The sequence below is a fragment of the Oncorhynchus mykiss genome, unplaced genomic scaffold (genome assembly GCF_013265735.2).
Source record: "Oncorhynchus mykiss isolate Arlee unplaced genomic scaffold, USDA_OmykA_1.1 un_scaffold_195, whole genome shotgun sequence".
NCBI lineage: Eukaryota > Metazoa > Chordata > Actinopteri > Salmoniformes > Salmonidae > Oncorhynchus > Oncorhynchus mykiss.
The window spans coordinates 176,898-321,076 of record NW_023493678.1 but is presented as its reverse complement, the minus strand read 5'-3'; the positions used below and the strand labels follow the sequence as shown (position 1 = coordinate 321,076).

The 144,179-nt window shown below is 44.8% G+C and overlaps 4 protein-coding genes and 1 long non-coding RNA gene across 23 annotated transcripts; 3 read left to right on the top strand and 2 right to left on the bottom strand.

The window, feature by feature from the left end:
* Nucleotides 1-13,734: 13,734 nt before the first annotated feature.
* LOC110515158 lies at nt 13,735-19,402 on the bottom strand. Of its 3 annotated transcripts, XM_036972849.1 has the most exons (7): nt 19,239-19,402; nt 17,333-17,434; nt 16,875-16,912; nt 16,370-16,631; nt 14,458-16,123; nt 14,175-14,253; nt 13,735-13,930 (listed from the first exon to the last, which is right to left on the bottom strand). In XM_036972849.1, the coding sequence occupies exons 5-7, from the start codon at nt 15,268-15,270 to the stop codon at nt 13,767-13,769; spliced, it is 1,056 nt and encodes a 351-aa protein (XP_036828744.1). In that variant the 5' UTR covers nt 15,271-16,123; nt 16,370-16,631; nt 16,875-16,912; nt 17,333-17,434; nt 19,239-19,402; the 3' UTR covers nt 13,735-13,766. The 3 variants fall into 3 exon arrangements, with proteins under 3 accessions (XP_036828744.1, XP_036828742.1, XP_036828743.1); XM_036972847.1 differs by having other exon boundaries at nt 14,458-16,631; nt 19,080-19,402; XM_036972848.1 differs by lacking the exon at nt 16,875-16,912 and having other exon boundaries at nt 14,458-16,631.
* A 28,579-nt stretch (nt 19,403-47,981) lies between these two features.
* On the bottom strand, nt 47,982-92,976 carry LOC110517023. 9 transcript variants are annotated; one of them, XR_005041901.1, is made up of 7 exons: nt 92,916-92,976; nt 78,601-78,702; nt 78,065-78,212; nt 77,936-77,972; nt 77,492-77,691; nt 75,292-77,251; nt 74,848-75,049 (listed from the first exon to the last, which is right to left on the bottom strand). XR_005041901.1 is itself a non-coding variant. In XM_036972837.1 (5 exons), the coding sequence occupies exons 3-5, from the start codon at nt 76,386-76,388 to the stop codon at nt 74,886-74,888; spliced, it is 1,056 nt and encodes a 351-aa protein (XP_036828732.1). In that variant the 5' UTR covers nt 76,389-77,691; nt 77,936-77,972; nt 78,065-78,405; the 3' UTR covers nt 74,848-74,885. The 9 variants fall into 9 exon arrangements, 1 of the variants encoding a protein (XP_036828732.1); XR_005041900.1 differs by lacking the exon at nt 92,916-92,976 and adding an exon at nt 78,419-78,476 and having other exon boundaries at nt 78,601-79,978; XR_005041904.1 differs by lacking the exons at nt 74,848-75,049; nt 75,292-77,251; nt 77,492-77,691; nt 78,601-78,702; nt 92,916-92,976 and adding exons at nt 47,986-48,176; nt 48,422-48,500; nt 48,706-50,286; nt 50,539-50,811 and having other exon boundaries at nt 78,065-78,403.
* On the top strand, nt 55,583-100,981 carry LOC118947728. Of its 9 annotated transcripts, XM_036972822.1 has the most exons (8): nt 86,882-86,930; nt 90,484-90,565; nt 97,927-98,031; nt 98,187-98,253; nt 98,461-98,614; nt 98,895-98,931; nt 99,039-99,349; nt 99,760-100,981. In XM_036972822.1, the coding sequence occupies exons 3-8, from the start codon at nt 97,978-97,980 to the stop codon at nt 100,952-100,954; spliced, it is 1,818 nt and encodes a 605-aa protein (XP_036828717.1). In that variant the 5' UTR covers nt 86,882-86,930; nt 90,484-90,565; nt 97,927-97,977; the 3' UTR covers nt 100,955-100,981. The 9 variants fall into 9 exon arrangements, with proteins under 9 accessions (XP_036828715.1, XP_036828714.1, XP_036828713.1 ...); XM_036972820.1 differs by lacking the exons at nt 86,882-86,930; nt 90,484-90,565; nt 97,927-98,031; nt 98,187-98,253; nt 98,461-98,614 and adding exons at nt 55,583-55,939; nt 57,480-57,581; nt 57,736-57,802; nt 85,974-86,127; XM_036972819.1 differs by lacking the exons at nt 86,882-86,930; nt 90,484-90,565; nt 97,927-98,031; nt 98,187-98,253; nt 98,461-98,614 and adding exons at nt 55,583-57,277; nt 57,480-57,581; nt 57,736-57,802; nt 85,974-86,127.
* A 23,275-nt stretch (nt 100,982-124,256) lies between these two features.
* LOC118947723 lies at nt 124,257-127,602 on the top strand. Its single transcript, XM_036972779.1, has 3 exons — nt 124,257-124,669; nt 125,080-125,928; nt 127,158-127,602. Exons 1-3 carry the CDS (start codon nt 124,380-124,382, stop codon nt 127,600-127,602), a joined length of 1,584 nt encoding a protein of 527 aa, XP_036828674.1. The 5' UTR covers nt 124,257-124,379.
* A 5,905-nt stretch (nt 127,603-133,507) lies between these two features.
* LOC118947737 lies at nt 133,508-134,196 on the top strand. Its single transcript, XR_005041919.1, has 2 exons — nt 133,508-133,739; nt 134,156-134,196. It is a non-coding gene; the product is annotated as an uncharacterized LOC118947737 (long non-coding RNA).
* The last annotated feature ends 9,983 nt before the right edge of the window (nt 134,197-144,179 follow it).

Below are 144,179 nucleotides of genomic sequence, written 5' to 3'. Positions count from 1 at the left end.
GCCCTCCGCATTCTCCTACCAGCGCTAGCTCGTATCATGGGGGTGAACCTGAGGAGTGGGGCAACCTCCCCAGAATCACAGTGCTCTCTGACAGGGTCTGAGGATTCCTTAGGCGGTCTGGATGAGAGAGAGAAAAGGCTGCTGATCAGTGAGATGAACTACTGGACTAAGGAGAGGAGGAGTAATGGCAGTGCAGGATGCCGCCAAAAATCCACTCGCAGAACCTCATCACCATGCTGTTCGCCTAAGAGGTATGTTCACAGCAATATTTCAACATAATAATTGCAAGACCTGATCCATACTTATCATACATTATTAACTTGGAATTCACACCTTGTAGTTTTAAGTTCTGTTCAGAAATGTTGCCACTGGGGGTGGGTCCAGGTGAAAGTCATTTTTAACTGGGTAAGCCATGAAGTCATCTATGAATAAATAGATCAGGTACATGCCATTCAGAAATAATCATATTCTGATGTCGTACAAACATAAAAATCAGGCAAAAAATCGTGTCAGTTGGCTTTAGGCTTCTAGAACTAAGGTGGTATGAGAAGTAATCCATCATTGCTCTAATTTGGTTTTCAGGCTCACTAATGACCCAGATTAGATACAGTTGGTTACATTTGCATGGCTTAAGTGGTGATTGTGTGTTTATCTTCAAGGTCCCAGACCTCATTGCAGAGCTTGCCTGCAACTAGAGAGGCTCCCCTCATGGAGGAGCCTCTGAAGGCTCTTTTTGGGGTAACGGAAGAGAGCCTTCTGATATCCCTGGTTGAGGGTCACTCCAACCCCACCTCCTCCAGCTCCTCCGAGTTGAGCTGTGCTATCGTGGGGGAGGTGGTACACCAGCTTAACTCTGGCCTCTCAGTGGCCATTCAGGCCAGCCCGGGGAGTTGCCCCCCTATGGACAGTCAGGACATAGCAGCAGGCAAGGAGGTCATTCGGGTAGCCTCGGTTCAGATCCTGGCCGAGCTACAGAGCCAAACATCTGAGCCAGAGTGGGTAGGGTTTATCGAGCCCCTCATGGACCCTGTGACCGATGATGTGCTGGAGGCCATTGTCGGCACAATGGACAAAATGGCACAGGACTTCAACATCCTATTGGATCTGGCCAAGAAGATGACAATCTTGGGGTCTAAATTTCTGACCAATCTTCAATGTGACCTAGATGTTGAGTGTCCATCTGGGAAGGAAGGGACCACTCACTTTCTCAAAGAGACTGGATCCTCTACCAGTGTGGTGGCCAGAAAGATTCAGACCCTCTCTAGCCCCGACTTTCAGTCTAAAGCCCTGAAGGCGGTGAGCACCATCCTTACAAGGAAAGTCAGCAGCTCTTCTGGCATGGCTCCTTCCTCTAGGCCTTCTAGTGCTGCTCCTAGCCTTACTGAAGCCCCGCTGAATACCAGCTGCACAGCCCTGACATCTGTAACCTCCACTGCCACAGTGATTGTTAAGGCATTTGTGGGAGGCATGGAGACGATAGCATCATTTGAAGACACATGTGAAGCAGTTGATTGGCCAGTTCCTGTAAATGACCACAAAACAGGGTCTTCACAGAAGATAACCTTCTCTCTAGCCGGCACACTCTATGGCCGTATACGAGCAAAGCTGAGGGACCTTTTAACTCTAGCCGCTCGAGAAGAAGGTGTGTCAAAGGATGCTTCTCTTCGGGAGTCTTCAGACACCCTGGAAAAGGCAACTGTTTCAACTGTTGAGGTCCAGTTACCCAGCACCGAACACAGTAGAGTTCCCAGAGAGAGCCAACCAATACCAGCTCTCTGTCTCTCCAATCTGGATACCAGTACTCAAGAAGTTCTTAGCAGTGTTTTTTCCATCTACAAGTCAGAGTTATCAAAAGTGGAGAGTAAATCCTTAGCCGTTGTCAGTTCATCTGATGAGTCCCTAGAGGCTTGATTGGTTTGTTGATGGTGTCCTATCAAAGCTTGATGACTATACTATTTCCCAGTCACCCTCACCCAATGAAGGCTTGAGCGTGAGTACTCAATATTCTCAACTGAGCTCAGAAGAGAGTGTCAGAATCACAGAGTCCTCAACTAGTCTGATTCAGAGCATTAAGAAGCTCTCTAGCAATGACTTTCAGACTCAGGCAGAAGAGGCAGTGAGTAAAGTGCTGATGAGATCCAGTCATTCCTTTATCACACAGATCAGCCATACTGGTCTTCAGAAAAGTCTGCAGGCTGGCTTATCATCTAGCTCACCATCAGAGATCCATGTCCTTTCAGAATCCATGTCCTCCATGTCCTCTGAGAATACAGCCTCTGGATTAGTGGAAACCTTTGTCAAAGGAATGGCGACTATTTTCCAGAAAAATGAGTCCACTGACACTGTGCTACTGGAAAGAAGTGGGAGAGTTTCACAGTGCTCCCACGGGGGCTCCCAACTGGATGATACTGAATTGAGTGTTAAAATATCAGAGGAGAAGCTTTGGTCAACAGCTAAGAACATCTGCGTCAGTATGAAGAACACACTTAAGGATTTCTTCACAGGGCTGAAGCCATCCGGATCCGAAAGGACAGAAATGGCTTCTTCCAAAGAGACCCTTGGGGAAATCCTGGTTGCTATCCAGAGTGAAATCTCAAACTTCGGGCGAATGAAGGATTCCAGGGAGCTCCTTCAGATCAATGATATGGTAGGAACTATGCTGAAGGAGATTGAGAAAAGTGAGGATGACAGTGAACAAGTCTGCCAAGACATCCCTCGAACCTGTTCATCTTTATCCACTTCTTTAAATGGTCGTAGTTCCTTGTCCAGCTCTTCAAAGGGTCCTAGGTCAGAGTGTGAGTTAGAGATCAACCTCCCTGGCACTCCCATCCCTGACAAAGTGCCTTTTGATCTGACCTGCCCCATCGTCAGGAGCTCCTGCATCGACACCAGGGACTCTAAAATGCCAGAGATTTCTACAAGTGACCTAAAGACAAAGATGATGGCACACACAGATGAACCCCTGCATCGTAACAGTCCAATGACTGACAGCAGCCGACCACCGAGTGCTAAAGTCTCTTTTCGATCCTCCACTCCGTCTTTCACCAGCAAGGGAACCTTTTTGGTACCAAAGGGAGAGGGGATTGACATTGAAGAGAAGGAGGTGTGTATCCCTAGCAGCTCTGGCCATCTGAGGGAGCTCTTAATCATCCCGGACATCAGCAGTGCCACTGCATTCCCACTGCAGTACTTGATGGATTCCAGCAAAGATGATGGCATCTGTTTTGTCACCATACTGGTGATAAGGTTGCTATCGGAGATCAGACCCTCAGCCCTAGATGGACCCTCCCAACAGGCAGCAGATCTGACAGAAACATCTCAGCAACTCATCAGACAAGTCCTGTCTGAGTTCTGTGCTGCATCCAGATTATCCAGGACACAGGCATATTCCCAGAACCTGAACATCCAAAGGGTGTTCAGAGGTGTACATAAAAACCTCATGGAGGAGTTTGGCTCTTATAACACCCTGCAAGCAGCTATTTCCTCCCAGGACCCTGCATTTGACAGAGTCCTGGTAAAGTCCTTGACCCAGCAGCTGGTACAGGGATGCAAGGAGGCGTCAAGACCAAACCCATCAGACCAGGCTGAGACAGAGAGGGGGGCTGAGCAGAAAGCAAGAAGGAGCTTCCTTTGCTTTTCAATGACCAAACTCAGGATCAACTTCAAGGTATAGCAGGGAGTTAGCATATGTTTTTTGTTCCAGTTAGGTGCTGATGTTATTGATGTGGCTATGATAAGACAAATACATGAAATAAATATTTTTTATTCACCACTAAATTGTTGCCTTGGATTCAGAAGTGTTCCATTTATTTATTCTCTGTACCATTTTCTTTACCTTTCTTTGTTAGCGTTCCAAGAGAGGAAACAAAAATGACTGCCATTCAGTCCAGGACCAGACTGAGATTCCCTCTACTGATGGACATTGCATAGGTAAGGATGTTTTAGAGCTCTGCTATAGCTTGTAGTTTTGTTTAGGTGTGTGTTAGAAACATAGGAATGCCTACCAAACTCATAGCACTGTTATTTTTCAACGTTACTATACTGCATCTCTCTCTTTCTCTCTCTCTCTCTCTTACCCCATCCATTTCTCTTGTGTTTCTAGCTCCAGTTGGAGAGGTTTCTCCCTCCATATCTCAGCGTGTCAAAAAACGATCCTTGATTGTCAGGGTCTTTTCAGCAATGATGAAGCCATTCAGGCGCTTCACCAAGAAGAACCTGTAACCTGTTACGCTGCATGAAGAACTACTTATTCACCAGTATCTTTACCTGCACATGACCAGCTGATCATTTATCACTCCAGTGTTAATCTGCTAAGTTGTAATTATTCGCCTACCTCCTCATGCCTTTTGCACACAATGTAGATAGACTCTTTTTTTCTTTTTTTTCTACTGTGTTATTGACTTGTTTATTGTTTACTCCATGTGTAACTCTGTGTTGTTGTCTGTTCACACTGCTATGCTTTATCTTGGCCAGGTCGCAGTTGTAAATGAGAACTTGTTCTCAACTAGCCTACCTGGTTAAATAAAGGTGAAATAAAAATAAAAATCAGGCACTTTTTTTCAGAAAACCGATGGCAGCGTCTATCATTGCTCTTCTACCATCTATCCCATGTCTGCACCTCCCTCTTCCATCAAAAACAAATTACCTGGTTAAAGTTAGTTAGGCTAGGGGTTAGGGTTAAGGTTAGAGTTAAGTTTAGGAGTTAGGTTAAAGGGTTAAGGTTAGAGTTAGGGGAAGGGTTAGCTATAAGGGTTAGGGGAAGGGTTAGCTAACATGCTAAGTAGTTACAAAGTAGCTAAAAAGTGGTAAGGAGTTGAAAGTTTGCTAATTAGCTAAAGTTGTCTGTGATGAGATTCAAAATCATAACCTTTGGATCGTTAGACATCCGTGTTATACTGTATGCCCACCCCTCCACCCTGACCAACCACCCTACTTTCGTTTTTGCCTTAAATAACCATTTGTCTTATATAACCATACCAAACATAACATATTATACTAATTTGAGTGTCCCGGATTTACATTTACTATGTTATGTCTAGTCTATGAGATCAGGCTGATCACAGGCATGAACAGAGTAACAGGTCATTGTAGTTATGAGTGTGAGTGTTAGAGAGGGATTTGAGGATTTCACTGTGGGTCAATGCAGAGCTAAGCATGAAGGATTTTTGTGGCATGACATAAAACCAGAAACCACAGCACAGAGGAAACCTCTGAGGGTCATAATGGCTGGTCCCATTAAACCTGGGGGAGGAGTTTGAGCAGACCTCAGAGGACAGGAGCTGACATGGTGTTAAGGACAGTAGATGAATCACCGCACTTTTTTGCTCTTGTTCCCTGTGTGTGTGTGTGTGTGTGTGTGTGTGTGTGTGTGTGTGTGTGTGTGTGTGTGTGTGTGTGTGTGTGTGTGTGTGTGTGTGTGTGTGTGTGTGTGTGTGTGTGTGTGTCTTGACAGAGGTAGAACGTGATGAAATACAGAATTGTGCGTTCGTTTGTTGTAGCTTTTTATTGTTGTATTAGATCATTTTCATCCCTAACTTTTTAAGAATGAGGCAAGATGAAGTCAAATTTCTCAAACAAGAAACATGGTTGACTGTTTCCCTTCAGTCGATTTCTCATTCTCTTGTAAAATAGCAATGATGCAAGCGCTCTGATCTAGAAGCCAGTGAAAGCGAGAGGTTTTACAGCTAGTTTGTTCAGCTCAGGAAGGCCCCACGGCAGCACTTTGGAGTGTAGCATTGTGTTTTGGTATCCTCATCTCCTTTGACAGAGTCTCCCGCATAACGACGTAGCAGATAAAGCAGTACTGGGTAGAGCTGGTGGGGCTTTCAGAGTCAGTTTGCTCTTTTACCGTTGTATGGATGTCTCTCTTTGCCGAAGAAAAGCCTTGCCATTGAGAACCTTATTCCAGTCAGAGAGATATTATCAATATTTGTGTTGACACATACCCTACTGCTTCAGTCAGGATAGCATCGCGGCTGGGGATTTGTTGTCATCTGTCTGAGATGGAGATACTGGTTGAGCAGAATACATTTAGAGGTACATTGGGAAAGAAAATCCTGCATGTATGAAAAAGCCCACCCTGTGGGTGTCACAACTTCTGCGGAAGTCGAAGCCTCTCCTTGTTCGGGCGGTGCTCGGCGGTTGACGTCACCGGTCTTCTAGCCATCATTGATCCATTTTTCATTTTCCATTGGATTTATCTTGTCTTACTACACACCTGGTTTCAATCCCATTCATTACCTGTTGTGTATTTAACCGTCTGTTTTCCCTCATGTCTTTGTCAGAGATTGTTTTATGTTCAGTATTCGTGTTTTGTATTTGGTGCGCGACGGGTCCTCGTACCCACTTTGTTTCATTGTATTTCATGGTTTTGGAGTTATGTGTTTTAAGTTATTAAACTACTCCATTCCACCAAGTTTTAATTATCCTGTGCCTGACTTCCCTGCCACCTATACACACGACTGTGATAGAATCTCTGACCAAAATGAAGTCAGCAGGAGAAGGTACCCCAGCCGTGGAGGTGGAGGAGCGCGTCATGGAACATGTGGCGATGATTTCCAAACTGAGCGCAGCCATGGATCGCGTTGTCCAGAATATGGACCGCTGGGAGACACAGGGAGTTTTCCCAGCGCCTCTACCAGCACAACCGGGGTCTACCCTGAACACCCCTTTCCCACCTGAACCTAGCAGGATCCATCTATCCATACCACAGGGATACGACGGAGATGCTGCCGGATGCCAGGGTTTCCTCCAAAAACTAAGCATGTACCTGGTCACGGTCCACCCAGCTCCATCGGACCGTGAGAAGAGTTTCGCCCTTGTCTCGTGCCTCACTGGGAAAGCCCTGGAGTGGGCCAGCGCTGTGTGTGGAGGGGGAGATGCGGCGTTGGACGATTTTGAGGAGTTCACCCGCTGTTTCCGGACAGTATTCGACCACCCACCCGAGGGCAGAGCGGTGGGTGAGCGACTCTACCATCTGAGGCAGGAGATGAGGAGCGCACAGAAGTTTGCGCTGGAGTTTAGGACCCTGGCTGCCGGCGCTGGATGGAGCAACAGGGCCCTGATCGACCATTACCGCTGTAGTCTACGTAAGGACCTCCATCGGGAGCTGGTCTGCAGAGACACCATCCTCACCTTCGACCAGCTGGTGGACCTGTCCATCCGGCTACTGGAGGTTTATCCGGGGCGCCAAACAATGAACATGCACCTGTAGAACACTAACAGCTTACAGATGGTAGGCAATTCAGGTCACAGTTATGAAAACTTAGGACACTAAAGAGGCCTTTCTACTGACTCTGAAAATCACCAAAAGAAAGATGTCCAGGGTTCCTGCTCATCTGCGTGAACATGCCTTAGGCATGCTGCATGTAGGCATGAGGACTGAAGATGTGGCCAGGGCAATAAATTGCAATGTTCGTAGTGTGAGACGCCGAAGACAGCGCTACAGGGAGACAGGACGGACAGCTGATGGTCCTCGCAGTGGCAGACCACGTGTAACACCTGCACAGACCACGTGTAACAACACCCGCATCGGTACATGCGAACATCACACCTGCGGGACAGGTACAGGATGGCAACAACAACTGCCCGAGTTACACCAGGAAAGCACAATCCCTCCATCAGTGCTCAGACTGAATAGACTGAATAATAGGCTGAGAGAGGCTGGACTGGGGGCTTGTAGGCCTGTTGTAAGGCAGGTCCTCACCAGACATCACCGGCAACAACGTCACCTATGGGCACAAACCCACCGTCGCTGGACCAGACAGGACTGGCAAAAAGTGTTCTTCACTGACGATTCGCGGTTTTGTTTCACCAGGGGTGATGGTCGGATTTGCGTTTATCGTTGAAAGAATGAGCGTTACAGAGGCCTGTACTCTGCAGCGGGATCGATTTGGAGTTGGAGGGTCCGTCATGGGCTGGGGCGATGTGTCACAGCATCATCGGACTGAGCTTGATGTCATTGCAGGCAATCTCAATGCTGTGCGTTACAGGGAAGACATCATCCTCCCTCATGTGGTACCCTTCCTGCAGGCTCATCTTGACATGACCCTGCAGCATGACAATGCAACAACGCACAGAACGAGCAGTATGGCTGATTTCCTACAAGACAGGAATGTCAGTGTTTTGCCATGGCCAGCAAAGAGCCCGGATCTCAATCCCATTGAGCATGTCTAGGACCTGTTAGATCGGATGGAGAGGACAGGGCCATTCCCCCCTAGAAATGTCTGGGATCTTGCAGGTGCCTTGATGGAAGAGTGGGGTAACATCTCACAGGAATAACTGGCAAGTCTGGTGCAGTCCATGAGGAGGAGATGCACTGCAGTACTTAATGCTGCTGGAGGCCAAACCAGATACTGACTGTTACTTTTGATTTTGCCCTTCCCCTTTCGTTCAGGGACACAATATTCAATTTCTGTTCGTCACATATCTGTGGAACTTATTCAGTTTGTCTCAGTTTTTGAATCTTATGTTCGTACAAATATTTACACGTATTACGTTTGCTGAAAATAATTGCAGTTGACAGTGAGAGGACATACATACACACACACACACACACACACACACACACACACACACACACACACACACACACACACACACACACACACACATACACTGCTCAAAAAAATAAAGGGAACACTTAAACAACACAATGTAACTCCAAGTCAATCACACTTCTGTGAAATCAAACTGTCCACTTAGGAAGCAACACTGATTGACAATACATTTCACATGCTGTTGTACAAATGGAATAGACAACAGGTGGAAATGATAGGCAATTAGCAAGACACCCCCAATAAAGGAGTGGTTCTGCAGGTGGGGACCACAGACCCCTTCTCAGTTCCTATGCTTCCTGGCTGATGTTTTGGTCACTTTTGAATGCTGGCGGTGCTTTCACTCTAGTGGTAGCATGAGACGGAGTCTACAACCCACACAAGTGGCTCAGGTAGTGCAGCTCATCCAGGATGGAAAAATCAATGCGAGCTGTGGCAAGAAGGTTTGCTGTGTCTGTCAGCGTAGTGTCCAGAGCATGGATGCGCTACAAGGAGACAGGCCAGTACATCAGGAGACGTGGAGGAGGCCGTAGGAGGGCAACAACCCAGCAGCAGGACCGCTACCACCGCCTTTGTGCAAGGAGGAGCACTGCCAGAGCCCTGCAAAATGACCTCCAGCAGGCCACAAATGTGCATGTGTCTGCTCAAACGGTCAGAAACAGACTCCATGAGGGTGGTATGAGGGCTCGATGTCCACAGGTGGGGGTTGTGCTTACAGCCCAACACCGTGCAGGACGTTTGGCATTTGCCAGAGAACACCAAGATTGGCAAATTCGCCACTGGTGCCCTGTGCTCTTCACAGATGAAAGCAGGTTCACACTGAGCACGTGACAGATGTGACAGAGTCTGGAGACGCCGTGGAGAACGTTCTGCTGCCTGCAACATCCTCCAGCATGACTGGTTTGGCGATGGGTCAGTCATGGTGTGGGGTGGCATTTCTTTGGGGGGGGCGCACAGCCCTCCATGTGCTCACCAGAGGTAGCTTGACTGCCATTAGGTACCGAGATGAGATCCTCAGACCCCTTGTGAGACCATATGCTGGTGCGGTTGGCCCTGGGTTCCTCCTAATGCAAGACAATGCTAGACCTCATGTGGCTGGAGTGTTTCAGAGTGGCCCGCCCGTTCCCCAGACCTGAATCCAATTGAGCACATCTGGGACATCATGTCTCGCTCCATCCACCAACGCCACGTTGCACCACAGACTGTCCAGGAGTTGGCAGATGCTTTAGTCCAGGTCTGGGAGGAGATCCCTCAGGAGACCATCCGCCACCTCATCAGGAGCATGCCCAGGCGTTGTAGGGAGGTCATACAGGCACGTGGAGGCCACACACACTACTGAGCCTCATTTTGACTTGTTTTAAGGACATTACATCAAAGTTGGATCAGCCTGTAGTGTGGTTTTCCACTTTAATTTTGAGTGTAACTCCAAATCCAGACCTCCATGGGTTGATACATTTGATTTCCATTGATAATTTTTGTGTGATTTTGTTGTCAGCACATTCACCTATGTAAAGAAAAAAGTATTTAATAAGAATATTTCATTCATTCAGATCTAGGATGTGTTATTTTAGTGTTCCCTTTCTTTTTTTGAGCAGTGTACATACATACATACATACATACATACATACATACATACAGTGGGGCAAAAAAGTATTTAGTCAGCCACCAATTGTGCACGTTCTCCCACTTAAAAAGATGAGAGAGGCCTGTAATTTAAATCATAGGTACACTTCAACTATGACAGACAAAATGAGAAAAGAAAATCCAGAAAATCACATTGTAGGATTTTTAATGAATTTATTTGCAAATTATGGTAGAAAATAAGTATTTGGTCACCTACAAACAAGCAAGATTTCTGGCTCTCACAGACTTGCAACTTCTTCTTTAAGAGGCTCCTCTGTCCTCCACTCGTTACCTGTATTAATGGCACCTGTTTGAACTTGTTATCAGTATAAAAGACACCTGTTCACAACCTCAAACAGTCACACTCCAAACTCCACTATGGCCAAGACCAAAGAGCTGTCAAAGGACACCAGAAACAAAATTGTAGACCTGCACCAGGCTGGGAAGACTGAATCTGCAATAGGTAAGCAGCTTGGTTTGAAGAAATCAACTGTGGGAGCAAATATTAGGAAATGGAAGGCATACAAAACCACTGATCTGGGGCTCCATGCAAGATCTCACCCCGTGGGGTCAAAATGATCACGGGGGGACCTAGTGAATGACCTGCAGAGAGCTGGGACCAAAGTAACAAAACCTACCATCAGCAAGGGCATTGAAGATGAAACGTGGCTGGGTCTTTCAGTATGACAATGATCCCAAACAAACCGCCCGGGCAACAAAGGAGTGGCTTCGTAAGAAGCATTTCAAGGTCCTGGAGTGGCCTAGCCAGTCTCCAGATCTCAACCCCATAGAAAATCTTTGGAGGGAGTTGAAAGTCTGTGTTGCCCAGCAACAGCCCCAAAACATCACTGCTCTAGAGGAGATCTGCATGGAGGAATGGGCCAAAATACCAGCAACAGTGTGTGAAAACCTTGTGAAGACTTACAGAAAACGTTTGACCTCTGTCATTGCAAAAGTATTGAGATACACTTTTGTTATTGACCAAATACTTATTTTTCACCATAATTTCAAATAAATTCATTAAAAATCCTACAATTTCTCATTTTGTCTGTCATAGTTGATTTAATGTGACCCTCTTCCTGTCTCGTAACAGATCCAGCCCCTGACGGTTGCCCTGACCCAGACTACATCCCCAGATCCAGATGATTCCAGCAGGCACAGCCCAGCCCAGGTAGTTCAGCAGAGGCTCCTCCAGCAGCAGGTGGTGACTGCAGCTGCCTCGTTTCAGATACAGACCCCCCCTCCTCACAGCCCGGCCCAACAGGCCCCAGTTTCCGCTGCAGCAGAGTCCCCAGTACAGCAGCAGCCAGCCAAGGGCCAGGCTCGCGGAGGGGCCATGAGGGGCAAGACCCAGTCCAAGCCCAGCGGGGGCAGCAGCTAGGTGCCCACAGGACTAGTTAGAACTCCCCTTTCAGCTAGGCTAAGCAGGACATCTCATCAGTGTAAATGCACTCAGTGACTGAGGAGCAGCATTATGAAGAGATCCAGCGTTATGAAGGAGTGGTGGAGTCCAGTTTGAGGTGGCTGTGTTGAATCTAATCTGGTTTAAGGAACTGCTCCATGTAAAGGAATGACCTGTATTTTAAGAGTGTCATCATCTATCTTCAACACAGTACTGTAACTGTCGGCTGTTTCCTTCGCGACTGTTTCAGAAGGTCTCCCCTGGAGGAAACCTGGACCAACATCCAGGGGGAGATTTAAGATCAGAAAAGCAGAAAAACAATATTCATGCCTTTTTTTAAATTGATGAATATATTAATGTTACTCCATAGATATCCTGTGGCTATGGGCTGGTGCATAGCTCATTTGGGGAATGTCCATTTGAATAATGTTTTGTGTATTCATACATTGTCCCTGTCCGCCTTGATGATATTATTCTCATGCTTACCGTTTATGATGTCTGTAATTTCATAGTTGGTAGATATAGAAAACACCCTTCTTGTTAAAAAAACCTATGTAGTGATAATCATATCTTTACGTTGTAAGATCGAGCTATGTATTCTGAAGAAAGCTTGTGATTGTGTCTCTGGCACCCGGATAAGCACGCATCCTACGTTATCTCCCAAGGCAGGCAGTATTACCACTGCACTGGATAACCTAGCTATCTAGTGGCAACCAGCTGATATTTTCATTACATAAAGTGCATTCAGAAAGTATTCAGACCCCTTGACCTTTTCCACATTGTTATGTTACAGCCTTATTCTAAAATGGATTAAATCGTCCCCCCCTTCTACAGATAATAACCCATAATAAGAAATTAAAAACTGATTTTTTAAATCAAAAATCTATGTACTAAAAATAAAATACTGATCACATTTACAAATATTCAGACCCTTTACTCAGTACTTTGTTGAAGCACCTTTGGTAGCGATTACAGCCTCGAGTCTTCTTGGGTATAACGCTACAAGCTTGGTACACCTGTATTTGGGGAGTTTCTCCCATTTTTCTCTGCAGATCCTCTCATGTTCTGTCGGATTGGATGGGGAGAGTCGCTGCAGTTTTTTCAGGTCTCTCCAGAGATGTTCGATTGGGTTCAGGTCCGGACTCTGGCTGGGCCATTCATGGACATTCAGAGACTTGTCCCAAATCCACTCCTGCATTGTCTTGGCTGTGTGCTTAGGGTCGTTGTCCTGTTGGAAGGTGAACCTCTGGAACAGGTTTTCATCAAGGATCTCTGTACTTTGCTCCTCCTTTCCCAGGATCCTGATTCAGGCCAAAGAGTTCAATCTCGGTATCATCAGATCAGAGAATATTGTTTCTCATACCCTTCCCCCAGGTCTGTGTTTCTTTCCAAATCATGTCCAATCAATTGAATTTACCACAGGACTCCAAACAAGTTGTAGAAACATCTCAAGGATGATCAATGGAAACAGGATGCACCTGAGATCAATTTCGAGTCTCATAGCAAAGGGTCTCAATAATTATTTAAATAAGGTAATTCTGTTTTTATTCTTAATAAATTTGCTAAAATGTTCTACACTTTTCGCTTTGTCATGAGGTGTTTTGTGTAGCTTAATGAGAGGAAAAAATAATTGTATCAATTTTAGAATAAGGCTGTAACGTAACAATGTGGAAAAAGTCAAGTGGTCTGAATACTTTCCGGATGCACTGTAAGTTTACTTTTTATAACACATTTCCTGTGATATAACCGTTGGGAAATAACGGGTACTTCTACCGTATAATAGGTTAAATCAAAAGATGGAATATGCTGCAATAGATAAAAGCCTTTCTCAGTGTTTTAGTCATGAGGGAGAAAAGAAAGCTCTCAACAGCGCTGTCTGTTTTCCCCTGCTGGCTGCTGACAGTGGCAGATATATCAGAAGAGAAAACATTTATTTGGGCCGGAGGGCAGAGATTCAGGCCTAAAGCCACTCAGAAGATCCTAGATCACTGGATCAGAGGGCATGTCACACAGTGTCAGAAGAGTCAGACTGTGTAGAAGGGCTATACACACACCACTATAGTCAATGTTGCTATCACTGCTAACATTTAAAAGACCAGTATTGTAATCTGGTCTGTTAACGGGAGCACATAAGAAGACAAAGGCCAATTTAATGCAATGAATGACGTTTAATAAATTGTCTGAAGTTACTTGGTCTTTAAGGACTGTTTGAAGGGCTTGAACAGGCCTTTGGAAATGGCAGAAAACATCCTGACGAGAAGTGGACGTTTGTGAGGCGTCTCCTGTCGGGAGCTGGCGGGGAGATCGTTTGGCAGTGCAGACATGGCAGCATGTGGCACTATGCTGGGCACTACAGAAGAGAGAGAGAGCGTTTACATGCACTTTAATTCAGAAATGATGTAATGTATGTTACAACTCAACATAACTGACACTGATAAATGAGAACCAACAGCTTGAGTTTTGGAGAATATAATTACTTTTACATAAGAGATGACTAATGATTGCGTATATAACCTTTGTAAGGTTATTTTGAAATGGCATTTCTTTGTACACCAATATCTCAAACAGACTGTTGTCCTGTTGTGTGAACTTACGCATGCCATATTCAGCAGTGGTCCGTACTTGTTCTGATTCAGAGAGGTGGGAATCCTTCTTGTTCCCCTTCTTGAATAGCTAAGTATTTAAAGAGAAAAACATGTTTTAAAAAATGTCACAGCTGACCAACCTCATGATGATAACAATCACACCTACCACACCAGCACAACAACATTTATGATTGGTTTTGGAATGAACGGATGGTTTTATATTTTTACACTGAATAGCATTGTTTACTCACATTATCTCCCACAACTGTTCATTTAAATACGTTCGCTGTACCTTTAAGTTGCTTGTCAGCCTGACCAGCCTTTGTAGAAAAGATAGTTTCCCGCTGCTAGCCCTCACATCCTCAGCCAGTGGAAGAGCCTTAGGCCCGGTGGTTTTGACTGATGTTCTTGAGGCTGCCCTCACTGCCTCATTACATCTGTGGAGAAGCGCTTCACTCAAAGACTTGACAAGAATCCTATCAAATGAAGAGTCCTGAGTCGACACGGCCTGTTGGAGGATTTTCTCCGAGCCAAACTCCTCCAACAGATTTTTATAGACGACTCTGTAGACTTTATGAATCCTCAAGTTCTCTGGATAGGCTTGTGTCTCAGAGCAGCCTGACCATGCACAGAAGACCTCCATAACTTTAGGGATCAGGTCTTGTGACTTGCGTGTGACGTCAACTGGGTAATCTTCTGCTGGGGTTTGGATTTCTGTTAGAATTCTCATTACTAACATGCTGATGAGGCAGGTGACGTCATCATCACTGCCCAAGTTATCAGAGGATGGGGTTGGAAGTGTGACATCTTTGACCATGTCTGGGCTGGTTGACATATCGTCCCTGACAATGTTTTGAGCTACACCAGAATGACTGGTGGTATCCACTTCCTCTCCATCAATGTTGGCCTTCAAGATTTGTGCTGCATTGGAGGTCTCGCTTGTTGCCATAATGGTGCCAGAAGGAGACAGCCGAGGGGAGGACTTGCCACTCAATAGATTGCCTACATCAGATATAGTGGGTTCAGATGTTTGGAGAGATTCAGTTGGAGAGGATCCTCTACTTTCTGCATCAGAATCCACAGAGTACATGACCTGGCTTACCATAACTTTGGTAAAGAGACTGACTGTCACTAAATACTGATGAAGAAGAAGAAGAGCATGAAATTCTATCTTCAGACACTCTAGCCAACACCTTGGCCCCCTGAGCCAAACTCATTGAAGTTGAATAGGGCACAAAACTAGGAAGCAGGAGGCACTTAACAGACTCCTCTACAAACAGCTGAACCAGCTCGTAAGTTGTGGGCTTCCCCACCTTGTCATTCCTCTTCAGCTTCGAAAGGATGGTATCAGATGCACTCTTTCCAGCCGCCACTGTCAGTCCCAGAGGGGTCAAGTTGCTATCGGAAATTATGCGGTTGACTTGGTGACTGAGATCACGGGAGAGAGCACCAATCCTACCCTGAGATATGAGCTCCTCCAGTCTAGCTATTGGATCTGTTAGATCAGGGTGAGATGTAACCTGCCCTTCTGCCTCTGGATATACCTTCTTCATGATGGTATCGGCTATGGCAAACATGCTTGTTCTGGCATCACACACCATTGTTTTTGGCTTAGTAGATTCGCTCATGTCAATGACTGAGCATCTTACAATGGGCTGAGCAGTACTCTCGGGTAACTCAGAAGGAATGGGAGTGCAAATTCCCACTCTGTCTTCTGTGATTTGGCAGTTGAGAATGACAACGAGGAGGAAGACCGCAGTGACTCTTGATAGACCAATTCCTCGCCACATTCGCTGCTTATCTTCTCAATGTTCTCCAGCATAGTTCCAACCACTTTATCTATTTGTGAAAGCTGTCCTGCAGCCACCATTTGGTCAGATTTTGACAGTTGCTCCTGGACACTGCTGATGATACTGTCCTCTGGCATTCCCAGGTGGACTTTCAGTGAGGTCTGGGAACTTTAAAATGAACAAGCAAAGCATGTTAATTGCTGTCTGAAGTTGGAAAATCGATATCTTAGTGCTAACAAATCTAACAAGCATTATAATTGAGTATTCTAAATGTAATTTATATGTGTGCATTAGATATTGCAAAACACACCTGTTAGAAAGCTGGAAAATATTGAAATGGGGAAATTATTGTTCATCAGTTTGAGGGTTAGGATTAACTGCACACACACACACATTATGGGGAACATACAGTACCTCTTGGAAGAGGGTGTGCTAGACCTTGGTCGGAGAACCCTGCCGCCACAGTTACTTCGCCAAATATTTAACTTCCTGGATGAGCTCCAGTCTTTTCTGCTCAAAGGCAGTGAAGGATCCACCCCTCGAGTGTGTCAGCGTTGTCATAAAAGCCCGTCACCCATAGAATGCGGGCCAGGGCCGGCAGCAGGATCTGCAGGGTGGTCTGTGCAATGAAGTTGACAATGGTCTTGCACAATTTTGCAAGCTGTTCCTTTGTCATCTGCATTGCACAAACAAAAACAGAACACAGCAGGTTTGGCAATGAAACTGATGTAAAGTATTCTAGATTGAACAGAATGCATTTCACCAACATCGTTTTCCTTATCTGTGACTGAATTCAAAGTTGGATGAAGTATGACAGATTAATGAACGTAATAGCAGAATAGAACTATGGTTAATTCCTCTCTCTTGATTCAACACAACATTCCCAAATCAAAGGTCAAAGGCTGATGGAGAAACGTACAGGTTTTTTAAAATCCTTTATAGATCACTTGCCATTGCCTAGAAAAGAAAAAAGAAATGTGTTTTACTTACTTTTTATTTCCTTCTGCACAAAATATGTGAGGCTAGAGCAAAACATGGTTCTAACATACTATCAGTAAGATTGCGCATGAATGAGATGAGGATTGGGTAGCAGTCCTCCATCTCATCTTTGTTGCCTGGGCCGAATGCAGCCTTAAGAGCATTCTTCTCCAAGAGCTCAATAACAGATCCTCTGTCCGGGTGTTTATTCCACAATCCTAAATATGTTATTACCATATAGGACAATTCAGGATAAGTCAGACGCTTTTCTCTTAATACAATACTTTGATAAAATTGCTACAATAGGACTATTGAATAAAACTATCCAGGTCAATGCAGCTATTGTGACAATTGAGTGTTACTAGTCTAGTAGTTGCCCTGTCACTCCTGACATTTTACCTTTCCTGTCTTCTTGGGCTCCTTCTTGAGCTGGGCCACTGGTTCTTCCTCAACAACCTCCCTCCCCTCCCTCTGGGGATCATCATCATCTCTCTGTACTACCTGAAGGACATAGGAATTTCATGTCAATGTCAGATTAGATTCTTGCAAAGGACATCATAGAGCTACAGCCATAGCAGAGCTAAACTGGTGATTGACTTAATAGAGAGAATTAGACATTTGTTTTGCAATAGACTATGTTATCTTAAATGACGTTTTCCTTAGTTACATTCCCAAATATTTAGTGTCATTTAACCTACCTTTTCTTCATCCATAATAGCATACAGTATTTTTTATATCTCGAAAAACTTGTCCTTGTCTGTGTTGTTTTCACTCATGTTGAGTTTACTGAGGACAATATTGCAGCCACTGACGAATTAAGAACTTCATACCACGTCATGGAATGTTAGACCTTTATGCACATTCCCATTCTCTCATTAATATTGGGGGGGAAATATATTGATCAGATTACACACTTTCCCCATCAACCGTTTTCGATACAGCTAGGCCCAAAATCTGTTCACTAAGCACTGCGACTCAGCAGGTCAAAACAGAAATAAACCTAGTCTAATTTCGTGTCGACCTCTTTTGGATTTATTTCGGTACCCCATTTAGTGAGCCAGTTGATTGATCTATTCCTTATAGTGCATTCCTTAAAAGTAGGCCTACATTAGTGAATAAGGTGCTATTTGGTAGCATATTCCTCTCTAGCCCATGCCTCCACCAATCCAATGATTTTAGATTTGTAGGAAGAAGCGAACGAGTGTACACTTCAGGAGAAGGGAGATATTATTGGACTGTATCCCTAGGCTATAGCCAGGCCTAAACCAAGTAGCCTTGAGTACGATCCCAAAAGCTTGGATTGCAGAAGGCCTATCAGAGCTAAATTGGTGATAACAACTTTAAACTTACTGTAAAACATGTTCTACCTTCCCCTATATTTCACTTACGTTTTCTTCCACCATAGCGAATTGTATATCCCGAAAAGCATGTCATTGACTGTTTTGGCTTTGCTACTTTCATGTCGAGTTATGATAAAAGAGCATTTTTGCAGACGCAGACTTTTAGTTAATCGGGGACGTCATGGACTGAAGGCAGTAGAGGTTAATTGGTTTTAAGAAATGTTTATATGTCGCCCTCTTGTGGAATTATTTAGGTACAACAACGTGTTGTGTAGGATCCAAATGATTGTTTTCTCCTCATCCCTGTGTTACGTCCTATTATCAGTCATAAACAGAGAGCAATACACTTTAATAGTAAAGAGGTAACACTCTTTGTTCCGGTACCCTGCTTCACCCAATGTGATACGGTATCGCTATTATTATTATTTTTTTAAAATTTTAGAACACATTCAAGAACCTCCAGAAGCTAACTAGCTAATTAGCTAAAAGCTATTTAGTCATAGTTAGCCAATGCTAGCGGCTTTTACCTTCTGCACAGATACCAGCCCTGTTCTTAGCCTGGATAATACTCGCCAGTCTACTAGTATCGGACTGTCTCTCCACAACAACGCCGGATTCCTGCCGTAATCCCTGGACCACTACTTCTGATCTTCACAGCTAGATCACAACTTGCAGCTAACTAGCTCACAGCTAGCTTGCACTCATCGTGGCATCCAGTACCGAAGCTATCCCTGAGGCCCACCTCCCGGCCTACTCAGCTGTTCTCCCGAACCCCACTCATACACGGCTAGAGCCCAATACTCCACCTGATCCTTGCTGCAAACTCTGGACCTTGGCACCGGTTCATCGCTGCTACCGATTGGCTATAGTGGATCTATAGTGGATAACGCCACTGCCAAGAAGGTAGCACCAGTTAGCCGTGAGCCAGGCGCATCTCCCTGCTAGCATTCTAAATTCTACAATACCTCTTTCGCCATCTGGCTTGGATTCTCTGTCGACAAGGCCCCCCGCCGCACCACCACGACTGGTCTGCCGACGAATACTCCATCCGCTGTGCCTTCAACCGGCCTCCGTCGGAGGGCTACTAACTTTAAACGCCGTGTAGCCCGCGTGCTAGCGTAATGGCGCCTTCCCTTTTCCATCTACTGCTGCCTTCTGGACACTATTATCACTTGGCTACAAAGCTGATGCCTGCTGGACTGTCGATATATCTGACGTCATGTATTTGATATCTTTATGTGAAGGTTCATGTCCATATTGACATCAGTTCATTGTGTTTGAGGACGGTTCACTGACCAGTTTCCAACGGATACGATTAGACTAGTTTAACAGTTACAGAACAGCTACAGTAGCCTATCAGAACAGCTGCAGTATCAGAGGCTCAGAGCCTTAATTAACGGGCTACACATAATGGCTGACGACAGCCAGGTAAGGTTCATTTTAGCCTACGTTTAATGAGCTTTACAGTTGTCCTAATTCCATCTTGTTCTAATGGCAAGTCTGCCTTAAGTGCAGAAACTATGGTTGATATTAGAAAATAAGTATGATTGGAAGTTTAGGCAAGTAATTCCAATTGGGGAATTGTTGTGGGATGTTAGCATACCATATTGCGCGTGTAGCATTCGTGCCATGGAGGATTGTGCAGGCCGGCAGGTTGCTACAGGATCCTAGTATCATGTATGTTATAGGGATCAGATCTGGCTGACTTTTTAATCTGAACTGCTCATTGGCTGTCCATAATGAGCCCAGCGAGCAGGATGTGTAGCTGGGCTCTGCAATAATTAGCTCCCAGAGCAATTACAAATAACTATTATTGTTTTAAAAGCGTCATTACAACTAGCAACATGACGGTCAGTCACCTCTAAGCAGGACTCAGTTGAAACGCAATGTGTTGGATTTGTCCATGTCTCGCTAAATTAACCTAGCTACCATAACAGCCGTGGAGAATTTATACTACAGTTTTAAGGGATCTCTCTGAAGGTTTTAGATGATACAGTGGTGCTTCGTCCTCTGGATGAAGAACCATACATCTCGGCTTGGCTTCATTGCATTATTATTTGGGGAACGTTGACATGCCATTTGTGTTGACGGATGGATGAAAATAATGTAATTATAGTATCGTTATACATAGGCTAGCAGGAAAATCCGCATGAGATATCCATAGAACTGAGCCCTGCTCCATTTCAGCACCATGCCGCGGTCTCAGGTGCTGCCCTGAGGCGAAACATTTCAGCACCATGGCACTGTCCCCTGACGCCAAGAAACGTGTCAGCTCTATGCAGCGGACAGCTCCACAGTGCTGAAATAGTTAAAGCCCCCTTGAACGTCTGATTTGAAATTATTCTGCAAGTGGTTATAATTTATTGCACGTCCTAGTTTTGCAGCTTTACAACCTCAGAATTATAGCTAATGGATGGCAGCGAGTTACGTTTTTGTATATGGTGATGAATGACGATGCATGATAAACCATAAATTAAACGCAAAAACGTGCACTTAGACATATTTTCGTTTGGCAGAACTTTGACAAGCTTTGATTTGTTTTCTAATGAAATTGACAATTCATATAGACATTAGACTTAGGCCTAATTGTGACATCATGTGTGTATGACATCTTTGAAGAATGCTCTGGCTTCAGCCAATCGGAATCGAGTATTCAACAATGCTTTGGCATAATTCAAGGACGTTCATATTCACTTCAGTTGTCTGCCGATGGTTCACTGACGTTTTTTCAAAGGAGGTATTAGTATTTCCTCTAAACAGCCTACAACAATAAGCTACTCATCATGTCAGATGACAGCAAGGTATGGTTCATTTGCCTATTTTGAGTTTAGAGGAGAAATTACTAACAATAGTTTGATCCATGGCCTGAAATCTGACCACTATTGCCGTTTTGTTTGAAATAGGAGTGAATAAGTTGTTTCATAAAGTAACAACCTAGGACTGATATTGACCTCTTATTTATCCACCAGAGCGTGAAATGGGAGGATCCCCCGGATGACCAAAATAAGGTTGTGGAGACACATGAGACCAGCAAAGACAGGACAGGAGGCAAGGTAAGAAATATGCTGTCCTTTACACATGCTCTGCCTACTTAGGCACAGATATAGGATTAGTTTACTATCACTAAATCCTAGCCTTAAAGCATTAGGAGGAGATGCTACACTGACCTTAGATCTGCTATTAGACCTATAATCTGTTGTCATGTAGGCTAAACGTAAGTCCAGTGGCGGTGCCAAGAAGACTTCCGTGGAGGAGGACAGCAGCATTGGTGCAGGTCCGAGATTACTTCATGTTGGGTGCAGGTCGTGTTCAAATTCATCAGCACCGATCTGAGTAGATAGTATCTATATAGGTGAAAGCAATATAGTGGAGGCCCGCAGAGAGATGTGCTTTTACCTGTCCAGTGCAATCAAATCCCTAAAGGTGAAGGAAATTAGGGATCAAGTTCAGATTCAACTTTAGATTTCTCTTTGCGGTTTCCCAGAGTCTTCTCAGACACCCGGGTGTGGTTTCCGGGAAAGGGGATCTATCATTGAGCAGCTGGAGAAGGAGGCTCAGAGGACTCTAATGCCTTCTCTCAAGATTGGGACATGCTGTGCCCCAATCCTCCTCTCCTTCCTGAGGAGTCTAACTGATGAGCAAGTCCCATGTCTTTTTCCAACCTCACATACAACAACTCTGAATTTATTGTCATAGTGCACCTTCTAACCACAAATGGGATTTCAAACACTACACCTAACCCTAACATCACTGTAACCACACACCTAACTCTTCCTGTAAATCAAGAACAAAATATCTCATGGACTTGCTAATTGCTTAAATAAATACACGTTTATTTTCCCTGACATGGCTATCTAGTGACTCCACTAACTCAACACCAGTGTGCAGGTAAAATATGTTTCCTTCCTTTTCTTTTCTCTAGCCAATGGAGAGTGATTCAGCAGGGCATGAAAAATAATGTAAGTCTCTCCACATAAGGTTCTGGTCAAAAGTTGTGCGCTATATAGGGAATGGTGTCATGGAATTGCTTGATTGACAAAAACATTACTCTGTTTGTTGGCCATAGCTCACATTCGAGCAGCTCTCAATGCTGTGTCTGAAGATTGTTAAAGTCGTGACCCAGACAGCCCTCCGCATTCTCCTACCAGCGCTAGCTCGTATCATGGGGGTGAACCTGAGGAGTGGGGCAACCTCCCCAGAATCCCAGTGCTCTCTGACAGGGTCTGAGGATTCCTTAGGCGGTCTGGATGAGAGAGAGAAAAGGCTGCTGATCAGTGAGATGAACTACTGGACTAAGGAGAGGAGGAGGAATGGCAGTGCAGGATGCCGCCAAAAATCCACTCGCAGGACCTCATCACCATGCTGTTCGCCTAAGAGGTATGTTCACAGCAATATTTCAACATAATAATTGCAAGACCTGATCCATACTTATCATAAATTATTAACTTGGAATTCACACCTTGTAGTTTTAAGTTCTGGTCAGAAATGTTGCCACTGGGGGGGTGGGTCCAGGTGAAAGTCATTTTTAACTGGGTAAGCCATGAAGTCATCTATGAATAAATAGATCAGGTACATGCCTTTCAGAAATAATCATATTCTGATGTCGTACAAACATAAAAATCAGGCAAAAAATAGTGTCAATTTTGCTTTTAGGCTTCTAGAACTAAGGTGGTATGAGAAGTAATCCATCATTGCTCTAATTTGGTTTTCAGGCTCACTAATGACCCAGATTAGATACAGTTGGTTACATTTGCATGGCTTAAGTGGTGATTGTGTGTTTATCTTCAAGGTCCCAGACCTCATTGCAGAGCTTGCCTGCAACTAGAGAGGCTCCCCTCATGGAGGAGCCTCTGAAGGCTCTTTTTGGGGTAACGGAAGAGAGCCTTCTGATATCCCTGGTTGAGGGTCACTCCAACCCCACCTCCTCCAGCTCCTCCGAGTTGAGCTGTGCTATCGTGGGGGAGGTGGTACACCAGCTTAACTCTGGCCTCTCAGTGGCCATTCAGGCCAGCCCGGGGAGTTGCCCCCCTATGGACAGTCAGGACATAGCAGCAGGCAAGGAGGTCATTCGGGTAGCCTCGGTTCAGATCCTGGCCGAGCTACAGAGCCAAACATCTGAGCCAGAGTGGGTAGGGTTTATCGAGCCCCTCATGGACCCTGTGACCGATGATGTGCTGGAGGCCATTGTCGGCACAATGGACAAAATGGCACAGGACTTCAACATCCTATTGGATCTGGCCAAGAAGATGACAATCTTGGGGTCTAAATTTCTGACCAATCTTCAATGTGACCTAGATGTTGAGTGTCCATCTGGGAAGGAAGGGACCACTCACTTTCTCAAAGAGACTGGATCCTCTACCAGTGTGGTGGCCAGAAAGATTCAGACCCTCTCTAGCCCCGACTTTCAGTCTAAAGCCCTGAAGGCGGTGAGCACCATCCTTACAAGGAAAGTCAGCAGCTCTTCTGGCATGGTTCCTTCCTCTAGGCCTTCTAGTGCTGCTCCTAGCCTTACTGAAGCCCCGCCGAATACCAGCTGCACAGCCCTGACATCTGTAACCTCCACTGCCACAGTGATTGTTAAGGCATTTGTGGGAGGCATGGAGACGATAGCATCATTTGAAGACACATGTGAAGCAGTTGATTGGCCAGTTCCTGTAAATGACCACAAAACAGGGTCTTCACAGAAGAGAACCTTCTCTCTAGCCGGCACACTCTATGGCCGTATACGAGCAAAGCTGAGGGACCTTTTAACTCTAGCCGCTCGAGAAGAAGGTGTGGCTAAGGATGCTTCTCTTCGGGAGACTTCAGACACCCTGGAAAAGGCAACTGTTTCAACTGTTGAGGTCCAGTTACCCAGCACCGAACACAGTAGAGTTCCCAGAGAGAGCCAACCAATACCAGCTCTCTGTCTCTCCAATCTGGATACCAGTACTCAAGAAGTTCTTAGCAGTGTTTTTTCCATCTACAAGTCAGAGTTATCAAAAGTGGAGAATAAATCCTTAACCGTTGTCAGTTCATCTGATGAGTCCCTAGAGGCTTGTTGGTTTGTTGATGGTGTCCTATCAAAGCTTGATGACTATACTATTTCCCAGTCACCCTCACCCAATGAAGACTTGAGCGTGAGTACTCAATATTCTCAACTGAGCTCAGAAGAGAGTGTCAGAATCACAGAGTCCTCAACTAGTCTGATTCAGAGCATTAAGAAGCTCTCTAGCAATGACTTTCAGACTCAGGCAGAAGAGGCAGTGAGTAAAGTGCTGATGAGATCCAGTCATTCCTTTATCACACAGATCAGCCATACTGGTCTTCAGAAAAGTCTGCAGGCTGGCTTATCATCTAGCTCACCATCAGAGATCCATGTCCTTTCAGAATCCATGTCCTCCATGTCCTCTGAGAATACAGCCTCTGGATTAGTGGAAACCTTTGTCAAAGGAATGGCGACTATTTTCCAGAAAAATGAGTCCACTGACACTGTGCTACTGGAAAGAAGTGGGAGAGTTTCACAGTGCTCCCACGGGGGCTCCCAACTGGATGATACTGAATTGAGTGTTAAAATATCAGAGGAGAAGCTTTGGTCAACAGCTAAGAACATCTGCGTCAGTATGAAGAACACACTTAAGGATTTCTTCACAGGGCTGAAGCCATCCGGATCCGAAAGGACAGAAATGGCTTCTTCCAAAGAGACCCTTGGGGAAATCCTGGTTGCTATCCAGAGTGAAATCTCAAACTTCGGGCGAATGAAGGATTCCAGGGAGCTCCTTCAGATCAATGATATGGTAGGAACTATGCTGAAGGAGATTGAGAAAAGTGAGGATGACAGTGAACAAGTCTGCCAAGACATCCCTCGAACCTGTTCATCTTTATCCACTTCTTTAAATGGTCGTAGTTCCTTGTCCAGCTCTTCAAAGGGTCCTAGGTCAGAGTGTGAGTTAGAGATCAACCTCCCTGGCACTCCCATCCCTGACAAAGTGCCTTTTGATCTGACCTGCCCCATCGTCAGGAGCTCCTGCATCGACACCAGGGACTCTAAAATGCCAGAGATTTCTACAAGTGACCTAAAGACAAAGATGATGGCACACACAGATGAACCCCTGCATTGTAACAGTCCAATGACTGACAGCAGCCGACCACCGAGTGCTAAAGTCTCTTTTCGATCCTCAACTCCGTCTTTCACCAGCAAGGGAACCTCTTTGGTACCAAAGGGAGAGGGTATTGACATTGAAGAGAAGGAGGTGTGTATCCCCAGCAGCTCTGGCCATCTGAGGGAGCTCTTAATCATCCCGGACATCAGCAGTGCCACTACATTCCCACTGCAGTACTTGATGGACTCCAGCAAAGATGATGGCATCTGTTTTGTCACCATACTGGTGATAAGGTTGCTATCGGAGATCAGACCCTCAGCCCTAGATGGACCCTCCCAACAGGCAGCAGATCTGACAGAAACATCTCAGCAACTCATCAGACAAGTCCTGTCTGAGTTCTGTGCTGTATCTAGATTATCCAGGACACAGGCATATTCCCAGAACCTGAACATCCAAAGGGTGTTCAGAGGTGTACATAAAAACCTCATGGAGGAGTTTGGCTCTTATAACACCCTGCAAGCTGCTATGTCCTCCCAAGACCCTGCATTTGACAGAGTCCTGGTAAAGTCCTTGACCCAGCAGCTGGTACAGGGATGCAAGGAGGCGTCAAGACCAGCTTCTGCTGCAACAAACCCATCAGACCAGGCTGAGACGGAGAGGGGGGCTGAGCAGAAAGCAAGAAGGAGCTTCCTTTGCTTTTCAATGACCAAACTCAGGATCAACTTCAAGGTATAGCAGGGAGTTAGCATTTGTTTTTTGTTCCAGTTAGGTGCTGATGTTATTGATGTGGCTATGATAAGACAAATACATTAAATAAATGTTTTATTCATCACTAAATTGTTGCCTTGGATTCAGAAGTGTTCCATTTATTTATTCTCTGTACCATTTTCTTTACCTTTCTTCTGTTAGCGTTCCAAGAGAGCAAACAAAAAGGACTGCCATTCAGTCCAGGAACAGACTGAGATTCCCTCTACTGATGGACATTGCATAGGTAAGGATGTTTAAGAGCTCTGCTATAGCTTGTAGTTTTGGTTTAGGTGTGTGTTAGAAACATAGGTATGCCTACCAAACTCATAGCACTTGTTATTTTTCAACGTTACTATTCTGCATCTCTCTCCCCCCCAGTTGGAGAGGTTTCTCCCTCCATATCTCAGTCTGTCAAAAAACGATCCTTGATTGTCAGGGTCTTTTCAGCAATGATGAAGCCATTTAGGCGCTTCACCAAGAAGAACCTGTAACCTGTTACGCTGCATGAAGAACTACTTATGTAACAGCAAGACTTTTGACAAGAGGAATTTCTGCATGTCTACCCTTTCAAAGTCTATTTGATCAAATAAATGCCATTGATTTTACAAGAATTTCAAGTGTTTTGGAAGATTGATAATACTAAAGCAGATTTTCTCAGAGAAATGCACTAGTTCCCCCTTGGTTACACATTTATTGTGCAGTTTTTGAGTTGGCAGGACTTGGTGCAGCAGGTAGCCTTGTGGTTAGAGCATTGGGCCAGTAACTGAAAGGTTGCTAGGTCAGATCCCTGAGCTAACCATGTAAAAATATGACGTTCTGCTCCTGAACAAGGTAGTTAACCCACTGTTCCTAAGCTGTCATTGTAAATAAGAATTTGTTCTAAACTGACTTGTCTAGTAAAATAAATAAAATAACCACAGCTTGACTCTAATACAATAGTTGCTGCATAGACTGTCAGATAACCAGATGTTCTCTATTAATTTAGTTAGATTGGTAAGAGCTTATTAGCAGCAAGGGGAAAACACATAGAGGAGAATTAGCTATCTGCAGCTAGATCAACCCTCTGAGATGTTTTCTATATGTTGAAAATATAAGGTCCAACAGTTGACAGTGTATGTCAGAGCAAAAACCAAGCCATGAGGTCGAAGGAATTGTCCATAGAACTCAGAGACATGATTGTGTCAAGACACAGATCTGGTGAAGGGTACCAAAACGTTTCTGCAATATTGAAGGTCCCCAAGGACACAGTGGCCTCCATCATTCTTAAACGGAAGAAGTCTGGAACCACCAAGACTCTTCCTAGAGCTGGCCGCCAGGCCAAACTGAGCAATCGGGGGAGAAGGGCAGTGGAGTATCTTCAACAGCCATAGGCCCAGGGATTTCACATCACATTCCATGATGCAATGCAGAATACGGCTTCACACAGAACAATCACCAAACCCATAAGATAACACTTAGCACAGCCAACCATCATGTATCACATGAAGAGGCATGTGTGTTCTCCAGACGTGATACCTTGTCATGGACCTGCTGTTTCGATCTTCGCTCTCTCTCTCCCTCTCCCCCACCTCTCTCTCTCCCTCTCTCTCTCTACCACACCTGTTGTCTCGACCTCTGAATGTTCGTCTATGAAAAGCCAACTGACAATTACTCCGGAGGTGCTGACCTGTTGCACCCTCTGTAACCACATTATTTTGTTGACTCTGCTGGTCATCTATGAAGAATGTTTGAACTACAGTACTTGAAGAACGATCTGGCCTTACGATCTGGCCATGTACGCTTATAATCTCCACCGGCACAGCCAGAAGAGGACTAGCCACCCCTCAGAGCCTGGTTCCTCTCTAGGTTTCTTCCTAGGTTCCTGTTTTTCTAGAGAATTTTTCCTAGCCACCGTGCTTCTAAATCTGCATTGCATGCTATTTGAGGTTTTAAGCTGGGTGTCGGAATAAGCATTTTGTGACATCTGCCGATGTAAAAAGAGCTTTATAAATAAATTGTACTGATTGATTGATGATTGATTGTATGAAATGGAGTAGCATATATCCATCATGTAAAATGAACATTGAGCACTGTCTCCATGGAGTATAGCACTGCAGCCTTAGGCAATGTATATTTACGTGGTGCATAACATTATCTCATATCACATGTATGGCAAGACATGATTGATGTAATTAGATGCTCTGGAGAGATCCCACCCTCCTTCCCCAACACATGTAGAATGCTTAGAAACCACCAGAAACCTGTGAAATAGATCAACAGATGATGTTTTATCTCCTCTCAAGGTCTGTTGATTTACAGTATCTCAGAATCAGGAACTGTCATATCCCATGTGATATGTCAAAACAAGTTGATACATGGTGCATTGGGTTTGTATTTATTGTGGATCCCCTTTAGCTGCAGCAGTTACTCTTCATGGGGTCCAGTAAAATGAAGGCAGTTATATAATTGTAAAAACATTCCCGATACATTCACAACAGATTTCACAAAATCCATGTTCCTTTTTGATTTCGGGGCAGGCTGTCAACAGCACGTACTGTGACACTATGATAAGTCAACAATACCTCTAGGCATATCTGACGTCATGTATTTGATATCTTTATGTGAAGGTTCATGTCCATATTGACATCAGTTCATTGTGTTTGAGGACGGTTCACTGACCAGTTTCCAACGGATACGATTAGACTAGTTTAACAGTTACAGAACAGCTACAGTAGCCTATCAGAACAGCTACAGTAGCCTATCAGAACAGCTGCATTATCAGAGGCGCAGAGCCTTAATTAACGGGCTACACATAATGGCTGACGACAGCCAGGTAAGGTTCATTTTAGCCTACGTGTAATGAGCTTTACAGTTGTCCTAATCCCATCTTGTTCTAATGGCAAGTCTGCCTTAAGTGCAGAAACTATGGTTGATATTAGAAAATAAGTATGATTGGAAGTTTAGGCAAGTAATTCCAATTGGGGAATTGTTGTGGGATGTTAGCATACCATATTGCGCGTGTAGCATTCGTGCCATGGAGGATCGTGCAGGCCGGCAGGTTGCTACAGGATCCTAGTATCATGTATGTTATAGGGATGAGATCTGGCCGACTTTTTCACCTGAACTGCTCATTGGCTGTCCATAATGAGCCCAGCGAGCAGGATGTGTAGCTGGGCTCTGCAATAATTAGTTCCCAGAGCAATTACAAATAACTATTCTTGTTTTAAAAGCGTCATTACAACTAGCAACATGACGGTCAGTCACCTCTAAGCATGACTCAGTAGAAACGCAATGTGTTGGATTTGTCCATGTCTCGCTAAATTAACCTAGCTACCATAACAGCCGTGGAGAATTTATACTACAGTTTTAAGGGATCTCTCTGAAGGTTTTAGATGATACAGTGGTGCTTCGTCCTCTGGATGAAGAACCATACATCTCGGCTTGGCTTCATTGCATTATTATTTGGGGAACGTTGACATGCCATTTGTGTTGACGGATGGATGAAAATAATGTAATTATAGTATCGTTATACATAGGCTAGCAGGAAAATCCGCATGAGATATCCATAGAACTGAGCCCTGCTCCATTTCAGCACCATGCCGCGGTCTCAGGTGCTGCCCAGACTCGAAACATTTCAGCACCATGGCACTGTCCCCTGACGCCAAGATACGTGTCAGCTCTATGCAACGGAACGTCTTTGATTTGAAATTATTCTGCAAGTGGTTATAATTTATTGCACGTCCTAGTTTTGCAGCTTTACAACCTCAGAATTATAGCTAATGGATGGCAGCGAGTTACGTTTTTGTATATGGTGATGAATGACGATGCATGATAAACCATAAATTAAACGCAAAAACGTGCACTTAGACATATTTTCGTTTGGCAGAACTTTGACAAGCTTTGATTTGTTTTCTAATGACATTGACAATTCATATAGATATTAGACTTAGGCCTAATTGTGACATCATGTGTGTATGACATCTTTGAAGAATGCTCTGGCTTCAGCCAATCGGAATCGAGTATTCAACAATGCTTTGGCATAATTCAAGGACGTTCATATTCACTTCAGTTGTCTGCCGATGGTTCACTGACGTTTTTTCAAAGGAGGTATTAGTATTTCCTCTAAACATCCTACAACAATAAGCTACTCATCATGTCAGATGACAGCAAGGTATGGTTCATTTGCCTATTTTGAGTTTAGAGGAGAAATTACTAACAATATAGTAGGTCACTAACACAGCAATAGGTCTCACTGGTTTGATCCATGGCCTGAAATCTGACCACTATTGCCGTTTTGTTTAAAATAGGAGCGAATAAGTTGTTTCATAAAGTCACAACCTAGGACTGATATTGACCTCTTATTTATCCACCAGAGCGTGAAATGGGAGGATCCCCCGGATGACCAAAATAAAGTTGTGGAGAACATGAAGGATGAAACAGAGACACATGAGACCAACAAGAACAGGACAGGAGGCAAGGTAAGAAATATGCTGTCCTTTACACATGCTCTGCCTACTTAGGCACAGATCTAGGATTAGTTTACTATCACTAAATCCTAGCCTTAAAGCATTAGGAGACGCTACACTGACCTTAGATCTGCTATTAGACCTATAATCTGTTGTCATGTAGGCTAAACGTAAGTCCAGTGGCGGTGCCAAGAAGACTTCCGTGGAGGAGGACAGCAGCATTGGTGCAGGTCCGAGATTACTTCATGTTGGGTGCAGGTTGTGTTCAAATTCATCAGCACCGATCTGAGTAGATAGTATCTATATAGGTGAAAGCAATATAGTGGAGGCCCGCAGAGAGATGTGCTTTTACCTGTCCAGTGCAATCAAATCCCTAAAGGTGAAGGAAATTAGGGATCAAGTTCAGATTCAACTTTAGATTTCTCTTTGCGGTTTCCCAGAGTCTTCTCAGACACCCGGGTGTGGTTTCCGGGAAAGGAGATCTATCATTGAGCAGCTGGAGAAGGAGGCTCAGAAAACTCTAATGCCTTCTCTCAAGATTGGGACATGCTGTGCCCCAATCCTCCTCTCCTTCCTGAGGAGTCTAACTGATGAGCAAGTCCCATGTCTTTTTCCAACCTCACATACAACAACTCTGAATTTATAGTCATAGTGCACCTTCTAACCACAAATGGGATTTCAAACACTACACTTAACCCTAACATCACTGTAACCACACACCTAACTCTTCCTGTAAATCAAGAACAAAATATCTCATGGACTTGCTAATTGCTTAAATAAATACACGTTTATTTTCCCTGACATGGCTATCTAGTGACTCCACTAACTCAACACCAGTGTGCAGGTAAAATATGTTTCCTTTCTTTTCTTTTCTCTAGCCAATGGAGAGTGATTCAGCAGGGCATGAAAAATAATGTAAGTCTCTCCACATAAGGTTCTGGTCAAAAGTTGTGCGCTATATAGGGAATGGTGTCATGGAATTGCTTGATTGACAAAAACATTACTCTGTTTGTTGGCCATAGCTCACATTCGAGCAGCTCTCCATGCTGTGTCTGAAGATTGTTAAAGTCGTGACCCAGACAGCCCTCCGCATTCTCCTACCAGCGCTAGCTCGTATCATGGGGGTGAACCTGAGGAGTGGGGCAACCTCCCCAGAATCCCAGTGCTCTCTGACAGGGTCTGAGGATTCCTTAGGCGGTCTGGATGAGAGAGAGAAAAGGCTGCTGATCAGTGAGATGAACTACTGGACTAAGGAGAGGAGGAGGAATGGCAGTGCAGGATGCCGCCAAAAATCCACTCGCAGGACCTCATCACCATGCTGTTTGCCTAAGAGGTATGTTCACAGCAATATTTCAACATAATAATTGCAAGACCTGATCCATACTTATCATAAATTATTAACTTGGAATTCACACCTTGTAGTTTTAAGTTCTGGTAAGTTCTGGTTCTGGAAATGTTGCCACTGGGGGGGTGGGTCCAGGTGAAAGTCATTTTTAACTGGGTAAGCCATGAAGTCATCTATGAATAAATAGATCAGGTACATGCCTTTCAGAAATAATCATATTCTGATGTTGTACAAACATAAAAATCAGGCAAAAAATCGTGTCAGTTGGCTTTAGGCTTCTAGAACTACGGTGGTATGAGAAGTAATCCATCATTGCTCTAATTTGGTTTTCAGGCTCACTAATGACCCAGATTAGATACAGTTGGTTACATTTGCATGGCTTAAGTGGTGATTGTGTGTTTATCTTCAAGGTCCCAGACCTCATTGCAGAGCTTGCCTGCAACTAGAGAGGCTCCCCTCATGGAGGAGCCTCTTAAGGCTCTTTTTGGGGTAACGGAAGAGAGCCTTCTGATATCCCTGGTTGAGGGTCACTCCAACCCCACCTCCTCCAGCTCCTCCGAGTTGAGCTGTGCTATCGTGGGGGAGGTGGTACACCAGCTTAACTCTGGCCTCTCAGTGGCCATTCAGGCCAGCCCGGGGAGTTGCCCCCCTATGGACAGTCAGGACATAGCAGCAGGCAAGGAGGTCATTCGGGTAGCCTCGGTTCAGATCCTGGCCGAGCTACAGAGCCAAACATCTGAGCCAGAGTGGGTAGGGTTTATCGAGCCCCTCATGGACCCTGTGACCGATGATGTGCTGGAGGCCATTGTCGGCACAATGGACAAAATGGCACAGGACTTCAACATCCTATTGGATCTGGCCAAGAAGATGACAATCTTGGGGTCTAAATTTCTGACCAATCTTCAATGTGACCTAGATGTTGAGTGTCCATCTGGGAAGGAAGGGACCACTCACTTTCTCAAAGAGACTGGATCCTCTACCAGTGTGGTGGCCAGAAAGATTCAGACCCTCTCTAGCCCCGACTTTCAGTCTAAAGCCCTGAAGGCGGTGAGCACCATCCTTACAAGGAAAGTCAGCAGCTCTTCTGGCATGGTTCCTTCCTCTAGGCCTTCTAGTGCTGCTCCTAGCCTTACTGAAGCCCCGCCGAATACCAGCTGCACAGCCCTGACATCTGTAACCTCCACTGCCACAGTGATTGTTAAGGCATTTGTGGGAGGCATGGAGACGATAGCATCATTTGAAGACACATGTGAAGCAGTTGATTGGCCAGTTCCTGTAAATGACCACAAAACAGGGTCTTCACAGAAGAGAACCTTCTCTCTAGCCGGCACACTCTATGGCCGTATACGAGCAAAGCTGAGGGACCTTTTAACTCTAGCCGCTCGAGAAGAAGGTGTGGCTAAGGATGCTTCTCTTCGGGAGTCTTCAGACACCCTGGAAAAGGCAACTGTTTCAACTGTTGAGGTCCAGTTACCCAGCACCGAACACAGTAGAGTTCCCAGAGAGAGCCAACCAATACCAGCTCTCTGTCTCTCCAATCTGGATACCAGTACTCAAGAAGTTCTTAGCAGTGTTTTTTCCATCTACAAGTCAGAGTTATCAAAAGTGGAGAATAAATCCTTAGCCGTTGTCAGTTCATCTGATGAGTCCCTAGAGGCTTGTTGGTTTGTTGATGGTGTCCTATCAAAGCTTGATGACTATACTATTTCCCAGTCACCCTCACCCAATGAAGACTTGAGCGTGAGTACTCAATATTCTCAACTGAGCTCAGAAGAGAGTGTCAGAATCACAGAGTCCTCAACTAGTCTGATTCAGAGCATTAAGAAGCTCTCTAGCAATGACTTTCAGACTCAGGCAGAAGAGGCAGTGAGTAAAGTGCTGATGAGATCCAGTCATTCCTTTATCACACAGATCAGCCATACTGGTCTTCAGAAAAGTCTGCAGGCTGGCTTATCATCTAGCTCACCATCAGAGATCCATGTCCTTTCAGAATCCATGTCCTCCATGTCCTCTGAGAATACAGCCTCTGGATTAGTGGAAACCTTTGTCAAAGGAATGGCGACTATTTTCCAGAAAAATGAGTCCACTGACACTGTGCTACTGGAAAGAAGTGGGAGAGTTTCACAGTGCTCCCACGGGGGCTCCCAACTGGATGATACTGAATTGAGTGTTAAAATATCAGAGGAGAAGCTTTGGTCAACAGCTAAGAACATCTGCGTCAGTATGAAGAACACACTTAAGGATTTCTTCACAGGGCTGAAGCCATCCGGATCCGAAAGGACAGAAATGGCTTCTTCCAAAGAGACCCTTGGGGAAATCCTGGTTGCTATCCAGAGTGAAATCTCAAACTTCGGGCGAATGAAGGATTCCAGGGAGCTCCTTCAGATCAATGATATGGTAGGAACTATGCTGAAGGAGATTGAGAAAAGTGAGGATGACAGTGAACAAGTCTGCCAAGACATCCCTCGAACCTGTTCATCTTTATCCACTTCTTTAAATGGTCGTAGTTCCTTGTCCAGCTCTTCAAAGGGTCCTAGGTCAGAGTGTGAGTTAGAGATCAACCTCCCTGGCACTCCCATCCCTGACAAAGTGCCTTTTGATCTGACCTGCCCCATCGTCAGGAGCTCCTGCATCGACACCAGGGACTCTAAAATGCCAGAGATTTCTACAAGTGACCTAAAGACAAAGATGATGGCACACACAGATGAACCCCTGCATCGTAACAGTCCAATGACTGACAGCAGCCGACCACCGAGTGCTAAAGTCTCTTTTCGATCCTCCACTCCGTCTTTCACCAGCAAGGGAACCTTTTTGGTACCAAAGGGAGAGGGGATTGACATTGAAGAGAAGGAGGTGTGTATCCCTAGCAGCTCTGGCCATCTGAGGGAGCTCTTAATCATCCCGGACATCAGCAGTGCCACTGCATTCCCACTGCAGTACTTGATGGATTCCAGCAAAGATGATGGCATCTGTTTTGTCACCATACTGGTGATAAGGTTGCTATCGGAGATCAGACCCTCAGCCCTAGATGGACCCTCCCAGCAGGCAGCAGATCTGACAGAAACATCTCAGCAACTCATCAGACAAGTCCTGTCTGAGTTCTGTGCTGCATCCAGATTATCCAGGACACAGGCATATTCCCAGAACCTGAACATCCAAAGGGTGTTCAGAGGTGTACATAAAAACCTCATGGAGGAGTTTGGCTCTTATAACACCCTGCAAGCAGCTATTTCCTCCCAGGACCCTGCATTTGACAGAGTCCTGGTAAAGTCCTTGACCCAGCAGCTGGTACAGGGATGCAAGGAGGCGTCAAGACCAGCTTCTGCTGCAACAAACCCATCAGACCAGGCTAAGACGGAGAGGGGGGCTGAGCAGAAAGCAAGAATGAGCTTCCTTTGCTTTTCAATGACCAAACTCAGGATCAACTTCAAGGTATAGCAGGGAGTTAGAATTTGTTTTTGGTTCCAGTTAGGTGCTGATGTTATTGATGTGGCTATGATAAGACAAATACATGAAATAAATATTTTTTATTCACCACTAAATTGTTGCCATGGATTCAGAAGTGTTCCATTTATTTATTCTCTGTACCATTTTCTTTACCTTTCTTCTGTTAGCGTTCCAAGAGAGGAAACAAAAAGGACTGCCATTCAGTCCAAGACCATACTGAGATTCCCTCTACTGATAGACATTGCATAGGTAAGGATGTTTTAGAGCTCTGCTATAGCTTGTAGTTTTGTTTAGGTGTGTGTTAGAAACATAGGAATGCCTATCAAACTCATAGCACTTGTTATTTTTCAACGTTACTATACTGAATCTCTCTCTCTCTCTCTCTCTCTCTCTCTCTCTCTCTCTTACCCCATCCATTTCTCTTGTGTTTCTAGCTCCAATTGGAGAGGTTTCTCCCTCCATATCTCAGCCTGTCAAAAAACGATCCTTGATTGTCAGGGTCTTTTCAGCAATGATGAAGCCATTCAGGCGCTTCACCAAGAAGAACCTGTAACCTGTTACGCTGCATGAAGAACTACTTTTGTAACAGCAAGACTTTTGACAAGAGGAATTTCTGCATGTCTAACCTTTCAAAGTCTATTTGATCAAATAAATGCCAATGATTTTACAAGAAATTCAAATGTTTTCGAAGATTGATAATACTGAAGCAGATTTTCTCAGAGAAATGCACTAGTTCCCCCTTGGTTACACATTTATTGTTCAGCTTTTGAGTTGGCAGGACTTCAGGCGTCAGGTAGCCTTGTGGTTAGAGCATTGGGCCAGTAACCAAAAAGTTGCTAGCGTCAGATCCCTGAGCTGGCCATGTAAAAATATGTTGTTATGCTCCTGAACAAGGTAGTTAACCCACTGTTCCTAAGCTGTCATTGTAAATAAGAATTTGTTCTGAACTGACTTGTCTAGGAAAATAAATAAAATAACCACAGCTTGACTCTAATACAATAGTTGCTGCATAGACTGTCAGATAACCAGATGTTCTCTATTAATTTAGTTAGATTGGTAAGAGCTTATTAGCAGCAAGGGGAAAACACATAGATGAGAATTAGCTATCTGCAGCTAGATCAACCCTCTGAGATGCTTTCTACATTTTTTTTCTATATTTTTTTATTTCACCTTTATTTAACCAGGTAGGCAAGTTGATTTACAATTGCGACCTGGCCAAGATAAAGCAAAGCAGTTCGACACATACAACGACACAGAGTTACACATGGAGTAAAACAAACATACAGTCAATAATACAGTTTAAACAAGTCTATATACGATGTGAGCAAATAAGGTGAGATAAGGGAGGTAAAGGCAAAAAAAGGCCATGGTGGCAAAGTAAATACAATATAGCAAGTAAAACACTGGAATGGTAGATTTGCATTGGAAGAATGTGCAAAGTAGAAGTAAAAAATAATGGGGTGCAAAGGAGCTAAATAAATAAATAAAATAAATACAGTAGGGAAAGAGGTAGTTGATTGGGCTAAATTATAGGTGGGCTATGTACAGGTGCAGTAATCTGTGAGCTGCTCTGACAGTTGGTGCTTAAAGCTAGTGAGGGAGATAAGTGTTTCCAGTTTCAGAGATTTTTGTAGTTCGTTCCAGTCATTGGCAGCAGAGAACTGGAAGGAGAGGTGGCCAAAGAAAGAATTGGTTTTGGGGGTGACCAGAGAGATATACCTGCTGGAGCGCGTGCTACAAGTGGGTGATGCTATGGTGACCAGCGAGCTGAGATAAGGGGGGACTTTACCTAGCAGGGTCTTGTAGATGACATGGAGCCAGTGGGTTTGGCGACGAGTATGAAGCGAGGGCCAGCCAATGAGAGCGTACAGGTCGCAATGATGGGTAGTATATGGGGCTTTGGTGACAAAACGGATTGCACTTTGATAGACTGCATCCAATTTGTTGAGTAGGGTATTGGAGGCTATTTTGTAACTGACATCGCCAAAGTCGAGGATTGGTAGGATGGTCAGTTTTACAAGGGTATGTTTGGCAGCATGAGTGAAGGATGCTTTGTTGCGAAATAGGAAGCCAATTCTAGATTTAACTTTGGATTGGAGATGTTTGATGTGGGTCTGGAAGGAGAGTTTACAGTCTAACCAGACACCTAGGTATTTGTTGTTGTCCACGTATTCTAAGTCAGAGCCGTCCAGAGTAGTGATGTTGGACAGGCGGGCAGGTGCAGGCAGCGATCGGTTGAAGAGCATGCATTTAGTTTTACTTGTATTTAAGAGCAATTGGAGGCCACGGAAGGAGAGTTGTATGGCATTGAAGCTTGCCTGGAGGGTTGTTAACACAGTGTCCAAAGAAGGGCCAGAGACTCACCAGCAGCAAGAGCGACATCACTGATGTATACAGAGAAGAGAGTCGGTCCAAGAAAATAACCCTGTGGCACCCCCATAGAGACTGCCAGAGGTCCGGACAGCAGACCCTCCGATTTGACACACTGAACTCTATCAGAGAAGTAGTTGGTGAACCAGGCGAGGCAATCATTTGAGAAACCAAGGCTGTCGAGTCTGACGATGAGGATGTGGTGATTGACAGAGTCGAAAGCCTTGGCCAGATCAATGAATGCGGCTGCACAGTAATGTTTCTTATCGATGGCGGTTAAGATATCGTTTAGGACCTTGAGCGTGGCTGAGGTGCACCCATGACCAGCTCTGAAACCAGATTGCATAGCAGAGAAGGTATGGTGAGATTCTATTGTTTTCATACTGTTTTTATTTATTTACTTTTCTGCTCTTTTGCTCACCAGTATCTTTACCTGCACATGACCAGCTGATCATTTATCACTCCAGTGTTAATCTGCTAAATTGTAATTATTCGCCTACCTCCTCATGCCTTTTGCACACAATGTATATAGACTCTTTTTTTCTTTTTTTTCTACTGTGTTATTGACTTGTTTATTGTTTACTCCATGTGTAACTCTGTGTTGTTGTCTGTTCACACTGCTATGCTTTATCTTGGCCAGGTTGCAGTTGTAAATGAGAATTTAATCTCAACTAGCCTACCTGGTTAAATAAAGGTGAAATAAAATAAAAATAAAAATCAGGCACTTTTTTTCAGAAAACCGATGGCAGCGTCTATCATTGCTCTTCTACCATCTATCCCATGTCTGCACCTCCCTCTTCCATCAAAAACAAATTATCTGGTTAAAGTTAGTTAGGCTAGGGGTTAGGGTTAGGGTTAAGGTTAAAGTTAAGTTTAGGAGTTAGGTTAAAGGGTTAAGGTTAGAGTTAGGGGAAGGGTTAGCTATAAGGGTTAGGGGAAGGGTTAGCTAACATGCTAAGTAGTTACAAAGTAGCTAAAAAGTGGTAAGTAGTTGAAAGTTTGCTAATTAGCTAAAGTTGTCTGTGATGAGATTCAAAATCATAACCTTTGGATCGTTAGACATCCGTGTTATACTGTATGCCCACCCCTCCACCCTGACCAACCACCCTACTTTCGTTTTTGCCTTAAATAACCATTTGTCTTATATAACCATACCAAACATAACATATTATACTAATTTGAGTGTCCCGGAATTACATTTACTATGTTACGTCTAGTCTATGAGATCAGGCTGATCACAGGCATGAACAGAGTAACAGGTCATTGTAGTTATGAGTGTGAGTGTTAGAGAGGGATTTGAGGATTTCACTGTGGGTCAATGCAGAGCTAAGCATGAAGGATTTTTGTGGCATGACATAAAACCAGAAACCACAGCACAGAGGAAACCTCTGAGGGTCATAATGGCTGGTCCCATTAAACCTGGGGGAGGAGGAGTTTCAGCAGACCTCAGAGGACAGGAGCTGTCATGGTGTTAAGGACAGTAGATGAATCACCGCACTTATTTGCTCTTGTTCCCTGTGTGTGTGTGTGTGTGTGTGTGTGTGTGTGTCTTGACAGAGGTAGAACGTGATGAAATACAGAATTGTGCGTTCGTTTGTTGTAGCTTTTTATTATTGTAATAGATCATTTTCATCCCTAGCTTTTTAAGAATGAGGCAAGATGAAGTCAAATTTCTCAAACAAGAAACATGGTTGACTGTTTCCCTTCAGTCGATTTCTCATTCTCTTGTAAAATAGCAATGATGCAAGCGCTCTGATCTAGAAGCCAGTGAAAGCGAGAGGTTTTACAGCTAGTTTGTTCAGCTCAGGAAAGCCCCACGGCTGCACTTTGGAGTGTAGCATTGTGTTTTGATATCCTCATCTCCTTTGACAGAGTCTCCCGCATAACGACGGAGCAGATAAAGCAGTACTGGGTAGAGCTGGTGGGGCTTTCAGAGTCAGTTTCATCTTTCTGCTCAGGCACAGGGCAGGCGTCATATGAAGTGTTTATCTCAGGAGTGCCTGATTTACCTCTGATTGGTGTCAAATGTGAGAGAAAGTGGGATCCGGGTGCTCTTTTTCCGTTGTATGGATGTCTCTCTTTGACGGAGAAAAGCCTTGCCATTGAGAACCTTATTCCAGTCAAAGAGATACTATCAATATTTGTGTTGACACATACCCTACTGCTTCAGTCAGGATAGCATCACGGCTGGGGATTTGTTGTCATCTGTCTGAGACTGAGATACTGGTTGAGCAGAATACATTTAGAGGTACGTTAGGAAGAAAATCCTGCATGTATGAAAAAGCCCACCCTGTGGATTTCACAACGTCTGCGGAAGTCGAAGCCTCTCCAATTTCGGGCGGTGCTCGGCGGTCAATGTCACCGGTCTTCTAGCCATCATTGATCAATTTTTTATTTTCCATTGGATTTATCTTGTCTTACTACACACCTGGTTTCAATCCCATTCATTACCTGTTGTGTATTTAGCCGTCTGTTTTCCCTCATGTCTTTGTCAGAGATTGTTTTATGTTCAGTATTCGTGTTTTGTATTTGGTGCGCGACGGGTCCTCGTACCCACTTTGTTTCATTGTATTTCATGGTTTTGGAGTTATGTGTTTTAAGTTATTAAACTACTCCATTCCACCAAGTTTTAATTATCCTGCGCCTGACTTCCCTGCCACCTATACACACGACTGTGATAGAATCTCTGACCAAAATGAAGTCAGCAGGAGAAGGTACTCCAGCCGTGGAGGTGGAGGAGCGCGTCCTGGAACATACGCCGATGATTTCCAAGCTGAGCGCCGCCATGGATCTCGTTGTCCAGAATATGGACCGGTGGGAGACACAGGGAGTTTTTCCAGCGCCTCTACCAGCACAACCGGGGTCTACCCTGAACACCCCTTTCCCACCTGAACCTAGCTATCCATACCACAGGGATACGACGGAGATGCTGCCGGCTGCCAGGGTCTCCTCCTAAAACTAAGCATGTACCTGGCCACGGTCCACCCAGCTCCATCAGACCGTGAGAAGAGTTTCGCCCTCGTCTCGTGCCTCACCGGGAAAGCCCTGGAGTGGGCCAGCGCTGTGTGTGGAGGGGGAGATGCGAAGTTGGACGATTTTGAGGAGTTCACCCGCTGTTTCCGGACAGTATTCGACCACCCACCCGAGGGCAGAGCGGCGGGTGAGCGCCTTTACCATCTGAGGTAGGAGACGAGGAGTGCCCAGAAGTTTGCGCTGGAGTTTAGGACCCTGGCTGCCGGCGCTGGATGGAGCAACAGGGCCCTGATCGACCATTACCGCTGTAGTCTACGTGAGGACGTCCGTCGGGAGCTGCTCTGCAGTGACACCACCCTCACCTTCGACCAGCTGGTGGACCTGTCCATCCGGCTGGACAACCTGCTGGCTACTCGCGGACGTCCAGATCGGGGTCTGGTTGTTCCATCCTCCCGCACACCCTCTCCGATACCCATGGAGCTGGGAGGTGCGGTGCGCAGGGAAACCGGAGGGGGTTTCCTCTTGTGCACCATATGTGGCCGCAGAGGTCTTACTGCTGGTCGGTGCCGGGTTGGTTCCTCTGGGAATCGAGGTAGCAGGCAGGGCGCTCTGGCGTCACCCCAGGTGAGTAGGCACGATTCTCATCCAGAGCCCTCTGTTGCACATATGTTTGTCTCTGTTACTTTTCTTGAATTTTCCCCGCGTTCCCAGCATAAGGCGCTAGTAGATTTAGGCAACCGCTCCTTTGAGTATGGTAACGCAGGGGGGTCACAGGGAAAAGATGAGTCTTTTTCTTATTGATTCTCCTGCGTATTCCGTGGTGCTGGGCCTACCCTGGTTAGCTTGTCATAACCCCATTGTTATAACCCCACTGTTTCTTGGCCACAGAGGGCTCTCACGGGGTGGTCGTGAGAGTGCTCAGGTAGGTGTTTGGGGATTTCTGTTGGTGCTACTACGGTGGAAAGTACAGACCAGGTCTCCACCGTGCGCATTCCCCCAGAATATGCCAATTTGGCTCTCGCCTTCTGTAAAAAGAAGGCGACTCAATTACCACCCCATCGACGGGGGGATTGTGCGATAGATCTCCTGGTAGACGCTGCACTTCCCAGGAGTCACGTGTATCCCCTGTCGCAAGCGGAGACGGTGGCTATGGAGACATATGTCTCCGAATCCCTGCGTCAGGGGTACATTCAGCCCTCCATTTCACCTGTCTCCTTGAGTTTCTTTTTTGTGAAGAAGAAGGATGGAGGTTTGTGCCCGTGCATTGATTATCGAGGTCTCAATAAAATCACGGTGAGGTATAGTTACCCGCGATTGAGTCAATGCACAGGGCTCACTTCTTCAATAAACTGGATCTCAGTTTGCGTACAGAGTGCGTACAATCTAGTGCGTATTCGGAAGGGAGATGGGCGTAAGAAGGCATTTAGTACCACCTCAGGGCATTATGAGTACCTCGTCATGCCGTATGGGTTGCAGCCGTGCGTAATTTGCCGACTCCCACCACGGTAAAGGAGGTGCAGTGATTTTAGGGTTTGCCAACTACTACCGGAGGTTTATCAAGGGTTTTGGTCAGGTTGCTGCTCCCATTACCTCACTGCTAAAGGGGGGCCCGGTGTGCTTGCAATGGTCAGCTGAGGCGAACATGGCTTTTAGGCACCTGAAGGCTCTGTTTACCTCGGTTCCTGTGTTGGCTCATCCGGATCCCTCTTTGCCGATCATAGTGGAGGTGGACGCATCCGAAGCTGGGATAGGAGCAGTGCTCTCTCAGCGCTCGGGTACGCCACTGAAGCTCCGCCCCTGTGCCTTCTTTTCGAAGAACCTCAGCCCGGCGGAGCGAAACTATGATGTGGGGGACCGGGAGTTGTTGGCTGTCGTCAAGGCCTTGAAGGCGTGGAGACAATGGCATGAGGGGGCTAAACACCCTTTTCTCATCTGGACTGACCATCGCAAACTGGAGTACATCCGGGAGGCGAGGAGACTGAATCCTTGTCAGGCAAGGTGGGCCATGTTTTTTACCCGTTTTGTGTTTACCCTCTCTTACAGACCAGGCTCCGAGAACGTTAAGGCAGACGCACTGTCCCGGCTGTATGACACAGAGGAGCGGTCCATGGATCCCACTCCCATACTCCCAGCCTCTTGTTTGGTGGTGCCAAACAATGAACATGCACCTGTGGAACGGTCATTAAGACATGAGGACTGCAGATGTGGCCAGGGCAATAAATTGCAATGTTCGTAGTGTGAGACGCCGAAGACAGCGCTACAGGGAGACAGGACAGACAGCTGATGGTCCTCACAGTGGCAGACCATGTGTAACAACACCTGCATCGGTACATGCGAACATCACACCTGCGGGACAGTTACAGGATGGCAACAACAACTGCCCGAGTTACACCAGGAAAGCACAATCCCTCCATCAGTGCTCAGACTGAATAGACTGAATAATAGGCTGAGAGACGCTGGACTGGGGGCTTGTAGGCCTGTTGTAAGGCAGGTCCTCACCAGACATCACCGTCAACAACGTCGCCTATGGGCACAAACCCACCATCGCTGGACCAGACAGGACTGGCAAAAAGTGTTCTTCACTGACGAGTCGCGGTTTTGTCTCACCAGGGGTGATGGTCGGATTTGCGTTTATCGTCGAAAGATAGAGCGTTACAGAGGCCTGTACTCTGGAGCGGGATTGATTTGGAGTTGGAGGTTCCGTCATGGGCTGGGGCGGTGTGTCACAGTATCATCAGACTGAGCTTGTTGTCATTGCAGGCAATCTCAATGCTGTGCGTTACAGGGAAGACATCCTCCTTCCTCATGTGGTACCCTTCCTGCAGGCTCATCCTGACGTGACCCTGCAGCATGACAATGCCACCACGCACAGAACGAGCAGTATGGCTGATTTCCTACAAGACAGGAATGTCAGTGTTCTGCCATGGCCAGCAAAGAGCCCGGATCTCAATCCCATTGAGCATGTCTAGGACCTGTTGGATCGGATGGAGAGGACAGGGCCATTCCCCTCTAGAAATGTCTGGGATCTTGCAGGTGCCTTGGTGGAAGAGTGGGGTAACATCTCACAGGAATAACTGGCAAGTCTGGTGCAGTCCATGAGGAGGAGATGCACTGCAGTACTTGATGCTGCTAGTGGCCACACCAGATACTGACTGTTACTTTTGATTTTGCCCTTCCCCTTTCGTTCAGGGACACATTATTACATTTCTGTTCGTCACATATATGTGGAACTTATTCAGTTTGTCTCAGTTTTTGAATCTTATGTTCGTACAAATATTTACACGTGTTACGTTTGCTGAAAATAATTGCAGTTGACAGTGAGAAGACATACATACATACACACACAAACACACACACACACACACACACACACACACACACACACACACACACATACACGCATACACGCATACAAGCATACATGCATACATACATACATACATACATACATGTATGTGGGGCGGCAAGTAGCCTCGTGGATAGAGCATTCGGCCAGTAACCGAGAGGTTGCCAGATCAAATCCCCGAGCTGACAAGGTAAAAATCTGTCGTTCTGCCCTTGAACAAGGCAATTAACCCACCAAGATTGGCAAATTCGCCACTGGCTCCCTTTGCTCTTCACAGATGAAAGCAGGTTCACACTGAGCACGTGACAGACGTGACAGAGTCTGGAGACGCCGTGGAGAACGTTCTGCTGCCTGCAACATCCTCCAGCATGACCGGTTTGGCGGTGGGTCAGTCATGGTGTGGGGTGGCATTTCTTTGGGGGGGGGGGGGGGCGCACAGCCCTCCATGTGCTCGCCAGAGGTAGCCTGACTGCCATTAGGTACAAAGATGAGATCCTCAGACCCCTTGTGAGACCATATGCTGGTGCGGTTGGCCCTGGGTTCATCCTAATGCAAGACAATGCTAGACCTCATGTGGCTGGAGTGTGTCAGCAGTTCCTGCAAGAGGAAGGCATTGATGCTCTGGACATGCCCATCCGTTCCCCAGACCTGAATCCAATTGAGCACATCTGGGACATCATGTCTCGCTCGATGCTTTAGTCCAGGTCTGGGAGGAGATCCCTCAGGAGACCATCCGCCACCTCATCAGGAGCATGACCAGGCGTTGTAGCGAGGTCATACAGGCACGTGGAGGCCACACACACTACTGAGCCTCATTTTGACTTGTTTTAAGGACATTACATCAAAGTTGGATCAGCCTGTAGTGTGGTTTTCCACTTTAATTTTGAGTGTGACTCCAAATCCAGACCTCCATGGGTTGATAAATTTGATATCCATTGATCATTTTTGGGTGATTTTGTTGTCAGCACATTCAACTATGTAAAGAAAAAAGTATTTAATAAGAATATTTCATTCATTCAGATCTAGGATGTGTTATTTTAGTGTTCCCTTTCTTTTTTTGAGCAGTGTACATACATTCATACATACATACATGTATGTATGTGGGGCGGCAGGTAGCCTCGTGGTTAGAGCATTGGGCCAGTAACCGATCGGTTGCCAGATCAAATCCCCGAGCTGACAAGGTAAAACTCTGTCGTTCTGCCCTTGAACAAGGCAATTGAACAAGGCAACAAGGCACTGTTCCTATGGCCGTCGTTGTAAATAATAATTGTAAAAAAATATATATTTTTTAATAATAATAATAACTGACTTGCCTAAAGTTGAAATAAATAAAAAACAATCATACACTCTAACAATAATGCTACAGAAGTGACACCCGGACAGGGACGGTCCCAAAAGATTACAGCCATGAGTGATCAACTTACACTTTATAACATGTTGTCTTCTGTCTGATTTACTGTGACCCTCTTCCTGTCTCGTAACAGATCCAGCCCCTGACGGTGGCCCTGACCCAGACTACATCCCCAGGTCCAGATGATTCCAGCAGGCACAGCCCAGGTGGTTCAGCAGAAGCTCCTCCAGCAGCAGGTGGTGACTGCAGCTGCCTCGCTTCAGATACAGACCGCCCCTCCTCACAGCCCGGCCCAACAGGCCCCAGTTTCCGCTGCAGCAGAGTCCCCAGTACAGCAGCAGCCAGCCAAGGGCCAGGCTCGCGGAGGGGCCTTGAGGTGCAAGACCCAGTCCAAGCCTAGCGGGGGCAGCAGCTAGGTGCCCGCAGGACTAGTTAGAGCTCCCCTTTCAGCTAGACTAAGCAGGACATCTCATCAGTGTAAATGCACTCAGTGACTGAGGAGCAGCATTATGAAGAGATCCAGCGTTATGAAGGAGTGGTGGAGTCCAGTCTGAGGTGGCTGTGTTGAATCTAACCTGGTTTAAGGAACTGCTCCATGTAAAGGAATGACCTGTCTTTTAAGAGTGTCATCATCTATCTTCAACACAGTACTGTAACTGTCGGCTGTTTCCTTCGCGACTGTTTCAGAAGGTCTCCCCTGGAGGAAACCTGGACAACATCCAGGGTTTAAGATCAGAAAAGCAGAAAAACAATATTCATGCCTTTTTTTAAATTGATGAATATATGAATGTTACTCCATAGATATCCTGTGGCTATGGGCTGGTGCATAGCTCATTTGGGGAATGTCCATTTGAATAATGTTTTGTGTATTCATACATTGTCCCTGTCCGCCTTGATGATATTCTCATGCTTACTGTTTATGATGTCTGAAATTTCATAGTTGGTAGATATAGAAAACACCCTTCTTGTTAAAAAAAACCTATGTAGTGATAATCATATCTTTACGTTGTAAGTTTGAGCTATGTATTCTGAAGAAAGCTTGTGATTGTGTCTCTGGCACCCGGATAAGCACGCATCCTACGTTATCTCCCAAGGCAGGCAGTATTACCACTGCACTGGATAACCTAGCTATCTATAGTGGCAACCAGCTAATATTTTCATTACATAAAGTGCATTCGGAAAGTATTCAGACCCCTTGACCTTTTCCACATTGTTACGTTACAGGCTTATTCTAAAATTGATTCAATCGTGTCCCCCCCCCCCCCCCCCTCTACAGATAATAACCCATAATAAGAAATCAAAAACTGTTCTATTATTTTTTTAATCAAAAACCTATGTACTAAAAATAAAATACTGATATCACATTTACAAATATTCAGACCCTTTACTCAGTACTTTGTTGAAGCACCTTTGGCAGCGATTACAGCCTCGAGTCTTCTTGGGTATGACGCTACAAGCTTGGTACACCTGTATTTGGGGAGTTTCTCCCATTTTTCTCTGCAGATCCTCTCATGTTCTGTCAGATTGGATGGGGATGCACAGTTTTTTCAGGTCTCTCCAGAGATGTTCGATTGGGTTCAGGTCCGGGCTCTGGCTGGGCCATTCATGGACATTCAGAGACTTGTCCCGAATCCACTCCTGCATAGTCTTGGCTGTGTGCTTAGGGTCGTTGTCCTGTTGGAAGGTGAACCTCTGGAGCAGGTTTTCATCAAGGATCTCTGTACTTTGCTCCGTTCATCTTTCCCAGGATCCTGATTCAGGCCAAAGAGTTCAATCTCGGTATCATCAGATCAGAGAATATTGTTTCTCATTGTTTCCCAGGTCTGTGTTTCTTTCCAAATCAAGTCCAATCAATTGAATTTACCACAGGACTCCAAACAAGTTGTAGAAACATCTCAAGGATGATCAATGGAAACAGGATGCACCTGAGATCAATTTCGAGTCTCATAGCAAAGGGTCTCAATAATTATTTAAATAAGGTAATTCTGTTTTTATTCTTAATAAATTTGCTAAAATGTTCTACACTTTTCGCTTTGTCATGAGGTGTTTTGTGTAGCTTAATGAGAGGAAAAAATATTTGTATCAATTTTAGAATAAGGCTGTAACGTAACAATGTGGAAAAAGTCAAGTGGTCTGAATACTTTCCGGATGCACTGTAAGTTGACTTTTTCTAACACATTTCCTGTGATATAACCGTTGGGAAATAATGGGTACTTCTACCGTATAATAGGTTAAATCAAAAGATGGAATATGCTGCAATAGATAAAAGCCTTTCTCAGTGTTTTAGTCATGAGGGAGAAAAGAAAGCTCTCAACAGCGTTGTCTGTTTTCCCCTGCTGGCTGCTGACAGTGGCAGATATATCAGAAGAGAAAACATTTATTTGGGCAGGAGGGCAGAGATTCAGGCCTAAAGCCACTCAGAAGATCCTAGATCACTGGATCAGAGGGCATGTCACACAGTGTCAGAAGAGTCAGACTGTGTAGAAGGGCTATACACACACCACTATAGTTAATGTTGCTATCACTGCAAACATTTAAAAGACCAGTATTGTAATCTGGTCTGTTAACGGGAGCACATAAGAAGACAAAGGCCAATTTAATGCAATGAATGACGTTTAATTAATTGTCTGAAGTTACTTGGTCTTTAAGGACTGTTTGAAGGGCTTGAACAGGCCTTTGGAGATGGCAGAAAACATCCTGACGAGAAGTGGACGTTTGTGAGGCGTCTCCTGTTGGGAGCTGGCGGGGAGATCCTTTGGCAGTGCAGACATGGCAGCATGTGGCACTATGCTGGGCACTACAGAAGAGAGAGAGAGCGTTTACATGCACTTTAATTCAGAAATGATGTAATGTATGTTACAACTCAACATAACTGACACTGATAAAATGAGAACCAACAGCTTGAGTTTTGGAGAATATAATTACTTTTACATAAGAGATGACTACTGATTGCGTATATAACCTTTGTAAGGTTATTTTGAAATGGCATTTATTTGTATACCAATATCTCAAACAGACTGTTGTCCTGTTGTGTGAACTTACGCATGCCATCTTCAGCAGTGGTCTGTACTTGTTCTGATTCAGAGAGGTGGGAATCCTTCTTGTTCCCCTTCTTGAATAGCTAAGTATTTAAAGAGAAAAACATGTTTTAAAAAATGTCACAGCTGACCAACCTCATGATGATAACAATCACACCTACCACACCAGCACAACAACATTTATGATTGGTTTTGGAATGAACGGATGGTTTTATATTTTTTACACTGAATAGCATTGTTTACTCACATTATCTCCCACAACTGTTCCTTTAAATACGTTTGCTGTACCTTTAAGTTGCTTGTCAGCCTGACCAGCCTTTGTAGAAAAGATAGTTTCCCGCTGCTAGCCCTCACATCCTCAGCCAGTGGAAGAGCCTTAGGCCCGGTGGTTTTGACTGATGTTCTTGAGGCTGCCCTCAATGCCTCATTACATCTGTGGAGAAGCGCTTCACTCAAAGACTTGACAAGAATCCTATCAAATGATGATGAATCCTCAAGTTCTCTGGATAGGCTTGTGTCTCAGAGCAGCCTGACCATGCACAGAAGACCTCCATAACTTTAGGGATCAGGTCTTGTGACTTGCGTGTGACGTCAACTGGGTAATCTTCTGCTGGGGTTTGGATTTCTGTTAGAATTCTCATTACTAACATGCTGATGAGGCAGGTGACGTCATCATCACTGCCCAAGTTATCAGAGGATGGGGTTGGAAGTGTGACATCTTTGACCATGTCTGGGCTGGTTGACATATCGTCCCTGACAATGTTTTGAGCTACACCAGAATGACTGGTGGTATCCACTTCCTCTCCATCAATGTTGGCCTTCAAGATTTGTGCTGCATTGGAGGTCTCGCTTGTTGCCATAATGGTGCCAGAAGGAGACAGCCGAGGGGAGGACTTGCCACTCAATAGATTGCCTACATCAGATATAGTGGGTTCAGATGTTTGGAGAGATTCAGTTGGAGAGGATCCTCTACTTTCTGCATCAGAATCCACAGAGTACATGACCTGGCTTACCATAACTTTGGTAAAGAGACTGACTGTCACTAAATACTGATGAAGAAGAAGAAGAGCATGAAATTCTATCTTCAGACACTCTAGCCAACACCTTGGCCCCCTGAGCCAAACTCATTGAAGTTGAATAGGGCACAAAACTAGGAAGCAGGAGGCACTTAACAGACTCCTCTACAAACAGCTGAACCAGCTCGTAAGTTGTGGGCTTCCCCACCTTGTCATTCCTCTTCAGCTTCGAAAGGATGGTATCAGATGCACTCTTTCCAGCCGCCACTGTCAGTCCCAGAGGGGTCAAGTTGCTATCGGAAATTATGCGGTTGACTTGGTGACTGAGATCACGGGAGAGAGCACCAATCCTACCCTGAGATATGAGCTCCTCCAGTCTAGCTATTGGATCTGTTAGATCAGGGTGAGATGTAACCTGCCCTTCTGCCTCTGGATATACCTTCTTCATGATGGTATCGGCTATGGCAAACATGCTTGTTCTGGCATCACACACCATTGTTTTTGGCTTAGTAGATTCGCTCATGTCAATGACTGAGCATCTTACAATGGGCTGAGCAGTACTCTCGGGTAACTCAGAAGGAATGGGAGTGCAAATTCCCACTCTGTCTTCTGTGATTTGGCAGTTGAGAATGACAACGAGGAGGAAGACCGCAGTGACTCTTGATAGACCAATTCCTCGCCACATTCGCTGCTTATCTTCTCAATGTTCTCCAGCATAGTTCCAACCACTTTATCTATTTGTGAAAGCTGTCCTGCAGCCACCATTTGGTCAGATTTTGACAGTTGCTCCTGGACACTGCTGATGATACTGTCCTCTGGCATTCCCAGGTGGACTTTCAGTGAGGTCTGGGAACTTTAAAATGAACAAGCAAAGCATGTTAATTGCTGTCTGAAGTTGGAAAATCGATATCTTAGTGCTAACAAATCTAACAAGCATTATAATTGAGTATTCTAAATGTAATTTATATGTGTGCATTAGATATTGCAAAACACACCTGTTAGAAAGCTGGAAAATATTGAAATGGGGAAATTATTGTTCATCAGTTTGAGGGTTAGGATTAACTGCACACACACACACACACACATTATGGGGAACATACAGTACCTCTTGGAAGAGGGTGTGCTAGACCTTGGTCGGAGAGCCCTGCCGCCACAGTTACTTCGCCAAATATTTAACTTCCTGGATGAGCTCCAGTCTTTTCTGCTCAAAGGCAGTGAAGGATCTTGCACTGCCACCCCTCTTGAGTGAGTCAGCGTTGTCATAAAAGCCCGTCACCCCTAGAATGCTGGCCAGGGCCGGCAGCAGGATCTGCAGGGTGGTCTGTGCAATGAAGTTGACAATGGTCTTGCACAATTTTGCAAGCTGTTCCTTTGTCATCTGCATTGCACAAACAAAACAGAACACAGCAGGTTTGGCAATGAAACTCTGATGTAAAGTATTCTAGATTGAACAGAATGCATTTCACCAACATCGTTTTCCTTATCTGTGACTGAATTCAAAGTTGGATGAAGTATGACAGATTAATGAACGTAATAGCAGAATAGAACTATGGTTAATTCCTCTCTCTTGATTCAACACAACATTCCCAAATCAAAGGTCAAAGGCTGATGGAGAAACTTACAGGTTTTTTAAATCCTTTATAGATCACTTGCCATTACCTAGAAAAGAAAAAAGAAATGTGTTTTACTTACTTTTTATTTCCTTCTGCACAAAATATGTGAGGCTAGAGCAAAACATGGTTCTAACATACTCATCAGTATGATTGCGCATGAATGAGATGAGGATTGGGTAGCAGTCCTCCATCTCATCTTTGTTGCCTGGGCCGAATGCAGCCTTAAGAGCCTTCTTCTCCAAGAGCTCAATAACAGATCCTCTGTCCGGGTGTTTATTCCTCAATCCTAAATATGTTATTACCGTATAGGACAATTCAGGATAAGTCAGATGCTTTTCTCTTAATACAATACTTTGATAAAATTGCTACAATAGGACTATTGAATAAAACTATCCATGCAACATTTCTTACTGACTACAGTTTCTAACATGACCTTTATCTATGATATGCAGGTTTAGAGAACCAACATACTACAGAGGGAAAATCTATGACCTGCATTCGTATCAGTGCCCTGCTCCCCTGACTTCTTGGCACTACTTTTCCTCTTCGCCTTGGATAGAATATAATAGAATAGATTCCAGATCACAAATAATAGACATGTTACATCAAGTCAATGCAGCTATTGTGACAATTGAGTGTTACTAGTCTAGTAGTTGCCCTGTCACTCCTGCCATTTTACCTTTCCTGTCTTCTTGGGCTCCTTCTTGAGCTGGGCCACTGGTTCTTCCTCAACAACCTCCCTCCCCTCCCTCTGGGGATCATCATCATCTCTCTGTACTACCTGAAGGACATAGGAATTTCATGTCAATGTCAGATTAGATTCTTGCAAAGGACATCATAGAGTTACAGCCATATCAGAGCTAAACTGGTGATTGACTTAATAGAGAGAATTAGACATTTGTTTTGCAATAGCCTATGTTATCTTAAATGACGTTTTCCTTAGTTACATTCCCAAATATTTAGTGTAATTTAACCTACATTTTCTTCATCCATAATAGCATACAGTATTTTTTATATCTCGAAAAACTTGTCCTTATCTGTGTTGTTTTCACTCATGTTGAGTTTACTGAGGACAATATTGCAGCCACTGACGAATTAAGAACTTCATACCACGTCATGGAATGTTAGACCTTTATGCACATTCCCATTCTCTCATTAATATTGGGGGGGAAATATATTGATCAGATTACACACTTTCCCCATCAACCGTTTTCGATACAGCTAGGCCCACATTGAAATCTGTTCACTAAGCACTGCAACTCAGTAGGTCAAAACAGAAATAAACCTAGTCTAATTTCGTGTCGACCTCTTTTGGATGTATTTCGGTACCCCATTTAGTGAGCCAGTTGATTGATCTATTCCTTATAGTGCATTCCTTAAAAGTAGGCCTACATTAGGGAATAAGGTGCTATTTGGTAGCATATTCCTCTCTAGCCCATGCCTCCACCAATCCAATGATTTTAGATTTGTAGGAAGAAGCGAACGAGTGTACACTTCAGGAGAAGGGAAATATTATTGGACTGTATCCCTAGGCTATAGCCAGGCCTAAACCAAGTAGCCTTGAGTACGATCCCAAAAGCTTGGATTGCCAAAGGCCTATCAGAGCTAAATTGGTGATAACAACTTTAAACTTACTGTAAAACATGTTCTACCTTCCCCTATATTTCACTTACCTTTTCTTCCACCATAGCTAATTGTATATCCCAAAAAGCATGTCATTGACTGTTTTGGCTTTGCTACTCTCATGTCGAGTTATGATAAAAGAGCATTTTTGCAGACGCAGACTTTTAGTTAGTCGGGGACGTCATGGACTGAAGGCAGTAGAGGTTAATTGGTTTTAAGAAATGTTTATATGTCGCCCTCTTGTGGAATTATTTAGGTACAACAACGTGTTGTGTAGGATCCAAATGATTGTTTTCTCCTCATCCCTGTGTTACGTCCTATTATCAGTCATAAACAGAGAGCAATACACTTTAATAGTAAAGAGGTAACACTCTTTGTTCCGGTAACCTGCTTCACCCAATGTGATACGGTATCGCTATTATTATTATTTTTTTAAAATTTTAGAACACATTCAAGAACCTCCAGAAGCTAACTAGCTAATTAGCTAAAAGCTATTTAGTGATTGTTAGCCAATGCTAGCGGCTTTTACCTTCTGCACAGATACCAGCCCTGTTCTTAGCCTGGATAATACTCGCCAGTCTACTAGTATCGGACTGTCTCTCCACAACAACGCCGGATTCCTGCCGTAATCCCTGGACCACTACTTCTGATCTTCACAGCTAGATCACAGCTTGCAGCTAACTAGCTCACAGCTAGCTTGCACTCATCGTGGCATCCAGTACCGAAGCTATCCCTAAGGCCCACCTCCCGGGCTACCCGGCCTACTCAGCTGGACTGCCATTCAGTCCAGTAACAGACTGAGATTCCCTCTACTGATGGACATTGCATAGGTAAGGATGTTTAAGAGCTCTGCTATAGCTTGTAGTTTTGCTTTAGGTGTGTGTTAGAAACATAGGTATGCCTACCAAACTCATAGCACTTGTTATTTTTCAACGTTACTATTCTGCATCTCTTCCCCCCCCCCCAGTTGGAGAGGTTTCTCCCTCCATATCTCAGTCTGTCAAAAAACGATCCTTGATTGTCAGGGTCTTTTCAGCAATGATGAAGCCATTTAGGCGCTTCACCAAGAAGAACCTGTAACCTGTTATGCTGCATGAAGAACTACTTATGTAACAGCAAGACTTTTGACGAGGAATTTCTGCATGTCTACCCTTTCAAAGTCTATTTGATCAAATAAATGCCATTGATTTTACAATAATTTCAAGTGTTTTGGAAGATTGATAATACTGAAGCAGATTTTCTCAGAGAAATGCACTAGTTCCCCCTTGGTTACACATTTATTGTGCAGTTTTTGAGTTGGCAGGACTTGGGGCAGCAGGTAGCCTTGTGGTTAGAGCATTGGGCCAGTAACTGAAAGGTTGCTAGGTCAGATCCCTGAGCTAACCATGTAAAAATATGACGTTCTGCTCCTGAACAAGGTAGTTAACCCACTGTTCCTAAGCTGTCATTGTAAATAAGAATTTGTTCTGAACTGATAAAATAACCACAGCTTGACTCTAATACAATAGTTGCTGCATAGACTGTCAGATAACCAGATGTTCTCTATTAATTTAGTTAGATTGGTAAGAGCTTATTAGTAGCAAGGGGAAAACACATAGAGGAGAATTAGCTATCTGCAGCTAGATCAACCCTCTGAGATGTTTTCTATATGTTGAAACTATACGGTCCAACAGTTGACAGTGTATGTCAGAGCAAAAACCAAGCCATGAGGTCGAAGGAATTGTCCAGAGCTCAGAGACATGATTGTGTCAAGACACAGATCTGGTGAAGGGTACCAAAACGTTTCTGCAATATTGAAGGTCCCCAAGGACACAGTGGCCTCCATCATTCTTAAACGGAAGAAGTCTGGAACCACCAAGACTCTTCCTAGAGCTGGCCGCCAGGCCAAACTGAGCAATCGGGGGAGAAGGGCAGTGCAGTGGAGTATCTTCATCAGCCATAGGCCCAGGGATTTCACATCACATTCCATGATGCAATGCAGACTATGGCTTCACACAGAACAATCACCAAACCCATAAGATAACACTTAGCACAGCCAAACAGCATGTATCACATGAAGAGGCATGTGTGTTCTCCAGACGTGATACCTTGTCATGGACCTGCTGTTTCGATCTTCACTCTCTCTCTCCCTCTCCCCCACCTCTCTCTCTCCCTCTACCACACCTTTTGTCTCGACCTCTGAATGTTCGGCTATGAAAAGCCAACTGACAATTACTCCGGAGGTGCTGACCTGTTGCACCCTCTGTAACCACATTATTTTGTTGACTCTGCTGGTCATCTATGAAGAATGTTTGAACTACAGTACTTGAAGAACGATCTGGCCTTACGATCTGGCCATGTACACTTATAATCTCCACCGGCACAGCCAGAAGAGGACTAGCCTCCCCTCAGAGCCTGGTTCCTCTCTAGGTTTCTTCCTAGGTTCCTGTTTTTCTAGAGAATTTTTCCTAGCCACCGTGCTTCTAAATCTGCATTGCATGCTATTTGAGGTTTTAAGCTGGGTGTCGGAATAAGCATTTTGTGACATCTGCTGATGTAAAAAGGGCTTTATAAATAAATTGTACTGATTGATTGATGATTGATTGTATGAAATGGAGTAGCATATATCCATCATGTAAAATGAACATTGAGCACTGTCTCCATGGAGTATAGCACTGCAGCCTTAGGCAATGTATATTTATGTGGTGCATAACATTATCTCATATCACATGCATGGCAACCTGTGAAATAGATCAACAGATGATGTTTTATCTCCTCTCAAGGTCTGTTGATTTACAGTATCTCAGAATCAGGAACTGTCATATCCCATGTGATATGTCAAAACAAGTTGATACATGGTGCATTGGGTTTGTATTTATTGTGGATCCCCTTTAGCTGCAGCAGTTACTCTTCATGGGGTCCAGTAAAATGAAGGCAGTTATATAATTGTAAAAACATTCCCGATACATTCACAACAGATTTCACAAAATCCATGTTCCTTTTTGATTTCGGGGCAGGCTGTCAACAGCACGTACTGTGACACTATGATAAGTCAACAATACCTCTAGGCATATCTGACGTCATGTATTTGATATCTTTATGTGAAGGTTCATGTCCATATTGACATCAGTTCATTGTGTTTGAGGACGGTTCACTGACCAGTTTCCAACGGATACGATTAGACTAGTTTAACAGTTACAGAACAGCTACAGTAGCCTATCAGAACAGCTGCAGTATCAGAGGCGCAGAGCCTTAATTAACGGGCTACACATAATGGCTGACGACAGCCAGGTAAGGTTCATTTTAGCCTACGTTTAATGAGCTTTACAGTTGTCCTAATCCCATCTTGTTCTAATGGCAAGTCTGCCTTAAGTGCAGAAACTATGGTTGATATTAGAAAATAAGTATGATTGGAAGTTTAGGCAAGTAATTCCAATTGGGGAATTGTTGTGGGATGTTAGCATACCATATTGCGCGTGTAGCATTCGTGCCATGGAGGATTGTGCAGGCCGGCAGGTTGCTACAGGATCCTAGTATCATGTATGTTATAGGGATCAGATCTGGCTGACTTTTTCACCTGAACTGCTCATTGGCTGTCCATAATGAGCCCAGCGAGCAGGATGTGTAGCTGGGCTCTGCAATAATTAGCTCCCAGAGCAATTACAAATAACTATTCTTGTTTTAAAAGCGTCATTACAACTAGCAACATGACGGTCAGTCACCTCTAAGCAGGACTCAGTAGAAACGCTATGTGTTGGATTTGTCCATGTCTCGCTAAATTAACCTAGCTACCATAACAGCCGTGGAGAATTTATACTACAGTTTTAAGGGATCTCTCTGAAGGTTTTAGATGATACAGTGGTGCTTCGTCCTCTGGATGAAGAACCATACATCTCGGCTTGGCTTCATTGCATTATTATTTGGGGAACGTTGACATGCCATTTGTGTTGACGGATGGATGAAAATAATGTAATTATAGTATCGTTATACATAGGCTAGCAGGAAAATCCGCATGAGATATCCATAGAACTGAGCCCTGCTCCATTTCAGCACCATGCCGCGGTCTCAGGTGCTGCCCAGACTCGAAACATTTCAGCACCATGGCACTGTCCCCTGACGCCAAGAAACGTGTCAGCTCTATGCAGCGGAACGTCTTTGATTTGAAATTATTCTGCAAGTGGTTATAATTTATTGCACGTCCTAGTTTTGCAGCTTTACAACCTCAGAATTATAGCGAATGGATGGCAGCGAGTTACGTTTTTGTGCATGGTGATGAATGACGATGCATGATAAACCATAAATTAAACGCAAAAACGTGCACTTAGACATATTTTCGTTTGGCAGAACTTTGACAAGCTTTGATTTGTTTTCTAATGACATTGACAATTCATATAGATATTAGACTTAGGCCTAATTGTGACATCATGTGTGTATGACATCTTTGAAGAATGCTCTGGCTTCAGCCAATCGGAATCGAGTATTCAACAATGCTTTGGCATAATTCAAGGACGTTCATATTCACTTCAGTTGTCTGCCGATGGTTCACTGACGTTTTTTCAAAGGAGGTATTAGTATTTCCTCTAAACAGCCTACAACAATAAGCTACTCATCATGTCAGATGACAGCAAGGTATGGTTCATTTGCCTATTTTGAGTTTAGAGGAGAAATTACTAACAATATAGTAGGTCACTAACACAGCAATAGGTCTCACTGGTTTGATCCATGGCCTGAAATCTGACCACAATTGCCGTTTTGTTTAAAATAGGAGTGAATAAGTTGTTTCATAAAGTCACAACCTAGGACTGATATTGACCTCTTATTTATCCACCAGAGCGTGAAATGGGAGGATCCCCCGGATGACCAAAATAAAGTCGTGGAGAACATGAAGGAAACAGAGACACATGAGACCAACAAGAACAGGACAGGAGGCAAGGTAAGAAATATGCTGTCCTTTACACATGCTCTGCCTACTTAGGCACAGATCTAGGATTAGTTTACTATCACTAAATCCTAGCCTTAAAGCATTAGGAGGAGACGCTACACTGACCTTAGATCTGCTATTAGACCTATAATCTGTTGTCATGTAGGCTAAACGTAAGTCCAGTGGCGGTGCCAAGAAGACTTCCGTGGAGGAGGACAGCAGCATTGGTGCAGGTCCGAGATTACTTCATGTTGGGTGCAGGTTGTGTTCAAATTCATCAGCACCGATCTGAGTAGATAGTATCTATATAGGTGAAAGCAATATAGTGGAGGCCCGCAGAGAGATGTGCTTTTACCTGTCCAGTGCAATCAAATCCCTAAAGGTGAAGGAAATTAGGGATCAAGTTCAGATTCAACTTTAGATTTCTCTTTGCGGTTTCCCAGAGTCTTCTCAGACACCCGGGTGTGGTTTCCGGGAAAGGGGATCTATCATTGAGCAGCTGGAGAAGGAGGCTCAGAGGACTCTAATGCCTTCTCTCAAGATTGGGACATGCTGTGCCCCAATCCTCCTCTCCTTCCTGAGGAGTCTAACTGATGAGCAAGTCCCATGTCTTTTTCCAACCTCACATACAACAACTCTGAATTTATAGTCATAGTGCACCTTCTAACCACAAATGGGATTTCAAACACTACACTTAACCCTAACATCACTGTAACCACACACCTAACTCTTCCTGTAAATCAAGAACAAAATATCTCATGGACTTGCTAATTGCTTAAATAAATACACGTTTATTTTCCCTGACATGGCTATCTAGTGACTCCACTAACTCAACACCAGTGTGCAGGTAAAATATGTTTCCTTTCTTTTCTTTTCTCTAGCCAATGGAGAGTGATTCAGCAGGGCATGAAAAATAATGTAAGTCTCTCCACATAAGGTTCTGGTCAAAAGTTGTGCGCTATATAGGGAATGGTGTCATGGAATTGCTTGATTGACAAAAACATTACTCTGTTTGTTGGCCATAGCTCACATTCGAGCAGCTCTCCATGCTGTGTCTGAAGATTGTTAAAGTCGTGACCCAGACAGCCCTCCGCATTCTCCTACCAGCGCTAGCTCGTATCATGGGGGTGAACCTGAGGAGTGGGGCAACCTCCCCAGAATCCCAGTGCTCTCTGACAGGGTCTGAGGATTCCTTAGGCGGTCTGGATGAGAGAGAGAAAAGGCTGCTGATCAGTGAGATGAACTATTGGACTAAGGAGAGGAGGAGGAATGGCAGTGCAGGATGCCGCCAAAAATCCACTCGCAGAACCTCATCACCATGCTGTTCGCCTAAGAGGTATGTTCACAGCAATATTTCAACATAATAATTGCAAGACCTGATCCATACTTATCATACATTATTAACTTGGAATTCACACCTTGTAGTTTTAAGTTCTGGTCAGAAATGTTGCCACTGGGGGGGGGTGGGTCCAGGTGAAAGTCATTTTTAACTGGGTAAGCCATGAAGTCATCTATGAATAAATAGATCAGGTACATGCCTTTCAGAAATAATCATATTCTGATGTCGTACAAACATAAAAATCAGGCAAAAAATCGTGTCAGTTGGCTTTAGGCTTCTAGAACTACGGTGGTATGAGAAGTAATCCATCATTGCTCTAATTTGGTTTTCAGGCTCACTAATGACCCAGATTAGATACAGTTGGTTACATTTGCATGACTTAAGTGGTGATTATGTGTTTATCTTCAAGGTCCCAGACCTCATTGCAGAGCTTGCCTGCAACTAGAGAGGCTCCCCTCATGGAGGAGCCTCTGAAGGCTCTTTTTGGGGTAACGGAAGAGAGCCTTCTGATATCCCTGGTTGAGGGTCACTCCAACCCCACCTCCTCCAGCTCCTCCGAGTTGAGCTGTGCTATCGTGGGGGAGGTGGTACACCAGCTTAACTCTGGCCTCTCAGTGGCCATTCAGGCCAGCCCGGGGAGTTGCCCCCCTATGGACAGTCAGGACATAGCAGCAGGCAAGGAGGTCATTCGGGTAGCCTCGGTTCAGATCCTGGCCGAGCTACAGAGCCAAACATCTGAGCCAGAGTGGGTAGGGTTTATCGAGCCCCTCATGGACCCTGTGACCGATGATGTGCTGGAGGCCATTGTCGGCACAATGGGCAAAATGGCACAGGACTTCAACATCCTATTGGATCTGGCCAAGAAGATGACAATCTTGGGGTCTAAATTTCTGACCAATCTTCAATGTGACCTAGATGTTGAGTGTCCATCTGGGAAGGAAGGGACCACTCACTTTCTCAAAGAGACTGGATCCTCTACCAGTGTGGTGGCCAGAAAGATTCAGACCCTCTCTAGCCCCGACTTTCAGTCTAAAGCCCTGAAGGCGGTGAGCACCATCCTTACAAGGAAAGTCAGCAGCTCTTCTGGCATGGCTCCTTCCTCTAGGCCTTCTAGTGCTGCTCCTAGCCTTACTGAAGCCCCGCTAAATACCAGCTGCACAGCCCTGACATCTGTAACCTCCACTGCCACAGTGATTGTTAAGGCATTTGTGGGAGGCATGGAGACGATAGCATCATTTGAAGACACATGTGAAGCAGTTGATTGGCCAGTTCCTGTAAATGACCACAAAACAGGGTCTTCACAGAAGAGAACCTTCTCTCTAGCCGGCACACTCTATGGCCGTATACGAGCAAAGCTGAGGGACCTTTTAACTCTAGCCGCTCGAGAAGAAGGTGTGGCAAATGATGCTTCTCTTCAGGAGTCTTCAGACACCCTGGAAAAGGCAACTGTTTCAACTGTTGAGGTCCAGTTACCCAGCACCGAACACAGTAGAGTTCCCAGAGAGAGCCAACCAATACCAGCTCTCTGTCTCTCCAATCTGGATACCAGTACTCAAGAAGTTCTTAGCAGTGTTTTTTCCATCTACAAGTCAGAGTTATCAAAAGTGGAGAGTAAATCCTTGGCCGTTGTCAGTTCATCTGATGAGTCCCTAGAGGCTTGTTGGTTTGTTGATGGTGTCCTATCAAAGCTCGATGACTATACTATTTCCCAGTCACCCTCACCCAATGAAGACTTGAGCGTGAGTACTCAATATTCTCAACTGAGCTCAGAAGAGAGTGTCAGAATCACAGAGTCCTCAACTAGTCTGATTCAGAGCATTAAGAAGCTCTCTAGCAATGACTTTCAGACTCAGGCAGAAGAGGCAGTGAGTAAAGTGCTGATGAGATCCAGTCATTTCTTTATCACACAGATCAGCCATACTGGTCTTCAGAAAAGTCTGCAGGCTGGCTTATCATCTAGCTCACCATCAGAGATCCATGTCCTTTCAGAATCCATGTCCTCCATGTCCTCTGAGAATACAGCCTCTGGATTAGTGGAAACCTTTGTCAAAGGAATGGCGACTATTTTCCAGAAAAATGAGTCCACTGACACTGTGCTACTGGAAAGAAGTGGGAGAGTTTCACAGTGCTCCCACGGGGGCTCCCAACTGGATTATACTGAATTGAGTGTTAAAATATCAGAGGAGAAGCTTTGGTCAACAGCTAAGAACATCTGCGTCAGTATGAAGAACACACTTAAGGATTTCTTCACAGGGCTGAAGCCATCCGGATCCGAAAGGACAGAAATGGCTTCTTCCAAAGAGACCCTTGGGGAAATCCTGGTTGCTATCCAGAGTGAAATCTCAAACTTCGGGCGAATGAAGGATTCCAGGGAGCTCCTTCAGATCAATGATATGGTAGGAACTATGCTGAAGGAGATTGAGAAAAGTGAGGATGACAGTGAACAAGTCTGCCAAGACATCCCTCGAACCTGTTCATCTTTATCCACTTCTTTAAATGGTCGTAGTTCCTTGTCCAGCTCTTCAAAGGGTCCTAGGTCAGAGTGTGAGTTAGAGATCAACCTCCCTGGCACTCCCATCCCTGACAAAGTGCCTTTTGATCTGACCTGCCCCATTGTCAGGAGCTCCTGCATCGACACCAGGGACTCTAAAATACCAGAGATTTCTTCAAGTGACCTAAAGACAAAGATGATGGCACACACAGTTGAACCCCTGCATCGTAACAGTCCAATGACTGACAGCAGCCGACCACCGAGTGCTAAAGTCTCTTTTCGATCCTCCACTCCGTCTTTCACCAGCAAGGGAACCTCTTTGGTACCAAAGGGAGAGGGGATTGACATTGAAGAGAAGGAGGTGTGTATCCCCAGCAGCTCTGGCCATCTGAGGGAGCTCTTAATCATCCCGGACATCAGCAGTGCCACTGCATTCCCACTGCAGTACTTGAAGGACTCCAGCAAAGATGATGGCATCTGTTTTGTCACCATACTGGTGATAAGGTTGCTATCGGAGATCAGACCCTCAGCCCTAGATGGACCCTCCCAACAGGCAGCAGATCTGACCGAAACATCTCAGCAACTCATCAGACAAGTCCTGTCTGAGTTCTGTGCTGCATCCAGATTATCCAGGACACAGGCATATTCCCAGAACCTGAACATCCAAAGGGTGTTCAGAGGTGTACATAAAAACCTCATGGAGGAGTTTGGCTCTTATAACACCCTGCAAGCAGCTATTTCCTCCCAGGACCCTGCATTTGACAGAGTCCTGGTAAAGTCCTTGACCCAGCAGCTGGTACAGGGATGCAAGGAGGCGTCAAGACCAGCTTCTGCTGCAACAAACCCATCAGACCAGGCTGAGACGGAGAGGGGGGCTGAGCAGAAAGCAAGAAGGAGCTTCCTTTGCTTTTCAATGACTAAACTCAGGATCAACTTCAAGGTATAGCAGGGAGTTAGCATTTGTTTTTTGTTCCAGTTAGGTGCTGACGTTATTGATGTGGCTATGATAAGACAAATACATGAAATAAATATTTTTTATTCACCACTAAATTGTTGCCTTGGATTCAGAAGTGTTCCATTTATTTATTCTCTGTACCATTTTCTTTACCTTTCTTCTGTTAGCGTTCCAAGAGAGGAAACAAAAAGGACTGCCATTCAGTCCAAGACCAGACTGAGATTCCCTCTACTGATGGACATTGCATAGGTAAGGATGTTTTAGAGCTCTGCTATAGCTTGTAGTTTTGTTTAGGTGTGTGTTAGAAACATAGGAATGCCTACCAAACTCATAGCACTGTTATTTTTCAATGTTACTATACTGCATCTCTCTCTCTCTCTCTCTCTCTCTCTCTCTCTCTCTCTCTCTCTCTCTCTCTCTTACCCCATCCATTTCTCTTGTGTTTCTAGCTCCAGTTGGAGAGGGTTCTCCCTCCATATCTCAGCCTGTCAAAAAACGATCCTTGATTGTCAGGGTCTTTTCAGCAATGATGAAGCCATTCAGGCGCTTCACCAAGAAGAACCTGTAACCTGTTACGCTGCATGAAGAACTACTTTTGTAACAGCAAGACTTTTGACAAGAGGAATTTCTGCATGTCTAACCTTTCAAAGTCTATTTGATCAAATAAATGCCAACGATTTTACAAGAATTTCAAGTGTTTTGGAAGATTGATAATACTGAAGCAGATTTTCTCAGAGAAATGCACTAGTTCCCCCTTGGTTACACATTTATTGTTCAGCTTTTGAGTTGGCAGGACATAGGGTGTCAGGTAGCCTTGTGGTTAGAGCATTGGGCCAGTAACTGAAAGGTTGCTAGGTCAGATCCCTGAGCTGGCCATGTAAAAATATGTCGTTCTGTTCCTGAACAAGGTAGTTAACCCACTGTTCCTAAGCTGTCATTTAAGAAAAACACATAGAGGAGAATTAGCTATCTGCAGCTAGATCAACCCTCTGAGATGCTTTCTATATTTTTTTTCTATATTTTTTATTTCACCTTTATTTAACCAGGTAGGCAAGTTGAGAACAAGTTCTCATTTACAATTGCGACCTGGCCAAGATAAAGCAAAGCAGTTCGACACATACAACGACACAGAGTTACACATGGAGTAAAACAAACATACAGTCAATAATACAGTATAAACAAGTCTATATACGATGTGAGCAAATAAGGTGAGATAAGGGAGGTAAAGGCAAAAAAAAGCCATGGTGGCAAAGTAAATACAATATAGCAAGTAAAACACTGGAATGGTAGATTTGCAGTGGAAGAATGTGCAAAGTAGAAGTAAAAAATAATGGGGTGCAAAGGAGCTAAATAAATAAATAAATAAAATAAATACAGTAGGGAAAGAGGTAGTTGATTGGGCTAAATTATAGGTGGGCTATGTACAGGTGCAGTAATCTGTGAGCTGCTCTGACAGTTGGTGCTTAAAGCTAGTGAGGAAGATAAGTGTTTCCAGTTTCAGAGATTTTTGTAGTTCGTTCCAGTCATTGGCAGCAGAGAACTGGAAGGAGAGGTGGCCAAAGAAATAATTGGTTTTGGGGGTGACTAGAGAGATATACCTGCTGGAGCGCATGCTACAGGTGGGTGATGATCCCAGCGAGCTGAGATAAGGGGGGACTTTACCTAGCAGGGTCTTGTAGATGACATGGAGCCAGTGGGTTTGGCGACGAGTATGAAGCGAGGGCCAGCCAATGAGAGCGTACAGGTCGCAATGATGGGTAGTATATGGGGCTTTGGTGACAAAACAGATTGCACTGTGATAGACTGCATCCAATTTGTTGAGTAGGGTATTGGAGGCTATTTTGTAAATGACATCGCCAAAGTCGAGGATTGGTAGGATGGTCAGTTTTACAAGGGTATGTTTGGCAGCATGAGTGAAGGATGCTTTGTTGCGAAATAGGAAGCCAATTCTAGATTTAACTTTGGATTGGAGATGTTTGATGTGGGTCTGGAAGGAGAGTTTACAGTCTAACCAGACACCTAGGTATTTGTAGTTGTCCACGTATTCTAAGTCAGAGCCGTCCAGAGTAGTGATGTTGGACAGGCGGGCAGGTGCAGGCAGCGATCGGTTGAAGAGCATGCATTTAGTTTTACTTGTATTTAAGAGCAATTGGCGGCCACGGAAGGAGAGTTGTATGGCATTGAAGCTTGCCTGGAGGCCTGTCAACACAGTGTCCAAAGAAGGGCCAGCGACTCACCAGCAGCAAGAGCGACATCATTGATGTATACAGAGAAGAGAGTCGGTCCAAGAAATGAACCCTGTGGCACCCCCATAGAGACTGCCAGAGGTCCGGACAGCAGACCCTCTGATTTGACACACTGACCTCTATCAGAGAAGTAGTTGGTGAACCAGGCGAGGCAATCATTTGAGAAACCAAGGCTGTCGAGTCTGCCGATGAGGATGTGGTGATTGACAGATTCGAAAGCCTTGGCCAGATCAATGAATACGGCTGCACAGTAATGTTTCTTATCGATGGCGGTTAAGATATCGTTTAGGACCTTGAGCGTGGCTGAGGTGCACCCATGACCAGCTCTGAAACCAGATTGCATAGCAGAGAAGGTATGGTGAGATTCTATTGTTTTCATACTGTTTTTATTTATATACTTTTCTGCTCTTTTGCTCACCAGTATCTTTACCTGCACATGACCAGATGATCATTTATCACTCCAGTGTTTATCTGCTAAGTTGTAATTATTCGCCTACCTCCTCATGCCTTTTGCACACAATGTAGATAGACTCTTTTTTTCCTACTGTGTTATTGACTTGTTTATTGTTTACTCCATGTGTAACTCTGTGTTGTTGTCTGTTCACACTGCTATACTTTATCTTGGCCAGGTCGCAGTTGTATATGAGAATTTAATCTCAACTAGCCTACCTGGTTAAATAAAGGTGAAATAAAATAAAAATAAAAATAAGGCACTTTTTTTCAGAAAATCGATGGCAGCGTCTATCATTGCTCTTCTACCATCTATCCCATGTCTGCACCTCCCTCTTCCATCAAAAACAAATTACCTGGTTAAAGTTAGTTAGGCTAGGGGTTAGGGTTAAGGTTAGAGTTAAGTTTAGGAGTTAGGTTAAAGGGTTATGGTTAGAGTTAGGGGAAGGGTTAGCTAACATGCTAAGTAGTTACAAAGTAGCTAAAAAGTAGTAAGTAGTTGAAAGTTTGCTAATTAGCTAAAGTCCTCTGTGATGAGATTCAAAATCATAACCTTTGGATCGTTAGACATCCGTGTTATACTGTATGCCCACCCCTCCACCCTAACCAACCACCCTACTTTCGTTTTTGCCTTAAATAACCATTTGTCTTATATAACCATACCAAACATAACATACTAATTTGAGTGTCCCGGATTTACATTTACTATGTTACGTCTAGTCTATGAGATCAGGCTGATCACAGACATGAACAGAGTAACAGGTCATTGTAGTTATGAGTGTGAGGGATTGGAGGATTTCAATGTGGGTGAATGCAGAGCTAAGCATGAAGGGTTTTTGTGGCGTGACATAAAACCAGAAACCACAGCACAGAGGAAACCTCTGAGGGTCATAATGGCTGGTCCCATTAAACCTGGGGGAGGAGGAGTTTGAGCAGACCTCAGAGGACAGGAGCTGTCATGGTGTTAAGGACAGTAGATGAATCACCACACTTTTTTGCTCTTGTTCCCTGTGTGTGTGTGTGTGTGTGTGTGTGTGTGTGTTTGACAGAGGTAGAAAGTGATGAAATACAGAATTGTGCGTTCGTTTGTTGTAGCATTTTATTATTGTAATAGATCATTTTCATCCCTAACTTTTTAAGAATGAGGCAAGATGAAGTCAAATTTCTCAAACAAGAAACATGGTTGACTGTTTCCCTTCAGTCGATTTCTCATTCTCTTGTAAAATAGCAATGACGCAAGCGCTCTGATCTAGAAGCCAGTGAAAGCGAGAGGTTTTACAGCTAGTTTGTTCAGCTCAGGAAAGCCCCACGGCAGCACTTTGGAGTGTAGCATTGTGTTTTGATATCCTCATCTCCTTTGACAGTGTCTCCCGCATTCCGACAGAGCAGATAAAGCAGTACTGGGTAGAGCTGGTGGGGCTTTCAGAGTCAGTTTCATCTTTCTGCTCAGGCACAGGGCAGGCATCCTATGAACTGTTTATCTCAGGAGTGCCTGATTTACCTCTGAACGGTGTCAAATGTGAGAGAAAGTGGGATCCGGGTGTTTTTTTACCGTTGTATGGATGTCTCTCTTTGACGAAGAAAAGCCTTGCCAATGAGAACCTTATTCCAGTCAGAGAGATATTATCAATATTTGTGTTGACACATACCCTACTGCTTCAGTCAGGATAGCATCACGGCTGGGGATTTGTTGTCATCTGTCTGAGACTGAGATACTGGTTGAGCAGAATACATTTAGAGGTACATTGGGAAGAAAATCCTGCATGTAGGAAAAAGCCCACCCTGTGGGTGTCACAACTTCTGCGGTAGGGGGAGATGCGGCGTTGGACGATTTTGAGGAGTTCACCCGCTGTTTCCGGACAGTATTCGACCACCCACCCAAGGGCAGAGCGGCGGGTGAGCGCCTCTACCATCTTAGGCAGGAGATGAGGAGCGCCCAGAAGTTTGCGCTGGAGTTTAAGGACCCTGGCTGCCGGCGCTGGATGGAGCAACAGGGCCCTGATCGACAATTACCACTGTAGTCTACGTGAGGACCTCCATCAGGGAGCTGGTCTGCAGAGACACCACCCTCAACTTCGACCAGCTGGTGGACCTGTCCATCCGGCTGGACAACCTGCTGGCTACTCGCGGACGTCCAGATCGGGGTCTGGTTGTTCCATCCTCCCGCACACCCTCTCCGATACCCATGGAGCTGGGAGGTGCGGTGCGCAGGGAGACCGGAGGGGGTTCCCTCTCGTGCACCATATGTGGCCGCAGAGGTCACACTGCTGGTCGGTGCCAGGTTGGTTCCTCTGGGAATCGAGGTAGCAGGCAGGGCACTCTGGCGTCACCCCAGGTGAGTAGGCACCATTCTCATCCAGAGCCCTCTATTGCACATATGTTTGTCTCTGTTACTTTTCTGAATTTTCCCTGCGTTCCCAGCATACGGTGCTAGTAGATTCAGGCGTGGCTAGGAATTTCCTTAATAAAGGATTAGCTCATAGTTTAGGGATCCCCATTGTTCCTGTGCATATGCCTTTCCCCGTTCATGCCTTAGATAGTCGACCATTAGGGTCAGGGTTTATCAGGGAGGCAACCGCTCCTTTGAGTATGATAACGCAGGGGGGTCACAGGGAAAAGTATTTTTCTTATATGTTCTCCTGCGTATTCCGTGGTGCTTGGCCTACCCTGGTTACCTTGTCATAACCCCACTGTTTCTTGGCCACAGAGGGCTCTCACGGGGTGGTCAAGAGAGTGCTCAGGTAGGTGTTTAGGGGTTTCCGTTGGTGCTACTACGGTGGAAAGTCCAGACCAGGTCTCCACCGTGCGCATTCCCCCAGAATATGCCAATTTGGTTCTCGCCTCCTGTAAAGGGAAGGCGACTCAATTACCACCCCATCGACGGGGGGATTGTGCGATAGATCTCCTGGTAGACACTGCACTTCCCAGGAGTCACGTGTATCCCCTGTCGCAAGCAGAGACGGTGGCTATGGAGACATATGTCTCCGAATCCCTGCGTCAGGGGTACATTCAGCCCTCCATTTCACCTGTCTCCTCGAGTTTCTTTTTTGTGAAGAAGAAGGATGGAGGTTTGTGCCTGTGCATTGATTATAAAAAAAATCAATAAAATCAATGAAATCACGGTGAGGTATAGTTACCCGCTACCTCTTATTGCTATGGCGATTGAGTCAATGCACAGGGCTCACTTCTTCAATAAACTGGATCTCAGGAGTGCGTACAATCTGGTACGTATTCGGAAGGGAGAAGAGCATAAGACGCATTTAATACCACCTCAGGGCATTATGAGTACCTCGTCATGCCGTATGGGTTGCAGCCGTGCGTAATTAGCCGACTCCCACCACGGTAAAGGAGGTGCAGTGATTTTTTGAGTTTGCCAACTACTACCGGAGGTTTATCCGGGGCGCCAAACAATGAACATGCACCTGTAGAATGGTCGTTAAGACACTAACAGCTTACAGATGGTAGGCAATTCAGGTCACAGTTATGAAAACTTAGGACACTAAAGAGGCCTTTCTACTGACTCTGAAAATCACCAAAAGAAAGATGCCCAGGGTCCCTGCTCATCTGCGTGAACATGCCTTAGGCATATTGCAAGGAGGCATGAGTACTGCAGATGTGGCCAGGGCAATAAATTGCAATGTTCGTAGTGTGAGACGCCAAAGACAGCGCTACAGGGAGACAGGACGGACAGCTGATGGTCCTCGCAGTGGCAGACCACGTGTAACACCTGCACAGACCACGTGTAACAACACCCGCATCGGTACATGCGAACATAACACCTGCGGGACAGGTACAGGATGGCAACAACAACTGCCCGAGTTACACCAGGAAAGCACAATCCCTCCATCAGTGCTCAGACTGAATAGACTGAATAATAGGCTGAGAGAGGTTGGACTGGGGGCTTGTAGGCCTGTTGTAAGGCAGGTCCTCACCAGACATCACCGGCAACAACGTCACCTATAGGCACAAACCCACCGTCGCTGGACCAGACAGGACTGGCAAAAAGTGTTCTTCACTGCGAGTCACGGTTTTGTCTCACCAGGGGTGATGGTCGGATTTGCGTTTATCGTCGAAAGAATGAGCGTTACAGAGGCCTGTACTCTGGCAGCTGGATCGATTTGGAGTTGGAGGGTCCGTCATGGGCTGGGGCGGTGTGTCACGGAATCATTGGACTGAGCTTGTTGTCATTGCAGGCAATCTCAATGCTGTGTGTTACAGGGAAGACATCCTCCTCCCTCATGTGGTACCCTTCCTGCAGGCTCATCCTGACATGACCCTGCAGCATGACAATGCCACCACGCACAGACCGAACAGTATGGCTGATTTCCTACAAGACAGGAATGTCAGTGTTTTGCCATGGCCAGCAAAGAGCCCGGATCTCAATCCCATTGAGCATGTCTAGGACCTGTTGGATCGGATGGAGAGGACAGGGCCATTCCCCCCTAGAAATGTCTGGGATCTTGCAGGTGCCTTGGTGGAAGAGTGGGGTAACATCTCACAGGAATAACTGGCAAGTCTGGTGCAGTCCATGAGGAGGAAATGCACTGCAGTACTTAATGCTGATGGTAGCCACACCAGATACTGACTGTTACTTTTGATTTTGCCCTTCTCCTTTCGTTCAGGGACACATTATTCAATTTCTGTTCGTCACATATCTGTGGAACTTATTCAGTTTGTCTCAGTTTTTGAATCTTATGTTCGTACAAATATTTACACGTGTTACGTTTGCTGAAAATAATTGCAGTTGACAGTGAGAGAACATACACACACACACACACACACACACACACACACACACACACACACACACACACACACACACACACACACACACACACACACACACACACACACACACACACACACACACGTTCCTATGCTTCCTGGCTGATGTTTTGGTCACTTTTGAATGCTGGCGGTGCTTTCACTCTAGTGGTAGCATGAGACGGAGTCTACAACCCACACAAGTGGCTCAGGTAGTGCAGCTCATCCTGGATGGAAAAATCAATGCGAGCTGTGGCAAGAAGGTTTGCTGTGTCTGTCAGCGTAGTGTCCAGAGCATGGATGCGCTACCAGGAGACAGGCCAGTACATCAGGAGACGTGGAGGAGGCCGTAGGAGGGCAACAACCCAGCAGCAGGACCGCTACCACCGCCTTTGTGCAAGGAGGAGCACTGCCAGAGCCCTGCAAAATGACCTCCAGCAGGCCACAAATGTGCATGTGTCTGCTCAAACGGTCAGAAACAGACTCCATGAGGGTGGTATGAGGGCTCGATGTCCACAGGTGGGGGTTGTGCTTACAGCCCAACACCGTGCAGGACGTTTGGCATATGCCAGAGAACACCAAGATTGGCAAATTCGCCACTGGCGCCCTGTGCTCTTCACAGATGAAAGCAGGTTCACACTGAGCACGTGACAGACGTGACAGAGTCTGGAGACGCCGTGGAGAACGTTCTGCTGCCTGCAACATCCTCTAGCATGACCGGTTTGGCGATGGGTCAGTCATGGTGTGGGGTGGCATTTCTTTGGGGGGGCGCACAGCCCTCCATGTGCTCACCAGAGGTAGCTTGACTGCCATTAGGTACCGAGATGAGATCCTCAGACCCCTTGTGAGACCATATGCTGGTGCGGTTGGCCCTGGGTTCCTCCTAATGCAAGACAATGCTAGACCTCATGTGGCTGGAGTGTGTCAGCAGTTCCTGCAATAGGAAGGCATTGATGCTATGGACTGGCCCGCCCGTTCCCCAGACCTGAATCCAATTGAGCACATTTGTCCAATTGGGACATCATGTCTCGCTCCATCCACCAACGCCACGTTGCACCACAGACTGTCCAGGAGTTGGCGGATGCTTTAGTCCAGGTCTGGGAGGAGATCCCTCAGGAGACCATCCGCCACCTCATCAGGAGCATGCCCAGGCGTTGTAGGGAGGTCATACAGGCACGTGGAGGCCACACACACTACTGAGCCTCATTTTGACTTGTTTTAAGGACATTACATCAAAGTTGGATCAGCCTGTAGTGTGGTTTTCCACTTTCATTTTGAGTGTGACTCCAAATCCAGACCTCCATGGGTTGATACATTTGATTTCCATTGATAATTTTTGTGTGATTTTGTTGTCACCACATTCAACTATGTAAAGAAAAAAGTATTTAATAAGAATATTTCATTCATTCAGATCTAGGATGTGTTATTTTAGTGTTCCCTTTCTTTTTTTGAGCAGTGTACATACATACATACATTCATACATACATACAGTGGGGCAAAAAAGTATTTAGTCAGCCACCAATTGTGCAAGTTCTCCCACTTAAAAAGATGAGAGAGGCCTGTAATTTAAATCATAGGTACACTTCAACTATGACAGACAAAATGAGAAAAGAAAATCCAGAAAATCACATTGTAGGATTTTTAATGAATTTATTTGCAAATTATGGTGGAAAATAAGTATTTGGTCACCTACAAACAAGCAAGATTTCTGGCTCTCACAGACCTGCAACTTCTTCTTTAAGAGGCTCCTCTGTCCTCCACTCATTACCTGTATTAATGGCACCTGTTTGAACTTGTTATCAGTATAAAAGACACCTGTCCACAACCTCAAACAGTCACACTCCAAACTCCACTATGGCCAAGACCAAAGAGCTGTCAAAGGACACCAGAAGCAAAATTGTAGACCTGCACCAGGCTGGGAAGACTGAATCTGCAATAGGTAAGCAGCTTGGTTTGAAGAAATCAACTGTGGGAGCAAATATTAGGAAATGGAAGGCATACAAAACCACTGATCTGGGGCTCCATGCAAGATCTCACCCCGATCTCACAAGAACGGTGAGCAAAAATCCAGGAACCACACGGGGGGACCTAGTGAATGACCTGCAGAGAGCTGGGACCAAAGTAACAAAACCTACCATCAGCAAGGGCATTGAAGATGAAACGTGGCTGGGTCTTTCAGTATGACAATGATCCCAAACACACCGCCCGGGCAACAAAGGAGTGGCTTCGTAAGAAGCATTTCAAGGTCCTGGAGTGGCTTAGCCAGTCTCCAGATCTCAACCCCATAGAAAATCTTTGGAGGGAGTTGAAAGTCCGTGTTGCCCAGCAACAGCCCCAAAACATCACTGCTCTAGAGGAGATCTGCATGGAGGAATGGGCCAAAATACCAGCAACAGTGTGTGAAAACCTTGTGAAGACTTACAGAAAACGTTTGACCTCTGTCATTGCAAAAGTATTGAGATACACTTTTGTTATTGACCAAATACTTATTTTTCACCAAAATTTCAAATAAATTCATTAAAAATCCTACAATTTCTCATTTTGTCTGTCATAGTTGATTTAATGTGACCCTCTTCCTGTCTCGTAACAGATCCAGCCCCTGACGGTTGCCCTGACCCAGACTACATCCCCAGGTCCAGATGATTCCAGCAGGCACAGCCCAGGTGGTTCAGCAGAGGCTCCTCCAGCAGCAGGTGGTGACTGCAGCTGCCTTGTTTCAGATACAGACCCCCACTCCTCACAGCCCGGCCCAACAGGCCCCAGTTTCCGCTGCAGCAGAGTCCCCAGTACAGCAGCAGCCGGCCAAGGGCCAGGCTCGCGGAGGAGCCATGAGGGGCAAGACCCAGTCCAAGCCCAGCAGCTAGGTGCCCACAGGACTAGTTAGAGCTCCCCTTTCAGCTAGGCTAAACAGGACATCTCATCAGTGTTAATGCACTCAGTGACTGACTAGCAGATCCAGCGTTATGAAGGAGTGGTGGAGTCCAGTTTGAGGTGGCTGTGTTGAATCTAACCTGGTTTAAGGAACTGCTCCATGTAAAGGAATGACCTGTCTTTTAAGAGTGTCATCATCTATCTTCAACACAGTACTGTAACTGTCGGCTGTTTCCTTCGCGTACTGTTTCAGAAGGTCTCCCCTGGAGGAAACCTGGACAACATCCAGGGGAGGTTTAAGATCAGAAAAGCAGAAAAACAATATTCATGCCTTTTTTTAAATTGATGAATATATTAATGTTACTCCATAGATATCCTGTGGCTATGGGCTGGTGCATAGCTCATTTGGGGAATGTCCATTTGAATAATGTTTTGTGTATTCATACATTGTCCCTGTCCGCCTTGATGATATTATTCTCATGCTTACCGTTTATGATGTCTGTAATTTCATAGTTGGTAGATATAGAAAACACCCTTCTTGTTAAAAAAAACCTATGTAGTGATAATCATATCTTTACGTTGGAAGTTTGAGCTATGTAGTCTGAAGAAAGCTTGTGATTGTGTCTCTGGCACCCGGATAAGCACGCATCCTACGTTATCTCCCAAGGCAGGCAGTATTACCACTGCACTGGATAACCTAGCTGTCTATAGTGGCAACCAGCTAATATTTTCATTACATAAAGTGCATTCGGAAAGTATTCAGACCCCTTGACCTTTTCCACATTGTTACGTTACAGGCTTATTCTAAAATTGATTCAATCCCCCCCCTCTACAGATAGTAACCCATAATAAGTAAGCAAAAACTGTTCTATTATTTTTTTAATCAAAAACCTATGTACTAAAAATAAAATACTGATCACATTTACAAATATTCAGACCCTTTACTCAGTACTTTGTTGAAGCACCTTTGGTAGCGATTACAGCCTCGAGTCTTTTTGGGTATGACGCTACAAGCTTGGTACACCTGTATTTGGGGAGTTTCTCCCATTTTTCTCTGCAGATCCTCTCATGTTCTGTCAGACTTGGATGGGGAGAGTCGCTGCAGTTTTTTCAGGTCTCTCCAGAGATGTTCGATTGGGTTCAGGTCCGGGCTCTGGCTGGGCCATTCATGGACATTCAGAGACTTGTCCCGAATCCACTCCTGCATTGTCTTGGCTGTGTGCTTAGGGTCGTTGTCCTGTTGGAAGGTGAACCTCTGGAGCAGGTTTTCATCAAGGATCTCTGTACTTTGCTCCGTTCATCTTTCCCAGGATCCTGATTCAGGCCAAAGAGTTCAATCTCGGTATCATCAGATCAGAGAATATTGTTTCTCATACCCTTCCCCCAGGTCTGTGTTTCTTTCCAAATCATGTCCAATCAATTGAATTTACCACAGGACTCCAAACAAGTTGTAGAAACATCTCAAGGATGATCAATGGAAACAGGATGCACCTGAGATCAATTTCGAGTCTCATAGCAAAGGTTCTCAATAATTATTTAAATAAGGTAATTCTGTTTTTATTCTTAATAAATTTGCTAAAATGTTCTACACTTTTCGCTTTGTCATGAGGTGTTTTGTGTAGCTTAATGAGAGGAAAAAATAATTGTATCAATTTTAGAATAAGGCTGTAACGTAACAATGTGGAAAAAGTCAAGTGGTCTGAATACTTTCCGGATGCACTGTAAGTTTACTTTTTATAACACATTTCCTGTGATATAACCGTTGGGAAATAATGGGTACTTACTACCGTATAATAGGTTAAATCAAAAGATGGAATATGCTGCAATAGATAAAAGCCTTTCTCAGTGTTTTAGTCATGAGGGAGAAAAGAAAGCTCTCAACAGCGTTGTCTGTTTTCCCCTGCTGGCTGCTGACAGTGGCAGATATATCAGAAGAGAAAACATTTATTTGGGCCAGAGGGCAGAGATTCAGGCCTAAAGCCACTCAGAATATCCTAGATCACTGGATCAGAGGGCATGTCACGCAGTGTCAGAAGAGTCAGACTGTGTAGAAGGGCTATACACACACCACTATAGTCAATGTTGCTATCCCTGCTAACATTTAAAAGACCAGTGTTGTAATCTGGTCTGTTAACGGGAGCACATAAGAAGACAAAGGCCAATTTAATGCAATGAATGACGTTTAATAAATTGTCTGAAGTTACTTGGTCTTTAAGGACTGTTTGAAGGGCTTGAACAGGCCTTTGGAGATGGCAGAAAACATCCTGACGAGAAGTGGACGTTTGTGAGGCGTCTCCTGTTGGGAGCTGGCGGGGAGATCCTTTGGCAGTGCAGACATAGCAGCATGTGGCACTATGCTGGGCACTACAGAAGAGAGAGAGAGTTGACATGCACTTTAATTTAGAAATGATGTAATGTATGTTACAACTCAACATAACTGACACTGATAAATGAGAACCAACAGCTTGAGTTTTGGAGAATATAATTACTTTTACATAAGAGATGGCTACTGATTGCATATATAACCTTTGTAAGGTTATTTTGAAGTGGCATTTATTTGTACACCAATCTCTCAAACAGACTGTTGTCCTGTTGTGTGAACTTACGCATGCCATCTTCAGCAGTGGTCTGTACTTGTTCTGATTCAGAGCGGTGGGAATCCTTCTTGTTCCCCTTCTTGAATAGCTAAGTATTTAAAGAGAAAAACATGTTTTAAAAAATGTCACAGCTGACCAACTTCATGATGATAACAATCACACCTACCACACCAGCACAACAACATTTATGATTGGTTTTGGAATGAACGGATGGTTTTATATTTTTTACACTGAATAGCATTGTTTACTCACATTATCTCCCACAACTGTTCATTTAAATACGTTTGCTGTACCTTTAAGTTGCTTGTCAGCCTGACCAGCCTTTGTAGAAAAGATAGTTTCCCGCTGCTAGCCCTCACATCCTCAGCCAGTGGAAGAGCCTTAGGCCCGGTGGTTTTGACTGATGTTCTTGAGGCTGCCCTCAATGCCTCATTACATCTGTGGAGAAGCGCTTCACTCAAAGACTTGACAAGAATCCTATCAAATGAAGAGTCCTGAGTCGTCACGGCCTGTTGGAGGATTTTCTCCGAGCCAAACTCCTCCAACAGATTTTTATAGACGACTCTGTAGACTTTATGAATCCTCAAGTTCTCTGGATAGGCTTGTGTCTCAGAGCAGCCTGACCATGCACAGAAGACCTCCATAACTTTAGGGATAAGGTCTTGTGACTTGCGTGTGACGTCAACTGGGTAATCTTCTGCTGGGGTTTGGATTTCTGTTAGAATTCTCATTACTAACATGCTGATGAGGCCGGTGACGTCATCATCACTGCCCAAGTTATCAGAGGATGGGGTTGGAAGTGTGACATCTTTGACCATGTCTGGGCTGGTTGACATATCGTCCTTGACAATGTTTTGAGCTACACCAGAATGACTGGTGGTATCCACTTCCTCTCCATCAATGTTGGCCTTCAAGATTTGTGCTGCATTGGAGGTCTCGCTTGTTGCCATAATGGTGCCAGAAGGAGACAGCCGAGGGGAGGACTTGCCACTCAATAGATTGCCTACATCAGATATAGTGGGTTCAGATGTTTGGAGAGATTCAGTTGGAGAGGATCCTCTACTTTCTGCATCAGAATCCACAGAGTACATGACCTGGCTTACCATAACTTTGGTAAAGAGACTGACTGTCACTAAATACTGATGAAGAAGAAGAAGAGCATGAAATTCTATCTTCAGACACTCTAGCCAACACCTTGGCCCCCTGAGCCAAACTCATTGAAGTTGAATAGGGCACAAAACTAGGAAGCAGGAGGCACTTAACAGACTCCTCTACAAACAGCTGAACCAGCTCGTAAGTTGTGGGCTTCCCCACCTTGTCATTCCTCTTCAGCTTCGAAAGGATGGTATCAGATGCACTCTTTCCAGCCGCCACTGTCAGTCCCAGAGGGGTCAAGTTGCTATCGGAAATTATGCGGTTCACTTGGTGACTGAGATCACGGGAGAGAGCACCAATCCTACCCTGAGATATGAGCTCCTCCAGTCTAGCTATTGGATCTGTTAGATCAGGGTGAGATGTAACCTGCCCTTCTGCCTCTGGATATACCTTCTTCATGATGGTATCGGCTATGGCAAACATGCTTGTTCTGGCATCACACACCATTGTTTTTGGCTTAGTAGATTCGCTCATGTCAATGACTGAGCATCTTACAATGGGCTGAGCAGTACTCTCGGGTAACTCAGAAGGAATGGGAGTGCCAGGGAGTGCAAATTCCCACTCTGTCTTCTGTGATTTGGCAGTTGAGAATGACAACGAGGAAGAAGACCGCAGTGACTCTTGATAGACCAATTCCTCGCCAAATTCGCTGCTTATCTTCTCAATGTTCTCCAGCATAGTTCCAACCACTTTATCTATTTCTGAAAGCTGTCCTGCAGCCACCATTTGGTCAGATTTTGACAGTTGCTCCTGGGCACTGCTGATGATACTGTCCTCTGGCATTCCCAGGTGGGCTTTCAGTGAGGTCTGGGAACTTTAACAAGCAAAGCATGTTAATTGCTGTCTGAAGTTGGAAAATCAATATCTTAGTGCTAACAAATCTAACAAGCATTATAATTGAGTATTCTAAATGTAATTTATATGTGTGCATTAGATATTGCAAAACACACCTGTTAGAAAGTTGGAAAATATTGAAATGGAGAAATTATTGTTCATCAGTTTGAGGGTTAGGATTAACTGCACACACACACACATTATGGGGAACATACAGTACCTCTTGGAAGAGGGTGTGCTAGACCTTGGTCGGAGAGCCCTGCCGCCACAGCTACACATCTCCTTCGCCAAATATTTGTTGTCATAAAAGCCTGTCACCCCTAGAATGCGGGCCAGGGCCGGCAGCAGGATCTGCAGGGTGGTCTGTGTAATGGAGTTGACAATGGTCTTGCACAATTTTGCAAGCTGTTCCTTTGTCATCTGCATTGCACAAACAAAACAGAACACAGCAGGTTTGGAAATGAAACTCTGATGTAAAGTATTCTAGATTGAACAGAATGCATTTCACCAACATCGTTTTCCTTATCTGTGACTGAATTCAAAGTTGGATGAAGTATGACAGATTAATGAACGTAATAGCAGAATAGAACTATGGTTAATTCCTCTCTCTTGATTCAACACAACATTCCCAAATCAAAGGTCAAAGGCTGATGGAGAAACTTACAGGTTTTTTAAATCCTTTATAGATCACTTGCCATTGCCTAGAAAAGAAAAAAGAAATGTGTTTTACTTACTTTTTATTTCCTTCTGCACAAAGTATGTGAGGCTAGAGCAAAACATGGTTCTAACATACTCATCAGTAAGATTGCGCATGAATGAGATGAGGATTGGGTAGCAGTCCTCCATCTCATCTTTGTTGCCTGGGCCGAATGCAGCCTTAAGAGCATTCTTCTCCAAGAGCTCAATAACAGATCCTCTGTCCGGGTGTTTATTCCTCAATCCTAAATATGTTATTACCATATAGGACAATTCAGGATAAGTCAGACGCTTTTCTCTTAATACAATACTTTGATAAAATTGCTACAATAGGACTATTGAATAAAACTATCCATGCAACATTTCTTACTGACTACAGTTTCTAACATGACCTTTATCTATGATATTCAAGTTTAGAGAACCAACATACTACAGAGGGAAAATCTATGACCTGGATCCGTATCAGTGCCCTGCTCCCCTGACTTCTTGGAACTACTATTCCTCTTCGCCTTGGATAGAATAGAATAGATTCCAGATCACAAATAATAGACATGTTACATCAGGTCAATGCAGCTATTGTGACAATTGAGTGTTACTAGTCTAGTAGTTGCCCTGTCACTCCTGCCATTTTACCTTTCCTGTCTTCTTGGGCTCCTTCTTGAGCTGGGCCACTGGTTCTTCCTCAACAACCTCCCTCCCCTCCCTCGGGGGATCATCATCATCTCTCTGTACTACCTGAAGGACATAGGAATTTCATGTCAATGTCAGATTAGATTCTTGCAAAGGACATCATAGAGCTACAGCCATATCAGAGCTAAACTGGTGATTGACTTAATAGAGAGAATTAGACATTTGTTTTGCAATAGCCTATGTTATCTTAAATGACGTTTTCCTTAGTTACATTCCCAAATATTTAGTGTCATTTAACCTACCTTTTCTTCATCCATAATAGCATACAGTATTTTTTATATCTCGAAAAACTTGTCCTTGTCTGTGTTGTTTTCACTCATGTTGAGTTTACTGAGGACAATATTGCAGCCACTGACGAATTAAGAACTTCATACCACGTCATGGAATGTTAGACCTTTATGCACATTCCCATTCTCTCATTAATATTGGGGGGGAAATATATTGATCAGATTACACACTTTCCCCATCAACCGTTTTCGATACAGCTAGGCCCACATTGAAATCTGTTCACTAAGCACTGCGACTCAGTAGGTCAAAACAGAAATAAACCTAGTCTAATTTCGTGTCGACCTCTTTTGGATGTATTTCGGTACCCCATTTAGTGAGCCAGTTGATTGATCTATTCCTTATAGTGCATTCCTTAAAAGTAGGCCTACATTAGGGAATAAGGTGCTATTTGGTAGCATATTCCTCTCTAGCCCATGCCTCCACCAATCCAATGATTTTAGATTTGTAGGAAGAAGCGAACGAGTGTACACTTCAGGAGAAGGAGATATTATTGGACTGTATCCCTAGGCTATAGCCAGGCCTAAACCAAGTAGCCTTGAGTACGATCCCAAAAGCTTGGATTGCCAAAGGCCTATCAGAGCTAAATTGGTGATAACAACTTTAAACTTACTGTAAAACATGTTCTACCTTCCCCTATATTTCACTTACCTTTTCTTCCACCATAGCTAAATGTATATCCCGAAAAGCATGTCATTGACTGTTTTGGCTTTGCTACTTTCATGTCGAGTTATGATAAAAGAGCATTTTTGCAGACGCAGACTTTTAGTTAGTCGGGGACGTCATGGACTGAAGGCAGTAGAGGTTAATTGGTTTTAAGAAATGTTTATATGTCGCCCTCTTGTGGAATTATTTAGGTACAACAACGTGTTGTGTAGGATCCAAATGATTGTTTTCTCCTCATCCCTGTGTTACGTCCTATTATCAGTCATAAACAGAGAGCAATACACTAGTAAAGAGGTAACACTCTGCTTCACCCAATGTGATACGGTATCGCTATTATTTTTTATTTTAGAACACATTCAAGAACCTCCAGAAGCTAACTAGCTAATTAGCTAAAAGCTATTTAGTCATTGTTAGCCAATGCTAGCGGCTTTTACCTTCTGCACAGATACCAGCCCTGTTCTTAGCCTGGATAATACTCGCCAGTCTACTAGTATCGGACTGTCTCTCCACAACAACGCCGGATTCCTGCCGTAATCCCTGGACCACTACTTCTGATCTTCACAGCTAGATCACAGCTTGCAGCTAACTAGCTCACAGCTAGCTTGCACTCATCGTGGCATCCAGTACCGAAGCTATCCCTGAGGCCCACCTCCCGGCCAACTCAGCTGTTCTCCCGAACCCCACTCATACACGGCTAGAGCCCAATACTCCACCTGATCCTTGCTGTAAACTCTGGACCTTGGCACCGGTTCATCGCTGCTACCGATTGGCTATAGTGGATAACGCCACTGCCACGAAGCTAGCACCAGTTAGCCGTGAGCCAGGCGCATCTCCCTGCTAGCATTCTAAATTCTACAATACATCTATCGCCATCTGGCTTGGATTCTCTGTTGACACGGCCCCAAGCCGCACCACCACGACTGGTCTACCGACGAATACTCCATCCGCTGTGCCTTCAACCGGTCTCCGTCGGAGGGCTACTAACTTTAAACGCCGTGTAGCCCGCGTGCTAGCGTAATGGCGGCTTCCCTGTTCCATCTACTGCTGCCTTCTGGACACTATTATCACTTGGCTACATAGCTGATGTCTGCTGGACTGTCCATTAATCATGGTACTCCATTCTGTTTATTTATTTTTTTATTTGTCGGCCCCAGCCGCGAACTCAGGCTCTGTGTGTCATCGCCATTTTACCTGCTGTTGTTGTGTTAGCTGATTAGCTGTTGTTGTCTCACCTGTTGTTTTAGCTAGCTCTCCCAATCAACACCTGCGATTACTTCATGCCTTGCTGTATGTCTCTCTCAAATGTCAATATGCCTTGTATACTGTTGTTCAGGTTAGTTATCATTGTTTTGGTTTACCATGGAGCCCCTAGTTCCACTCTTCATACCTCTGATACCTCCTTTGTACCACCCACACATGCGGTGACCTCACCCATTACAACCAGAATGTCCAGAGATACAACCTCTCTTATCATCACCCAGTGCTTGGGCTTACCTCCGCTGTACCCGCACCCCACCATACCCCTGGCTGCGCATTATGCCCTAAATATATTCTACCATGCCCAGACATAGTAACAGTCCAATGACTGACAGCAGCCGACCACTGAGTGCTAAAGCCTCTTTTCGATCCTCCACTCCGTCTTTCACCAGCAAGGGAACCTCTTTGGTACCAAAGGGAGATGGGATTGACATTGAAGAAAAGGAGGTGTGTATCCCCAATAGCTCTGGACATCTGAGGGAGCTCTTCATCACCCCGGACATCAGCATTCCCACTGCATTCCCACTGCAGTACTTGATGGACTCCAGCAAAGATGATGGCATCTGTTTTGTCACCATACTGGTGAAAAGGTTTCTATCGGAGATCAGACCTTCAGCCCTAGATGGACCCTCCCAACAGGCAGCAGATCTGACCGAAACATCTCAGCAACTCATCAGACAAGTCCTGTCTGAGTTCTGTGCTGCATCCAGATTCTCCAGGACACAGGCATATTCCCAGAACCTGAGCATCCAAAGGGTGTTCAGAGGTGTACATAAAAACCTCATGGAGGAGTTTGGCTCTTATAACACCCTGCATGCAGCTATTTCCTCCCAGACCCTGCATTTGACAGAGTCCTGGTAAAGTCCTTGACCCAGCAGCTGGTACAGGGATGCAAGGAGGCGTCAAGACCAGCTTCTGCTGCAACAAACCCATCAGACCAGGCTGAGACAGAGAGGGGGGCTGAGCAGAAAGCAAGAAGGAGCTTCCTTTGCTTTTCAATGACCAAACTCAGGATCAACTTCAAGGTATAGCAGGGAGTTAGCATTTGTTTTTTGTTCCAGTTAGGTGCTGATGTTATTGATGTGGCTATGATAAGACAAATACATTAAATAAATGTTTTATTCACCACTAAATTGTTGCCTTGGATTCAGAAGTGTTCCATTTATTTATTCTCTGTACCATTTTCTTTACCTTTCATCTGTTAGCGTTCCAAGAGAGCAAACAAAAAGGACTGTCATTCAGTCCAGGAACAGACTGAGATTCCCTCTACTGATGGACATTGCATAGGTAAGGATGTTTTAGAGCTCTGCTATAGCTTGTAGTTTTGTTTAGGTGTGTGTTAGAAACATAGGAATGCCTACCAAACTCATAACACTGTTATTTGTCAATGTTACTATACTGCATCTCTCTCGCTCTCTCTCTCTCTTCAGATCTGGTGAAGGGTACCAAAACGTTTCTGCAATATTGAAGGTCCCCAAGGACACAGTGGCCTCCATCATTCTTAAACGGAAGAAGTTTGGAACCACCAAGACTCTTCCTAGAGCTGGCCGCCAGGCCAAACTGAGCAATCGGGGGAGAAGGGCAGTGCAGTGGAGTATCTTCAACAGCCATAGGCCCAGGGATTTCACATCACATTCCATGATGCAATGCAGAATACGGATTCACACAGAACAATCACCAAACCCATAAGATAACACTTAGCACAGCCAAACATCATGTATCACATGAAGAGGCATTGGTGTTCTCCAGACGTGATACCTTGTCATGGACCTGCTATTTCGATCTTCGCTCTCTCTCTCCCTCTCCCCCACCTCTCTCTCTCCCTCTCTCTCTCTACCACACCTGTTGTCTCGACCTCTGAATGTTCGGCTATGAAAAGCCAACTGACAATTACTCCGGAGGTGCTGACCTGTTGCACCCTCTGTAACCACATTATTTTGTTGACTCTGCTGGTCATCTATGAAGAATGTTTGAACTACAGTACTTGAAGAACGATCTGGCCTTACGATCTGGCCATGTACACTTATAATCTCCACCGGCACAGCCAGAAGAGGACTAGCCACCCCTCAGAGCCTGGTTCCTCTCTAGGTTTCTTCCTAGGTTCCTGTTTTTCTAGAGAGTTTTTCCTAGCCACCGTGCTTCTAAGTCTGCATTGCATGCTATTTGAGGTTTTAAGCTGGGTGTCGGAAATAAGCATTTTGTGACATCTGCCGATGTAAAAAGGGCTTTATAAATAAATTGTACTGATTGATTGATTGTATGAAATGGAGTAGCATATATCCATCATGTAAAATGAACATTGAGCACTGTCTCCATGGAGTATAGCACTGCAGCCTTAGGCAATGTATATTTAAGTGGTGCATAACATTATCTCATATCACATGCATGGCAAGACATGATTGATTTAATTAGATGCTCTGGAGAGATCCCACCCTCCTTCCCCAACACATGTAGGATGCTTAGAAACCACCAGAAACCTGTGAAATAGATCAACAGATGATGTTTTATCTCCTCTCAAGGTCTGTTGATTTACAGTATCTCAGAATCAGGAACTGTCATATCCCATGTGATATGTCAAAACAAGTTGATACATGGTGCATTGGGTTTGTATTTGAATTTATTGTGGATCCCCTTTAGCTGCAGCAGCTACTCTTCATGGGGTCCAGTAAAATGAAGGCAGTTATACAATTGTAAAAACATTCCCGATACATTCACAACAGATTTCACATAATCCATGTTCCTGTTTGATTTCGGGGCAGGCTGTCAACAGCACGTACTGTGACACTATGATAAGTCAACAATACCTCTAGGCATATCTGACGTCATGTATTTGATATCTTTATGTGAAGGTTAATGTCCATATTGACATCAGTTCATTGTGTTTGAGGACGGTTCACTGACGGGTTTTCAACGGATACGATTAGACGAGTTTAACAGTTACAGAATAGCTGCAGTATCAGAGGCGCAGAGCCTTAATTAACGGGCTACACATAATGGCTGACGACAGCCAGGTAAGGATCATTTTAGCCTACGTTTAACGAGCTTTAACAGTTGTCCTAATTCCATCTTGTTCTATTGGCAAGTCTGCCTTAAGTGCAGAAACTATGGTTGATATGACAAAATAAGTATGATTGGAAGTTTAGGCAAGTAATTCCAATTCAGGAATTGTTGTGGGATGTTAGCCTACCATATTGCGCGTGTAGCATTCGTGCCATGGAGGATTGTGCAGGCCGGCAGGTTGCTACAGGATCCTAGTATCATGTATGTTATAGGGATCAGATCTGGCTGACTTTTTCACCTGAACTGCTCATTGGCTGTCCATAATGAGCCCAGCGAGCAGGATGTGTAGCTGGGCTCTGCAATAATTAGCTCCCAGAGCAATTACAAATAACTATTCTTGTTTTAAAATCGTCAACTAGCAACATGACGGTCAGTCACCTCTAAGCAGGACTCAGTAGAAACGCTATGTGTTGGATTTGTCCATGTCTCGCTAAGTTAACCTCGCTACCATAACAGCCGTGGTGAATTTATACTACAGTTTTAAGGGATCTCTCTGAAGGTTTTAGATGATACAGTGGTGCTTCGTCTTCTGGATGAAGAACCATACATCTCGGCTTGGCTTCATTGCATTATTATTTGGGAAACGTTGACATGGCATTTGTGTTGACGGATGGATGAAAATAATGTAATTATAGTATCGTTATACATAGGCTAGCAGGAAAATCCGCATGAGATATCCATAGAACTGAGCCCTGCTCCATTTCAGCACAATGCCGCGGTCTCAGGTGCTGCCCAGACTCGAAACATTTCAGCACCATGGCACTGTCCCCTGACGCCAAGAAACGTGTCAGCTCTATGCAGCGGACAGCTCCACAGTGCTGAAATAGTTCAAGCCCCCTTGAACGTCTGATTTGAAATTATTCTGCAAGTGGTTATAATTTATTGCACGTCCTACTTTTGCAGCTTTACAACCTCAGAATTATAGCTAATGGATGGCAGCGAGTTACGTTTTTGTATATGGTGATGAATGACGATGCATGATAAACCATAAATTAAACGCAAAAACGTGCACTTAGACATATTTTCGTTTGGCAGAACTTTGACAAGCTTTGATTTGTTTTCTAATGAAATTGACAATTCATATAGACATTAGACTTAGGCCTAATTGTGACATCATGTGTGTATGACATCTTTGAAGAATGCTCTGGCTTCAGCCAATCGGAATCGAGTATTCAACAATGCTTTGGCATAATTCAAGGACGTTCATATTCACTTCAGTTGTCTGCCGATGGTTCACTGACGTTTTTTCAAAGGAGGTATTAGTATTTCCTCTAAACAGCCTACAACAATAAGCTACACATCATGTCAGATGACAGCAAGGTATGGTCATTTAGCCTATTTTGAGTTTAGAGGAGAAATTACTAACAATATAGTAGGTCACTAACACAGCAATAGGTCTCACTGGTTTGATCCATGGCCTGAAATCTGACCACTATTGCCGTTTTGTTTAAAATAGGAGCGAATAAGTTTTTTCATAAAGTCACTGATATTGACCTCTTATTTATCCACCAGAGCGTGAAATGGGAGGATCCCCCGGATGACCAAAATAAAGTCGTGGAGAACATGAAGGATGAAACAGAGACACATGAGACCAACAAGAACAGGACAGGAGGCAAGGTAAGAAATATGCTGTCCTTTACACATGCTCTGCCTACTTAGGCACAGATCTAGGATTAGTTTACTATCACTAAATCCTAGCCTTACAGCATTAGGAGGAGACGCTACACTGACCTTAGATCTGCTATGAGACCTATAATCTGTTGTCATGTAGGCTAAACATAAGTCCAGTGGCTGTGCCAAGAAGACTTTCGTGGAGGAGGACAGCAGCATTGGTGCAGGTCCGAGATTACTTCATGTTGGGTGCAGGTTGTGTTCAAATTCATCAGCACTAATCTGAGAAGATAGTATCTATATAGGTGAAAGCAATATAGTGGAGGCCCGCAGAGAGATGTGCCTTTACCTGTCCAGTGCAATCAAATCCCTAAAGGTGAAGGAAATTAGGGATCAAGTTCAGATTCAACTTTAGATTTCTCTTTGCGGTTTCCCAGAGTCTTCTCAGACACCCGGGTGTGGTTTCCGGGAAAGGGGATCTATCATTGAGCAGCTGGAGAAGGAGGCTCAGAGGATTCTAATGCCTTCTCTCAAGATTGGGACATGCTGTGCCCCAATCCTCCTCTCCTTCCTGAGGAGTCTAACTGATGAGCAAGTCCCATGTCTTTTTCCAACCTCACATACAACTCTGAATTTATAGTCATAGTGCACCTTCTAACCACAAATGGGATTTCAAACATTACACCTAACCCTAAGGTAGTAGTTTTGGAATTGTTAGCTAGATTACTCGTTGGTTATTACTGCATTGTCGGAACTAGAAGCACAAGCATTTCGCTACACTCGCATTAACATCTGCTAACCATGTGTATGTGACAAATAAAATTTGATTTGATTTAACATTACTGTAACCACACCTCTAACTCTTCCTGTAAATCAAGATCAAAATGTCTCATGTACTTGCTAATTGCTTAATTAAATACACTTTTATTTTCCTTAACATGGCTATCTAGTGACTCCACTAACTCAACACCAGTGTACAGGTAAAATATGTTTCCTTTCTTTTCTTTTCTCTAGCCAATGGAGAGTGATTCAGCAGGGCATGAAAAATAAGTCTCTCCACATAAGGTTCTGGTCAAAAGTTGTGCGCTATACAGGGAATGGTGTCACGGATTGTTAAGATTGTTAAAGTCGTGACCCAGACAGCCCTCCGCATTCTCCTACCAGCGCTAGCTCGTATCATGGGGGTGAACCTGAGGAGTGGGGCAACCTCCCCAGAATCCCAGTGCTCTCTGACAGGGTCTGAGGATTCCTTAGGCAGTCTGGATGAGAGAGAGAAAAGGCTGCTGATCAGTGAGATGAACTACTGGACTAAGGAGAGGAGGAGGAATGGCAGTACAGGATGCCTGCCAAAAATCCACTCGCAGAACCTCATCACCATGCTGTTCGCCTAAGAGGTATGTTCACAGCAATATTTCAACATAATAATTGCAAGACCTGATCCATACTTATCATAAATTATTAACTTGGAATTCACACCTTGTAGTTTTAAGTTCTGGTCAGAAATGTTGCCACTGAGGGGGTGGGTCCAGGTGAAAGTCATTTTTAACTGGGTAAGCCATAAAGTCATCTATGAATAAATAGAATTAATCATATTCTGATGTCGTACAAACATAAAAATCAGGCAAAAAATCGTGTCAGTTGGCTTTAGGCTTCTAGAACTACGGTGGTATGAGAAGTAATCCATCATTGCTCTAATTTGGTTTTCAGGCTCACTAATGACCCAGATTAGATACAGTTGGTCACATTTGCATGGCTTAAGTGGTGATTGTGTATTTATCTTCAAGGTCCCAGACCTCATTGCAGAGCTTGCCTGCAACTAGAGAGGCTCCCCTCATGGAGGAGCCTCTGAAGGCTCTTTTTGGGGTAACGGAAGAGAGCCTCCTGATATCCCTGGTTGAGGGTCACTCCATCCCCACCTCCTCCAGCTCCTCCGAGTTGAGCTGTGCTATCGTGGGGGAGGTAGTACACCAGCTTAACTCTGGCCTCTCAGTGGCCATTCAGGCCAGCTCGGGGAGTTGCCCCCCTATGGACAGTCAGGACATAGCAGCAGGCAAGGAGGTCATTCGGGTAGCCTCGGTGCAGATCCTGGCCGAGCTACAGAGCCAAACGTCTGAGCCAGAGTGGGTGGGGTTTATCGAGCCCCTCATGGACCCTGTGACCGATGATGTGCTGGATGCCATTGTCGGCACAATGGACAAAATGGCACAGGACTTCAACATCCTATTGGATCTGGCCAAGAAGATGACAATCTTGGGGTCTAAATTTCTGACAAATCTTCAATGTGACCTTGATGTTGAGTGTCCATCTGGGAAGGAAGGGACCACTCACTTTCTCAAAGAGACTGGATCCTCTACCAGTGTGGCGTCCAGAAAGATTCAGACCCTCTCTAGCCCCGACTTTCAGTCTAAAGCCCTGAAGGCGGTGAGCACCATCCTTACAAGGAAAGTCAGCAGCTCTTCTGGCATGGCTCCTTCCTCTAGGCCTTCTAGTGCTGCTCCTAGCCTTACTGAAGCCCCCCTGAATACCAGCTGCACATTCCTGACATCTGTAACCTCCACTGCCACAGTGATTGTTAAGGCATTTGTGGGAGGCATGGAGACGATAGCATCATTTGAAGGACACATGTGAAGCAGTTGATTGGCCAGTTCCTGTAAATGACCACAAAACAGGGTCTTCACAGAAGATAACCTTCTCTCTAGCCGGCACACTCTATGGCCGTATACGAGCAAAGCTGAGGGACCTTTTAACTCTAGCCGCTCGAGAAGAAGGTGTGGCAAAGGATGCTTCTCTTAAGGAGTCTTCAGACACCCTGGAAAAGGCAACTGTTTCAACTGTTGAGGTCCAGTTACCCAGCACCGAACACAGTAGAGTTCCCAGAGAGAGTCAACCAATACCAGCTCTCTGTCTCTCCAATCTGGATACCAGTACTCAAGAAGTTCTTAGCAGTGTTTTTTCCATCTACAAGTCAGAGTTATCAAAAGTGGAGAGTAAATCCTTAGCCGTTGTCAGTTCATCTGATGAGTCCCTAGAGGCTTGTTGGTTTGTTGATGGTGTCCTATCAAAGCTTGATGACTATACTATTTCCCAGTCACCCTCACCCAATGAAGACTTGAGCGTGAGTACTCAATATTCTCAACTGAGCTCAGAAGAGAGTGTCAGAATCACAGAGTCCTCAACTAGTCTGATTCAGAGCATTAAGAAGCTCTCTAGCAATGACTTTCAGACTCAGGCAGAAGAGGCAGTGAGTAAAGTGCTGATGAGATCCAGTCATTCCTTTATCACACAGATCAGCCATACTGGTCTTCAGAAAAGTCTGCAGGCTGGCTTATCATCTAGCTCACCATCAGAGATCCATGTCCTTTCAGAATCCATGTCCTCCATGTCCTCTGATAATACAGCCTCTGGATTAGTGGAAACCTTTGTCAAAGGAATGGCGACTATTTTCCAGAAAAATGAGTCCACTGACACTGTGCTACTGGAAAGAAGTGGGAGAGTTCCACGGGGGCTCCCAACTGGATGATACTGAATTGAGTGTTAAAATATCAGAGGAGAAGCTTTGGTCAACAGCTGCGTCAGTATGAAGAACACACTTAAGGATTTCTTCACAGGGCTGAAGCCATCTGGATCCGAAAGGACAGAAAAGGCTTCTTCCAAAGAGACCCTTGGGGAAATCCTGGTTGCAATCCAGAGTGAGATCTCAAACTTAGGGCGAATGAAGGATTCCAGGGAGCTCCTTCAGATCAATGATATGGTAGGAACTATGCTGAAGGAGGTTGAGAAAAGTGAGGATGACAGTGAATAAGTCTGCCAAGACATCCCTAGAACCTGTTCATCTTTGTCCACTTCTTTAAATGGTCGTAGTTCCTTGTCCAGCTCTTCAAATGGTCCTAGGTCAGAGTGTGAGTTAGAGATCAACCTCCCTGGCACTCCCATCCCTGACAAAGTGTCTTTTGATCTGACCTGCCCCATCGTCAGGAGCTCCTGCATCGACACCAGGGTCTCTAAAATGCCAGAAATTTCTTCAAGTGACCTAAAGACAAAGATGATGGAACACACAGATGAACCCCTGCATCGTAACAGTCCAATGACTGACAGCAGCCGACCACCGAGTGCTAAAGCCTCTTTTCGATCCTCCACTCCATCTTTCACCAGCAAGGGAACCTCTTTGGTACCAAAGGGAGATGAGATTGACATTGAAGAGAAGGAGGTGTGTATCCCCAGCAGCTCTGGCCATCTGAGGGAGCTCTTAATAACCCCGGACATCAGCAGTGCCACTGCAGTACTTGATGGACTCCAGCAAAGATGATGGCATCTGTTTTGTCACCATACTGGTGATAAGGTTGATATCGGAGATCAGACCCTCAGCCCTAGATGGACCCTCCCAACAGGCAGCAGATCTGACAGAAACATCTCAGCAACTCATCAGACAAGTCCTGTCTGAGTTCTGTGCTGCATCCAGATTCTCCAGGACACAGGCATATTCCCAGATCCTGAACATCCAAAGGGTGTTCAGAGGTGTACATAAAAACCTAATTGAGGAGTTAGGCTCTGCCCTGCAAGCAGCTATTTCCTCCCAGGACCCTGCATTTGACAGAGTCCTGGTAAAGTCCTTGACCCAGCAGCTGGTACAGGGATGCAAGGAGGCGTCAAGACCAGCTTCTGCTGCAACAAACCCATCAGACCAGGCTGAGACAGAGAGGGGGGCTGAGCAGAAAGCAAGAAGGAGCTTCCTTTGCTTTTCAATTACCAAACTCAGGATCAACTTCAAGGTATAGCAGGGAGTTAGCATTTGTTTTTGGTTCCAGTTAGGTGCTGATGTTATTGATGATAAGACAAATACATGAAATACATTTGCTTTATTCATCACTAAATTGTTGCCTTGGATTCAGAAGTTTTCCATTTATTTATTTATTCTCTGTACCATTTTCTTTACCTTTCTTCTGTTAGCGTTCCAAGAGAGCAAACAAAAAGGACTGCCATTCAGTCCAGGACCAGACTGAGATTCCCTCTACTGATGGACATTGCATAGGTAAGGATGTTTTAGAGCTCTGCTATAGCTTGTAGTTTGGTTTAGGTGTGTGTTCAATGTTACTATACTGCATCTCTCCCCCCCCCCCCCCCCCCCCCCCCCCCCAGTTGGAGAGGTTTCTCCCTCCATATCTCAGCCTGTCAAAAAACGATCCTTGATTGTACGGGTCTTTTCAGCAATGATGAAGCCATTCAGGCGCATCACCAAGAAGAACCTGTAACCTGTTACGCTGCATGAAGAACTACTTTTGTAACAGCAAGACTTTTGACAAGAGGAATTTCTGCATGTCTACCCTTTCAAAGTCTATTTGATCAAATAAATGCAAATTATTTTACAAGAATTTCAAGTGTTTTGGAAGATTGGTAAAACTGAAGCAGCTTTTCTTAGAGAAATGCACTAGTTCCCCCTTGGTTACACATTTATTGTGCAGTTTTTGAGTTGGCAGGACTTGGGCAGCAGGTAGCCTTGTGGTTAGAGCATTGGGCCAGTAACTGAAAGGTTGCTAGGTCAGATCCCTGAGCTAACCATGTAAAAAATATGACGTTCTGCTCCTGAACAAGGTAGTTAACCCACTGTTCCTAAGCTGTCATTGTAAATAAGAATTTGTTCTAAACTGACTTGTCTAGGAAAATAAATAAAATAACCACAGCTTGACTCTAATACAATAGTTGCTGCATAGACTGTCAGATAACCAGATGTTCTCTATTAATTTTGTTAGATTGGTAAGAGCTTATTAGCAGCAAGGGGAAAACACATAGATGAGAATTAGCTATCTGCAGCTAGATCAACCCTCTGAGATGTTTTCTATATGTTGATAATATAAGGTCCAACAGTTGACAGTGTATGTCAGAGCAAAAACCAAGCCATGAGGTCGAAGGAATTGTCCATAGAGCTCAGAGACATGATTGTGTCAAGACACAGATCTGGTGAAGGGTACCAAAACGTTTCTGCAATATTGAAGGTCCCCAAGGACACAGTGGCCTCCATCATTCTTAAACGGAAGAAGTTTGGAACCACCAAGACTCTTCCTAGAGCTGGCCGCCAGGCCAAACTGAGCAATCGGGGGAAGGGCAGTGCAGTGGAGCAGCAGTGCAGTGGAGTATCTTCAACAGCCATAGGCCCAGGGATTTCACATCACATTCCATGATGCAATGCAGAATACGGCTTCACACAGAACAATCACCAAACCCATAAGATAACACTTAGCACAGCCAAACATAATGTATCACATGAAGAGGCATGTGTGTTCTCCAGACGTGATACCTTGTCATGGACCTGCTGTTTTGATCTTCGCTCTCCCTCTCCCCCACCTCTCTCTCTCTCTCTCTCTTTCTTTCTCTCTCTCTCTCTCTCTCTACCACACCTGTTGTCTCGACCTCTGAATGTTTGGCTATGAAAAGCCAACTGACAATTACTCCGGAGGTGCTGACCTGTTGCACCCTCTGTAACCACATTATTTTGTTGATTCTGCTGGTCATCTATGAAGAATGTTTGAACTACAGTACTTGAAGAACGATCTGGCCTTACATTCTGGCCATGTACGCTTATAATCTCCACCGGCACAGCCAGAAGAGGACTAGCCACCCCTCAGAGCCTGGTTCCTCTCTAGGTTTCTTCCTAGGTTCCTGTTTTTCTAGAGAGTTTTTCCTAGCCACCGTGCTTCTAAATCTGCATTGCATGCTATTTGAGGTTTTAAGCTGGGTGTCGGAATAAGCATTTTGTGACATCTGCCGATGTAAAAAGGGCTTTATAAATAAATTGTACTGATTGATTGATGATTGATTGTATGAAATGGAGTAGCATATATCCATCATGTAAAATGAACATTGGGCACTGTCTCCATGGAGTATAAATCAAATCAAATCTATTTGTCACATACACATGGTTAGCAGATGTTAATGCGAGTGTAGCGAAATGCTTGTGCTTCTAGTTCCGACAATGCAGTAATAACCAACGAGTAATCTAACTAACAATTCCAAAACTACTACCTCATACACACAAGTGTAAAGGGATAAAGAATATGTACATACAGATATATGAATGAGTGATGGTACAGAGCGGCATAGGCAAGATGCAGTAGATGATATAGAGTACAGTATATACGTATACATATGAGATGAATAATGTAGGGTATATAAACATTATATTAAGTAGCATTGTTTAAAGTGGCTAGTGATATATTTTACATCAATTCCCATCAATTCCCATTATTAAAGTGGCTAGAGTTGAATCAGTGTGTTGGCAGCAGCCACTGAATGTTAGTGGTGGCTGTTTAACAGTGATGGCCTTGAGATAGAAGCTGTTTTTCAGTCTCTCGGTCCCAGCTTTGATGCACCTGTACTGACCTCACCTTCTGGATGATAGCGGGGTGAACAGGCAGTGGCTCGGGTGGTTGTTGTCCTTGATGATCTTTATGGCCTTCCTGTGACATCGGGTGGTGTAGGTGTCCTGGAGGGCAGGTAGTTTGCCCCCGGTGATGCGTTGTGGAGACCTCATTACCCTCTGGAGAGCCTTACGGTTGTGGGCGGAGCAGTTGCCGTACCAGGCGGTGATACAACCCGACAGGATGCTCTCGATTGTGCATCTGTAGAAGTTTGTGAGTGCTTTTGGTGACAAGCCAAATTTCTTCAGCCTCCTGAGGTTGAAGAGGCGCTGCTGCGCCTTCTTCACGATGCTGTCTGTGTGGGTGGACCAATTCAGTTTGTCTGTGATGTGTACGTCGAGGAACTTAAAACTTACTACCCTCTCCACTACTGTCCCATCGATGTGGATAGGGGGGTGTTCCCTCTGCTGTTTCCTGAAGTCCACAATCATCTCCTTAGTTTTGTTGACGTTGAGTGTGAGGTTATTTTCCTGACACCACATTCCGAGGGCCCTCACCTCCTCCCTGTAGGCCGTCTCGTCGTTGTTGGTAATCAAGCCTACCACTGTTGTGTCGTCCGCAAACTTGATGATTGACTTGGAGGCGTGCGTGGCCACGCAGTCGTGGGTGAACAGGGAGTACAGGAGAGGGCTCAGAACACACCCTTGTGGGGCCCCAGTGTTGAGGATCAGCAGGGTGGAGATGTTGTTACCTACCCTCACCACCTGGGGGCGGCCCGTCAGGAAGTCCAGTACCCAGTTGCACAGGGCGGGGTCGAGACCCAGGGTCTCGAGCTTGATGACGAGTTTGGAGGGTACTATGGTGTTAAATGCTGAGCTGTAGTCGATGAACAGCATTCTCACATATTCCTCTTGTCCAGATGGGTTAGGGCAGTGTGCAGTGTGGTTGAGATTGCATCGTCTGTGGTCCTATTTGGGCGGTAAGCAAATTGGAGTGGGTCTAGGATGTCAGGTAGGGTGGAGGTGATATGGTCCTTGACTAGTCTCTCAAAGCACTTCATGATGACGGATGTGCTGCCATCCTGTTAGAAGGTAACAGATTATTTTATTACAATGGTTCAATTGGATTTTCATTGTGTTCAATTGTGTTATTTGCCCCCTAGTGGATGTTTCTGGTACTTAGAAAGACTACGCAAACAGGAAGGAGAGAATTTGTTCTGCACGCATAGAAGCAGCTACAAACAACGCTACGGTGCAGGTCTTTCAATGTAGTTATTTCTTGTCACGCTTCAGCCTTGGAAAATATTTGTTTGTAAGTTCAATTCAAGCGTTTAGCTAATGATTATAATATTGTTATTGATAGAGTTGCTTACATATCAATGTTGGTTGCATTTACTCACAAATTGCAATGCCTTTCATGTTGTCGTTAGCTGTATTACTTTGCTCGTGCGTCATGCAAACGAATTGTAAAATATACAATACTGTAGTTTTGTTACTGTTCCTAGTGTAATGTGCTTTGTTATTCTACATAAATGGTTGTACATTATTAGAGTAATGAAAGGAGCCAATTACCATATGAGTAACAATTAGCTATATGGTTTGGCATCATGCCAGATGCATGGTACCTTAGCGCGTGCTTTGTATTTATGCAACTTCAAATGTATAATGTACAGCTACAGTGTTTCGGTGTGAATTGAATACTAAAGTATATTCTTTTCTGTATTTTGCAGTTTCACAACATAAACGTTTTCAATATATTCATTCAAGAAAAGTCACGCCTTGGGAGTTTTATTGAAGACTTAGTTGTTAGCTATCTGTCTAGTTTTGCATGGGAACGCAACTCAAGGGCAGAATAACGGAAGTGAGTGCTACGGGGCGGTAGTCGTTTAGCTCAGTTACCTTAGCTTTCTTGGGAACAGGAACAATGGTGGCCCTCTTGAAGCATGTGGGAACAGCAGACTGGGATATGGATTGATTGAATATGTCCGTAAACACACCAGCCAGCTGGTCTGCGCATGCTCTGAGGGCGCGGCTGGGGATGCCGTCTGGGCCTGCAGCCTTGCGAGGGTTAACACGTTTAAATGTTTTACTCACCTCGGCTGCAGTGAAGGAGAGTCCGCATGTTTTGGTTGCGGGCCGTGTCAGTGGTACTGTATTGTCCTCAAAGCGGGCAAAAAAGTTATTTAGTCTGCCTGGGAGCAAGACATCCTGGTCCGTGACTGGGCCGGTTTTCTTTTTGTAATCCGTGATTGACTGTAGACCCTGCCACATACCTCTTGTGTCTGAGCCGTTGAATTGCGATTCTACTTTGTCTTTATACTGACGCTTAGCTTGTTTGATTGCGTTGCGGAGGGAATAGCTACACTGTTTGTATTCGGTCATGTTTCCGGTCACCTAGCCCTGATTAAAAGCAGTGGTTCGCGCTTTCAGTTTCACGCGAATGCTGCCATCAATCCACGGTTTCTGGTTTGGGAATGTTTTAATCGTTGCTATGGGAACGACATCTTCAACGCACGTTCTAATGAACTCGCTCACCGAATCAGCATATTCGTCAATGTTGTTGTTAGATGCAGCCTTAGGCAATGTATATTTACAATGTATATTTACGTGGTGCATAACATTATCTCATATCACATGCATGGCAATGTAACGGATGTGAAACGCTAGCTTAGTTAGCGGTGGTTCGCGCTAAATAGTGTTTCAATCGGTGACGTCACTTGCTCTGAGACCTTGAAGTAGTGTGGTTCCCCTTGCTCTGCAAGGGCCGCGGCTTTTGTGGAGCGATGGGTAACGACGCTTCGTGGGTGACTGTTGTTGATGTCTGCAGAGGGCTTTTGTGGAGCGATGGGTAACGATGCTTCGAGGGTGACTGTTGTTGATGTGTGCAGAGGGTCCCTGGTTCGCGCCCGGGTATGGGCGATGGGACGGTCTAAAGTTATACTGTTACAGCAAGACATGATTGATGTAATTAGATGCTCTGGAGAGATCCCACCCTCCTTCCCCAACACATGTAAAATGCTTAGAAACCACCAGAAACCTGTGAAATAGGTCAACAGATGATGTTTTATCTCCTCTCAAGGTCTGTTGATTTACAGTATCTCACAATCAGGAACTGATCCCATGTGATATGTCAAAACAAGTTGATACATGTGTTATCATGGTGCATTGGGTTTGTATTTGTATTTATTGTGGATCCCCTTTAGCTGCAGCAGTTACTCTTCATGGGGTCCAGTAAAATGAAGGCAGTTATACAATTGTAAAAACATTCCCGATACATTCACAACAGATTTCACAAAATCCATGTTCCTGTTTGATTTCGGGGTAGGCTGTCAACAGCACGTACTGTGACACTATGATATATATTCTGATCAAGTCAACAATACCTCTAGGCATATCTGACGTCATGTATTTGATATCTTTATGTGAAGGTTCATGTCCATATTGACATCAGTTCATTGTGTTTGAGGACGGTTCACTGACCAGTTTTCAACGGATACGACTAGACGAGTTTAACAGTTACAGAACAGCTACAGTAGCCTATCAGAACAGCTGCAGTATCAGAGGCGCAGAGCCTTAATTAACGGGCTACACATAATGGCTGACAGCCAGGTAAGGTTCATTTTAGCCTACGTTTAATGAGCTTTACAGTTGTCCTAATCCCATCTTGTTCTAATGGCAAGTCTGCCTTAAGTGCAGAAACTATGGTTGATATTAGAAAATAAGTATGATTGGAAGTTTAGGCAAGTAATTCCAATTGGGGAATTGTTGTGGGATGTTAGCATACCATATTGCGCGTGTAGCATTCATGCCATGGATGATTGTGCAGGCCGGCAGGTTGCTACAGGATCCTAGTATCATGTATGTTATAGGGATCAGATCTGGATGACTTTTTCACCTGAACTGCTCATTGGCTGTCCATAATGAGCCCAGCGAGCAGGATGTGTAGCTGGGCTCTGCAATAATTAGCTCCCAGAGCAATTAGAAATAACTATTCTTGTTTTAAAAGCGTCATTACAACTAGCAACATGATGGTCAGCCACCTCTAAGCAGGACTCAGTAGAAACGCTATGTGTTGGATTTGTCCATGTCTCGCTAAATTAACCTCGCTACCATAACAGCCGTGAAGAATTTATACTACAGTTTTAAGGGATCTCTCTGAAGGTTTTAGATGATATTATATGTAATTATAGTGTCGTTATACATAGGCTAGCAGGAAAATCCGCATGAGATATCCATAGAACTGAGCCCTGCTCAGGTGCTGCCCAGAGGGGAGATGGGACGGTCCCCTGATGCCAAGAAACGTGTCAGCTCTATGCAGCGGACAGCTCCACAGTGCTGAAATAGTTCAATCCCCCTTGAACGTCTGATTTGAAATTATTCTGCAAGTGGTTATAATTTATTGCACGTCCTAGTTTTGCAGCTTTACAACCTCAGAATTATAGCTAATGGATGGCAGCGAGTTACGTTTTTGTATATGGTGATGAATGACGATGCATGATAAACCATAAATTAAACGCAAAAACGTGCACTTAGACATATTTTCGTTTGGCAGAACTTTGACAAGCTTTGATTTGTTTTCTAATGACATTGACAATTCATATAGACATTAGACTTAGGCCTAATTGTGACATCATGTGTGTATGACATCTTTGAAGAATGCTCTGCCTTCAGCCAATCGGAATCGAGTATTCAACAATGCTTTGGCATAATTCAAGGACGTTCATATTCACTTCAGTTGTCTGCCGATGGTTCACTGACGTTTTTTCAAAGGAGGTATTAGTATTTCCTCTAAACAGCCTACAACAATAAGCTACTCATCATGTCAGATGACAGCAAGGTATGGTTCATTTGCCTATTTTGAGTTTAGAGGAGAAATTACTAACAATATAGTAGGTCACTAACACAGCAATAGGTCTCACTGGTTTGATCCATGGCCTGAAATCTGACCACTATTGCCATTTTGTTTGAAATAGGAGCGAATAAGTTTTTTCATAAAGTCACAACCTAGGACTGATATTGACCTCTTATTTATCCACCAGAGCGTGAAATGGGAGGATCCCTAGGATGACCAAAATAAGGTTGTGGAGAATATGAAGGATGAAACAGAGACACATGAGACCAGCAAAGACAGGACAGGAGGCAAGGTAAGAAATATGCTGTCCTTTACACATGCTCTGCTTACTTAGGCACAGATCTAGGATTAGTTTACTATCACTAAATCCTAGCCTTAAAGCATTAGGAGGAGACGCTACACTGACCTTAGATCTGCTATGAGATCCTATAATCTGTTGTCATGTAGGCTAAACGTAAGTCCAGTGGCTGTGCCAAGAAGACTTCCGTGGAGGAGGACAGCAGCATTGGTGCAGGTCCGAGATTACTTCATGTTGGGTGCAGGTTGTGTTCAAATTCATCAGCACTAATCTAAGATAGTATCTATATAGGTGAAAGCAATATAGTGGAGGCCTGCAGAGAGATGTGCTTTTACCTGTCCAGTGCAATCAAATCACTAAAGGTGAAGGAAATTAGGGATCAAGTTCAGATTCAACTTTAGATTTCTCTATGCGCTTTCCCAGAGTCTTCTCAGACACCCGGGTGTGGTATCCGGGAAAGGGGATCTATCATTGAGCAGCTGGAGAAGGAGGCTCAAAGGACTCTAATGCCTTCTCTCAAGATTGGGACATGCTGTGCCCCAATCCTCCTCTCCTTCCTGAGGAGTCTAACTGATGAGCAAGTCCCATGTCTTTTTCCAACCTCACATACAACAACTCTGAATTTATAATCATAGTGCACCTTCTAACCACAAATGGGATTTCAAACACTACACCTAACCCTAACATTACTGTAACCACACACCTAACTCTTCCTGTATATCAAGAACAAAATGTCTCATGTACTTGCTAATAGCTTAAATACATGTTTATTTTCCCTGACATGGCTATCTAGTGACTCCACTAACTCAACACCAGTGTGCAGGTAAAATATGTTTCCTTTCTTTTCTTTTCTCTAGTCAATGGAGAGTGATTCAGCATGGCATGAAAAATAACGTAAGTCTCTCCACATAAGGTTCTGGTCAAAAGTTGTGCGCTATATAGGGAATGGTGTCATGGAATTGCTTGATTGACAAAAACATTACTCTGTTTGTTGGCCATAGCTCACATTCGAGCAGCTCTCCATGCTGTGTCTGAAGATTGTTAAAGTCGTGACCCAGACAGCCCTCCGCATTCTCCTACCAGCGCTGGCTCGTATCATGGGGGTGAACCTGAGGAGTGGGGCAACCTCCCCAGAATCCCAGTGCTCTCTGACAGGGTCTGAGGATTCCTTAGGCAGTCTGGATGAGAGAGAGAAAAGGCTGCTGATCAGTGAGATGAACTACTGGACTAAGGAGAGGAGGAGGAATGGCAGTGCAGGATGCCGCCAAAAATCCACTCGCAGAACCTCATCACCATGCTGTTCGCCTAAGAGGTATGTTCACAGCAATATTTCAACTTAATAATTGCAAGACCTGATCCATACTTATCATAAATTATTAACTTGGAATTCACACCTTGTAGTTTTAAGTTCTGGTCAGAAATGTTGCCACTGAGGGGGTGGGTCCAGGTGAAAGTCATTTTTAACTGGGTAAGCCATGAAGTCATCTATGAATAAATAGATCAGGTACATGCCTTTCAGAATTAATCATATTCTGATGTCGTACAAACATAAAAATCAGGCAAAAAATCGTGTCAGTTGGCTTTAGGCTTCTAGAACTACGGTGGTATGAGAAGTAATCCATCATTGCTCTAATTTGGTTTTCAGGCTCACTAATGACCCAGATTAGATACAGTTGGTCACATTTGCATGGCATAAGTGGTGATTGTGTGTTTATCTTCAAGGTCCCAGACCTCATTGCAGAGCTTGCCTGCAACTAGAGAGGCTCCCCTCATGGAGGAGCCTCTGAAGGCTCTTTTTGGGGTAACGGAAGAGAGCCTTCTGATATCCCTGGTTGAGGGTCACTCCAACCACACCTCCTCCGAGTTGAGCTGTGCTATCGTGGGGGAGGTGGTACACCAGCTTAACTCTGGCCTCTCAGTGGCCATTGAGGCCAGCCCGGGGAGTTGCCCCCCTATTGACAGTCAGGACATAGCAGCAGGCAAGGAGGTCATTCGGGTAGCCTCGGTGCAGATCCTGGCCGAGCTACAGAGCCAAACGTCTGAGCCAGAGTGGTTAGGGTTTATCGAGCCCTTCATGGACCCTGTGACCGATGATGTGCTGGATGCCATTGTCGGCACAATGGACAAAATGGCACAGGACTTCAACATCCTATTGGATCTGGCCAAGAAGATGACAATCTTGGGGTCTAAATTTCTGACCAATCTTCAATGTGACCTTGATGTTGAGTGTCCATCTGGGAAGGAAGGGACCACACACTTTCTCAAAGAGACTGGGTCCTCTACCAGTGTGGTGGCCAGAAAGATTCAGACCCTCTCTAGCCCCGACTTTCAGTCTAAAGCCCTGAAGGCGGTGAGCACCATCCTTACAAGGAAAGTCAGCAGCTCTTCTGGCATGGCTCCTTCCTCTAGGCCTTCTAGTGCTGCTCCTAGCCTTACTGAAGCCCCCCTGAATACCAGCTGCACAGCCCTGACATCTGTAACCTCCACTGCCACAGTGATTGTTAAGGCATTTGTGGGAGGCATGGAGACGATAGCATCATTTGAAGGCACATGTGAAGCAGTTGATTGGCCAGTTCCTGTAAATGACCACAAAACAGGATCTTCACAGATGATAACCTTCTCTCTAACCCACACACTCTACGGCCGTATACGAGCAAAGCTGAGGGACCTTTTAACTCTATCCACTCGAGAAGAAGGTGTGGCTAAGGATGCTTCTCTTAAGGAGTCTTCAGACACCCTGGAAAAGGCAACTGTTTCAACTGTTGAGGTCCAGTTACCCAGCACCGAACTTAGTAGAGTTCCCAGAGAGAGCCAACCAATACCAGCTCTCTGTCTCTCCAATCTGGATACCAGTACTCAAGAAGTTCTTAGCAGTGTTTTTTCCATCTACAAGTCAGTTATCAAAAGTGGAGAGTAAATCCTTGGCCGTTGTCAGTTCATCTGATGAGTCCCTTGAGGCTTGTTGGTTTGTTGATGGTGTCCTATCAAAGCTTGATGACTATTCTATTTCCCAGTCACCCTCACCCAATGAAGACTTGAGCGTGAGTACTCAATATTCTCAACTGAGCTCAGAAGAGAGTGTCAGAATCACAGAGTCCTCAACTAGTCTGATTCAGAGCATTAAGAAGCTCTCTAGCAATGACTTTCAGACTCAGGCAGAAGAGGCAGTGAGTAAAGTGCTGATGAGATCCAGTCATTCCTTTATCACACAGATCAGCCATACTGGTCTTCAGAAAAGTCTGCAGGCTGGCTTATCATCTAGCTCACCATCTGAGATCCATGTCCTTTCAGAATCCATGTCCTCTGAGAATACAGCCTCTGGATTAGTGGAAACCTTTGTCAAAGGAATGGCGACTATTTTCCAGAAAAATGAGTCCACTGACACTGTGCTACTGGAAAGAAGTGGGAGAGTTTCGCAGTGCTCCCACGGGGGCTCCCAACTGGATGATACTGAATTGAGTGTTAAAATATCAGAGGAGAAGCTATGGTCAACAGCTAAGACCATCTGCGTCAGTATGAAGAACACACTTAAGGATTTCTTCACAGGGCTGAAGCCATCCGGATCCGAAAGGACAGAAAAGGCTTCTTCCAAAGCGACCCTTGGGGAAATCCTGGTTGCTATCCAGAGTGAAGTCTCAAACTTCGGGCGAATGAAGGATTCCAGGGAGCTCCTTCAGATCAATGATATGGTAGGAACTATGCTGAAGGAGATTGAGAAAAGTGAGGATGACAGTGAACAAGTCTGCCAAGACATCCCTAGAACATGTTCATCTTTGTCCACTTCTTTAAATGGCCGTAGTTCCTTGTCCAGCTCTTCAAATGGTCCTAGGTCAGAGTGTGAGTTAGAGATCAACCTCCCTGGCACTCCCATCCCTGACAAAGTGCCTTTTGATCTGACCTGCCCCATCGTCAGGAGCTCCTGCATCGACACCAGGGTCTCTAAAATGCCAGAGATTTCTTCAAGTGACCTAAAGACAAAGATGATGGCACACACAGATGACCCCCAGCATCGTAACAGTCCAATGACTGACAGCAGCCGACCACCGAGTGCTAAAGCCTCTTTTCGATCCTCCACTCCGTCTTTCACCAGCAAGCGAACAACTTTGGTACCAAAGGGAGATGGGATTGACATTGAAGAGAATGAGGTGTGTATCCCCAGCAGCTCTGGCCATCTGAGGGAGCTCTTAATCACCCCGGACATCAGCATTCCCACTGCATTCCCACTGCAGTACTTGATGGACTCCAGCAAAGATGATGGCATCTGTTTTGTCACCATACTGGTGATAAGGTTGCTATCGGAGATCAGACCCTCAGCCCTAGATAGACCCTCCCAACAGGCAGCAGATCTGACAGAAACATCTCAGCAACTCATCAGACAAGTCCTGTCTGAGTTCTATGCTGCATCCAGATTCACCAGGACACAGGCTTATTCCCAGAACCTGAACATCCAAAGGGTGTTCAGAGGTGTACATAAAAACCTCATGGAGGAGTTTGGCTCTTATAACACCCTGCAAGCAGCTATTTCCTCCCAGGACCCTGCATTTGACCGAGTCCTGGTAAAGTCCTTGACCCAGCAGCTGGTACAGGGATACAAGGAGGCGTCAAGACCAGCTTCTGCTGCAAGAAACCCATCAGACCAGGCTGAGACAGAGAGGGGGGCTGAGCAGAAAGCAAGAAGGAGCTTCCTTTGCTTTTCAATGACCAAACTCAGGATCAACTTCAAGGTATAGCAGGGAGTTAGCATTTGTTTTTGGTTCCAGTTAGGTGCTGATGTTATTGATGTGGCTACGATAAGACAAATACATGAAATAAATATGTTTTATTCACCACTAAATTGTTGCCTTGGATTCAGAAGTGTTCCATTTATTTATTTATTTATTTTCTGTACCATTTTCTTTACCTTTCTTCTGTTAGCGTTCCAAGAGAGGAAACAAAAATGACTGCCATTCAGTCCAGGACCAGACTGAGATTCCCTCTACTGATGGACATTGCATAGGTAAGGATGTTTTAGAGCTCTGCTATAGCTTGTAGTTTTGTTTAGGTGTGTGTTAGAAACATAGGTATGCCTACCAAACTCATAGCACTGTTATTTTTCAATGTTACTACACTGCATCTCTCTCTCTCTCTTACCCCATCCATTTCTCTTGTGTTTCTAGCTCCAGTTGGAGAGGTTTCTCCCTCCATATCTCAGCCTGTCAAAAAACGATCCTTGATTGTCAGGGTCTTTTCAGCACTGATGAAGCCATTCAGGCGCTTCACCAAGAAGAACCTGTAACCTGTTACGCTGCATAAAGAACTACTTTTGTAACAGCAAGACTTTTGACAAGAGGAATTTCTGCATGTCTACCCTTTCAAAGTCTATTTGATCAAATAAATGCCAATGATTTTACAAGAATTTCAAGTGTTTTGGAAGATTGATAATACTGAAGCAGATTTTCTCAGAGAAATGCACTAGTTCCCCCTTGGTTACACATTTATTGTTCAGCTTTTGAGTTGGCAGGACATAGGGCGTCAGGTAGCCTTGTGGTTAGAGCATTGGGCCAGTTACCGAAAGGTTGCTAGCGTCAGATCCCTGAACAAATATGTTGTTATGCTCCTGAACAAGGTAGTTAACCCACTGTTCCTAAGCTGTCATTGTAAATAAGAATTTGTTCTGAACTGACTTGTCTAGGAAAATAAATAAAATAACCAGAGCTTGACTCTAATACAATAGTTGCTGCATAGACTGTCAGATAACCAGATGTTCTCTATTAATTTAGTTAGATTGGTAAGAGCTTATTAGCAGCAAGGGAAAACACATAGAGGATAATTAGCTATCTGCAGCTAGATCAACCCTCTGAGATGCTTTCTATATTTTTTTTCTATATTTTTTCATTTCACCTTTATTTAACCAGGTAGGCAAGTTGAGAACAAGTTCTCATTTACAATTGCGACTTGGCCAAGATAAAGCAAAGCAGTTTGACACATACAACGACACAGGGTTACACATGGAGTAAAACAAACAGTAATACAGTATAAACAAGTCTATATACGATGTGAGCAAATGAGGTGAGAGAAGGGATGTAAAGGCAAAAAAAGGCCATGGTGGCAAAGTAAATACATTATAGCAAGTAAAACACTGGAATGGTAGATTTGCAGTGGAAGAATGTGCAAAGTAGAAGTAAAAAATGATGGGGTGCCAAGGAGCTAAATAAATAAATAAAATAATTACAGTAGGGAAAGAGGTAGTTGATTGGGCTAAATTATAGGTGGGCTATGTACAGGTGCAGTAATCTGTGAGCTGCTCTGACAGTTGGTGCTGAAAGCTAGTGAGGGAGATAAGTGTTTCCAGTTTCAGAGATTTTTGTAGTTCGTCCCAGTCATTGGCAGCAGAGAACTGGAAGGAGAGGCGGCCAAAGAAAGAATTGGTTTTGGGGGTGACCAGAGAGATATACCTGCTGGAGCGCGTGCTACAGGTGGGTGATGCTATGGTGACCAGCGAGCTGAGATAAGGGGGGACTTTACCTAGCAGGGTCTTGTAGATGACATGGAGCCAGTGGGTTTGGCGACGAGTATGAAGCGAGGGCCAGCCAACGAGAGCGTACAGGTCGCAATGGTGGGTAGTATATGGGGCTTTGGTGACAAAACGGATTGCACTGTGATAGACTGCATCCAATTTGTTGAGTAGGGTATTGGAGGCTATTTTGTAAATGACATCGCCAAAGCCGAGTATTGGTAGGGTGGTCAGTTTTACAAGGGTATGTTTGGCAGCATGAGTGAAGGATGCTTTGTTGCGAAATAGGAAGCCAATTCTAGATTTAACTTTGGATTGGAGATGTTTGATGTGGGTCTGGAAGGAGAGTTTACAGTCTAACCAGACACCTAGGTATTTGTAGTTGTCCACGTATTCTAAGTCAGAGCCGTCCAGAGTAGTGATGTTGGACAGGCGGGCAGGTGCAGGCAGCGATCGGTTGAAGAGCATGCATTTAGTTTTACTTGTATTTAAGAGCAATTGGAGGCCACGGAAGGAGAGTTGTATGGCATTGAAGCTTGTCTGGAGGGTTGTTAACACAGTGTCCAAAGAAGGGCTAGAAGTATACAGAATGGTGTTGTCTGCGTAGAGGTGGATCAGAGACTCACCAGCAGCAAGAGCGACATCATTGATGTATACAGAGAAGAGAATCGGTCCAAGAATTGAACCCTGTGGCACCCCCATAGAGACTGCCAGAGGTCCGGACAGCAGACCCTCCGATTTGACACACTGAACTCTATCAGAGAAGTAGTTGGTGAACCAGGCGAGGCAATCATTTGAGAAACCAAGGCTGTCGAGTCTGACGATGAGGATGTGGTGATTGACAGAGTCGAAAGCCTTGGCCAGATCAATGAATACGGCTGCACAGTAATGTTTCTTATCGATGGCGGTTAAGATATCGTTTAGGACCTTGAGCGTGGCTGAGGTGCACCCATGACCAGCTCTGAAACCAGATTGCATAGCAGAGAAGGTATGGTGAGATTCGAAATGGTCAGTAATCTGTTTGTTGACTTGGCTTTCGAAGACCTCAGAGTAGGATAGGGTAGGATAGATATAGGTCTGTAGTAGTTTGGGTCAAGAGTGTCCCCCCCTTTGAAGAGGGGGATGACCGCAGCTGCTTTCCAATCTTTGGGAATCTCAGACGACACGAAAGAGAGGTTAAACAGGCTAGTATTAGGGGTTGTAACAATTTCGACAGATATATGAGATATTAGATAGATTTTAGAAAGAAAGGGTCCAGATTGTCTAGCCCGGGTGATTTGTAGGGGTCCAGATTTTGCAGCTCTTTCAGAACATCAGCTGACTGGATTTGGGAGAAGGAGAAATGGGGAAGGCTTGGGCGAGTTGCTGTGGGGGGTGCAGTGCTGTTGACCGGGGTAGGAGTAGCCAGGTGGAAAGCATGGCCAGCCGTAGAAAAATGCTTATTGAAATTCTCAATTATAGTGTATTTATCAGTGGTGACAGTGTTTCCAATCTTCAGTGTAGTGGCAAGCTGGCAGGAGGTGTTCTTGTTCTCCATGGACTTTACAGTGTCCCAAAACTTTTTTGAGTTGGTGTTGCAGGAAGCAAATTTCTGCTTGAAAAAGCTAGCCTTGGCCTCCCGGGTGGCGCAGCGGTTAAGGGCGCTGTACTGCAGCGCCAGCTGTGCCATCAGAGTCCCTGGGTTCGCGTCCAGGCTCTGTCGTAACCGGCCGCGACCGGGAGGTCCGTGGGGCTACGCACAATTGGCCTAGCGTCGTCCGGGTTAGGGAGGGCTTGGTCGGTAGGGATGTCCTTGTCTCATCGTGCACCAGCGACTCCTGTGGCGGGCCGGGCGCAGTGTGCGCTAACCAAGGTTGCCAGGTTCACGGTGTTTCCTCCGACACATTGGTGCGGCTGGCTTCCGGGTTGGATGCGCGCTGTGATAAGAAGCAGTGCGGCTTGGTTGGGTTGTGTATCGGAGGACGCATGACTTTCAACCTTCGTCTCTCCCAAGCCCGTACGGGAGTTGTAGTGATGAGACAAGATAGTAGCTACCACAACAATTGGATACCACGAAATTGGGGAGAAAAATGGGTAAAAATTCAAACAAATAAAAAAAGCTAGCCTTGGCTTTTCTAACTGCCTGTGTTAATGGTTTCTAGCTTCCCTGAACAGCTGCATATCACGGGGGCTGTTCGATGCTAATGCAGAACGCCATAGGATGTTTTTGTGTTGGTTAAGGGCAGTCAGGTCTGGGGAGAACCAAGGGCTATATCTGTTCCTGGTTCTAAATGTCTTGAATGGGGCATGCTTATTTAAGATAGTTAGGAAGGCATTTAAAAAAAATAACCAGGCATCCTCTACTGACGGGATGAGATCAATATCCTTCCAGGATACCCCGGCCAGGTCGATTAGAAAGGCCTGCTCGCTGAAGTGTTTCAGGGAGCGTTTGACAGTGATGACTGGAGGTCGTTTGACCGCTGACCCATTACGGATGCAGGCAATGAGGCAGTGATCGCTGAGATCTTGGTTGAAGACAGCAGAGGTGTATTTAGAGGGCAAGTTGGTTAGGATGATATCTATGAGGGTGCCCGTGTTTAAGGCTTTGGGGAGGTACCTGGTAGGTTCATTGATAATTTGTGTGAGATTGAGGGCATCAAGCTTAGATTGTCGGATGGCTGGGGTGTTAAGCATGTTCCAGTTTAGGTCGCCTAGCAGCACGAGCTCTGAAGATAGATGGGGGGCAATCAGTTCACATATGGTGTCCAGAGCACAGCTGGAGGCAGAGGGTGGTCTATAGCAGGCGGCAACGGTGAGAGACTTGTTTTTAGAGAGGTGGATTTTTAAAAGTAGAAGTTCAAATTGTTTGGGTACAGACCTGGATAGTAGGACAGAACTCTGCAGGCTATCTTTGCAGTAGATTGCAACACCGCCCACTTTTGCAGTTCTATCTTGTCTGAAAATGTTGTAGTTTGGGATGAAAATTTCAGAATTTTTGGTGGTCTTCCTATGCCAGGATTCAGACACAGCTAGAACATCCGGGTTGGCAGAGTGTGCTAAAGCAGTGAATAAAACAAACTTAGGGAGGAGGCTTCTAATGTTAACATGCATGAAACCAAGGCTATTACGGTTACAGAAGTCATCAAAAGAGAGCGCCTGGGGAATAGGAGTGGAGCTAGGCACCGCAGGGCCTGGATTCACCTCTACATCGCCAGAGGAACAGAGGAGGAGTAGGATAAGGGTATGGCTAAAAGCAATAAGAATTGGTCGTCTAGAACGTCTGGAACAGAGAGTAAAAGGAGGTTTCTGGGGGCGATAAAATAGCTTCAAGGTATAATGTACAGACAAAGGTATGGTAGGATGTGAATACAGTGGAGGTAAACCTAGGTATTGAGTGATGATGAGAGAGATATTGTCTCTAGAAACATCATTGAAACCAGGAGATGTCATCGCATGTGTGGGTGGTGGAACTAATAGGTTGGATAAGGTATAGTGAGCAGGACTAGAGGCTCTACATTGAAATAAGCCAATAAACACTAACCAGAACAGCAATGGACAAGGCATATTGACATTAAGGAGAGGCATGCTTAGTCGAATGATCAAAAGGGTCCAGAAAGTAGTGAGGTTGGTTGGGGTCACGGCGATTCAGACAGCTAGCCGGGCCATCGGTAGCAAGCTAGCATAGGATGGAGGTCTGTTTTTAGCCACCTCGTGCGTTTCCGTCAGTAGGATTAGTGGGGTTCCTTGTGGTAGCGGGGATCAATCCAATTCGCAAAAAAAAATAGATATAGTTATAGAAGCCCAAGAAGAAAAAAAAAACATTATACATTTTTTTTGTCCGATAGGTCTATTCAGATAGCAGCCGATAAGACAGCTAACGATTAGCGGACCGCAGATGGAAGTTCAGGTAACGTCGCGACGGAGGAGCCAGCCGGATAACTCCCTTGGGTAGATAACGTCAGTACTCCAGTTGTGATGGCCCGGTGGGGCTCCACGTTGGCAGTAAAACGGGTCCGGATAGGTGATTGTAGCCCAGGAGTGACTGATGGAACTCTTCAGCTGGCTAGCTCCGGAATAATTGATGTTTGCTCCGGAATCGACGTAAGCCGATAGTCACATGGATAGCAGCTAGCTAGCTGCGAGATCCAGGTATAAATGTCCAGAGTTAGCGGTTGAAATCCGGGGACATGGAGAGAAAAATAGGTCCGGTATGTTCCGGTCCGAGCCGCGCCGTACAAAACTGCCGATAGATTTTCGAGCTAAAGGATAACTGATGACCACAAACCGTGGTTAGCTGAATACTAATGATTAGCCAGTAAAGAAGCTAACTATCTTCTGGTTAGCTTCAGGCTAGCTTCTGGCTAGCTTCTGGCAGGCTTCTGGTTAGCTTCTATGGATTACAGATTTGAGGTAAATAATACTTTCTTTTTTTAAATATAAATTGGTGAGGCGGGTTGCAGGAGAGTGTTTTGAAGATGAGTTTATGGAAAAAAAATATATATATAACAAGGAAGAAAGTTGTAAATATATATGTATATATATGTATATACACGGGACACGACAAGACGAGGACAAAAGGCGTCTGACTGCTATGTCATCTTGGAGCATTTTGTTGAAAATATAAGGTCCAACAGTTGACAGTGTATGTCAGAGCAAAAAACCAAGCCATGAGGTCAAAGGAATTGTCCGTAGAGCTCAGAGACATGATTGTGTCAAGGCACAGATCTGGTGAAGGGTACCAAAACATTTCTGCAATATTGAAGGTCCCCAAGGACACAGTGGCCTCCATCATTCTTAAACGGAAGAAGTTTGGAACCACCAAGACTCTTCCTAGAGCTGGCCACCAGGCTAAACTGAGCAATCGGGGGAGAAGGGCTTTGGTCAATTCAAAATAGCTCTACTCTGAGAACTACTTTTAATCACAGAGTGGAAAACATAGAACCATACTGTGTTGATCACAATTATGGGTGTATTCTGGAATAAGACAAACCTATACATAGAGTTGGAGTCTGAGTGTGTGTACACACAGCCACCTCTTTAACCACTCTTCAAAATATTTGGCAGCCTTTGAGATGGAGAGGCAGGAGAAGGAGTGACAGAACAAGAGTATAATAAAAGCATGACTTCTCTCCCACTCCTGCTCACAGCAGCAGTGCAGTGGAGTATCTTCAACAGCCATAGGCCCAGGGATTTCACATCACATTCCATGATGCAATGCAGAATACGGCTTCACACAGAACAATCACCAAACCCATAAGATAACACTTCGCACAGCACAGCCAAACATCATGTATCACATGAAGAGAAATGTGTGTTCTCCGGACGAGATGCCTTGTCACGGACCTGCTGTTTCGATCTTCGCTCTATCTCTCCCTCTCCCCCACCTCTCTCTCTCTCTCTCTCTCTCTCTCTCTCTCTCTTGCAATGCATGCTGGGAGTTTTTTGGAGTTTGAGTGTTTGGTGTGGAGGGCTCTATCCTAACTAACTTTCTTTGATTATTTTCTTTACATGTTATTTTCTATGGTGGAGGGTTAATGCAATATTGTTTTAGGGGTATCCACAGTTTTTTCAAAGTTAGGGTGGAAGAGGACAGAGTAACTTTCCTGGGGTTTGGAAGGTGTGGTGTTTTTATTCTTTGTCCCCAACTCTCTAGGCGACCAGTTTTGATAGCCTTTAGCCGCACCCTCATACTACTCCTCCTTTGTTCCACGGGTGATGTGGAGGTAAACCCAGGCCCTGCATGTCCCCAGGCACCCTCATTTGTTGACTTCTGTGATTGCATTGGTTTCATGCATGTCAACATCAGAAGCCTCCTCCCTAAGTTTGTTTTACTCACTGCTTTAGCACACTCTGCCAACCCTGATGTCCTTGCCGTGTCTGAATCCTGGCTTAGGAAGGCCACCAAAAATTCTGAGATTTCCATACCCAACTATAACATTTTCCGTCAAGATAGAACTGCCAAAGGGGGAGGAGTTAGTCTGCAAAGTAATGTCATACTTTCCAGGTCCATACCCAAACAGTTCAAACTACTAATTTTAAAAATTACTCTCTCCAGAAATAAGTCTCTCACTGTTGACGCCTGCTACCAACCCCCCTCAGCTCCCAGCTGTGCCCTGGACACCATTTGTGAATTGATCGCCCCCACATCTAGCTTCAGAGTTTGTTCTGTTAGGTGACCTAAACTGGGATATGCTTAACACCCCGGCAGTCCTACAATCTAAGCTAGATGCCCTCAATCTCACACAAATAATCAAGGAACCCACCAGGTACATCCCTGCATCTGTAAACAAGGGCACCCTCATAGATGTTATCCTGACCAACTGGCCCTCCAAATACACCTCCGCTGTCTTCAATCAGGATCTCAGCGATCACTGCCTCATTGCCTGTATCCGCTACGGGTCCGCAGTCAAACGACCACCCCTCATCACTGTCAAACGCTCCCTAAAACACTTCTGCGAGCAGGCCTTTCTAATCGACCTGGCCCGGGTATCCTGGAAGGATATTGACCTCATCCTGTCAGTTGAGGATGCCTGGTCATTCTTTAAAAGTAACTTCCTCACCATCTTAGATAAGCATGCTCCGTTCAAAAAATGCAGAACTAAGAACAGATATAGCCCTTGGTTTACTCCAGACCTGACTGCCCTCGACCAGAACAAAAACATCCTGTGGCGGACTGCAATAGCATCGAATAGTCCCCACGATATGCAACTGTTCAGGGAAGTCAGGAACCAATACACGCAGTCAGTCAGGAAAGCAAAGGCTAGCTTTTTCAAGCAGAAATTAGCATCCTGCTCTAACTCCAAAAAGTTCCGGGACACTGTAAAGTCCATGGAGAACAAGAGCACCTCCTCCACAATGCCCACTGCAATGAGGCTAGGTACCACGGTCACCACCGATAAATCCATGATAATTGAAAACTTCAACAAGCATTTCTCAACGGCTGGCCATGCCTTCCTCCTGGCTACTCCAACCTCCTGGCTACTCCAACCCCCCCCCCCCCCCCCCCCCCCCCCCCCGCAGCTACTCGCCCAAGCCTTCCCAGCTTCTCCTTTACCCAAATCCAGATAGCAGATGTTCTGAGATCCCCAAGGATTGGAAAGCTGCCGCAGTCATCCCCCTCTTCAAAGGGGGAGACACCCTGGACCCAAACTGTTACAGACCTATATCCATTCTGCCCTGCCTATCTAAGGTCTTTGAAAGCCAAGTCAACAAACAGATCACTGACCATCTCGAATCCCACCGTACCTTCTCCGCTGTGCAATCTGGTTTCCGAGCCGGTCACGGGTGCACCTCAGCCACGCTCAAGGTACTAAACGATATCATAACCGCCATCGATAAAAGACAGTACTGTGCAGCCGTCTTCATCGACCAGGCCAAGGCTTTCGACTCCTTCAGTCACCATATTCTTATCGGCAGACTCAGTAGCCTCGGTTTTTCTAATGACTGCCTTGCCTGGTTCACCAACTACTTTGCAGACAGAGTTCAGTGTGTCAAATTGGAAGGCATGTTGTCCGGTCCTCTGGCAGTCTCTATGGGGGTGCTACCGATCCTCGACTTCGGCGATGTCATCTACAAAATAGCTTCCAATACTCTACTCAGCAAACTGGATGCAGTTTATCACAGTGCCATCCGTTTTGTTACTAAAGCACCTTATACCACCCACCACTGCGACCTGTATGCTCTAGTCGGCTGGCCCTCGCTACATAATCTTCGCCAGACCCACTGGCTCCAGGTCATCTACAAGTCCATGCTATGTAAAGCTCCGCCTTATCTCAGTTCACTGGTCACGATGGCAACACCCACCCGTAGCACGCTCTCCAGCAGGTGTATCTCACTGATCATCCCTAAAGCCAACACCTCATTTGGCCGCCTTTTCTTCCAGTTCTCTGCTGCCTGTGACTGGAACGAATTGCAAAAATCTATGAAGTTGGAGACTTTTATCTCCCTCACCAACTTTAAACATCTGCTATCTGAGCAGCTAACCGATCACTGCAGCTGTACATAGTCCATCGGTATATAGCCCACCCAATTTACCTACCTCTTCCCCATACCGTTTTTATTTATTTACTTTTCTGCTCTTTTGCACACCAGTATCTCTACCTGCACATGACCATCTGATCATTTATCACTCCAGTGTTAATCTGCTAAATTGTAATTATTCGCCTACCTCCTCATGCCTTTTGCACACAATGTATATAGACTATTTTTTTCTACTGTGTTATTGACTTGTTTATTGTTTACTCCACGTGTAACTCTGTGTTGTTGTCTGTTCACACTGCTATGCTTTATCTTGGCCAGGTCGCAGTTGTAAACGAGAACTTGTTCTCAACTAGCCGACCTGGTTAAATAAAGGTGAAATAAAATAAAAATAAAAATCAGGCACTTTTTTTCAGAAAAACGATGGCAGTGTCTATCATTGCTCTTCTACCATCTATCCCATATCTGCACCTCCCTCTTCCATCAAAAACAAGTTACCTGGTTAAAGTTAGTTAGCCTAGGGGTTAGGGTTAAGGTTAGAGTTAAGTTTAGGAGTTAGGTTAAAGGGTTAAGGTTAGAGTTAGGGGAAGGGTTAGCTAAGTAGTTACAAAGTAGCTAAAAAGTAGTAAGTAGTTGAAAGTTTGCTAATTAGCTAAAGTCCTCTGTGATGAGATTCAAAATCATAACCTTTGGATCGTTAGACATCCGTGTTATACTGTATGCCCACCCCTCCACCCTGACCAACCACCCTACTTTCGTTTTTGCCTTAAATAACCATTTGTCTTATATAACCATACCAAACATAACATATTATACTAATTTGAGTGTCCCGGATTTACATTTACTATGTTACGTCTAGTCTATGAGATCAGGCTGATCACAGACATGAACAGAGTAACAGGTCATTGTAGTTATGAGTGTGAGGGATTGGAGGATTTCACTGTGGGTCAATGCAGAGCTAAGCATGAAGGGTTTTTGTGGCATGACATAAAATCAGAAACCACAGCACAGAGGAAACCTCTGAGGGTCATAATGGCTGGTCCCATTAAACCTGGGGGAGGAGGAGTTTGAGCAGACCTCAGAGGACAGGAGCTGTCATGGTGTTAAGGACAGTAGATGAATCACCGCACTTTTTTGCTCTTGTTCCCTGTGTGTGTGTGTGTGTCTGTGTGTGTGTGTCTGACAGAGGTAGAAAGTGATGAAATACAGAATTGTGCATTCGTTTTTTGTAGCTTTTTATTATTGTAATAGATCATTTTCATCCCTAGCTTTTTAAGAATGAGGCAAGATGAAGTCAAATTTCTCAAACAAGAAACATGGTTGACTGTTTCCCTTCAGTCGATTTCTCATTCTCTTGTAAAATAGCAATGACGCAAGCGCTCTGATCTAGAAGCCAGTGAAAGCGAGAGGTTTTACAGCTAGTTTGTTCAGCTCAGGAAAGCGCCACGGCAGCACTTTGGAGTGTAGCATTGTGTTTTGATATCCTCATCTCCTTTGACAGTGTCTCCCGCATTCCGACAGAGCAGATAAAGCAGTACTGGGTAGAGCTGGTGGGGCTTTCAGAGTCAGTTTCATCTTTCTGCTCAGGCACAGGGCAGGCATCCTATGAACTGTTTATCTCAGGAGTGCCTGATTTACCTCTGAACGGTGTCAAATGTGAGAGAAAGTGGGATCCGGGTGCTCTTTTACCGTTGTATGGATGTCTCTCTTTGACGAAGAAAAGCCTTGCCAATGAGAACCTTATTCCAGTCAGAGAGATATTATCAATATTTGTGTTGACACATACCCTACTGCTTCAGTCAGGATAGCATCACGGCTGGGGATTTGTTGTCATCTGTCTGAGACGGAGATACTGGTTGAGCAGAATACATTTAGAGGTACATTGGGAAAGAAAATCCTGCATGTATGAAAAAGCCCACCCTGTGGGTGTCACAACATCTGCGGAAGTCGAAGCCTCTCCTTGTTCGGGCGGTGCTCGGCGGTCGACGTCACCGGTCTTCTAGCCATCATTGATCCATTTTTCATTTTCCATTGGTTTTATCTTGTCTTACTATACACCTGGTTTCAATCCCATTCATTACCTGTTGTGTATTTAACCGTCTGTTTTCCCTCATGTCTTTGTCAGAGATTGTTTTATGTTCAGTATTCGTGTTTTGTATTTGGTGCGCGACGGGTCCTCGTACCCACTTTGTTTCATTGTATTTCATGGTTTTGGAGTTGTTTTAAGTTTTAATTATCCTGCGCCTGACTTCCCTGCCACCTATAAACACGACTGTGATAGAATCTCCGACCAAAATGAAGTCAGCAGGAGAAGGTACCCCAGCCGTGGAGGTGGAGGAGCGCGTCATGGAACATATGGCGATGATTTCCAAACTGAGCGCAGCCATGGATCGCGTTGTCCAGAATATGGACCGCTGGGAGACACAGGGAGTTTTTCCAGCGCCTCTACCAGGACAACCGGGGTCTACCCTGAACACCCCTTTCCCACCTGAACCTAGCAGGATCCATCTATCCATACCACAAGGATATGACGGAGATGCTGCCGGATGCCAGGGTTTCCTCCTAAAACTAAGCATGTACCTGGCCACGGTCCACCCAGCTCCATCGGACCGTGAGAAGAGTTTCGCCCTCGTTTCGTGCCTCACCGGGAAAGCCCTGCAGTGGGCCAGCGCTGTGTGTGGAGGGGGAGATGCGAAGTTGGACGATTTTGAGGAGTTCACCCGCTGTTTCCGGACAGTATTCGACCACCCACCCGAGGGCAGAGCGGCGGGTGAGCGCCTCTACCATCTGAGGCAGGAGATGAGGAGCGTACAGAAGTTTGAGCTGGAGTCTAGGACCCTGGCTGCCGGCGCTGGATGGAGCAACAGGGCCCTGATCGACAATTACCGCTGTAGTCTATGTGAGGACGTCCGTCGGGAGCTGGTCTGCAGAGACACCACCCGCACCTTCGACCAGCTGGTGGACCTGTCCATCCGGCTGGACAACCTGCTGGCTACTCGCGGACGTCCAGATCGGGGTCTGGTTGTTCCATCCTCCCGCACACCCTCTCCGATACCCATGGAGCTGGGAGGTGCGGTGCACAGGGAGACCGGAGGGGGTTCCCTCTCGTGCACCATATGTGGCCGCAGAGGTCACACTGCTGGTCGGTGCCGGGTTGGTTCCTCTGGGAATCGAGGTAGCAGACAGGGCACTCTGGCGTCACCCCAGGTGAGTAGGCACCATTCTCATCCAGAGCCCTCTGTTGCACATATGTTTGTCTCTGTTACTTTTCCTGAAATTTCCCTGTGTTCCCAGCATAAGGTGCTAGTAGATTCAGGCGCGGCTGGGAATTTCAGTAATAAAGGATTAGCTCATAGTTTAGGGATCCCCATTGTTCCTGTGCATATGCCTTTCCCCGTTCATGCCTTAGATAGTCAACCATTAGGGTCAGGGTTTATCAGGGAGGCAACCGCTCCTTTGAGTATGGTAACGCAGGGGGGTCACAGGGAAAAGATGAGTATTTTTCTTATTGATTCTCCTGCGTATTCCGTGGTGCTTGGCCTACCCTGGTTAGCTTGTCATAACCCCACTGTTTCTTGGCCACAGAGGGCTCTCACGGGGTGGTCGCGAGAGTACTCATGTAGGTGTTTAGGGGTTTCCGTTGGTGCTACTACGGTGGAAAATCCAGACCAGGTCTCCACCGTGCGCATTCCCCCAGAATATGCCGATTTGGCTCTCGTCTTCTGTAAAAAGAAGGCGACTCAATTACCACCCCATCGACGGGGGGATTGTGCAATAGATCTCCTAGTAGACGCTGCACTTCCCAGGAGTCACGTGTATCCCCTGTCGCAAGCGGAGACGGTGGCTATGGAGACATATGTCTCCGAATCCCTGCGTCAGGGGTACATTCAGCCCTCCATTTCACCTGTCTCCTCGAGTTTCTTTTTTGTGAAGAAGAAGGATGGAGGTTTGTGCCTGTGAGGTATAGTTACCCCCTACCTCTTATTGCTATGGCGATTGAGTCAATGCACAGGGCTCGCTTCTTCAATAAACTGGATCTCAGGAGTGCGTACAATCTGGTGCGTATTCGGAAGGGAGACGAGCGTAAGACGGCATTTAGTACCACCTCAGGGCATTATGAGTACCTCGTCATGCCGTATGGGTTGCAGCCGTGCGTAATTAGCTGACTCCCACCACGGTAAAAGAGGTGCAGTGATTTTTAGAGTTTGCCAACTACTAGAGGTTTATCCTTTATACTGGAGGTTTATCCCGGGCGCCTAACAATGAACATGCACCTGTAGAATGGTCGTTAAGACACTAACAGCTTACAGATGGTAGGCAATTCAGGTCACAGTTATGAAAACTTAGGACACTAAAGAGGCCTTTCTACTGACTCTGAAAATCACCAAAAGAAAGATGTCCAGGGTCCCTGCTCATCTGCGTGAACATGCCTTAGGCATGCTGCAAGGAGGCATGAGGACTGCAGATGTGGCCAGGGCAATAAATTGCAATGTTCGTAGTGTGAGACGCCGAAGACAGCGCTACAGGGAGACAGGACGGACAGCTGATGGTCCTCACAGTGGCAGACCACGTGTAACACCTGCACAGACCACGTGTAACAACACCCGCATCGGTACATGCGAACATCACACCTGCGGGACAGGTACAGGATGGCAACAACAACTGCCCGAGTTACACCAGGAAAGCACAATCCCTCCATCAGTGCTCAGTCTGAATAGACTGAATAATAGGCTGACAGAGCCTGGACTGGGGGCTTGTAGGCCTGTTGTAAGGCAGGTCCTCACCAGACATCACCGGCAACAACGTCACCTATGGGCACAAACCCACCATCGCTGGACCAGACAGGACTGTCAAAAAGTGTTCTTCACTGACGAATCGCGGTTTTGTCTCACCAGGGGTGATGGTCGGATTTGCGTTTATCGTCGAAAGAATGAGCGTTACAGAGGCCTGTACTCTGCAGCGGCATCGATTTGGAGTTGGAGGGTCCGTCATGGGCTGGGGCGGTGTGTCACAGCATCATCGGACTGAGCTTGTTGTCATTGCAGGCAATCTCAATGCTGTGCGTTACAGGGAAGACATCCTCCTCCCTCATGTGGTACCCTTCCTGCAGGCTCATCCTGACATGACCCTGCAGCATGACAATGCCACCACGCACAGAACGAGCAGTATGGCTGATTTCCTCCAAGACAGGAATGTTAGTGTTTTGCCATGGCCAGCAAAGAGCCCGGATCTCAATCCCATTGAGCATGTCTAGGACCTGTTGGATCGGAGGGAGAGGACAGGGCCATTCCCCCCTAGAAATGTCTGGGATCGTGCAGGTGCCTTGGTGGAAGAGTGGGGTAACATCTCACAGGAATAACTGGCAAGTCTGGTGCAGTCCATGAGGAGGAGATGCACTGCAGTACTTAATGCTGCTGGTGGCCACACCAGATACTGACTGTTACTTTTGATTTTGCCCTTCCCCTTTCGTTCAGGGACACATTATTCAATTTCTGTTCGTCACATATCAGTTTGTCTCAGTTTTTGAATCTTATGTTCGTACAAATATTTACACGTGTTACGTTTGCTGAAAATAATTGCAGTTGACAGTGAGAGGACATACACACACACACACACACACAAAGCCTACCATCAGTAACACACTACGCCGCCAGGGACTCAAATCCTGCAGTGCCAGACGTGTCCCCCTGCTTAAGCCAGTACATGTCCAGGCCCGTCTGAAGTTTGCTAGAGAGCATTTGGATGATCCAGAAGAAGATTGGGAGAATGTCATATGGTCAGATGAAACCAAAATATAACTTTTTGGTAAAATCTCAATTCGTCGTGTTTGGAAGACAAAGAATGCTGAGTTGCATCCAAAGAACACCATACCTACTGTGAAGCATGGGGGTGGAAACATCATGCTTTAGGGCTGTTTTTCTGCAAAGGGACCAGGACGACTGCTCCGTGTAAAGGAAAGAATGAATGGGGCCATGTATCGTGAGATTTTGAGTGAAAACCTCCTTCCAATAGCAAGGGCATTGAAGATGAAACGTGGCTGGGTCTTTCAGTATGACAGTGATCCCAAACACACCGCCCGGGCAAAGAAGGAGTGGCTTCGTAAGAAGCATTTCAAGGTCCTGGAGTGGCCTAGCCAGTCTCCAGATCTCAACCCCATAGAAAATCTTTGGAGGGAGTTGAAAGTCCGTGTTGCCCAGCAACAGCCCCAAAAGCCCCAAAACATCACTGCTCCGGAGGAGCTGCTCCGGATGGGCCAAAATACCAGCAACAGTGTGTGAAAACCTTGTGAAGACTTACAGAAAACGTTTGACCTCTGTCATTGCCAACAAAGGGTATATAACAAAGTATTGAGATAAACTTTTGTTATTGACCAAATACTTATTTTCCACCATCATTTCAAATAAATTCATAAAAAAACCTACAATGTGATTTTCTGGATTTTTTTTCTCATTTTGTCTGTCATAGTTGAAGTGTACCTATGATGAAAATTACAGGCCTCTCATTTTTTTAAGTGGGAGAACTTGCACAATTGGTGGCTGACTAAATAGTTTTTTGACCCACATACATACATACATACATACATACATGCATACATACATACATGTATGTGGGGCGGCAGGTAGCCTCGTGGTTAGAGCATTGGGCCAGTAACCGAGAGGTTGCCAGATCAAATCCCCGAGCTGACACGGTAAAAATCTGTCGTTCTGCCCTTGAACAAGGCAATTAACCCACTGTTCCTAGGGCCGTCGTTGTAAATAAGAGTTTGTTCTTAACTGACTTGCCTAAGGTTAAAATTTAAAAAAACAATCATACACTCTTAACAATACTGCTACAGAAGTGACACCCAGGGACGGTGCCAACAGATTACAACCACGAGTGATCAACAGATTACAACCACGAGTGATCAACTTACACTTTATAACATGTTGTCTTCTGTCTGATTCCTGTCTTGTAACAGATCCAGCCCCTAACGGTTGCCCTGACCCAGACTACATCCCCAGGTCCAGATGATTCCAGCAGGCACAGCCCAGGTGGTTCAGCAGAAGCTCCTCCAGCAGCAGGTGGTGACTGCAGCTGCCTCGCTTCAGATACAGACCCCCCCTCCTCACAGCCCGGCCCAACAGGCCCCAGTTTCCGCTGCAGCAGAGTCCCCAGTACAGCAGCATCCAGCCAAGGGCCAGGCTCGCGGAGGGGCCATGAGGGGCAAGACCCAGTCCAAGCCTAGCAGGGGCAGCAGCTAGGTGCCCACAGGACTAGTTAGAGCTCCCCTTTCAGCTAGGCTAAGCAGGACATCTCATCAGTGTAAATGCATTCAGTGACTGAGGAGCAGCATTATGAAGAGATCCAGCGTTATGAAGGAGTGGTGGAGTCCAGTTTGAGGTGGCTGTGTTGAATCTAACCTGGTTTAAGGAACTGCTCCATGTAAAGGAATGACCTGTCTTTTAAGAGTGTCATCATCTATCTTCAACACAGTACTGTAACTGTCGGCTGTTTCCTTCTCAACTGTTTCAGAAGGTCTCCCCTGGAGGAAACTTGGACCAACATCCAGGGGGAGGTTTAAGATCAGAAAAGCAGAAAAACAATATTCATGCCTTTTTTTAAATTGATGAATATATTAATGTTACTCTATAGATATCCTGTGGCTATGGGCTGGTGCATAGCTCATTTGGGGAATGTCCATTTGAATAATGTTTTGTGTATTCATACATTGTCCCTGTCCGCCTTGATGATATTATTCTCATGCTTACCGTTTATGATGTCTGTAATTTCATAGTTGGTAGATATAGAAAACACCCTTCTTGTTAAAAAAAACCTATGTAGTGATAATCATATCTTTACGTTGTAAGTTTGAGCTATGTAGTCTGAAGAAAGCTTGTGATTGTGTCTCTGGCACCCGGATAAGCACGCATCCTACGTTATCTCCCAAGGCAGGCAGTATTACCACTGCACTGGATAACCTAGCTATCTATAGTGGCAACCAGCTAATATTTTCATTACATAAAGTGCATTCGGAAAGTATTCAGACCCCTTGACCTTTTCCACATTGTTACGTTACAGCCTTATTCTAAAGTTGATTCAATCGTTCCCCCCCCCCCCCCCCCCTACAGATAATAACCCATAATAAGAAAGCAAAAACAGGTTTTTGATTAAAAAATAAATAAAACAATGTACTAAAAATAAAATACTGATATCACATTTACAAATATTCAGACCCTTTACTCAGTACTTTGTTGAAGCACCTTTGGCAGCGATTACAGCCTCGAGTCTTCTTGGGTATGACGCTACAAGCTTGGTACACCTGTATTTGGGGAGTTTCTCCCATTTTTCTCTGCAGATCCTCTCAAGTTCTGTCAGATTGGATGGGGAGCGTCGCTGCACTGTTTTTTCAGGTCTCTCCAGAGATGTTCGATCGGGTTCAGGTCCGGGCTCAGAGACTTGTCCCGAATCCACTCCTGCATTGTCTTGGCTGTGTGCTTAGGGTTGTTGTCCTGTTGGAAGGTGAACCTCTGGAGCAGGTTTTCAGCAAGTATCTCTGTACTTTGCTCCGTTCATCTTTCCCAGGATCCTGATTCAGGCCAAAGAGTTCAATCTCGGGATCATCAGATCAGAGAATATTGTTTCTCATACCCTTCCCCCAGGTCTGTGTTTCTTTCCAAATCATGTCCAATCAATTGAATTTACCACAGGACTCCAAACAAGTTGTAGAAACATCTCAAGGATGATCAATGGAAACAGGACGCACCCGAGCTCAATTTCGAGTCTCATAGCAAAGGGTCTCAATAATTATTTAAACAAGGTAATTCTGTTTTTATTCTTAATAAATTTGCTAAAATGTTCTACACTTTTCGCTTTGACATGAGGCGTTTTTGGTAGCTTAATGAGGAAAAAATAATTGTATCAATTTTAGAATAAGGCTGTAATGTAACAATGTGGAAAAAGTCAAGTGGTCTGAATACTTTCCGGATGCACTGTAAGTTTACTTTTTATAACACATTTCCTGTTTTCAACGGATACGATTAGACGAGTTTAACAGTTACAGAATAGCTGCAGTGTCAGAGGCGCAGAGCCTTAATTAACGGCCTACACATAATGGCTGACGACAGCCAGGTAAGGTTCATTTTAGCCTACGTTTAACGAGCTTTACAGTTGTCCTAATTCCATCTTGTTCTATTGGCAAGTCTGCCTTAAGTGCAGAAACTATGGTTGATATTAGAAAATAAGTATGATTGGAAGTTTAGGCAAGTAATTCCAATTCAGGAATTGTTGTGGGATGTTAGCCTACCATATTGCGCGTGTAGCATTCGTGCCATGGAGGATTGTGCAGGCCTGCAGGTTGCTACAGGATCCTAGTATCATGTATGTTATAGGGATCAGATCTGGCTGACTTTTTCACCTGAACTGCTCATTGGCTGTCCATAATGAGCCCAGCGAGCAGGATGTGTAGCTGGGCTCTGCAATAATTAGCTCCCAGAGCAATTACAAATAACTATTATTGTTTTAAAATCGTCAACTAGCAACATGACGGTCAGTCACCTCTAAGCAGGACTCAGTAGAAACGCTATGTGTTGGATTTGTCCATGTCTCGCTAAGTTAACCTCGCTACCATAACAGCCGTGGTGAATTTATACTACAGTTTTAAGGGATCTCTCTGAAGGTTTTAGATGATACAGTGGTGCTTCGTACTCTGGATGAAGAACCATACATCTCGGCTTGGCTTCATTGCATTATTATTTGGGAAACGTTGACATGGCATTTGTGTTGACGGATGGATGAAAATAATGTAATTATAGTATCGTTATACATAGGCTAGCAGGAAAATCCGCATGAGATATCCATAGAACTGAGCCCTGCTCCATTTCAGCACAATGCCGCGGTCTCAGGTGCTGCCCAGACTCGAAACATTTCAGCACCATGGCACTGTCCCCTGACGCCAAGATACGTGTCAGCTCTATGCAGCGGAACGTCTTTGATTTGAAATTATTCTGCAAGTGGTTATAATTTATTGCACGTCCTAGTTTTGCAGCTTTACAACCTCAGAATTATAGCTAATGTATATGGTGATGAATGACGATGCATGATAAACCATCAATTATACGCAAAAACGTGCACTTAGACATATTTTCGTTTGGCAGAACTTTGACAAGCTTTTATTTGTTTTCTAATGACATTGACAATTCATATAGACATTAGACTTAGGCCTAATTGTGACATCATGTGTGTATGACATCTTTGAAGAATGCTCTGCCTTCAGCCAATCGGAATCGAGTATTCAACAATGCTTTGGCATAATTCAAGGACGTTCATATTCACTTCAGTTGTCTGCCGATGGTTCACTGACGTTTTTTCAAAGGAGGTATTAGTATTTCCTCTAAACAGCCTACAACAATAAGCTACTCATCATGTCAGATGACAGCAAGGTATGGTTCATTTGCCTATTTTGAGTTTAGAGGAGAAATTACTAACAATATAGTAGGTCACTAACACAGCAATAGGTCTCACTGGTTTGATCCATGGCCTGAAATCTGACCACTATTGCCGTTTTGTTTAAAATAGGAGCGAATAAGTTGTTTCATAAAGTCACAACCTAGGACTGATATTGACCTCTTATTTATCCACCAGAGCGTGAAATGGGAGGATCCCCCGGATGACCAAAATAAAGTCGTGGAGAACATGAAGGATGAAACAGAGACACATGAGACCAACAAGAACAGGACAGGAGGCAAGGTAAGAAATATGCTGTCCTTTACACATGCTCTGCCTACTTAGGCACAGATCTAGGATTAGTTTACTATCACTAAATCCTAGCCTTACAGCATTAGGAGGAGACGCTACACTGACCTTAGATCTGCTATGAGACCTATAATCTGTTGTCATGTAGGCTAAACATAAGTCCAGTGGCTGTGCCAAGAAGACTTTCGTGGAGGAGGACAGCAGCATTGGTGCAGGTCCGAGATTACTTCATGTTGGGTGCAGGTTGTGTTCAAATTCATCAGCACTAATCTGAGAAGATAGTATCTATATAGGTGAAAGCAATATAGTGGAGGCCCGCAGAGAGATGTGCTTTTACCTGTCCAGTGCAATCAAATACCTAAAGGTGAAGGAAATTAGGGATCAAGTTCAGATTCAACTTTAGATTTCTCTTTGCGGTTTCCCAGAGTCTTCTCAGACACCCGGGTGTGGTTTCCGGGAAAGGGGATCTATCATTGAGCAGCTGGAGAAGGAGGCTCAGAGGATTCTAATGCCTTCTCTCAAGATTGGGACATGCTGTGCCCCAATCCTCCTCTCCTTCCTGAGGAGTCTAACTGATGAGCAAGTCCCATGTCTTTTTCCAACCTCACATACAACTCTGAATTTATAGTCATAGTGCACCTTCTAACCACAAATGGGATTTCAAACATTACACCTAACCCTAATGTAGTAGTTTTGGAATTGTTAGCTAGATTACTCGTTGGTTATTACTGCATTGTCGGAACTAGAAGCACAAGCATTTCGCTACACTCGCATTAACATCTGCTAACCATGTGTATGTGACAAATAAAATTTGATTTGATTTAACATTACTGTAACCACACCTCTAACTCTTCCTGTAAATCAAGATCAAAATGTCTCATGTACTTGCTAATTGCTTAATTAAATACACTTTTATTTTCCTTATAATGGCTATCTAGTGACTCCACTAACTCAACACCAGTGTACAGGTAAAATATGTTTCCTTTCTTTTCTTTTCTCTAGCCAATGGAGAGTGATTCAGCAGGGCATGAAAAATAAGTCTCTCCACATAAGGTTCTGGTCAAAAGTTGTGCGCTATACAGGGAATGGTGTCACGGAATTACTTGATTGACAAAAACATTACTCTGCTTGTTGGCCACAGCTCACATTCGAGCAGCTCTCCATGCTGTGTCTGAAGATTGTTAAAGTCGTGACCCAGACAGCCCTCCGCATTCTCCTACCAGCGCTAGCTCGTATCATGGGGGTGAACCTGAGGAGTGGGGCAACCTCCCCAGAATCCCAGTGCTCTCTGACAGGGTCTGAGGATTCCTTAGGCAGTCTGGATGAGAGAGAGAAAAGGCTGCTGATCAGTGAGATGAACTACTGGACTAAGGAGAGGAGGAGGAATGGCAGTGCAGGATGCCGCCAAAAATCCACTCGCAGAACCTCATCACCATGCTGTTCGCCTAAGAGGTATGTTCACAGCAATATTTCAACATAATAATTGCAAGACCTGATCCATACTTATCTTAAATTATTAACTTGGAATTCACACCTTGTAGTTTTAAGTTCTGGTCAGAAATGTTGCCACTGAGGGGGTGGGTCCAGGTGAAAGTCATTTTTAACTGGGTAAGCCATAAAGTCATCTATGAATAAATAGATCAGGTACATGCCTTTCAGAATTAATCATATTCTGATGTCGTACAAACATAAAAATCTGGCAAAACATCGTGTCAGTTGGCTTTAGGCTTCTAGAACTACGGTGGTATGAGAAGTAATCCATCATTGCTCTAATTTGGTTTTCAGGCTCACTAATGACCCAGATTAGATACAGTTGGTCACATTTGCATGGCTTAAGTGGTGATTGTGTGTTTATCTTCAAGGTCCCAGACCTCATTGCAGAGCTTGCCTGCAACTAGAGAGGCTCCCCTCATGGAGGAGCCTCTGAAGGCTCTTTTTGGGGTAACGGAAGAGAGCCTCCTGATATCCCTGGTTGAGGGTCACTCCATCCCCACCTCCTCCAGCTCCTCCGAGTTGAGCTGTGCTATCGTGGGGGACGTAGTACACCAGCTTAACTCTGGCCTCTCAGTGGCCATTCAGGCCAGCTCGGGGAGTTGCCCCCCTATGGACAGTCAGGACATAGCAGCAGGCAAGGAGGTCATTCGGGTAGCCTCGGTGCAGATCCTGGCCGAGCTACAGAGCCAAACGTCTGAGCCAGAGTGGGTAGGGTTTATCGAGCCCCTCATGGACCCTGTGACCGATGATGTGCTGGTAGCCATTGTCGGCACAATGGACAAAATGGCACAGGACTTCAACATCCTATTGGATCTGGCCAAGAAGATGACAATCTTGGGGTCTAAATTTCTGACCAATCTTCAATGTGACCTTGATGTTGAGTGTCCTTCTGGGAAAGAAGGGACCACTCACTTTCTCAAAGAGACTGGATCCTCTACCAGTGTGGCGTCCAGAAAGATTCAGACCCTCTCTAGCCCCGACTTTCAGTCTAAAGCCCTGAAGGCGGTGAGCACCATCCTTACAAGGAAAGTCAGCAGCTCTTCTGGCATGGCTCCTTCCTCTTCTAGTGCTGCTCCTAGCCTTACTGAAGCCCCCCTGAATACCAGCTGCACAGCCCTAACATCTGTAACCTCCACTGCCACAGTGATTGTTAAGGCATTTGTGGGAGGCATGGAGACGATAGCATCATTTGAAGGCACATGTGAAGCAGTTGATTGGCCAGTTCCTGTAAATGACCACAAAACAGGACCTTCACAGATGATAACCCTCTCTCTAGCCCACACACTCTACGGCCGTATACGAGCAAAGCTGAGGGACCTTTTAACTCTATCCGCTCGAGAAGAAGGTGTGGCTAAGGATGCTTCTCTTCTGGAGTATTCAGAAACCCTGGAAAAGGCAACTGTTTCAACTGTTGAGGTCCAGTTACCCAGCACCGAACTTAGTAGACATTCCCAGAGAGAGCCAACCAATACCAGCTCTCTGTCTCTCCAATCTGGATACCAGTACTCAAGAAGTTCTTAGCAGTGTTTTTTCCATCTACAAGTCAGAGTTATCAAAAGTGGAGAGTAAATCCTTGGCCGTTGTCAGTTCATCTGATGAGTCCCTAGAGGCTTGTTGGTTTGTTGTGTCCTATCAAAGCTTGATGACTATACTATTTCCCAGTCACCCTCACCCAATGAAGACTTGAGCGTGAGTACTCAATATTCTCAACTGAGCTCAGAAGAGAGTGTCAGAATCACAGAGTCCTCAACTAGTCTGATTCAGAGCATTAAGAAGCTCTCTAGCAATGACTTTCAGACTCAGGCAGAAGAGGCAGTGAGTAAAGTGCTGATGAGATCCAGTCATTCCTTTATCACACAGATCAGCCATACTGGTCTTCAGAAAAGTCTGCAGGCTGGCTTATCATCTAGCTCACCATCAGAGATCCATGTCCTTTCAGAATCCATGTCCTCCATGTCCTCTGAGAATACAGCCTCTGGATTAGTGGAAACCTTTGTCAAAGGAATGGCGACTATTTTCCAGAAAAATGAGTCCACTGACACTGTGCTACTGGAAAGAAGTGGGAGAGTTTCGCAGTGCTCCCACGGGGGCTCCCAACTGGATTATACTGAATTGAGTGTTAAAATATCAGAGGAGAAGCTTTGGTCAACAGCTGCGTCAGTATGAAGAACACACTTAAGGATTTCTTCACAGGGCTGAAGCCATCTGGATCCGAAAGGACAGAAAAGGCTTCTTCCAAAGAGACCCTTGGGGAAATCCTGGTTGCTATCCAGAGTGAGATCTCAAACTTAGGGCGAATGAAGGATTCCAGGGAGCTCCTTCAGATCAATGATATGGTAGGAACTATGCTGAAGGAGGTTGAGAAAAGTGAGAATGACAGTGAACAAGTCTGCCAAGACATCCCTAGAACCTGTTAATCTTTGTCCACTTCTTTAAATGGTCGTAGTTCCTTGTCCAGCTCTTCAAATGGTCCTAGGTCAGAGTGTGAGTTAGAGATCAACCTCCCTGGCACTCCCATCCCTGACAAAGTGTATTTTGATCTGACCTGCCCCATCGTCAGGAGCTCCTGCATCGACACCAGGGTCTCTAAAATGCCAGAGATTTCTTCAAGTGACCTAAAGACAAAGATGATGGAACACACAGATGAACCCCTGCATCGTAACAGTCCAATGACTGACAGCAGCCGACCACCGAGTGCTAAAGCCTCTTTTCGATCCTCCACTCCATCTTTCACCAGCAAGGGAACCTCTTTGGTACCAAAGGGAGATGGGATTGACATTGAAGAGAAGGAGGTGTGTATCCCCAGCAGCTCTGGCCATCTGAGGGAGCTCTTAATCACCCCGGACATCAGCAGTGCCACTGCAGTACTTGATGGACTCCAGCAAAGATGATGGCATCTGTTTTGTCACCATACTGGTGATAAGGTTGATATCGGAGATCAGACCCTCAGCCCTAGATGGACCCTCCCAAAAGGCAGCAGATCTGACAGAAACATCTCAGCAACTCATCAGACAAGTCCTGTCTGAGTTCTGTGCTGCATCCAGATTCTCCAGGACACAGGCATATTCCCAGATCCTGAACATTCAAAGGGTGTTCAGAGGTGTACATAAAAACCTAATTGAGGAGTTAGGCTCTGCCCTGCAAGCAGCTATTTCCTCCCAGGACCCTGCATTTGACAGAGTCCTGGTAAAGTCCTTGACCCAGCAGCTGGTACAGGGATGCAAGGAGGCGTCAAGACCAGCTTCTGCTGCAACAAACCCATCAGACCAGGCTGAGACAGAGAGGGGGGCTGAGCAGAAAGCAAGAAGGAGCTTCCTTTGCTTTTCAATTACCAAACTCAGGATCAACTTCAAGGTATAGCAGGGAGTTAGAATTTGTTTTTGGATCCAGTTAGGTGCTGATGTTATTGATGATAAGACAAATACATGAAATACATTTGCTTTATTCATCACTAAATTGTTGCCTTGGATTCAGAAGTTTTCCATTTATTTATTTATTCTCTGTACCATTTTCTTTACCTTTCTTCTGTTAGCGTTCCAAGAGAGCAAACAAAAAGGACTGCCATTCAGTCCAGGACCAGACTGAGATTCCCTCTACTGATGGACATTGCATAGGTAAGGATGTTTTAGAGCTCTGCTATAGCTTGTAGTTTGGTTTAGGTGTGTGTTAGAAACATAGGAATGCCTACCAAACTCATAGCACTGTTATTTTTCAACGTTACTATACTGCATCTCTCTCTCTCCCCCCCCCCCCCCCCCAGTTGGAGAGGTTTCTCCCTCCATATCTCAGCCTGTCAAAAAACGATCCTTGATTGTACGGGTCTTTTCAGCAATGATGAAGCCATTCAGGCACTTCACCAAGAAGAACCTGTAACCTGTTACGCTGCATGAAGAACTACTTTTGTAACAGCAAGACTTTTGACAAGAGGAATTTCTGCATGTCTACCCTTTCAAAGTCTATTTGATCAAATAAATGCAAATTATTTTACAAGAATTTCAAGTGTTTTGGAAGATTGGTAAAACTGAAGCAGCTTTTCTCAGAGAAATGCACTAGTTCCCCCTTGGTTACACATTTATTGTGCAGTTTTTGAGTTGGCAGGACTTGGGGCAGCAGGTAGCCTTGTGGTTAGAGCATTGGGCCAGTAACTGAAAGGTTGCTAGGTCAGATCCCTGAGCTAACCATGTAAAAAATATGACGTTCTGCTCCTGAACAAGGTAGTTAACCCACTGTTCCTAAGCTGTCATTGTAAATAAGAATTTGTTCTGAACTGACTTGTCTATGAAAATAAATAAAATAACCACAGTTTGACTCTAATACAATAGTTGCTGCATAGACTGTCAGATAACCAGATGTTCTCTATTAATTTAGTTAGATTGGTAAGAGCTTATTAGCAGCAAGGGGAAAACACATAGATGAGAATTAGCTATCTGCAGCTAGATCAACCCTCTGAGATATTTTCTATATGTTGAAAATATAAGGTCCAACAGTTGACAGTGTATGTCAGAGCAAAAACCAAGCCATGAGGTCGAAGGAATTGTCCATAGAGCTCAGAGACATGATTGTGTCAAGACACAGATCTGGTGAAGGGTACCAAAATGTTTCTGCAATATTGAAGCTCCCCAAGGACACAGTGGCCTCCATCATTCTTAAACGGAAGAAGTTTGGAACCACCAAGACTCTTCCTAGAGCTGGCCGCCAGGCCAAACTGAGCAATCGGGGGAAGGGCAGTGCAGTGGAGCAGCAGTGCAGTGGAGTAGCTTCAACATCCATAGGCCCAGGGATTTCACATCCCATTCCATGATGCAATGCAGAATACGGCTTCACACAGAACAATCACCAAACCCATAAGATAACACTTAGCACAGCCAAACATCATGGATCACATGAAGAGGCATGTGTGTTCTCCAGACGTGATACCTTGTCATGGACCTGCTGTTTTGATCTTCGCTCTCCCTCTCCCCCACCTCTCTCTCTCTCTCTCTCTCTTTCTTTCTCTCTCTCTCTCTCTCTCTACCACACCTGTTGTCTCGACCTCTGAATGTTTGGCTATGAAAAGCCAACTGACAATTACTCCGGAGGTGCTGACCTGTTGCACCCTCTGTAACCACATTATTTTGTTGACTCTGCTGGTCATCTATGAAGAATGTTTGAACTACAGTACTTGAAGAACGATCTGGCCTTACAATCTGGCCATGCACGCTTATAATCTCCACCGGCACAGCCAGAAGAGGACTAGCCACCCCTCAGAGCCTGGTTCCTCTCTAGGTTTCTTCCTAGGTTCCTGTTTTTCTAGAGAGTTTTTCCTAGCCACCGTGCTTCTAAATCTGCATTGCATGCTATTTGAGGTTTTCAGCTGGGTGTCGGAATAAGCATTTTGTGACATCTACCGATGTAAAAAGGGCTTTATAAATAAATTGTACTGATTGATTGATGATTGATTGTATGAAATGGAGTAGCATATATCCATCATGTAAAATGAACATTGGGCACTGTCTCCATGGAGTATAAATCAAAATCAAATCAAATCAAATCTATTTGTCACATACACATGGTTAGCAGATGTTAATGCGAGTGTAGCGAAATGCTTGTGCTTCTAGTTCCGACAATGCAGTAATAACCAACGGGTAATCTAACTAACAATTCCAAAACTACTACCTCATACACACAAGTGTAAAGGGATAAAGAATATGTACATACAGATATATGAATGAGTGATGGTACAGAGCGGCATAGGCAAGATGCAGTAGATGGTATCGAGTACAGTATATACAGTGCCTTGCAAAAGTATTCGGCCCCCTTGAACTTTGCGACCTTTTGCCACATTTCAGGCTTCAAACATAAAGATATAAAACTGCATTTTTTTGTGAAGAATCAACAACAAGTGGGACACAATCATGAAGTGGAACGACATTTATTGGATATTTCAAACTTTTTTAACAAATCAAAAGCTGAAAAATTGGGCGTGCAAAATTATTCAGCCCCTTTACTTTCAGTGCAGCAAACTCTCTCCAGAAGTTCAGTGAGGATCTCTGAATGATCCAATGTTGACCTAAATGACTAATGATGATAAATACAATCCACCTGTGTGTAATCAAGTCTCCGTATAAATGCACCTGCACTGTGATAGTCTCAGAGGTCCGTTAAAAGCGCAGAGAGAAGTGAAGAACAAGGAACACACCAGGCAGGTCCGAGATACTGTTGTGAAGAAGTTTAAAGCCGGATTTGGATACAAAAAGATTTCCCAAGCTTTAAACATCCCAAGGAGCACTGTGCAAGCGATAATATTGAAATGGAAGGAGTATCAGACCACTGCAAATCTACCAAGACCTGGCCGTCCCCCTAAACTTTCAGCTCATACAAGGAGAAGACTGATCAGAGATGCAGCCAAGAGGCCCATGATCACTCTGGATGTACTGCAGAGATCTACAGCTGAGGTGGGAGACTCTGTCCATAGGACAACAATCAGTTGTATATTGCACAAATCTGGCCTTTATGGAAGAGTGGCAAGAAGAAAGCCATTTCTTAAAGATATCCATAAAAAGTGTCGTTTAAAGTTTGCCACAAGCCACCTGGGAGACACACCAAACATGTGGAAGAAGGTGCTCTGGTCAGATGAAACCAAAATTGAACTTTTTGGCAACAATGCAAAATGTTATGTTTGGCATAAAAGCAACACAGCTCATCACCCTGAACACACCATCCCCACTGTCAAACATGGTGGTGGCAGCATCATGGTTTGGGCCTGCTTTTCTTCAGCAGGGACAGGGAAGATGGTTAAAATTGATGGGAAGATGGATGGAGCCAAATACAGGACCATTCTGGAAGAAAACCTGATGGAGTCTGCAAAAGACCTGAGACTGGGACGGAGATTGTCTTCCAACAAGACAATGATGCAAAACATAAAGCAAAATCTACAATGGAATGGTTCAAAAATAAACATATCCAGGTGTTAGAATGGCCAAGTCAAAGTCCAGACCTGAATCCAATCGAGAATCTGTGGAAAGAACTGAAAACTGCTGTTCACAAATGCTCTCCATCCAACCTCACTGAGCTCGAGCTGTTTTGCAAGGAGGAATGGGAAAAAATTTCAGTCTCTCGATGTGCAAAACTGATAGAGACATACCCCAAGCGACTTACAGCTGTAATCGCAGCAAAAGGTGGCGCTACAAAGTATTAACTTAAGGGGGCTGAATAATTTTGCACGCCCAATTTTTCAGTTTTTGATTTGTTAAAAAATTTGAAATATCCAATAAATGTCGTTCCACTTCATGATTGTGTCCCACTTGTTGATTCTTCACAAAAAAAATACAGTTTTATATCTTTATGTTTGAAGCCTGAAATGTGGCAAAAGGTCGCAAAGTTCAAGGGGGCCGAATACTTTCGCAAGGCACTGTACATATGAGATGAGTATGTAAACAAAGTGGCATAGTTTAAGTGGCTAGTGATACATGTATTACATAAAGATGCAGTAGATGATATAGAGTACAGTATATACGTATACATATGAGATGAGTAATGTAGGGTATATAAACATTATATTAAGTAGCATTGTTTAAAGTGGCTAGTGATATATTTTACATCAATTCCCATCAATTCCCATTATTAAAGTTGCTAGAGTTGAATCAGTGTGTTGGCAGCAGCCACTGAATGTTAGTGGTGGCTGTTTAACAGTCTGATGGCCTTGAGATAGAAGCTGTTTTTCAGTCTCTCGGTCCCAGCTTTGATGCACCTGTACTGACCTCACCTTCTGGATGATAGCGGGGTGAACAGGCAGTGGCGCGGGTGGTTGTTGTCCTTGATGATCTTTATGGCCTTCCTGTGACATCGGGTGGTGTAGGTGTCCTGGAGGGCAGGTAGTTTGCCCCCGGTGATGCGTTGTGCAGACCTCACTACCCTCTGGAGAGCCTTACGGTTGTGGGCGGAGCAGTTGCCGTACCAGGCGGTGATACAGCCCGACAGGATGCTCTCGATTGTGCATCTGTAGAAGTTTGTGAGTGCTTTTGGTGACAAGCCGAATTTCTTCAGCCTCCTGAGGTTGAAGAGGCGCTGCTGCGCCTTCTTCACGATGCTGTCTGTGTGGGTGGACCAATTCAGTTTGTCTGTAATGTGTACGTCGAGGAACTTAAAACTTACTACCCTCTCCACTACTGTCCCATCGATGTGGATAGGGGGGTGTTCCCTCTGCTGTTTCCTGAAGTCCACAATCATCTCCTTAGTTTTGTTGACGTTGAGTGTGAGGTTATTTTTCTGACACCACATTCCGAGGGCCCTCACCTCCTCCCTGTAGGCCGTCTCGTCGTTGTTGGTAATCAAGCCTACCACTGTTGTGTCGTCAGCAAACTTGATGATTGAGTTGGAGGCGTGTGTGGCCACGCAGTCGTGGGTGAACAGGGAGTACAGGAGAGGGCTCAGAACACACCCTTGTGGGGCCCCAGTGTTGAGGATCAGCAGGGTGGAGATGTTGTTATCTACCCTCACCACCTGGGGACGGCCCGTCAGGAAGTCCAGTACCCAGTTGCACAGGGCGGGGTCGAGACCCAGGGTCTCGAGCTTGATGACGAGTTTGGAGGGTACTATGGTGTTAAATGCTGAGCTGTAGTCGATGAACAGCATTCTCACATATTCCTCTTGTCCAGATGGGTTAGGGCAGTGTGCAGTGTGGTTGAGATTGCATCGTCTGTGGACCTATTTGGGCGGTAAGCAAATTGGAGTGGGTCTAGGATGTCAGGTAGGGTGGAGGTGATATGGTCCTTGACTAGTCTCTCAAAGCACTTCATGATGACGGATGTGCTGCCATCCTGTTAGAAGGTAACAGATTATTTTATTACAATGGTTCAATTGGATTTTCATTGTGTTCAATGGTGTTATTTGCCCCCTAGTGGATGTTTCTGGTACTTAGAAAGACTACGCAAACAGGAAGGAGAGAATTTGTTCTGCACGCATAGAAGCAGCTACAAACAACGCTACGGTGCAGGTCTTTCAATGTAGTTATTTCTTGTCACGCTTCAGCCTTGGAAAATATTTGTTTGTAAGTTCAATTCAAGCGTTTAGCTAATGATTATAATCTTGTTATTGATAGAGTTGCTTACATATCAATGTTGGTTGCATTTACTCACAAATTGCAATGCCTTTCATGTATGTCGTTAGCTGTATTACTTTGCTCGTGCGTCATGCAAACGAATTGTAAAATATACAATACTGTAGTTTTGTTACTGTTCCTAGTGTAATGTGCTTTGTTATTCTACATAAATGGTTGTACATTAGAGTAATGAAAGGAGCCAATTACCATATGAGTAACAAATAGCTATATGGTTTGGCATCATGCCAGATGCATGGTACCTTAGCGCGTGCTTTGTATTTATGCAACTTCAAATGTATAATGTACAGCTACAGTGTTTCGGTGTGAATTGAATACTAAAGTATATTCTTTTCTGTATTTTGCAGTTTCACAACATAAACGTTTTCAATATATTCATTCAAGAAAAGTCACGCCTTGGGAGTTTTATTGAAGACTTAGTTGTTAGCTATCTGTCTAGTTTTGCATGGGAACGCAACTCAAGGGCAGAATAACGGAAGTGAGTGCTACGGGGCGGTAGTCGTTTAGCTCAGTTACCTTAGCTTTCTTGGGAACAGGAACAATGGTGGCCCTCTTGAAGCATGTGGGAACAGCAGACTGGGATATGGATTGATTGAATATGTCCGTAAACACACCAGCCAGCTGGTCTGCGCATGCTCTGAGGGCGCGGCTGGGGATGCCGTCTGGGCCTGCAGCCTTGCGAGGGTTAACACGTTTAAATGTTTTACTCACCTCGGCTGCAGTGAAGGAGAGTCCGCATGTTTTGGTTGCGGGCCGTGTCAGTGGTACTGTATTGTCCTCAAAGCGGGCAAAAAAGTTATTTAGTCTGCCTGGGAGCAAGACATCCTGGTCCGTGACTGGGCCGGTTTTCTTTTTGTAATCCGTGATTGACTGTAGACCCTGCCACATACCTCTTGTGTCTGAGCCGTTGAATTGCGATTCTACTTTGTCTTTATACTGACGCTTAGCTTGTTTGATTGCGTTGCGGAGGGAATAGCTACACTGTTTGTATTCGGTCATGTTTCCGGTCACCTAGCCCTGATTAAAAGCAGTGGTTCGCGCTTTCAGTTTCACGCGAATGCTGCCATCAATCCACGGTTTCTGGTTTGGGAATGTTTTAATCGTTGCTATGGGAACGACATCTTCAACGCACGTTCTAATGAACTCGCTCACCGAATCAGCATATTCGTCAATGTTGTTGTTAGATGCAGCCTTAGGCAATGTATATTTACAATGTATATTTACGTGGTGCATAACATTATCTCATATCACATGCATGGCAATGTAACGGATGTGAAACGCTAGCTTAGTTAGCGGTGGTTCGCGCTAAATAGTGTTTCAATCGGTGACGTCACTTGCTCTGAGACCTTGAAGTAGTGTGGTTCCCCTTGCTCTGCAAGGGCCGCGGCTTTTGTGGAGCGATGGGTAACGACGCTTCGTGGGTGACTGTTGTTGATGTCTGCAGAGGGCTTTTGTGGAGCGATGGGTAACGATGCTTCGAGGGTGACTGTTGTTGATGTGTGCAGAGGGTCCCTGGTTCGCGCCCGGGTATGGGCGATGGGACGGTCTAAAGTTATACTGTTACAGCAAGACATGATTGATGTAATTAGATGCTCTGGAGAGATCCCACCCTCCTTCCCCAACACATGTAAAATGCTTAGAAACCACCAGAAACCTGTGAAATAGGTCAACAGATGATGTTTTATCTCCTCTCAAGGTCTGTTGATTTACAGTATCTCACAATCAGGAACTGATCCCATGTGATATGTCAAAACAAGTTGATACATGTGTTATCATGGTGCATTGGGTTTGTATTTGTATTTATTGTGGATCCCCTTTAGCTGCAGCAGTTACTCTTCATGGGGTCCAGTAAAATGAAGGCAGTTATACAATTGTAAAAACATTCCCGATACATTCACAACAGATTTCACAAAATCCATGTTCCTGTTTGATTTCGGGGTAGGCTGTCAACAGCACGTACTGTGACACTATGATATATATTCTGATCAAGTCAACAATACCTCTAGGCATATCTGACGTCATGTATTTGATATCTTTATGTGAAGGTTCATGTCCATATTGACATCAGTTCATTGTGTTTGAGGACGGTTCACTGACCAGTTTTCAACGGATACGACTAGACGAGTTTAACAGTTACAGAACAGCTACAGTAGCCTATCAGAACAGCTGCAGTATCAGAGGCGCAGAGCCTTAATTAACGGGCTACACATAATGGCTGACAGCCAGGTAAGGTTCATTTTAGCCTACGTTTAATGAGCTTTACAGTTGTCCTAATCCCATCTTGTTCTAATGGCAAGTCTGCCTTAAGTGCAGAAACTATGGTTGATATTAGAAAATAAGTATGATTGGAAGTTTAGGCAAGTAATTCCAATTGGGGAATTGTTGTGGGATGTTAGCATACCATATTGCGCGTGTAGCATTCATGCCATGGATGATTGTGCAGGCCGGCAGATTGCTACAGGATCCTAGTATCATGTATGTTCTAGGGATCAGATCTGGATGACTTTTCACCTGAACTGCTCATTGGCTGTCCATAATGAGCCCAGCGAGCAGGATGTGTAGCTGGGCTCTGCAATAATTAGCTCCCAGAGCAATTAAAAATAACTATTCTTGTTTTAAAAGCGTCATTACAACTAGCAACATAACGGTCAGCCACCTCTAAGCAGGACTCAGTAGAAATGCTATGTGTTGGATTTGTCCATGTCTCGCTAAATTAACCTCGCTACCATAACAGCCGTGAAGAATTTATACTACAGTTTTAAGGGATCTCTCTGAAGGTTTTAGATGATATTATATGTAATTATAGTGTCGTTATACATAGGCTAGCAGGAAAATCCGCATGAGATATCCATAGAACTGAGCCCTGCTCCATTTCAGCACCATGCCGCGGTCTCAGGTGCTGCCCAGAGGGGAGATGGGACGGTCCCCTGATGCCAAGAAACGTGTCAGCTCTATGCAGCGGACAGCTCCACAGTGCTGAAATAGTTCAAGCCCCCTTGAACATCTGATTTGAAATTATTCTGCAAGAGGTTATAATTTATTGCACGTCCTAGTTTTACAGCTTTGCAACCTCAGAATTATAGCTAATGGATGGCAGCGAGTTACGTTTTTGTATATGGTGATGAATGACGATGCATAAATTAAATGCAAAAACGTGCACTTAGACATATTTTCGTTTGGCAGAACTTTGACAAGCTTTTATTTGTTTTCTAATGACATTGAGAATTCATATAGATATTAGACTTAGGCCTAATTGTGACATCATGTGTGTATGACATCTTTGAAGAATGCTCTGCCTTCAGCCAATCGGAATCGAGTATTCAACAATGCTTTGGCATAATTCAAGGACGTTCATATTCACTTCAGTTGTCTGCCGATGGGTCACTGACGTTTTTTCAAAGGAGGTATTAGTATTTCCTGTAAACAGCCTACAACAATAAGCTACACATCATGTCAGATGACAGCAATGTATGGTTCATTTGCCTATTTTGAGTTTAGAGGAGAAATTACTAACAATATAGTAGGTCACTAACACAGCAATAGGTCTCACTGGTTTGATCCATGGACTGAAATCTGACCACTATTGCCGTTTTGTTTGAAATAGGAGTGAATAAGTTTTTTCATAAAGTCACAACCTAGGACTGATATTGACCTCTTATTTATCCACCAGAGCGTGAAATGGGAGGATCCCCCGGATGACCAAAATAAAGTCGTGGAGAACATGAAGGATGAAACAGACACACATGAGACCAACAAGAACAGGACAGGAGGCAAGGTAAGAAATATGCTGTCCTTTACACATGCTCTGCCTACTTAGGCACAGATCTAGGATTAGTTTACTATCACTAAATCCTAGCCTTAAAGCATTAGGAGGAGACGCTACACTGACCTTAGATCTGCTATTAGACCTATAATCTGTTGTCATGTAGGCTAAACGTAAGTCCAGTGGCTGTGCCAAGAAGACTTCCGTGGAGGAGGACAGCAGCATTGGTGCAGGTCCGAGATTACTTCATGTTGGGTGCAGGTTGTGTTCAAATTCATCAGCACTAATCTGAGAAGATAGTATCTATATAGGTGAAAGCAATATAGTGGAGGCCCGCAGAGAGATGTGCTTTTACCTGTCCAGTGCAATCAAATCCCTAAAGGTGAAGGAAATTAGGGATCAAGTTCAGATTTCTCTTTGCGGTTTCCCAGAGTCTTCTCAGACACCCAGGTGTGGTTTCCGGGAAAGGGGATCTATCATTGAGCAGCAGGAGAAGGAGGCTCAGAGGACTCTAATGCCGTCTCTCAAGATTGGGACATGCTGTGCCCCAATCCTCCTCTCCTTCCTGAGGAGTCTAACTGATGAGCAAGTCCCATGTCTTTTTCCAACGTCACATACAGCTCTGAATTTATAGTCATAGTGCACCTTCTAACCACAAATGGGATTTCAAACATTACACCTAACCCTAAGGTAGTAGTTTTGGAATTGTTAGCTAGATTACTCGTTGGTTATTACTGCATTGTCGGAACTAGAAGCACAAGCATTTCGCTACACTCGCATTAACATCTGCTAACCATGTGTATGTGACAAATAAAATTGGATTTGATTTGACATTACTGTAACCACACCTCTAACTCTTCCTGTAAATCAAGATCAAAATGTCTCATGTACTTGCTAATTGCTTAATTAAATACACTTTTATTTTCCCTAACATGGCTATCTAGTGACTCCACTAACTCAACACCAGTGTGCAGGTAAAATATGTTTCCTTTCTTTTCTTTTCTCTAGCCAATGGAGAGTGATTCAGCATGGCATGAAAATTAACGTAAGTCTCTCCACATAAGGTTCTGGTCAAAAGTTGTGCGCTATATAGGGAATGGTGTCACGGAATTACTTGATTGACAAAAACATTACTCTGTTTGTTGGCCATAGCTCACATTCGAGCAGCTCTCCATGCTGTGTCTGAAGATTGTTAAAGTCGTGACCCAGACAGCCCTCCGCATTCTCCTACCAGCGCTAGCTCGTATCATGGGGGTGAACCTGAGGAGTGGGGCAACCTCCCCAGAATCCCAGTGCTCTCTGACAGGGTCTGAGGATTCCTTAGGCGGTCTGGATGAGAGAGAGAAAACGCTGTTGATCAGTGAGATGAACTACTGGACTAAGGAGAGGAGGAGGAATGGCAGTGCAGGATGCCGCCAAAAATCCACTCGCAGAACCTCATCACCATGCTGTTCGCCTAAGAGGTATGTTCACAGCAATATTTCAACGTAATAATTGCAAGACCTGACCCATACTTATCATAAATGATTAACTTGGAATGCACACCTTGTAGTTTTAAGTTCTGGCCAGAAATGTTGCCACTGGGGGGGATCACGCGGGATCACGTGACCCTTGAACGAGATGGCCGCATGAACTAAGAGCTCCGCACAAGTAGTTTCCAATTCCTAATCTTACCTCCACTCCAAGTTCACACTCATTTAGCTTTAGTAAGAAAAAGTCATGGCGGCTACAAAAGGCGACACTACATGTGACATTTTTACCCGGACTCGAGTATTAGCGACGGAAAAAGCCTCCAAGAAGAAGCTAGCTTCAGAAAAAACTAGCGCCATTAGCCAGGAGCAAGAGAACCCGCTCCCCCACGAGGCACAACGAATGCCAACCTCGCACTCTGTCGAAGACATCCTTTCTGAGTTGAGATCCCAACGTACAGAACTAAACACCAAATTAGATGCCATTAACTCTCAGCTCAGTGCGATAGGGGGCAAGGTGACAATCCTGGAAAACGCTTTGCCTGACATCAACAACAAGATAACCATAAACGCGGGGCGCCTGGACGAGGCAGAGGGGCGAATCCTATCCATGGAAAACTTATTGACAGATGCCATGGAAACAATAGCATATGCTAAAAAGAAAATCGAGCATCTGGAAGAGAAAACAGAGGACCTGGAAAACAGGGGGCGAAGGAATAATTGTGTTCTATTCAATCTGGGCGAAAAAGAAGAGGGAAACATGCCACTGATCCGCTACCTGCAAGACAAACTTCCCGAGTGGCTCCACCTGCCCACCGACAGGCCCATAGAACTCGAGAGAGCTCACCGAGCACTGAGGCCCCCACCAGCAGCCAGACAACCAGTGCGCCCAATCACCATACGTTTCCTGAGATTCACCGACAAGGAACGAGTCCTACAGGCGGCGAAAAACAACACCATCACAGTGGGAAACACCAAACTCGCTTTACACCAGGACCTGTCAGCTGGAATACGCCGAAAGCGCCAAGAATTTGACGAAGTGAAGAATTACTCCATTGACCGAGGCATCTTCAGGGGATTCAAATACCCAAACGAGCTCAGGATTCTTCACCAAGGAGCCTTGCGACACTTCAAAACTCCCGAAGAGGCAAAACGTTTTCTGAAAGACAATCCTGGCCAATGAGAAACAGACCAATGACTAAATGCGATTAATGCCATTACTAAAGGAGGTAAGACGACATATAGCCGATATCCAGAGATCCACCCCCTAAATGTCATTATAGCCGTCCAATTTATATTTATTGTCCTTTAACTGAGAGGGGTGGGCTGTATAGCCTAACTTAGGCCTACTAATGTTTCAGCCTACTTTTATTTCCCTGTTTTTTGTTGTTGTTGCTATTATTACCTGGGGTTCCCTATGTCCCTTGGGGGAGGTATATGTAGGCTGGGCTATTGATTTTTATTTTTCTCCCCTCTTTTACTGTGGTCTGGACGAGGGCAACTGTGTTATTTACTCAATGCGGGGTGGAGAGGATGAGGCATTTCTTTGGTGGGGAGAGGGAGACGTTGTGCGTTGCTAACTGTTCCCGGTTTTTGTTTTATTCGGAACACAGAATTGAGACTGAGCGGGGGGGTAATAGATCCAACGGGATGTGTCGAGTTGTTTGGGAACTCGGCTGGGGTGTTCAGAGATTATTATTTTATGTACACCATTTATTTTCCTTTTATGTGAACGCAGCTGTAATTACTATCCACTTTTACCCAGAGATGACTTGCACTAAAGTTCGATTACTGCTCGATGACGATGACTAGTACCTTAAATCTATTGACATGGAACTGCCATGGTCTAGGGCATGCAATAAAACGAAAAAAGATACTATGTGCTCTAAAAAAGGAAAAAGCAGACATTGCGCTATTACAAGAGACACACCTCTGTGATGCTGAACATGCCAAACTCCGCAGAGCTTGGGTGGGACAGGTGTATTTCTCATCTTTCAAATCAAACAGTAGAGGCACAGCCATACTTATCCATAAAAATGTTCCATTCATAATTGACAAAAACATATCTGATCCGGAGGGGAGATTTATTTTGATAACTGGGTCACTATATGGTCAACCAATTACTATATTAAACATATACGCCCCTAACACAGATACTCCTGCCTTCATGTCAAAAATCATAACCCTGTTCAATGAGCATTATGTCTCCTTTGGCGTGGTGGCTGGAGATTTTAATTGTACCCTTAACCCAACCCTAGACAAATCATCTCAAGTCCCCACCACAAATCCTAGATCTGCAAAGATGTTGAACTCTCTTACTAAAGAGATGGGACTGATAGATATCTGGAGAGAGAATAATAGCTCATCTATGGACTATACATACTACTGTAATGTCCATAACACCTACTCCCGTATAGATTACATTTTTATCCCAAAGAGTTTCATAAATTCAGCCACATGTACAATCGGACCCATAGCACTTTCAGATCACGCCTTTGTCCACCTCTGCTTTGACCTCTGCAAAAACATCCCGAGGTCAAAGAGCTGGAAATGCTATGCTATCAAATGACGAGTTCCATACATTGGTAACTACATGGATAGACAACTACACACAAGACAATAAAGACTCTCCTGTTTCTCCGGCCACAATGTGGGACGCTGCTAAAGCCACACTAAGAGGCCATCTAATTGCATAGGCTTCCTCTAAGAAAAAAGCAATGGAAGCACACAGGCTAGATCTTGAGAGGGAGCTGGAATGCTGTGAAAAAATACATAAACAATCCCTAGACAGCACCTCCTGGAGTCATCTTAAAGCAGCCAAAGCCAAACTGAATTTGGACTACACTCGGGAGATAAAAAAAAAGTTTTCTTTACTAAACAGAAATACCATGAGTATAGCAATAGGCCCAGTAGATTACTTGCTTACCAATTAAAAAAGGAGCAGTCAGAGCGTACAATCATGGCTATCCGAACAGCAGAGGACGAGGTCACATATGACCCAAAAAAGATCAATTTAACTTTTCATGATTTTTACTGCAAACTATATACCTCTGAGAGAAAACACACAGAGGCAGAACTCCACTCTTTCCTAGAGGGAATCTCGCTACCTAAACTATCAGAGACCGACCAGGAAGATCTCAACTCCCCCTTCACTCCTGAGGAGATCCTGGAGGCAATTACCTCCATGCCACCTAATAAGTCCCCAGGCCCAGATGGATTCCCCAGAGAGTTCTACAAAGCTTTTTGGCCCCAGCTCAGCCCTATCTTCATGCCAATGCTGGAGGATTTTTGCAAAAACGGAGTTCTCCCAGACTCAATGCACACAGCTCGCATTACAGTGTTGCTAAAAAAGGACAAGGACCCCCTATCCTGCTCGTCCTTCCAGCCCATAAGCTTGTTGGATTTCGACTATAAAATAATTACCAAATTGCTCGCCAAAAGACTAAACACTCTTCTTCCCAAAATAATAAAAGCGGACCATACTGGATTTATTAGAGACAGATACTCTTCTGATAACATTCGCCGTCTTTTTGATATTATTGATCAAGTAAACGCACAAAAGACCCCTGTCCTGCTGGCTTCACTGGATGCTGAGAAGGCGTTTGACAGGATGGAGTGGAGCTTTCTGTTTTCAGTCTTCAGAAAAGTTCAATATGGGCCCAAATTTTATTAAATGGATCAAATCACTATACTCTCATCCAAATGCCATGGTGACTACTAATGGACTGAACTCTGACAGATTCCCTCTGGAACGGGGCACAAGACAAGGGTGCTCGCCGTCCCCGCTGCTCTACTTGTTGGGGGCGAAGCCTCTGGCAGAGCTGATAAGGAGCAATCCCAAGTATTATGGGTGTTTCTGCAGGTGGCCTGCAGCACAAGATTTCGCTTTACGCGGATGATGTCTTGCTCTACATATCCAACCCTGAGAAATCCCTCCCTCTCATTTTAGACACAATTGCTCAATATGGCAAGTTTTCAGGTTATAAGATTAATTTTAACAAATCCACTGTCTGCCCTCTCAATATTACACTCACCAGCTCTATGAAGACACTTTGTCTTTTCCAATGGAAAACACACGGGTTTCAATACCTCGGGATCTTCATAACACCAGATCTGAATAGCCTTTTTAAGGAAAATTATCTTCCACTCCTGGATCGAATCAAGAACGATCTCCAAACCTGGATCTCCCTCCCAATTAGCTTAGTAGGAAGAATTAATGTAATCCGTATGAACGTCCTCCCTAGACTAAACTACTTATTTCAGATGCTCCCATGCTATCTCCCAGTTTCCTTCTTCAAAACAACTAACCAAAGCATCACCAAATTTATATGGGGCAATAAAAAACCTAGGATCAAGTTTTCCACTTTATCAAAACCTGAATCTAAAGGTGGTCTTGCCCTTCCCTCCCTTCAACTGTACTACTGGTCTGCCCAAATCCGCAACATACTAACATGGATCACAAACAGACAAGAGTCAACGTGGATTCAGATAGAAGCCCAATCCTGTGGTTCATTGCCCTTAAGCTCAATTATATTCATTAATAACTTTAGTGAAGTGGGCAACATAGCCAAAACCTTTGCGATTTACAGCACCCTACTAGCGTGGAGGGACTGTAAGAAATACCTGGGCATTTCCTCCCAAATATGTTCTCACTCGCCTATAGTAGGCAACCCAGACTTGCCAAAAGCCCTGAGGGATGCCAACTTTAATCTTTGGCATACTCTAGGAATCAGGACCTTTTCAGACCTATTTCATCAGAAAACCACTACACTGAAATCCTTTCAAGAGCTCTGCAGTGAATTCGATGTGCCAAGATCCCATTTATTTTAAATATCTTCAAATTAGACATGTCATTTACCTCCAAGAGGAGGTTTAGAACTCAGTTGAATGAAGTTGAAACCCTTCTTGTCACAGCACAATCCATTAAAGGCAAAATATCTTACATCTATAGACTCCTTTCTGAGAAAGGAAGCTCCTCCTTTACTCCTTTGAAAATAATCTGGGAAAAGGACCTTGGTCTGACTATCAGTGATGAGTTATGGGCGGAGGTTTGCGACAGGGTATACTGCTCCTCTACCAGTGTAAAAATGAAAGAATCTAATTACAAATTTTTGTACAAATTTTATTATACTCCTTTGA

Bases quoted from the DNA above. Each gene is read 5' to 3' on its own strand.
- LOC110515158 (XM_036972847.1), bottom strand. From the start codon at position 15,270: ATGGTAAGCCAGGTCATGTACTCTGTGGATTCTGATGCAGAAAGTAGA. The intron at 14,254-14,457 runs GTACAGCGAACG...TTAAATACTTAG, and splicing joins GGCTGACAAGCAACTTAAAG to CTATTCAAGAAGGGGAACAA. The intron at 13,931-14,174 runs GTAAGTTCACAC...TCTCTTCTGTAG, and splicing joins CACTGCTGAATATGGCATGC to TGCCCAGCATAGTGCCACAT.
- LOC110517023 (XM_036972837.1), bottom strand. From the start codon at position 76,388: ATGGTAAGCCAGGTCATGTACTCTGTGGATTCTGATGCAGAAAGTAGA. The intron at 75,371-75,575 runs GTACAGCAAACG...TTAAATACTTAG, and splicing joins GGCTGACAAGCAACTTAAAG to CTATTCAAGAAGGGGAACAA. The intron at 75,050-75,291 runs GTAAGTTCACAC...TCTCTTCTGTAG, and splicing joins CACTGCTGAAGATGGCATGC to TGCCCAGCATAGTGCCACAT.
- LOC118947728 (XM_036972818.1), top strand. The intron at 85,543-98,186 runs GTAAGAAATATG...GTTGTCATGTAG, and splicing joins AGAACAGGACAGGAGGCAAG to GCTAAACGTAAGTCCAGTGG. The intron at 98,615-98,894 runs GCAAGTCCCATG...TCTTTTCTCTAG, and splicing joins CTGAGGAGTCTAACTGATGA to TCAATGGAGAGTGATTCAGC.
- LOC118947723 (XM_036972779.1), top strand. From the start codon at position 124,380: ATGCTGTGTCTGAAGATTGTTAAAGTCGTGACCCAGACAGCCCTCCGC. The intron at 124,670-125,079 runs GTATGTTCACAG...TTTATCTTCAAG, and splicing joins CCATGCTGTTCGCCTAAGAG to GTCCCAGACCTCATTGCAGA. The intron at 125,929-127,157 runs GCCAGTTCCTGT...AAATGGTCGTAG, and splicing joins ACATGTGAAGCAGTTGATTG to TTCCTTGTCCAGCTCTTCAA.